This window comes from Lycorma delicatula, chromosome 2 (genome assembly GCF_047948215.1).
Source record: "Lycorma delicatula isolate Av1 chromosome 2, ASM4794821v1, whole genome shotgun sequence".
Lineage (NCBI taxonomy): Eukaryota > Metazoa > Arthropoda > Insecta > Hemiptera > Fulgoridae > Lycorma > Lycorma delicatula.
This window is the reverse complement of record NC_134456.1, coordinates 165,688,199-165,832,377: the sequence shown is the minus strand read 5'-3', so window position 1 is coordinate 165,832,377 and position 144,179 is coordinate 165,688,199. Positions and strand designations below refer to the sequence as shown.

Genomic DNA, 144,179 nt, shown 5'->3' with positions numbered 1-144,179 from the left:
ACTTACATAGTTACGCTATTTTTCTACATAGAACCACTTCAATTTAGACATTTGTCATAGCATGGTACCAACTTTCCAATACCCTCGTCATGGAATGGAGCCACCTGTGTTTTCAGCCATGTTTCTATGCTGATCTGCAGCTCGATGTCTGTGCCAAAATGTTGTCCTCCTAGCCAGCGTTTAATGTGAGCAAAGAGGTGAAAATCAGATGGAGCCAAGTCCGGGCTGTATGGTGGGTGATCAAAAACTTCCCAGCGAAAACGCTGCAGGAACTTCTTTGCTATAGCTGCAGTGTGCGGCCGAGCATTGTCATGGAGAAAGACAATGCCTGATGACAACATTCCTCTCCGCTTATTCTGAATTGCCCTTCGTAGACGTTGAAGAGTCATGCAGTATGAGGCTGCAGTGATGGTCGTGCCATGTTCCATGAATTCCAACAAGAGAACTCCATTCCAGTCCCAGAACACAGTAGCCGTACACTTTCTGTTGGAGAAGGTTCACCTGAACTTCTTTGGTTTACTGGGAGAATGAGAATGCATCCACTGTTTGGATTGTTCTTTTGTTTCTTCAGTTTCGAAATGGACCCATGTCTTGTCCCCTGTGACAATTTTGTTCAAAAAATCTTCTCCTTCATTGTGGTAGCACTGGAGAAATGTTAGGGAGGCGTCCATTCTCATTGTTTTGTGATGGTCGGACAGCATCTTGGGAACCCATCTCGCACACAATTTGCGGTACTGAAGTCTCTCACTCACAATGGTGTAGAGATCTGACCTTGAAATTTCAGGAAACGAATCACTCAATAGAGAAATTGTGAACCGACGATTTTCTCCAATTGCCTCATCCACTCGCTCAACGAGATCATCGGTTGACACTCGCTTCCTTCCCTGACCGCCTGCATCATGAACATCTTACGTCCTGCTTTGAAGTTCCTGCACCATTGTCGCACTTTGCTATCATTCATTGAAGTTTCACCGTACACATTACTTATTCGTCGATGAATTTCAGCTGCATTACACCCCTCAGCTTGAAGAAATCGAATTACCGCACGCACTTCACACTTGGCGGGAGATGCTATTGTTGTAGACATGTTTACGTGCTTGCTCCGTGTTCAGAACTAAACGAAGTGACGCGGCGTGATTGAAGGCCATACTAGAGACGCTGCGCAACATATATGCGCAAAGGTTCATCCGATTTTGGAGCGGGTTTTTCTTTCGCGACCGATCAGACCTTGAAAAAAAATAACCCTCGTATGTCCTAGCCAGTTTGGTTTTATATCAGCTGCTCTAGTAACCATTATTCTTGTTTGTCCTCACTCCTATATTTTCATTTTGTAATATCTATTTCATCTTCTCCAATCTCCAATATCCCCACACTTCAAATGCCTCCAATTTTTCCTTTTATCTTTCCTTTCCTTTTACACAAAAGATATGCAAAAAAACATATTTCACAAAATGCCTCAATTCTAGTCTATTTTACTAGATAACTATGTAAAATGGCTCTCTGTTAAATGGTTCCATTTCAATTGCTATTTTGTTCCATGCAATCTGCTCTACTTTACTTCTTCAATTCTTCCTTCCCTTGTATACATATTCATTGGCTTCCTGTTTCCTAGCCTCATTGCTTTGTTTTCCTGTGATTCATTTTCATTCTATATTCTATCTTAATATCTAATGTAGTTGAATGAACATCTTATGCTTTATCTTCTAAACAAAAACATATAATCTGTGAACATTGTACAATTTATTTTCTTTTATCCTACACTGACCTCTTTATCTTCCACTAGAACATTTTTGATCATATCTTCAAGATATTAAACAAAACTAAGCACCCTTCCCTTCCCTTATTTCTCTCCTTCGACCAAACCATCACTTAATAACCTATTGCACATGCTGTGCCCTTTGTATGTGATCATCCCATACAAAATAAACTTTTCAAAACCGTGTTATATAGACAACTTTCCATTTTCACAGAAATAATAAAACATGAACTAACACGATAAAATGTTTAGTTGGATTCTTATATGATTACACAGGCATTCAGAGTTGTTATCCCACTAAGCTCCAGTAAAGAAGCTTCGGTCCACTCAACTCCCTGAAGATGTCAGCATGACATGACAAATTGAACCAAATTAGCTGACCCATTTCTTATATAGCTCTTCCTTATGGAAGAAGTAATAGAGGATAAGAAAAAATTTAAAGAGAGAGGCCCCCTATCAGGCTACAGAGGTACTAATTATCCCTCTGATCAAGGCAATATAATATAATAAATAAACGAGAGATATCTCTAAAGTAAAGACCGCTGGGAAATTTACCTCATTAAGGTTGGCAAACCTGTGTCATTCATGACCACGCTAGTAATTTACACGTTGCATTGTTGTCTAAGTTGTCGCGTTGTACTATCTTTGATTACGTGTGAGTTATTGCATTATAAAATGAATAGGAAAATCGATGTTGCCGCCGACTGTGATTACATGAAGACATACGTTTTATAAACCATTAAAACGTTAAGCCGGCTGAAATTCATAGGCAGTTGGTTACTATGTATGGTGATAATGTAATGATTGAAAGAAACATCCAAAAATGTTGTGAAAGGTTTAGAAATAACAGAATTACGTAATGTGCATGATGAAGAACGTTCGGGGAGACCATCGATAATAATCACAGAGGACTTGTTGAAACGCGTCGATGATAAAATCAGAAAATATCGTCGCTCAACGAATTCCGACCTGGCAATTCTTTTTCCTGGTGTTTCAAGAGCTGTTATCGGTGGCATTGTTCATGACCATTTAGGCTTCAGAAATGTTTGTGCACGTCGGGTGTCGCATGTCTTAACGGAACGTCACAAAAAAATCCGAATTGGATTCGCTTTGGAATTTTTGATGCGCTACACAGAAAAAGGTGATGAGTTCCTTAATACAATCGTTACCATCGATGAAACATGAATTTCGTATTACACGCCAGAGAGAAAACGGCAGTTAAATGAATGGCGTCATCCTCAATCGTCAACCAGACCAACAAAGGTCAAGCCAGAGTCATTTGGACGCAAACTGATTGCTTTTCTATTTTGAAACAATGGATTATGTACACTGCTTCAACTCAGAAGGGAATATTCATGTGCTCACATATTGCATAATATTAGCATTTTTTTAAATTTTATTACACATAAGGACTAAATACAAAATTTAACAAAGCAACAAAACTACAAATTTTTTTAACAATGTTTAATGTACATAGTAACATCATATTTAAAAATTCACTTCTATTTGAATATCTGATAGGAGTAGATGAAACTTTGCTAAAGAACTAAAAACTTGTACAATTTCAGCCTAATAAAACCTACAATTTACATAAAAAGAAAAGAGTTCTTGTAATTAAATAAAGAAAACAAAAGCCATATAAAAGGAAAAGACCTATGTAGACAATTTAAATATCAAAGTCTAGATTACAAAAAAGAAACAAAACTAATTGTAAAAGGTAACAATTAACAACACTTAAGAAAAAAAAGAAAACACTTCTTAACCGTTCAAAACAAGGTTTTAATACCAAGGAAAGCAATAAATCAGACTCAAATAAACATTTAAAAACCAAAAGTAACTTCAAAAATAACTAAGAAGCAAAAAATAACACATTTCAGCCAAAAAAAAGGATTTCATAAATAAAGTAAGGCAATAATTTAAAAAACTTAAAGAAGAAACTAAAAACCAAAGGACAAAAGTACAAAAAGTAAACTTAATCTTAACAGTTTTACTGTTATGGTAAAGGTATTTTATAAAGAAAAAGGTATTTTAAACAAAAATAAAACTAACATAAATTAAAGTAAATAAACTAACATAAGTAAGTGATAGAGGAGTATTCTATTTTAATTAAACAAATTTTCAAAAATGTTATTGTATCACTATTTTTGATTTTGATGATATTGGGTATGTTATACCCACCTTATAGTGGCCAAAAAATATTTAAAAAAATATTTTTCTTGAATAATGTCTTTCTAACTTGGAAACAGATAAAAACAGCCATTTTCGTCACTTTTTTCGTGAGCTGTAGCATTCTTATTTTGCATCATACACAAGGTCAAAAAGGGCTTTTTGCAAAGAGTGAAGATGGAAATTTCATCTTAGTATACTCAATCATTTTGTTACATAACCAAATCTTGTAATGTTTACTGAAGTTAAGTTTACAAATTGTTTTTTAAAATTTTTGGCCCAAAATAAATAATGAAGGGCTTAGGTTAACAGGCCTGTTTTTTCACCTTTTAACTCTTAGGTACTACTAGTACTTAAAAAATTTGAACTAACCGAATGTCCATTAAAAAAAATTGTCGCTAGATTGTAAGATTTTGAAAATATCTCATTTTGGGGCCCAAAAACCACATATGGGGACAGGTGGCAAAAATCTAAAATGTTCACAGCAGTAAGTACTTTTTATGTACTTTAAAACCATATAAAATTTATTTTGTTATTCATATGGGTTAACGACCAGTGAAGCCAACAAAACCGCAAAAACGCTGTTCCTTCTAACTGTAAACAACATACCAAAAATACTGATGTTATGTATTTTTTCAGATTATAAAAATAGATGTAAAATAAGAATGCTCATGGAAAAAGGGCTGTTTTACCTGTTGGCAAATTAGAAAATAGTCTATTACTCAAGAAAAAAAATTTTCTTAAATAAAAAAAATATATTTTGGCCACTACAGGGTGGTTAGTTATCATATGCCCAATATCATCAAAATCAAAAATAGTGATGCACTGATCATTTATTGAATTAAAATGAAATACCCTGTAGAACCATAATGCTAGTGGAGGGGTGAGATTAAGCATGGTGGAGTGGAGGACCCCATCACAAAAATGATTATGTTTATTATTTTTACACATTTATTTACAAGTTTTAAATAAAGAAATTTTTTCTAATTAATTAAATAAATAAAACAAAAGCCATAAATAAGGGAAAGGCCTATGTAGATAATTTAAATATCAAAGTCTATGAAGTAAGAAACAAAACTAATTGAAAAAGGTTTAAAGTCAGTTAATTAACAACATTTAAGAAAAAGAAAACTCCGCTTCTTAACCATTCAAGACAAGGTTTCAAAATCAAGAGAAACAAGAAAACGGACTTATACGTAATAAATAAATTTTTAAAGAACCAAAAGTACTTAATAAAAAAGTGAACTAAGAAACAATCTTATGCTAAAATATTTCATAAATAAAAGAATGGCTGCAAATTTAAAAATGTTTAAAGAAGAAACTAAAAACCAAAGGAGAAAGAGTAGAAAAAGAAAACTTCAAAGAGCTGACACTATTATAATGTAAGACAAAAGGCATTTACAAACTAAATGAAACCTAATATAATGAAAGTAAATAAAAAGTAAAACAGAAATGGTAGAACCCTAATGATAGTGAATTGCTGGGATTAAGTTACATGGGGTGGAGGGCCTCCATCCTGAAAATTCAAGACATTAAATCCTTTTTAAAGAAAATACGTAACTAGTGAAATTTAAGACATTTATATGTACTGGTATGTAACAATATATTGAAAATATTTTAATTTTTAATAAAAATGTTAATATTATGATAAATATTTTTTAAACAGTATGTACATTTCCCAGTAAAAAATTGTTATGTCTCTATTTAAATAAACACATGCATTTTCAAATTATAGAACAATATTTATTAATTTAAACATAATAAACAATTACAAAAGTGAACATTGAAAGCTGTTATCTTCACGACTCCAATTTTAGATCAATAATCTAACATCATCGATATATTGAACGTTGGGATACAACAGTAATTTTAATATTTAATCGATTTCTGTTTAAAAAAACCAAGATATTTAAAAACAAATTTTTAATGTTTGTAGAAATCAGGTTTATTTTGTCATTACAAACTTTAAAATTAAATTATTATAATAAAAACACTTTAATAGACAAGTAGATTTTAATAAAATTTTACATGGTTAATTTTTTTTAATCAACTTTGTAAAAGTAGTTTTTGGGATGATAAATTATTCTTCTTAGTTTTTTTAGAAATATTAATCTTGGTAATCCTAAACATTTTTTAAAACCAATTTCACTAAATCTTAATTACTTTTCTTCTATTTTTATTTAATATTATTCTTAATGCATAAATAATGTTTGAGTTACAAGTGTTTGGAGAGTCCTTGTACTCCATTTTTAAGTACCTCTCTTTTTCTTGTTTAGCCTCCAGGAATTACTGTTCAGGTATTACTTAAGAGAATGAATGAGTTTGATATGTATGAATGTAAATGAAGTGTAGTCTTATACAGTCTCAGTTCAACCATTCCTGAGATGTGTAGTTAATTGGAACCCAACCATCAAAGAACATCAGTATCCGCGATCTAGTATTCAAATCTGTGTAAACCATTTTTAGGTACCATCTTTAAGTAATAATACTCCACAGTTATATACAAAACATTTACACAGAAACAAAACACAAAACTAATCAAAAAGGGCTGTTAGTTAGCAACACTTTTTTTGTTTGTTTAACCTCCGGGATCACGATACTACTTCAGAGAATGAGATGGATGATTTGTAGCATGTGTGAAAATGTCATGCTTAACCGGGATTTAAACCTGGAACCTCTGGATGAAAGGCAGAGACACTACCACTTGCACCACGGCGGTCGGCAATTAGCAACACTTAAGAAAACACTTTTTAACCATTCAAAAGAATTTTTTAAAACCTAGAGAAACAAGAAATCAGACTTATAAATTGTAAATAAACATTTAATCAACCAAAAGACAATAAATACAGACTATAAATTAAAAGATAAATTTATTGTCTTATTTCTTTAAAAATGTTGAAACGTTACTTACAGAGGAAGCTTTATTCATTTAAATAATATATTAATTCCCCCCAAAAAAAAATACTGTGTAATCTGAGATTTCTTAGGATTTACATGTAATAGTACTACAGGATCAAAAGTAGGCATGAATTGGCTTTAATCTTGACCTGTGTGAGAAAAACATCTCTGAAGACGAAATTCAGTGTAGGGAAAAAATCCAGTTGGAAGATATCCAAGCCAAAATCAGAAAACTTAGAATTAAATACCAGTAGTCGGAAGAAAGAAGAAATGGTATAGTGAAATGATAAAGGAATATTTGAATAAAGGAAAACAGTACGAGGCAAATAAAAGTAGTAATGCATTTCATAGAGGCTAAATTGAAAAAAAAGTTTGAATTAAATGTATTTTTTTATTAAATTCAGTAAAAAAGGGTTTTAAGTTTTAAAGTTCCTATAGTTTTATCATTAAATAAATTAAAAACAATTTTTAATTTAAAATGATTTAAATTAAAAAATTTTTTTTAATTTAAATTAAAACAATTTTTAATAATCTTAATAGAGGTTTTTTATGATTCTTTGCATGTATATATATATATATATATATATATATACATATATATATATATATATATATATATATATATACATATATATATATATATATATATATATATATATATACATATATATATATATATGTATATATATATATATATATATATACATATATATATATATATGTGTGAAAGCTACAGGGACAATGAATTTACAGTGCAATGAGCTTATCACTAGGAAGCTTCCTGAAATTTCACCTTTTATCCCTGGCTATACCACATGTTGCTCCAAGGATTTATTTATTTTTATTTTTAACACTATGTAACTGACTAGCATGGTTTTTTAACTATGTAGATTTTATGAGCACACATACACACACACACCTACACCCACATCCACACTCACAATATGTAAAAGGTACAGTCAGTGTGATTATATTTTATCAGGTATCTGGAATCAACCCATCGGGTTAGTCTAGTGGTGAACACATCTTCACAAATCAGCTGATTTCGAAGTTGAGAGTTCCAATGTTTAAATCCTAGTAAAGGCAGTTACTTTTATACAGATCTGAATATTAGATCATAGATACCGAAGTTCTTTGGTGGTTTATAGTCTTTGGTCTTTGATAGTTTCATATTTTTAACTTTCATGGTTTTACTTTGATGGTTGGGATTCAATTAACTATACATCTCAGGAATGGTAGGCCTGAATCTGTACAAGACTACAACACCTCATTTATATATGGTAGATATCATCCTCATCACATTGGACCAATGGGTTGCCTATTGTTCACAAGTTGAACAGATTTAAACGTACGTTCTTTGGTGGTTTATAGTCTTTGGTCTTTGATAGTTTCATATTTTTAACTTTCATGGTTTTACTTTGATGGTTGGGATTCAATTAACTATACATCTCAGGAATGGTAGGCCTGAATCTGTACAAGACTACAACACCTCATTTATATATGGTAGATATCATCCTCATACATTGGACCAATGGGTTGCCTATTGTTCACAAGTTGAACAGATTTAAACGTACACATTATAAATAGAATAAAAAAAAAATCTGCCTGTATAACTATCCATCTGCCTGCTTCTTATGATTAAATTTTAGCTGTTTCATAATAAAAGTTTTGAATTGAATTACAGTTAAAGGTGGATAGTTTTAGATTAAACTTTTCATCCACAATAATGAGCTGTTTTAATACTAAATTTCTTCTAGTGGGTAAACTCATTACATAGACTAGTGTATGAGAGGTTACCCAGAGAGTAGGTTTTGAAAGGCTATTAAAAAATATCAAGTAATATTCAAGTAAAATTATTATTAAATACTTTTAACAAACTATTATCTTAGTACTTTAGTTTTTTTTGAAGTACAAATCTTACTTTATTTTTCTAAACAGTTCCCCTCGCTATTGAGGAACTTATAATCACAGAGACCAAAGTTTATTCCTTCGTTAAAGAATGATACCTCTTGCAACACAAGCAATGTGTTAATGATTTGTTTGATCTCACAGTCATTGTGAAACTGTAGGTCAGCAAGGAAGGTTTTAAAACACACAGGAACAAGTGCGTCTACCTGCTTCCAGCTGAAGGTTGTTTAGAGATATCACATTATGACAGAACTCTGTGAACCAGTGTTCTATTGAAGCAACATAACGCCCTGGATAAGTGAGTCATGTCACTTATTCTGGAGTGCACAATGCAATTTTTTCAGCAACCCATTGGATATCAATGTTGTGCAATTTTGAGGCAAGAAGTTGACAAATAAAACTCCTCTTTTGTTCCAAAACACTGTGCACATGATTAACCAAATGGAAAACATCAGCTTGCATTTTGTTTCTATGTATGATCCCGCATTGAAATCCTTACATTACTGGGAGTAGCTTAGGCTACATAAATATGTATGTGTGTGCATATATTTATATATATATATATATAAAATATTTAAGTATATAATACTATATATGTTTAAACAAATTGTAAAAATTTGAAAAATAAATTATACTATATACAAAAAATTTTCACCCGCACACTGTTCAATTATCCTATATTAAAGAGAAATATTTTTTTGCCAGTGTATTTTTAATTTTTAATATTTATCTTTTCTTTAAAGAGTGCCCATGAGAAAATTTTTCTTATTTTCATTTGGTTTCTGAATTATGTAATCATTAATGGGTTATAATAGGTCTTTATAATCACTATTAGATAAGGATGGTATACGTAGTATATACATAAAAGGAGATAAATGAAAATGTTTAATTTCACTTCAAGAAAAATTGGTGGGTAATTAATTAAATGACAACAGAATTATACATCAACCTTTACATAAACAAATAATAACTATACAGAGTTTAGCACAAAGTCTACCGGGACTTTCACAACTTATTCTATTCTTCAAAATAATGAAGAAAGTTTGTATAGACATATGTTCTAAAACGGTTCGTTTGTGGGTTATGGCTAATGAAAGATTTCACTTTGATTTCAGCTACCCTGGTGAAATGTTGTCATATTGAAATTTTTAGGGCGTTAATTAACTCAGAATTAGTGATTTTTTATGTTTTTTGACGTGAAAGATTGAATAAAATAGGTCCCAAAATAATATTTTCAGTAGTTTTTGAAAAATCTGAGATGAAAACCAATAAAATGGGATAAAAAACCCTGTTTTTTCTGTTTGATGTGCAATAACTTTGAGAAATAGATAAATAAATACATAAAACTTTTAAACAAAACTTGTAGAGAATTTAATTTTGAACAAAATGGTGTAATAATTTAGTAATATAAAAAAACATAATATAGTATTATATTAAAATAATAAAAAATATACATAATATTTGCCAAATTAGATTAGATTAAGATTAATCTGATCTTTTGTCCAGGATCAGGTAAGTACGAGTATAATAGGATTCAGCTGCAAACAGGTTTATTACTGGGTGTTTTAAAATCTTGCCAAAATTCTATTATTCACAATTCCATGTAAGTGTGTGCAACACAGTAACTGTGAATGTGACATTTTCTAACCAGTTAAATAATCACAGAAGAAACAGTTTATCTAACCAAAAAGAAAATTAGTTTTTTATAGAACATGGAACAACTTTTGTGCAAGAAAAGGATCGATCATACTAAATCAAGAATCAATAAATTATTATAATACAAAATGCATTACATATAATATGTTAAAAATATAATATAAAAAAAAAATGTAATATTTCATTAATTTTTATATATATTTTTCAATATTTTTTTTATATATTTACTTTATTATATAAAGTTAATTATTATTTGTTATATAAAGGCCGATGTATAATTCTGCTGTCATTTAACTAATTATCCACCAATTTTTCTTAAAATTAAACATTTTTTTTTCAGTATTAATATTATTTTGTTTATGAATTTCTAAAAAATATTCAGTTAAAAAATCTTTGATTAATAATATTAATATATTTTTTTTTTTGTAGATTCTTTAACAGTTAATGGTATTTTGTGTTATAGAAAAGATGGAAAATACACTAGAATGAATAAACAGACATCATCTCTGCGCAAGAGGCAGGTAGTTAAATCACCAGATAATGAGCAGATAGATCAAGCTGATGAGAATAAAGCCAAGTGTGGAAGATTGAACATTGATAACCAAAAGGCATCGTAGTAATTCACAAGACCAGTGTCAATTGGGCACATTGTTATGTGCCTGATTGGATGTTTGTTTTGGTAGTACACTTGACATTGTCAAGCATACCTCACTGAAAAATAAAAGGGTACTAGAGTATTTTAGAAGTAAAATTATGGCACAAGATCAACTTGTAGATGTGACTAAATAACTTAAAAACAATACAACCAGTTATTTCTAATATTAACAAGACTGGAGGTTTGCCCAAAGAACTGAAAATCTTTGTTGGAGCAAAGGTCATGTTATGATCTAACATTGACATAACTAAAGGTTTTGTAAATGGAGCGATTGGGAATATAACTGAAATTATCTGACTGCATTTTCATAGAGGACAACTATATAAGGAGAATATATCATCAGTCAAGATGGTATACCTTCAGGAGAGGTGGCATTCACATAATAAATCCAAAAGCAATTCAGTTTCCTCCCATGTACAGCTATGGAGGTGTTGAACAATGGATGCTACCTTTGATTCTGTCATGGGCATCAACATCCCAACCCCATAGGGGAAGCAACCGCCTTGTGACGCTTCCAGTTACCACTCCCCATTCCCTGTTTATAGCCCTAATGGGCTTCAATGGGAGCATGGGCATCAACAGTGTACAAAATGCAAGGAAGTACTGTTATTCTACGCATAGTGTTATTATATACAAATCATAAGCAAGTCATTCATTTTTAATCAGAATATATTCAAATAAATCTACTACATTTTAACGTTGATTAAAGCAAACTAGAAGAAAGAATTGTAACAATTTTAATTGCTTCATCTTCTAAAGCATTTATACAAACAAAATTTTAAGAGCATATTTTTTATGTATAATATCACTAAATTAGTTAATCAAAATTTGATTCACATTCATTTGAATCTTTTTTTGTGATAAACATGAAAGAAGACTGTAGTAAAGAATAATAAATAAAAATTAATTTTCTTTCTGATGAATTAATAACATTAAAATTAATCTGATTTAATAATTTGTTTTGAGTCTCAAGAAGTAATCTTGTAAAATAATGAAGAAACTAATGACTTGTGTGCAAGAGTAAAAGCTAATTAAAGTGTAATTTTACTATATATATATATATATATATATATAGAGAGAGAGAGAGAGAGAGAGAGAGTGAGAGAGGGAAATTACACTTTAATTTATGGTACGTTAAAAATATTTTTTTTAAACTACTCATATATATATGAAATATTTTAAACTACTCATATAGTAAGTTTATATATATATATATATATATGAGTAGTTTAAAAAACATATTTTTAACGTACCATAAACTGTTTCAAAAAGTTTACAATATCACTGGAGAGGAGAGTTAATCCAAGAGTTTCTTTGTCTTCTTCAGAAACATGCATTGCTAAATATTTTATGGATTCATCTGATAAAAGCGTATCTCATATATATATATATTATTTTTCCTTTCCATTTCCCCATTTTCCGAAGCGAAAAATGGGTTCAGTATTTTTTTAGTCTAAGAGACACACATACAAACATTGCCTTATATATATGTAAATGAATGTTTGTTTGTCCCATATGCGTTCCTACGCCATTCGTTTGACTGCGATGAAACTTTAACAAGTTTTTGTGAGCATGCCCGCGATGATTTCTGAGTTAGTTAAACCCCTCTAGGTGGTGCTGGGGTTAAGATATTTTGAAAAATTGTATTTATGGTCCAATTTGGCACATATTCAGAATATTAATTAAGGAAAAAAAAATATTTTTGTAAAAAGTGAACCCTCTATGGTCGAGATATTTCGAAAAATTGTATTTATAATCCGATTTGGCTCATATGCAGAATATGTGTTGCTTACATGGAAAAAAGTACTTCTGCAAATATTGACTCGCTAGGTAGTGCTGGGGATTGAGATTTTTGGAAAAATTGCATTTATGGTCCAATTTGGCTCATATTCAGAATATACATTATTACGTGAATTTTTTTTTTTTTTGCAAAACTATACCCTCTAGGTGGCGTCGGTGTCGAGATATTTACAAAACACACACATATGCATGCAAACTTTTTTTCTTATATATATATATACAGGTGATTAAAAAAAACGGGAAATTTTGAAAGTTGTGTTGGTAGCCGTGGGCGATAGGTACCACTTGATAAATGGCGCCAGCCTCTCTAACCTAACCTGCCATTTAGTTGTCATGCATCCTTGGAGTGGTGCGCAACGTGCATTTGCTATCAAAGCGTTTTACAAAAGAGAATTTCGCCGTCATTTTAATCTGGGACGGCACGACCGTGTTCCATCAGCACATGCAATTAAAACATGGATATCTAATTTTGAGGAAACTGGTTCGGCAATGAAAAAGAAACCTCCAGGCCGTGAGCGAACTGTCCGTACACCACAGAATGTTCAAGCTTTACAAAATGCTGTCACACGAAGCCCACATCGGCCAATTCGTCGTCTCTCAGCATCTTTACAATCGCATAGTTCAAGTGTTCAAAGAATGTTAGTGAAGGACTTGCAATTCCATCCATACAAGTTGCAGATCGTCCAGGAACTGAAATCGAACGATGCAGTTGTGCGAGCACAATTCTGTAATGTAATGCTTCAGAAGATAAATGATAACGAAGAGTTTGTTCACGAACTGTGGATGTCATTTCCACCTCAGTGGATTTGTTAACAAGCTAAACTTCAGATGCTGAACACAAGAAAATCCTACGCAGCTACACCAGCGTCCGTTGCACAGCCGAAAAAAGTGACCGTGTCGTGTGCTATGTCATCTTACAGTGTTATAGGCCCTTATTTTTTTAGGATGACAACGGTCTTGCGATTACAGTGACGTCGGCTCGTTACGTAGCCATTCTTGAAACCTTTGTTGTGGAACAACAAAAGAGATTTCCACCAATTCTTAACACAACCTGGTTTCAACAAGACGGAGCAACGTCACATACTGCACGAATATCGATGGCAGCTGTACGCCGATTTTTTGGACAACGTGTCATTTCACAAAATGGTGACATTAGATGGCCTCCCAGATCTCCTGATTTCTCAGCTTGCGATTACTTTTTGTGGGTTTACCTTAAAAGCAAAGTGTTCCACAGTAGACCTGCTACAACGGAAGAATTGAAGGCAAAGATCCGAGAAGCAATTGCGGAAATTCCAGTTGAGATGTTACGTCAAACTATGAACAATTTAACGAAGAGACTTCGTGAGTGTTTACGTAGAAGAGGAGGTCACCTGCAAGATGTCATCTTTAAAAAATAAACTAATATGTATGTATCCTAAAATGGCAACATTTGTACAATTATATCAAATAAAATTAATTTTCTAAAAAAAATTTTTCATTAACGTTATTTAATTTTTTAAATTTCCCGTTTCTTTGTATCACCCCTGTATAAAAGGCAATGTTTGTATGTGTGTCTGCTGTAGACTAAAAAATTACTGAACCGATCTATGCGTGGGAAAATGGAAAGAGAAAATGGGGTGAGAAAGAAAATGGTAAAGAGGAAAAAGAGAACATTGGAAAGGTAAAAGGGGAAATGGAAAGGTGGAAAATGGGGAAAGAAATAGGGTAAAAGTGAAAGGTTAAATTTTGTGAAGTCCCATAATATTCAGTTGTTTAATGTTTTATCAAACTTTCAATTGTGTTAATTTAATCTTACATATATATATATATATATATATATACACTCAAATCCAACAATAGTGAAGCATTGCTGGGTCAGCTAGTATGAAATAAAATTGATAAATAGTAGGAAAATAGACCTATTTTTAAGAAATAGTGAATAACATAATAAATCTCACCCTATCTTTTTATGCAATTATTTTTCCTAAATGCCAAGAATTACATAGTCAAAAGACCCATACATTTGGTGATCTACAGAAACTGTTTAATGATTGGCTGCCATTATTTAATCATTACATTAAATTCTTGTATTTTTTATGAACAAGTTTAAAGGATATTGCAGTAAGTATCTTACAAAGAAACTGGATTGATTTCCCAATAACTTTAATAATTTAAAAATAATTATTAATAAATTAAGAAAAACAAATTCTCATTGTTAATTCCAACAATATAATGTTTGTTCATAGGAATCTGAAACAAGATGACAAAGTGAATCTTTTCATAATTGGTTGGGTCTACAACACCTAGAACATCTACAGAAATAGCTTTCAAGAAAGAAGAAATAAAGATAAAATAACAGTAATAAATATCATGCATTTAATGAACTGTTCCTTGCGCTACTAAATCTAAAAAGACAATAATTGTTTAGTAATCTATAGCCACTAAACACTTTCAGTGCACGATCTTGCCCTAAACAAATTTCATTAGAGAATGGACAATGTATTGTAGTTAATAGAAAAAAAATATATATTTAAAGAAACTGTATCAGATGTAATAAGTGATTACATATTTCTATAATAAACAGCATTAAATAAAAACTTTTAATTGATTTCAATTTATTGAATGGGTTTGATTATATTATAATACCATGATTCCAAAAAAAAAGTGGAAAATAATGATGCTAAATTTTCCTGATTTTTTTAGACAACATTGACAAGGTAGGTAAACGAGACTTATTCATGAGTTAGTGGGCACTCCCTTTTTCTTATTTAAGTGTGCTATATAAAAAATAAGATTTCTGGCACAGCAGATGGGCAAAGGAATAAACACAACAAAACAATGTATTTACAAAACATTTACCACTGGTAAATATTTACCAAATGAATCAATAATAATTAATCAGTTCAGAAGAGTGAATTTATGATTAAATATATGAATTTAACTCAGTGTGCATGATCAATAAATTAAGTACAATAGTTAATAATCAAGGTCCTACATCTCTGATGTGATAAAGCATGAATGAAGATTCATTTTCACAAGCATTAGTTTAATCTATTCCTCAACTGTAAACAAAAAGTTATGTTCAATAACCACCTAACTTGACTATATGTCCCTATTAAAATTGAAGTAGTTTCAATCTATTAGTAAATAGTCACTAAAATTAATAGCCTCATCACTTATTTAGGATTTATTATTTAAAAATAATCTCTTATGCTACTTTAAAATACGGCATAATTTGCCATAAAGAATTCATGAAGAAAATGAGTTAACATCAGTGGTTTAGAGGAAATTAGGCATAAGCCTACATGTGTCATTATGAATTACTTCAGTGACATATCTTCAACACATCATTTACTTATCTGTGAATCTTAAACTTCAGCATATTTATTCTTTATGACCTTTCTTCTAGAAATTGTTTAAGTATTCAATCTCTAGGTTTAAACTCCAGGCATGCCATTTTTCACAAGAAACAAAGTTGATTTCGTATCATAAAAAAATATACATAGGGTAGCTGTAATATGAAGTAGGCCTGTAGTTACCAGATAAAACAAATAAATTAATTTCTTTCCCTTCTAACTTCTTTGCAAACATTACCAAATATATAATTGACTAAATCAACAATATAACTGACTTAAATCATACGTTTGTAACACGTTGATACAAAAAAGCACTTCTTTTAATAAATATTTTGGGATTATTTTATGATTGTATCACAAATGAAAAGCACTTAACCCCAGATAGAGATTTTGATTCAAGCACCAGATAGGTTTATAAGCACAGCTACATCCAACTATGTACACACATATCAAGTTTGCAGTTATTCTAACAAGTCTCTTAACTTTTAACAGATCCAGAAAGCCCCATCATGGAGAAAGAAATCAAGGATCCCTTTTATATTAAATAAGGGATGATTTACACGCAAAGAGAACAAGAAATGAGGCAAATCTCATCAAAAAAGTACTTCAAGGTTCTTCTTCCAAGCATTGGGTAACCCTCTTTTCAGGCAATTAGGATATATTTTTACCTTGACTTCCCATTAAGGTAAATAACAACTTTATTTGATTACCTGAAATACATGCTCCAACAGATTGCTTTAGTGACTGAAATACATGGGTAGTAAAATACCAGCTATTAAAATACACCTTAGAATAAGCTCAGGGTTCCTACTGAAAAACTGGTTTGGATTTTGTAGCAACTTTCATTAAAAAATATCAACATTGGTAAAAAATAAAATAAAATCTGTGTTAATTTACAAACAATAATAAATGCAGGCAGGATTTTAATCCAAAGGAATACAAATTCTGTAAATGAATTTATGGAAATGAATACAAAGGTTTTTTTGTTTACTGTGACAGGAATCATCTATAACCGAGATTATAGATGATCCTAGGATAGAAACATCCTAGCCTCAAAAAAAAAAAAAAACTGTGCTATCATAATATTTTCAGAATCTAACCTCTGAGTAAATCTTTACTGACAGTATAATAACATTCTATCTACACAAAGATGAAAATAAAAGTTCCTTATTTTGTAGATAACATAAAAAAATAATAGTTCAATTTAACCATGAATTAGTCAATCTGATCTGGCTTTCACACACAGTGTAAAAAAATAACTTCACTGAATAAAAACCAAGATCCTTAGATCTCAACTTAAACCAAGATCTTAATTAAATTTCAAGAAATGACTAAGTTTTTAATTTAACAAATCTCTTATTTTTCTTTTTCTTTGTTATTTTCTTTTGACCCTTCTTACAGCACCATGACAGTTTACATGTGGTTTCACTATAACATTTTTATTTTATTTTATATTAAATTGTCGACTTGTTTTACATTAATTTAATGAGGAAAATACGGTGTACAAAATAATATATTAAATAATGGCAAACCTTAGCCAGAAATTGAATCTCAGACCATATGATCTAGAAGGCAACATGATAATCACTACACTAGCTGGCTGGTTAATCTTAATAGAAATCAATAAAAAGTTATAGATTTGTTACAAAAATAGTCAAACAAAATTAATCCATTACAAATAGTAATTTATTTATGTATAGATATTTCCTAATGAAATTTAAAGAATTGTTTTAAATATATAATATACATTGAATATAAAAAGGCATTTTTTTTGCAAATATTTTATTGTATGAAAGTGTTTTGATTTGTAAATCATATTCTGTATATAAACTTTTTTTGCGTGCATATATATATATATATATATATTAATTTAGTATACAGCATATGAAATTAAATACAGAATTCAAAAAATGATCTTTTTCTTTAAATACAATACATACAAATAATTTTATACAATTTATTTCATTAATAGTTGAAATTAAACAATAACATTTTTATTATAATTAACAGCTTAGTATTAAATTTGTGTTCATATAATAGTTATAATTACAGTTTAGAAGTACTAATTGTTATAAAAGTTCTTAATTACTAAATTACTAAAAAACTTTGCAATTTAAAAAAAAAAAGAAGCTTAATGTTACAGAATGTCTAATTAAATGTATAAATACTAGTATTATTGTTATAATTAATAGCACAAATTACGATAATATGTAAAATTAATGCTTAGTTAAGAATAAATGTTCGTTTATGAATAGAAATAATTATTATATTTGGAAAAAATAATATTAAACTAAACAAAACTAAAATTTTCACAATAAAAATAATTATGAATGAATTGATTTTAAAAACCTTTTTAGATATAATATATTTCCATCTTTTACGATTTTGTTGGCATTTGATCTACTTTAATTAGATGGGTGGTTATAGTGAACATTTACTATGAAATTTATAAGCACCTACACTATGAATTTGTAAATAGTTGAAAACCATAACTATAATAAACAAACCTTCTCAAATGAAAATAATAATTTTTTTTTATTAACAAAAATATATAACACTTTTAAAGAAAAAAAATTAGAATTCACTAATAAAATGAACAGTAACATTTTTTATATAAAATATGCTTTTTGAGTAAATTAAAGAAAACGTATATTAGCTAAGCCACACATCCAACTTGCTAGCACATGTCTTGCTTTGTCTCTGTAAGGAAGCATATATCTTTTTAATAAATCTTTCTGTTGAAACATAAGTTTAAACTAAGGCTGCAGGAATCTAAAATTCATCAAGTTTTGTAATAATGCTGTTAAAAGCTAATGAACAGTTCATTAAACACATTTTTAAATTTATAACTTACTTTATGTGGCTATCTATCAGGTGCAGGATGAATTAGCAATCATAATAAATTAAATAGAAAATACTACTTCAGCAACTTCATGATTATAGTGAACCTCTAGTTCTAGTGAATTAAATAGGATAAAAATACTGAAATATATTTTACATAAAAATTAATTAAAATTATTTATGGGTATGATATTACAAATATTTTTTTGCAAGATGATATTCAAACAAAATAACAGTCACAAAACTAATGAAGAGGGGTTAAAATGCAGAAGGAATTTAAAGAAAGGGATGTAGTAAAGCAGGGTTAAAATGTTATGTATCAAGTAAGAAATAAAGCAAAGACCAAATTAATCTATGATTTTCAATAAAAAGGAAAAGCTGCCACAACAGATGCCTTAATGAACAGATTTCTACTTTATATGTGCATACATACACACAGTTGAAAAGTAAAAGTTCTTATGTAAATATAAAAAGAATATTTCTTTACATTTTACGTAGTTAAAATCTTGATTGTTAAAGCTTGAAATAAGATTTAAGAACTTCATGTACATTTCCAATACACAAAAAATGTGTAAATTCTTCATTTTACTCGAGAATGATCAGATTAATTAAGCCTTAAGTTGATGTTATGACTTAAGGAATAATGACTGGTCAAATTTCCCAGTAGTTCCACATTCTTTCAACATTTTTTGGTTGTCATTTGGGATAAAATGAACCTTAAAACCAACCAAACATAATCTTCACTTAAATTTTCTGTCTCTATTCTCCAGTTCATCTATACATGATGTACCATCCTGAAGCAACTGGTTATAACAAGTTGGAAGAATAATTTATTATCTACTGACCCTTTTCGCATCTACTTAACATAAATCCATATGAAAATCCTATGTCGTAGAAACGTTATCTTATAACTTAAGGTGGTAATTTTTTTGTAATTGACTATAATCAAAATGATACACATCATTGCTTTCTTACTCTTGTTGTGTTAATTTTAAACTGTGTTTGTTCTGAAGCAATCAGTGGTTGTTGTAGATGATACAAAAAAAAATAAATGAAAAATTCGTTTAGAATTATTTTTATTTCTAAATAAATATAAAAATATTCATTTAGAAACTTTTTATTTTTATAACTGTAAAATTAAAAATAGTTTAAATTTTATAATTTAAATTGTTGTCATTCATCCAATGTATCTGTTAATTTTTAATTAGTTAAAAAGAAAATCAATGTAGATAGCTTATTTAATCTGATACTTCTAAAAAAAAGTATGTGTGTGTATATATATATATATGGAAAAGTAGAAAATGGCTAAGACGGGAGCAAAACATACAAATTACTTTACATTTGAATCCATTGACATTTTATAATTTATACTTTTTATACTCAATTACAGAACTACATTAGAAAAAATATATAAATTTCTAAAAAAGATATGTTACAGAAAGGTCATAAGGCCAGGAAAAGAAAGAAGAAAATAGGTCAAGTATGGTTACCCACCGGGTTGGTCTAGTGGTGAACGCGTCTTCCCAAATCAGCTGATTTGGAAGGCGAGAGTTCCAGCGTTCAAGTCCTAGTAAAGCCAGTTATTTTTACACGGATTTGAATACTACATCGTGGATACCGCTGTTCTTTGGTGGTTGGGTTTCAATTAACCACACATCTCAGGAATGGTCGGACTGAGAATGTACAAGACTACATTTCATTTAACTCATACATATCATCCTCATTCATTCTCTGAAGTATTATCTAAACGGTAGTTACCGGAGGCTAAACAGGAAAAGAAATAAAAGGTCAAGTATGGTTGAAATTGACTTCTAAATGGTGTGCAAAACTATCTTTGTTACTCAAAAATAATGTAGTTTCTAAAAAAAATTGAACAAAAGCCTAAAAAATTGAGATATGAGAGACAAAAATAAATAAAATTAATAAATCCACCTTACCAGCAATTAAAATATAAAATCTCAAAACGAGATTTTATATTTTAATTGTTGGCAAGGTGGATTTATTAATTTTTATTTTAAACAAAAAAATTACTAATAATCAACATATAAAAATTAATTAATAAATAAAATGATAAAACAAAATCAAATGATTTTGTCTTGTTTGGTGATTTTGTTGTCTTGTAATTTTTTTTATTTTTTTTATAAAAGAACAAAATAATTTTACTCTTCTTGAAATACAATAATCTTTCAGGTGATGATGTAAGATTAGGTAATACACTTACAACAAGTCAATATAGGGATAATCAGAATGAATAAACTAATGAAGACATTCTTAATGATCACAAAATTGAAAATGAAATGAGTGCATACTGTACTCTTTTTGTACCCGTCTAAAGAAGATAGATGTTACTTAGAAGGTAAATACAGAAGAAGAAACAATGATTGGCTGAACAATATTCACATTGATAAATTAAACAATTCAGAGAGAAACAGTTTATAGACGAATAATAAATAAAATTAAAATTATCGTTTAAGAGAAGTAAGATGTGAATAAATATACTTTGTAGTTCAACTATCATTACAGATGTGTGTATTACATAACAAGTCCTTTAAATTAAGAAAAAAGTTGTATCCTTAGCATTTCATATTGAATATGCACTAATTCAATACGAAATAAATATTCAATATTAGTTCAATATTTTAATATTGCACTACACAAGCAAAATGTGCAATAAGTGTTTACAAGTCACTTTAAAATTATATTTTAAATAACAAGGTGTGAAAACAAATGGTTTGATGAAAAATCTTACATTTTTGTTAATATAATTAATTTCCTACCAAAAATATTTTACACATTAAATAAAAATAAAATTAATATTATACTGTCAATTTTATAAAAAAAATGTAATAAAATTAACCTTAAGATGATGAAAGAGTTATGTAATCAATGTGCCATTTGAAAGAAATATATACAGTATGTATAAAAATATTAAAAAAATTTAAATTATTAAATTTATTTGAATAAACAACGTTACATAAGAAAGATGATTAAAATTCATATTAATATTACATCAGAATAAATAGTTTGTTTATTTGTTTTTCTAAACTTATCAGTTTTTATATTTTTGAGAATTTATTTTGTAATTTATTAAAAAAAATTATCTTCTTGTTTTAAATGGAAGGATTCTAGAAAAAAAAATTTCAACATGGCAAAAGAAAAGTAAGATTATTAAATATAGAAAACAAAAACAAAATATAAAATCTTCGTCAAATTATTTAAAATGATTGAATTTAATGTGCATCATTGAAACTTGTACTAAGTTATGGTAAGTAAATTTTAACAGTATATAAAAAATACTAAACCTAACTGAAGTTAAACAAAGAATCCTCTGAATAAAATATGGAGATGCTTACACTTTGATTTACAAATTAGTATGCCACAACATCCAACAAAAAAAAAAAATATAGAAATTATCAATATGTAATTAAAAAATTAAAAAAAGAGAAAATTTTAATGGTGAAAGGATATTAATGTTAATATTATACCATACCAAACAAAAATAAAAATGGGAAAGAAGGATTTCAAGATAAGGAACATGAACTGTCAGAACCATCTATTATTAGGTGAATGGCAAAGTGAGACAAACAATCTCAAATCTATTATTAAATGAACGGCAAAGTGAGACAAACAATCTCAATCAGATGAAAGCTCCAGGCTCTATGTGACAATTCTAACCTCAATCCCTCAAGAAAACAGGACTTTTTTACCCAAATTGAAGACCACATTAATGATCAATGATTTTGTGCAGACTGAGAAACTGAATTTTTTTGGTCAATTTAATATTTTTAGTAAACTATTTTTACTAAAAAATTAATAAGTCCAAAAATAAATTGTGAAACAACTTAAAAGCCCAGTCGAATCCAAATGTAAGTCAACCCCCTATTATATGGGAGAAAATGTAGGAAAAACCCTTGACCTATAATTGGCCAAATATGGTATTTGAAATAAACAACATTGAATGAGAAAAAAACAGTATTTTACTAATTATCAGCTAAGAGGAAATTTTATATCATAGCTAAAAAACATCACAATTTAGAAAAATCAGGAAATATTTTAAATGAAGCTCATTATGTTTTAATTATGTTATAACTACTCAACATTTTAAAAATAAAATAAACATATCAGTTAAATCCTAGACCCTGAGCAGTTACGGGATTAAAAAGATAGATTAGCAGTAGTAAACAGGTAACACACAGTTAATATTTACTATTCATATCAAAAATTAATTAACTGATAACTAACATCACAGAAATAAATTCATTCACTAGATTCTTTTCAGTACAATTAGCAATCGCTATAATGATAGTAAAATAGTAAGGGACCACTGATGTTAACAAATGTTCTAATCAAATACATAAAATCTCTTCCATTTACTGAGAACTTGGATTCAACCAATACACAATACTTCATGGTAGTTAAACAAAAACAGCCTATGCCATCAAACAAAAAAAATTAGAAAAATAAATTTTATAAAATTGGATATTTTCACATTTATAAATACATCTGATTTATGAGCAAATTTATTTACAACTACTTGTAAACAAATTAAATAAGTATAAAAAAATTTTGACAAAAAAAATTGCTAATATCAAAAATACACTACATTAAATCAATAAAGTTAAAAAAATTGGATACAACCAAAATTAAGTAGAAAGTCAATATTAAAAAATTTATTACACTTTTTTCTGTGAATATGTACACTAAATTTAATATAAAAGCATAAAATAATTTAAGCTCATTTAATTCAATATAAAATCAAAGAAATTAAAATATATATATAATTTTTTTTTTTACTTATTTTGCGGTAGATTATCATGTACATCAGTGATTAAGACAATTTACATGAAAGAGCTATGTTTATATATATATATGTACACACACACACACACACACACACACATCATAAATAAACAATAAAATTTACCAATAAATAACTAATTTACATTAATAATATGAATAATAAACTAATGTATTTATTTAACAATACATTTGAATCCAATAATTTAATAATTTATTAAATAATTATATATATATTTATAAAAAAAAGCAGGCATCAATAGCTGTGGTCATTAGCCTGGTGGAAATTGGTAGCGTATGAAAAGATGCCATGCCTGATTGGGATTCAAACCTAGGACCTTCGCACGAAATGCTGAGATGCTACCTACTCAACCCTGGAGGTCGACTATAAATATATTATTATTCAATGCATAAATATCACAAAAGAATTACAAGAGAAATACATAATAAAACTTTATAACATAAACTGTGCTAACAACCCATTTTCAGAATTTTATTTATATTTAAGTAGATATAGGAGAAAATTTTAAACTAAAGTGGAATAAAAAAGTAACAAGAGTTTAGTAGTGTAACAATATCTCATTTATCAGTCTATTTCATAAAAATTATAAATAAAAGACACATTTTACTCTTCTTAGATATTTAAAAACAGCATATACAAATGAGTGACTATATTTAAACATCAGTCATTAAAACAATTTAGACAGCAACATTAACTAATTAATATGATTTTATTTAAGAATAAAATTTAATTAACTTACTTCAAGCCAACATTTTTGGTAGCAGAACATAGACCACTGCTTTACCAACTTTCAAAGCTGAATTTCTTAATACAGTTCATACAGTCTTGAGATAATTTTTTCTATTTTGTAGGGAGATTAAATGTTTGCACAAATTGAAATTGAAATAAAATTAAATTAATTTTCATGCAATTTACAAAAACTTTCTTTAATTTTAATGTACTCCAAATTACGAACTGTTTGAGAAATACTAATAAGAATCACTATGAAGATTTTCAAGCTTTATGACAAAAATCTATTTAAAAAAATGCTAAAAATCAGTTTTAAAGAACAGATGTAAGTGTTGATAATCCACTTACATTCATATGCATACAGTTCGGCAGGATCTGGAAATAATAGCCAAGCAACATCCAGGAAACTTTAAAAACTACTTCAATTTTTTTGACATATTTCAAGAAAGTACTATTGATTGGTGAAACTTATTTATATATTACTAAAATACCACCATTTAAACATATCTAAAATACAGAAAATCTATAAAAATTAAATACAGCATAAAGCAATTCTGTTACAGAATACATTCACTGACATATTAAAACACATTTATACTAGTTTCATAAATTTTAACACTAAAATTAAACTCCATAACAGATTACTTTTTATTTTTAAAAAATATTTCATTCGAACTATCAATATCCCAAATTGCTAATAATAGAAAAACATTGTGTTTTTATTAACTACATATGTTTTTTAGTTGTAGACAACTTAATAAAGTTTAAAAAAGTGGTTTGTAAGAAAACATGATTTTTATAGACATAATATAGAAATGTTAGTGTGATAAGAGGATTGATTCTGGGCAAGACAGTGAATTACCCCAATCTCTACTCACAGGGGTAGATCATCTTTTTTCACCACTCAACCCATTTTCTTACTCTTATCGCTTCTCTTCCATTATCAGTTCTGTGGAACCACGTTTGATCTCACAAGATCCTCCTTGCTGTGGATGCCAAAAAGTGAAGAGCCAGTACACTTTTGATATCTGATAAGGAAGCTACCTATGGACCGACCAACTTTGTGACTATTTCCTGCCCATTGGCAGACTAGTTAATGACTAAAGTGTCTATAATGCAAAGCCAGATATTCTTAGATCTTAAATAAATATACAGGAAAAATGTACAATCATAATAATTTTCAGTGAACATAATGAGAAAAGGAGTGTCTCAGAAATTCCTTCTTTAACAAGTCAATAATGCAACTAGTTTCAAACGAACATCCTCCATCTTTCTAGAGCCTCAGTATCTTTTATTTTCTTACAACTTCTCTTCCAAACCTTTGTAAGTATTCCACTATTCTTCCTTTCCCTACCAGTTTCCATCTACATAAAGTAAGCCCCAAAAAGACAAGTTCATTTTCCTTATCATCTTTGTCAAATTCTACTTCTCTCCTATTCTTCTAAATAATCCTCACTTCACCTTTTGTCTCTCCATTTCAGTTTTTCATTATTCTTCCCAATCACATTTCAATATTACCATCTTCTTTATTTCTGATTGTGCATAATTCAAATCTACACGATAACAAAATTTGAAAAAAATATTTCACTTTATAACAGAGTAACTTACTTATAACAGTGATGCCTATAATTACCAATTAAATGTAATGTATTTGTCAAGAAATAGTTTAGTTGATGCACTTACAGTTACACTTTGGTGTTAAGTAAATTTATTTTTTATGAATGTACAGGTACATGGATTCTTTCATTTTATGTCCATTTTTCACAGAAGAAATTGGTTTTTATTTATGTAATTTGATTTAAACAGCTTTAAATCTCATTTCAAATTTTCAATATTTACATTATAAGATATACTTTAATACTACACACATTTATTTATTTATGTCAACCCAGTAATAGTGTAGTGTTGATGTGTAATCATAAGTATATATATATATATATATATATATATATATATATATATATATAAATGAATTGCATCTTAGTAGCAGAATATGATTTTGTTAGAATTAATTTTTACATTTTTAAATACAGCTTCCCTTATTCTCTTTGATGAATATTTAACAGGAAAATTTGTTTCTTCAAAGCATATATTTTAATTATAATTAATTAACACAATAATAATTATAAATATTCATATTTTATTTTTTTTTTAAATTCATTATTTTTAATTTTATATAAATGCACATACCACTCATATGAGTTTTATTGCATAAGTTTTTATACTTAATTCAGTAAATTTAGCAATTTTTAGTTTTCTGATGGTAACTTTTTTCTGGTTTATAACATACACATTCTGAATAATCTGGTTTATCTAATGTTTTCTTGTTCAGTTCTTAAGAATGCACTTATTGTGATTATCAAAGTATGACTGTACAAATTAGTGAGGGGCAATGTTCATTAAAAATAGTATCTGTGCATATATCCTTCTCACATAAAAATTCCAATTTTTAAACAATTTTACAGTACCTTTTGAACAGGATTTTTTTGAATTCTTAAAAAATTCTGTTCAATCACTTTTTTCTAGCTCCTAGAATGTTTTTTGATACATTCTCCTTATTTAAACAATTAATTTTGTAAAAACACAGTCTTATTTAAAATTTTAAGCTTTATAAAGTTTATTTGGAGTAATGCTTTGAATCAATTACACAAAACATTCAGGAATCATTGAATTAGTATAAGCTGCAAGAACATTAATATTTGGCACCAAACCATTTTAGCCAAACAAACACCGTTCTGCATTCTCGTCAATGTTTGGTTTTCAAGAAGACTGCACACTAGTTTCTTACTGTCCAAAAAGGAATCGGGCAGTTCTTCTAACCTCAACATTACATCACGATAATTATATCGATGAGGAAACAGGTGAGTTGTCTAAGCCTGAAATCGTAACTTTTTATAACCACACTAAAATTGGGGTTGATTTACTTGACCAACTAATAGCGAGGTACAATGTGAAAAGAAATACTCGTCGATGGCCTATGGTTGTGTTTTTTAATCTCTTAAATATTTCAGCGATCAATGCACTTTGTATTTACAAATCGAATTCAAAAAATAAAGTGAGCAGAAGTATATTTTTACAAAATTTGGCATGGGAAATGGTTAAACCACAAATTCAATATAGGTCTACAATATTGCAACTACCTATTGAATTAAGGCCCCGGGCATGTATCCTTCTTGGTACTTCAATGCAAGAGCCAGCATCAACAAAAGGAAGAGAAGGTGCTAGAGGACATTGCCATGACTGTGGGCGACAAAGAGATAAAACCACAAGGAAATGGTGTGATAAATGTGAAAAGTGGATGTGCAAAGATCATTTAAAAAGTGTTTGCCAACATTTTTTTAAAAATATTTATATTTTGTATTAAATTTATGATATTCATAACAGTTAAAAGTGTGTTTGCTTTTATAATAGAATCTACTTACGGTAAATTTGTGACTTTTACTTGTACTTAAAAATGCTTTTGTTTGCTTTTACAATATATTTTTCAAGTTATTTCATGATTGTTTTTATTTATAAACCCTTTCTAACATTAAAGTAAGGCATAAAGATTAATAATTAAGTAAGTAATTAAATTATAGGATACCAAAAACAAAATCATTCTGGGGTGACACTGGTCAACCATGCGACCATTCATGTAACTGTTAACCGCGCGACTACTCCAGGGTTAAAAAAAAAATGGAAATGACATTGAAATGTACTAAAAAGTAAGAAATAATTTTGTCCAAATACTTAAATAATTCCTTAGACCTTTTTTGAATCGACACCAGCTTCTACTGAATTAATTTCTAGATATTATATAAATTTGTTCTGTAATACTGTAAATGTATAGTTTATAAAAACCAATACATTTGTATAGTTTTTACAAAACCAAGAGGTAATGGAGGCTATCGGCAAATTGAAGAATAAAAAAAGTCCAGGGCCTGATGGCATAACAGCTGCCATCATTAAAGGTCTTGCAAAAATAATAGCCTGGGAAATGGTGGACATTGCCAGCTTTGGCCTACAAAACAGGTGTTTTCCTGACTGCTGGAAGGCAGCCAGGATGGTCTTTCTCCCCAAGGTAGGACCAGCCAATGAAACAGGTTATAGACCAATTACCCTAATTAACAATATGGGGAAGGTCGTAGAAAGACTTATTGAAACCAGGCTTAGGAAAGAAATTGAGGAGGAGAGGCAATGCTTACACCCAGAACAGTACAGGTTTAGGAGAGGATGCTCTACTATAAGTGCTATTGAAAGAGTTAAAAACTGGGCTTTAACAACTAGAAGTGGATCCTGGAGAGTCAGGAAAATTCCCCTCATGATTATGCTCGATATCAAAAACGCTTTCGGCACAGTCGTGGATAGCTATAATAGAGGCCCTACAAAATATGCATATAAGTGACTATCTGATTAATCATTACCTCCATCTTAGGTTTATCGAAGTTAAAACGCTTGAAGGTAAAGCTATATATCAGGTGTTTGGAGGCGTTCCTCAGGGATCCGTGCTTGGACCTACCCTGTGGAACGTCTTCTATGACGGGATTTTTAAATTAAATTACCCGGAAGGGGTATCAGTGGTCGGCTATGCGGACGACATAGCGGTTCTAGTGGAAGATAGAAATGTAGATATTGTAGAGGACAAAGCCAATCGAGCGCTATGTCTAATTGACGAGTGGCTGGAAAGAAATCAGTTGCAGATTTCCCTTAGGAAATCTTGTTGTATGGTTCTTGCTGGTAGAAGACCCATCAGAAACATAAATATAAACATCAGAGGAGAAAGAGTCATCGAAGTCAACGAAGCAAAATACCTTGGTGTTCTGCTAGACAAAAGATTAAAATTTAGTAAACATGTCGATATGATTTGCAACAGGGTTACCCCCCACCATTAAGGCCTTGAGAGGGCTTTTTCAAAATCATGGCACAACTAAGATGAAAATCAGGAGGCTGATAACGGCGGCCACCACATCGGTGTTATTGTATGCGGCCCTGGTATGGGGAAATGCAATAAATACACAGAGAAATAAAACTTAACTAAAAAGTGTTCATAGACTCGCTCTGCTTAGGGTGGCTGCAGGCTACAGAACAGTGTCGTATGATGCGTTGTGTATAATAACAGAAGTTCCCCTTATAGATTTGCAAATTAGAGAGAGGACAATAAGAGCCACGGGACTTCCCAGAGGCGAGACCATAGAGCTAATACAGCAAGAGTGGCAGAGTGCGTGGGCGCACTCAAGAGTTGGGTATTGAACGAGAAGGGTAATCCCCAACATAAATACATGGGTTGGTAAGAGACTGGGTGACGTGAACTTCTATAGCACGCAACTATTGACAGGCCATGGTTGTTTTGGTCAATATTTATTCAGAATTGGGAAGAGGGGCCACCCCACTATGCGTTTATTGTCAGGAGATCGACAATGTAGAACACACCATCTTCGCATGTCCCAGATGGCTGATAATAGAAGGGAAATTCTCCGTATTAAAGAAGACGAAGACAGAAGACGGGGTTCGTAGTTAAAGTGAGGAAGGGAGGACAGTCCCTCAGTGGAGGGCCTGCATGCTGAGGTGTGCAGGTTCCTGAGAAGGGAGGGAACTCCTGGGGAACTGTGGGGTAAAGTTAAGACCGAGTCCCGGCCCTGCGGGTGTCTTGGTGCTTAGTGGGGTCGGTGCCGCTGGTTTGAGGCATGGCAAAAGATAAAGACCGAGACCCGATTCCCTGCCAAGGGTCTGAGGGACGGCGTTCCCGGACCTTGGTCATGAGGTGGAGGATTAGAGGCATGGCAAATGAAAAATAAAATATCCGAGACCGGGGAGGCTAACCTACCGTGCCAGACGTGCTGCCGGTGGGTGAGGGACGCCTCCTTTGAGTATATGGACACTCTCCCCGACTGCGTATACTTAAATGGATATACGGTCGGGGGAGAAGGGGAAAAAAAAATACCGATATTACATCAGTGGAATTCATATTTATGTGCTTTGATTGCTTTTCTGTTTTGCAATTATTTGCAACCTCCTTTTTTTAAGTCTGTTAAAAATACCAAAACAAGATTAATATTTATTTACAAGTAAACATTTTTAATTTAATATAAACATTACATTCTAGCAAATATTGCAATAAAATTTTTTGGCGTGTTGGTTAGCACTTCTTACCAACAAAAAATGTATATTTATCAGAACTGCTTGCAGTCAGTTAAAATTGTATTTACCAATTACAAGTACTGTGGCAGTGAAATATCTTTTTTCAAAAAGAACATCAATTTAAAATGCAAGATGTAGAATGTAAGATGTTACAGGGAGTGTCTCTTGGTCTTATTTGTTAATGGTATCCCTTAAAATCTCAAACCATTCACCATTACAATCTTTTTAAACAATATCATTACATGTATTTCGGAAAATCATTACTAAAGAGCATTAGAAAATTCTACATTAGCAGTTAAAAAAAAAAATTCAATAAATGGTTTGTATCTATCTAACATTAAACATGGATAAAGCCATTACATTATGCTTTTGAGTAGCTGTAAAATTACTGATCATGTGCAAAGTATTTTCCCCCATCAATAAATTTTTATTATTTTTATGACTTAAGTCACAAAAGTTTTTTATTTTTAAGTGTACAATTTTATCTACTTTAATTATAATTTGTCCAAAGTTTCCCTTGATCTGTCCTGGAAAATGCTAGGACAATCCTTTTTATTATTTAGTACCAAATCTACTTATTCCTAACATAATTATAAGTTAGTTTGAACTGATCTGAATAAAGTATATATTGATGTATTCTATCTAGGGCATTGCAATTCAATTTACTTGTATTTTAAGAATGATTTATGTGAACTGCACATGGCATTTTAACAGGCCATCAAACAACCCCTATGACAGAATTTTTAATATTTAAATGACAAAGCAACTGGCAGTGGTCGCTTACTGTGCTGCGATCAAAATAGTTAGCACAACAATATTTCTATGAGATATGTTGTTGTTTAGCATTCTTTTTACTGTTTTCTCATTTTCTTAATATTTTATATATATTTAACTTTCTAATCTGTATTTAGGTTGAATGGGTTTTAAATTTTTTGTTTTCATTTTCTATTTTTTATTTAACACAAAATCTACAATGAGACTGGACATCTCAAAATTATAAAAACAATTTGTAGATGAAAAAGTGAAAATGGAGGAATAAATAGAATGTTTTATGATTGGGTAAAGAATAATTATAAAATCAAAGAGGAATAATTTGTATAAGATTAATATATATATATATATATATATATATATATATATATATATATATATATATATAAAAACAAACCTTTATCCCAAGAAGATGATAAACTATCCTAACTCTTTAAAATGACACGCTCTCTGTGTGTTGATCAACACCTTAAACATTCCTCCACTTCCTGATTTTTAATTTCTTCTTCCCTGGATATGTACCAACTGCAAGGCTGAGGCAGCAATTACCTAGTGGAATGGCTGCTTTCTTAATGTGCCTCAATAGTTGGTGATTAACTTATTGAGGAACTATGTTTCTCTACTTGTTTATGTTTCCTATTTGAGGGAGATTGCAAAGGGCCTAATTAGTACCCTAAAAATATATGCTAAATTAATATGCTAATAATACCCTAAATTAATATGCTAATCAAGTGAACAGAAATCACACATTGCTTCAACTATTATACAATCAAACATAGCTAAATTACTGGATTATTCCACAAATCTGTCAATTAATCAGAAAAATATTTATTTACATTTATTTTTTTTAAAAATAATAATAACACAAAAGGTGGTAGTTTTATTTTTTAATATTTTACACACACATGCGCACACGAACACGCACACACACCAAATATACTTTTTGAAAAATGGCAAATTTTTTGTTCATTTCATATTATTACCAATAAATAAAGCTGTTTTTCTGTTCCTCTGAATGTTTAATAAATCAACTTAAAAATCATATACACATTAATATCTTCAAAAATTAATTTGAATTAAAAGAAAATTTATCAGATTCATTAAACACTTGAATAAATTTTTAATTTATCAATCAATGTAGTTGAACTAACGCAAATGTAGACATGAATTTTGAGAAAATGCAATTAGTATATCTATTTATTTAGTTAAAACTTACATCATACTTTTGATGAAACTAAAATTACAATAATAAAATAAGAAAAATCACAATATTAAAAGTAGATTCTTAAACAAAATTAGTAATTATTTACTGACATACATAATGAATTTATTTTAATAATATCAGATAACCACAATTTAAAGAATCTCCATATATATATATATCTATATATATATATATATATATATCTGGAGATATATAACAATATTGTTAACAGAAAAAAATAATGCATTAATCTACAAATGGAGAAAAAAATTTTAACTTCTCTCCTTTGGTCCCAAAATCAATTTAATACACTTATTGGCTTGTTCACATCACTAACATTAACAATCATTGCAACAATAATAATCAAACACAAGTAAATAAATTTTATCATAAAAATACAATCATTATTAAATATTAAAATATATTTACATAAATATAAATAAACAAAATCATAATTTACTGCTTAACAATAAAAATTAATAATTACTTTTTTAAATAATATGTTTAAATCTACAAAGCAATTAATAATAATGAAAATAAAAACTAATCACAATCCTAAACAAAAAAAAAAATAAATAAGTATAGCAAAAATTGGTAACTTTACAATTTAATAATCATTTATATATAATCTTTACTATGATTTTTTTTCCAATTTCAAACTACCAATTAAGAAAAAATAAATATTAAACATTAAGCCTACAACTATATGCCACAGCTGAACTAAACATTTATATTACCTAAGTTTAATTTATAACTATTTTATGCATTATTTAAAATATTTATTTATATTTTAAGGCAAAACGGTAATAAATGTAAATATTTATAAAATAATTATTCAGCCTTAATATATTTTATTAATGCAATATCATACATTTAATTTTTAATGAGATGAATAATTATCATGCAATATGGTGAAAAAAAATGCAGCGGTTAATAAATCCCGTTTTTATGTTATACCAGCATAAATATAATTTAAATTATTAAACGCAGTAGTAATTGTTAAAGGAACATTTCATTGCAGAAAATTACATAATTAAAACATTTACAAAAATAAAAACCCTATAAAACTTATTTATTTAGATACAAAATTAATTAAACATTCTGCACATAATTAAAAAATACTGTATAAAAATTATTAGATTTAAGTTATATTACTGAAAGTAATTAAAATTTAGACATATAGCAGACTTCATATATCCAATAGAAATAATACATTTTTACATACAAAATATTACATTACAATAGTTCTCTTGAAGGTCATATGATCTATGTTTAAAAATTTATTAGGATCAAAAACATAATTTGTATGGGATGGTTGCGAGGGTAAATATTTTATGAGGGTCATACACTCAGTAATAAGATAAAAAAACTGCACTAAAAAGGACATCTGTATAATATTTTCAAAATAATAATTTTTAATTCCTGTCATCAATTTTAAACAGTTAATAGACAACTATTTAATATATATAACTTTCATCACATTAACAATACTTTATCATCCAGACAAAAACAGCTTTGAAGAACAGCATTTACCCAAAGATTCTGGTTTCAAGGGTTGTAAAACCATCTAAAATTTACTCCTGGATGCTTATTAATATGGTAAAAATTAAATCATGAAAATTTCATTAAGTGAGTTTTAACAGTTCAAAAGTGGTTTAATAGTCCTAGTAAAGCCAGATATTTTTACATGGATTTGAATACTAGATCGTGGATACCGGTGTTCTTTGGTGGTTGGGTTTCAATTAACCACACATCTCAGGAACGGTCGAACTGAGAATGTACAAGACTACACTTCATTTACACTCATACATATCATCCTCATTCATCCTCTGAAGAATTATCTAAACGGTAGTTACCGGAGGCTAAACAGGAAAAAGAAAGAAAGAAAAGTGGTTTAATAACAAATATAAAATGGTAAAGGTAGAGTTACAGCAAGTGGTATGGATAACCAATATGTGAATGGTCATCTGAGTTTCAACTTTCGACTTTGGAATTTCAACCTGTTAAGCTTATTCAAGAACTAAGGTGAATTCCATAGGATGTTGCAGTTTGGTTCTTTAAGCTTTGCTTCAGTTTATAAATTATTCATCAAAAAGAATGTAAAGTATATTGTAAGTTTACCAATAACAACAACAGAACCAGAATCTACAAATTAGGGAAACTCAAGCAACACTATTTGGTTAAAAGTGAAAGAGATGAATAATTTGTAAGGAGGTACGAATCTAAAGACAAAGCAGAAAGTACATGGAACTATCCCGGGGTTCTCCATCAGAAAAAATTCAAAACTTGACCATGAACTGGTAAATAGATCCTAACAATATTTTAGGTTGCTAAATGTTCAGTTGTTTTGGAAGAACAGTATATTACCAATGTCAGTATAACATAAAAAAGATTCTTGAAAACATAGTGAAGCCTAACAGAATACAACAATATACTTAAAGCAGTCAACTGCATATACAAATTTAATATTTAAAACCACTGAAAAATGATGCTAGGAGGTTCTGTTACATCCCCTTAATAGAGCAGATTTTTTGTTTGGACTCTTCCAGAAGTCATTATGTGGAATCAAGTTTCACAGAAATGAAGAATAAATAAAGTACAACAATGGTTCAGACTTTAAAGTCAAAGAGTTATTTGTTGTTGAGATACAAAAATTTATAATATTAGAAGAAATGTATAACTGGAGCTAACATGTTTGATTAGAGTGGTAGGAGATTATTGTAGTTATTTAATTGCAATATGAAAAAACAGTCATTTGTCTCTTTATTACTGAAAGATCTTTGTACAATAACAAGATATTTTCTTAAAGCAATTACTATTTCATCATCTAAAAGCAAATATATAATTTTTACAAGACCAGTATGAATTCAATGTAAAATGTTATTTGATGATAATCCAAATCCAAATACAGAAGCAAGATTCATTATCATCATAACACAATTTCATATAAATCAACAATTTATCTTATATATTTTCAGGAAATGGGAACTGTTGTTGGTAATAAGACATTCTAGTACACCTGTGTTGCTGTATGTATGCTTGTTCCAAACACCAATATTGAAAGGGCAGCATATATATAAAATGCACATATAAATATCTTTAATAATTATTACTAACTGATAAATCATAAACATTATGGCATTAAAAACATTAAATATAAGTGATAATGAACTACACAGTTCCTTAGCAAAACCATGCAAACTGCATTTTTATAACAATGATTCTGTAATGCCTGAAATGTCTTATAACAGAGTAGCATACTGAAAATTGAGGAATATAAAAAAAAGATACGAAACTACCCATACTACTTCCTGTATATAAATTGGGTGCAGTTTGGCTGTCTGCTGTTGGAATTCATAACAATCAGAGCAGTTGATGCCACTTAAAATATATACAAAATAAATTTCATTCTAGATAATTTATGCAACTTGCAAGAGTAAATAAAATTTATAAATTACAAAAAAAACATTTTTTTTGTGAATTTAAAACATTAAAGATTTATTTTTGCAAATTTACTACTTAAAATGAACTTCAAAATTACTGAAGCACTTATTTTAAAAGAAAGAATTATGCTCTTACATTACTGATTAAAAAAAACTGTTTTAAGTATTGCAAAAAAGTAAATTAGGCCTTAATTAAGAAAATATCAATTATCTTATGTTATAATTGACTAATTACATTCAGTAAACAGAGTTTTCAAATGATAATTCAATACAACTTTCACTAAACGTCAAAAGCATTTACAGTGGTCAGATTGACTAAGTCTAACAAATATTACTTCACTTGCAAGTATCATCCATATTTGTTATCAGTAAACCAGCTGTAATATTTGTCACAATTCATTACATTCTTGCCTACTCCTCCTGCCTAAATATAAATTAGAGGTAAAATGTACTCTTAAATAATGACAGGAGACCAATTTCTGTTGGTCTTTTAGAATTACAATTTTTTATTTAATTTTTATAGAAGTTATTAACTTATGATCATTTATTCTTGTTTGAATTTTATTAATAAAAAACACTTCTGTGATGAAAAAGATTTAGTAATCAATTTTCCTTTTTAACCTTATTCTATATTGTTAAAAGAAATCGAACAAGCTACAGTGATTAGTCCAGATGGAGAGTTTAATGGTACAGAAATAAAAATAAACTTATAAAAAAAAATGCTTTCAGGTAAAGCTGCTCACAGAAAGGCTGTGTTTTTTAAATAAATCTAATTTCTTTTATACTGCTTAGTAAATCTTTTTCATGCATTCTGTTTCTATATTTTTATTTATTAATTACTTTATAATTACTGATTTCCTTTACTTCCTTTATAATTACTGATGCTGTTTAACAAACAAAAAATGCATTCAATGGTAGATTTTTACTTAGATAAATGGTTTGTTCCTTTTGTTATTTTATTGAAATAATATTTTTTAGCTTTTCTTTTTAATTTTAACATTAAATTCTCAAGTTATTATACTTTATATTCTAATTACTCTAAAATGTAATCAGTATCAATTTAATTATAGTGGTGTAATAACTACCTATTTATTTAAATAATTACAAGTAGTATATCCCAGTTACAGTTACTGTTAGTACGTATTAATCTTGTAAGGTGAAAAATGAGAAGCCTGGCCACGTTAAAAAATTAATAAATGTATATTCTGGACGGAAACAGATTCAATTTGAAAATATTATTAAGTACATTTTAAAATATGTAATTAAAAATAACATATATTAGTCTCACGTACTACACAAAGTGAACACTTTGTGAAAAAACATTCATGAATATCTTGCTAACATTAAGGAATACTGTATTCTGAATCCATTACTTTGAATTAAATTAATTTATATCACATAAACAACAGTCAACATCAGAAGCCTCAATATCTGAAATGACATTTTATTTTCTGATTTAAAAAAATATATAGTATTCTACTATGAATATACTAGAAAACTGTAGATATGATTTAGAACTATTTATTCAATACAGCCAATAATAACCATCCTTGTTTTACCAGTAACCAAAAAAAAGAAAAAAAAATGATTACAGTTTATGTTGACATAGACTATATCTAAAGCTGTATTTAAATGATTCAATTTTGTTATTGAATTGAATCAATATCAAAAAAGAACTGAAAAATGTCAGTTATAATTAGTAAATTATGAACAAAATTAATGAATAAAACAGTAGGTACCATTTTGTAATATAATAATACAATGGTTCAACATTGTTGTACAAATGATTAAGCTGAAAATTACCTGTTGAAGACTGCAAACAAATGATAACTAGTTGAATCTTTTATTCATGTAGTCTATTCTAAAGATAAAAATTGTTAAAAATCCCTGTAATTTTACAATGACATTAATGTATTCCCTTAATCATTTTTGTGAATTACAATAATTTATATTCACTAAAAAAAAAAAAAAAAAAAAACAACATAATGTAATTTTAAATAAACCAAATTTTATGAATATTAAATACCAAAGACATCTCTTAGCAAAAATGTGAGTGAGCATCAAAAAACCACAATTTACAATTGAACTTCTTCACTAGATCTGGAAGATCCATGTAAATAATTGACCAATCATCAGTGTTTCAATAAAACTGAAGGACATAAATCCAGTCTAAATGAAATTTTATTATTCACGGAAACCAATAAAATTTATTTTAATGTATAATGTTTTCTTAGATTACTATTAATTTTTATAAAAAATTTTTGACTAACTTGTTCAAAAAATTTAGTCATAAAGTCAATAATAAATACATTCTACCAACTAACTGTTTACCTTATTATCATGACTACTTCACAGATTGTTTTAAAGTACATATAATATAATATTTATTATTTACCTTCATATTTTATTATTAATAATAATTATAACTTTTATCAACTATTTTAAATAATTTAATTTTTAATACCAAAGAAACTTCCAAAACATTATCAGCTTAAAATTTAGAATAACTTACTTATGAAAAAAAAACAAAAAAAACAGCAATTAGATTTATTGATTATAAAATATTTAATGTGTCAGATAGAATGTCCTTATTAAAAAAATAATCTAATTGTCTTTTTCATACTTATAATGAAATAATTTTTGTATTTCATATACAAATATTTAATTGCAAGTACTACCATATATCTCCAGAGGTAAGCTTTCAGTGGTTAGCATCGATTCTAAATTTTTTTGATAGGAAGGGGCTTTTTATTTGAGAAAAAACTACTTCAGAAATATTCTCAAGAAAAATTTTTTCTCAGAACTCCACTTAAAAAAAATTAAATTTATTCAAGACAATGGTTTATACACAATTTTTTATGGCTGAAAGAAATTTTTACCAATCCTGGAACTGTTTTACTTTAAGTGTTTTTTTTTTCTTATGACTATTTTTTTTTATAACTATGTTTATACCATTTGCTTTGTTCTGTACCTATGCTATAGGTTTTAATACACATAAAAAATATAATATTAATTAAAACTGATTTTAATACTTATAAAAATTATTGAATTATTCCATGCCATTACTTAGACTTAGTAAGTGTTTAGGCATTCTTCATTACCTATGCATTATATTAACAATAATAAGGGAGAAATTACTGTTACAAAACAGATTATTGCAACCAATAAATACATTATCTTAAACTCAGCATTCTCATTATCGATCAAGCAGCTGGTCATAATTATGGCTACTCCTATCATGTATACAAAATTAATTAAAGATAGAACTAGAAAAATAACAATTTGCAGTATTTAAAAAAAATTATTTGTTAATAAGAGTAATTTAATAAATAAACGACTGATTAAATAATCAAAATATTTAAATTCAAAATAATCTTGCCGTTTAAATGCAAAAGTATTTAAATTTAGTAAATCAAAGATTTGGTCACAAAAAACCACAATATTTAACATAAACTTTTACTGTGTTTAATTTAAAATAAAATCCAAGCTTACCAACTGAAATATTATTAATAACTATACTTGGTTAAATTCTGCTCAATGATGTTTTTGAGTTAAAAATAGAAATAAATATTGTTTAGAATACAGGAAATGATCAATGATGACATCATTCAATATGGTACAACAAGATAATTCATGATGTTCTAAAGCATTGAATGAATTAATCAGTTTTCATTTTTAACATCTGTTTACATTCATTTAAAAAACACTACTACTTCAATGGCAAAAGTAAATGGAAATTTGGATTTGATGTAGATTTTTATTTTTTATCAGTCTTGAATAGTGGTTTCAGTTAAGCTAAGTTTAATTCACTAGAGTTATGTTATATCCTGTTACTAAAGTATACATACAGTAAACAGTTTTCAATTTATAAGTAAATTTTCAGTACAGAAAATAATGTTCTACGTTTTTTAATTAATTTTTTTAACATGTACACAATTCTAACAAATTTTTCTTACAATAAAATTAAATATGCAATATATTTAACATATAATTATATAATTAAAAATTTGATATAAATAAGCCTGAAAAATGATTACATCCTTAAAAGTAATAAAAATATTAAATAATTAAATTCAGATTAATTCATTTTAAACAAATGTTTGAGGCACTAAAAATCTGGTCTCTTATTGCCAATTATTACTTCCGGCATTTTTAACAAAAATACACTTGTAAATCAAATTTATAATCTGATTTTTTATTACAAAAAACATTCTTCATGCCGCTTGTACCAAGGCAATCTAGATATTGTTGGGTGAACATGCAAAAGACTCACAAGTTAAAAAAAAATATTTTGTTTTTATAACAATAGATTTCTGACAGCATAATTCATATAAATACTTGTATAACTTAGTACCAGTTATTCATGGATAAGCACCATCATTAAATATTTATGAATGAAGATCATAAATATGTATATATTTTTAAGTGGTAGCAAATTACATCTTAACAAAACATAATTTTAAAAAACTTATTCATTAAATGGCTGTTCAAAACTATATAAAATTTTATCTAAACTGATAACATTCCAAATATAATTACATTAATAACTTGGAAAAGACACTAGTAGCTGAGTTGTTAAAAAAAAGGAGATGCACACTGAAATTAAGCTAAAAAACTATATATTATACTTATATTGTTTGTAAATATGTACATTAAACTTATAAGTCTAATGAAGTAATATATATATATATATATATATGTATATATTAAAATAATATATATATATATATATATTATTTTAATATATCTAAAATAAAAATATAAATATCTCAACTAACCAAGGTATAAAGGTAACTGATGATATTCTTATATATTCAAATTTCCTAGAGCTTTGCATGATAGTTAAAATAACAATATTCTTAACAACAGCAGTTAATGAAAATAAAATTACTTAATTTCTTTTCTTTATATATCTAACAACACATATATTGATAATTTACAGAATAAATAGTCTTCAGGGGAAAAATGTCAGTCTAGTGTCACAAATTAAATATCACCCTAATAAATTACATTCAAAATATAGAGTAATGGTCAAGGTGGTCACCTGTAATCCTTAGAAGCTGATGGTCTACAACACTTGCAAATTTCATGGGGAAGGGTAGTATCTTGAAATTACTGTATGCATATTTCTTTAATGACTACAGTTAATAACCAAAAAAATTTCAATGTTGAAAACCAGTTTCTCAAAATAGTGTAATTGCTTGAGGCAAATAATGAAATTTTATTATACAATGAGCAAGTAACTGACAGAAAAAAGGAATCTCACATGCATTTATAATATGGCATATAAACTCCAAACTTACATTAAAAGATATTTTTGTTCATTAACACTTTTCTTGGAAAATTACCTCTGCATAAATTGATGAACTACAATCTGTTATTAACTGATAATTTAAGAAGATACATAAATTATTGGCGTAAGTTAAAGAACTATTATCAGTTTAAGTGATAAGCAATAAGAAGATTCTTAGAACATAACTGGTTTTATTAAAAATTAGAGAAGTAATTTTTCTATAAAAAGCTGTTTCGGTCATATTAAGCTATAAATATTTTCAATGTTTTCATTAATATGTAATACTTTTTTCATGAATTATAAGAAAAATATATTTCATCTAAAACACCACTTTGAATACTAATTTTTAATATTTTATATTACTTGAAACCACTGTTAACTTTATTTATGAATACACTAAATTAGGTTTAATGATATTCAGTTTTTACAAATTATAATTTTCAATAAGTTATCATTAAACAAAATATATATCCAAATAAGGTAAGACAAACATTTACTTTCAATGTTGACGTATACATTTTACATAGTGCAAAAAATCAAATATCACTCTACATGAACACACTATCAGAAACTTCTCTATCCACTCAGTAATCTGTAATAAGTCAGTTCACAGTAACAATTATGACTGATCTGAGAATGTAAGAAAAGGATTCATTATCTAAATAATTACAACTTCTTACAGGATGTTCACTAATAATCTAATGAAAATAAATATAATTAAAAGTTCAAAAACCAGAAATTAATTAAATATCTTAATACATAATGCTTCTAATAAATAAACAAAAAAAAAAAAATGGGAAGCTGAAAATGTTTCTCTTAGCCACTCTTAAAGTAAAGTAAATAAAATTTTTACTAAAAAAAATAAGAATTTTAGCACCACATTAGAAAATATTATATAAATAAATTAATGAAATTTGATTAAAAACATATCAAACCATGAGGAGCATTTGTGTCCTTCCAAATTGTAATTGATAAGCTACATGGAATGATTAAATTAATTTCTCTAATAAAATACGCTATTTATTAATGAAATATTAACCAGCTGGTAACAGAATTTAGCTTAATATAATATTGTACAGGAATATTGTAATAATTCAAACACAAGACTACCTTAAATTCTGTACTTTAACTACAAAGCTAAGTAGTTATTGTATTTACAATGCAGATTACTGTTTATTTCTCATGGCCCCTTGGGAATGTATTATTATTATTTTTTTTTTTAAGTAAAGACAGCCAATGTGCAAGTTGAGTAGAATGATATCAAAAAAATAATAATATGTAGAATATTCAATGCACCAAAATTACATTTAGAACATAAGAGACAGCATTATAGATTAATATAAAATTGAAAAAATTCTACTATTAAAAAAGTAATTAAAAACTCTTTTAATTACAATTACAGCTGAAAGAGCATTGGTTTTTTTTTAACTTAATATAGATATTTAAAAAATAAAGTAAAATCTGACCTGATCTTTTATTAAATTATCATTTAATTGAATGATCACATTTACTAGTACTGAGAATGTACATAATTAAAAAAAAAAGATAAAAAAAGCAGGTATAATGACAATTTTCTTTTATCTTTGACTTCTTTAAAATGTTTACTTTGCTCAGGTCATTTTTGCAGCAAAACAAACAAAGGTAACCATTTAAAACAGGTTTTAATTAACTATAAAAAAATTATACAGTTAAAATACAATTTTTAACTAATAAAAAAATATATATATATAAATATATAAAATGTATCATGAAGTATGTTAGTCATTTCTCAGTTAAGTATAAAAAGCTACACTATATAAAAAATAAAATTTTCTGTATTTACATTTCTATTAAATATCTGTTTAAATAAAATAAACAAAAACAAATATAAACATAATACTAATAGGCCTAAATATAAATATTTTATTTAATATTTATGAAAATAAATAAATATTTAAGTACTTAAAAAACTATATATATAATTTTAAACTTATAACTGTATTCAAATGTAAGCAAATAGGCAAATACAAAGTTTTGTTCATTTACATAACATTTCTAACTGAAAACTTATTTTTTTTAACATTTTTATATAAAGCTAAAAATGATTTATTACATAAAAATAATAAATAGAATATACTTGTACATATGTTAATAAAGCTCCTGTGAATTTAAGACCATGAAGTGAAATATCCTGAGATAGCTTATCATTAGGAATTTTATTACTATTATTAATATTATTTAAGCACTTCAATAAGACCGCAGTAGCAAACAGCACCAATATCATCTTGATGTAATTGTAGCATGTAGCAGTATATCTGTAATTATTCATTAATAACGCATAAGATTTAAAATCTAAATAATACATGAAAAAGGTAAATAAACAAAATTACAGTTGAAATAGCTTAAAATGGACTGATGTAACATCAAAATTTATTTGAAAAATCATGACCCAGTTAAAAAAAAAGGGCGATTTATGAGGCTTCCAGGGTAAGTTGCCACAACAGATAATACTACGTATTTCTGAGTCTCTCACAAATACACTAGAAAAAAAGTCAGTATTTTAGAAACTAAATACAATAATTTAGTAATTAGCTTCAAGCAATTGGAATATTGTATATTAGATAATTAATATTTAATTCAATAAATATGCAACAGATTGTTTTTTTAATTAGTTTTCTATTAACTGCACACTTGATTAATCAATAATGAACATTTCACAAGGCATGAAGCTAAGTAAACATTTATATATTGTAATTTATTTCATTTTGAAATGAATTATAAGTTAGTGCTACTTCTGCCGATATTTAATTTCTATAAACATGTTTTATAAATATTATTTAAATATATAAACATCATTTTTTTTTTTAAATGTTGTTTATATGAATATATGAAAAGTATATAAATATATAAAAGTATGTACATATGAAATGCCGTATATGAAATGAAAAATATTAAAAAAAAGAAGATTTTATCTTACAATTCATTTCAGTAATTATTTAACTTTTCTTTATAATAAGTTGAATGTTTACAGTTCTATCCAATTCAAAATAGATTCCTGATACTTTTTTGAAAGAACTAAAAAGGATTATAAAAAAAATTCTCAGAGTAAAAAAATAAAAACATTTGTAAAGTGAACATAACACAAAACTCAACACACAACAAGAATATCTCTAATTAATGAACTATGTTTGTGGAAATTATAAAATACATAACACCATGATAATATTAATCATAGTTCATAATTTTCTAGAGTTTAACTTTTAGAACACAGTTCAAATTTTACATCAGTATTTTTAGCTGGTTTAAGTATTGGTGATTACAGTTAAAATTCAGAGAAACATAGAAATCCTAGAAACTCTAATAGAACAATATTTAATAGCTCTGTACACCCCAACCTACCACTAGTGTCATATATTAAAGTTTAAATTTACAGTGCGCAACAATAAAAATACAGTTAAATACCATGTGTCTGTAACATAGGTCAACTCTCAACTTTCTAGTTAAAATCAAACAATAACCATATTTAATTCTGACAGTTATCGGCAACTTCTTTTAACCATGTTAATTGACTTAATTTTTTACTATAAAAATCTTTATGTGCTTAGCTGTGATTTTTTTTAAAGCTAATATAACAGTAGTTATAATCTTTGTATTTTTTTGTTACAAAGTTTAATATTATTATACTTTTATTACATTATACATTTTATTATATTTATTACTTTTATACATTTATTCATGTTTGATGTTAGAAAATCTATGCATTTTTTTTCTAGAGTTCAAATATAATACATTACTTCAGATATGCCAAATGAAATTAATGATATTTAAATCAAGGTTTTGGGGTATATAAGAATGTTTTGAAGAACGCAATAAATGCAATCGACAAGATATAACTAGGTTATTTATTATTTTACTTCAAGGTTTACTTATTTTTCAAAGGTTTTAATTTAATTATTAATTTACTTTACTTAGTCCATTAACAAACAAACATTCTTGATTTCATTGCAGAACCAATTCTGATAAAATCAGTTAATTAATAAAAATTACAAGTGGTTAAGAAACTATTTTAAAACATTGTGTAGAATATAATTCTATCATTAATAAATTAATTGGATTTGATCTTTATTCTTTCTAGAAGCATACAGAGATTTTTCATATTACAGTTATGAAAAAAAATTTGAACATTTTAATAATAGAGCATACTCCCATTTTTATATTTCTGAATGCTAATTGATTATTATTATTATTTTTAATACAATTATTATACACTATATTAATGATACTTTTATTATTATAACATTGGGAAAATATTGTTACTGGATAATGAATAAACCCTCAATATATTTCTCAATGTTTTGGAGTCTAGTAAGTATATATATATATATATATATATACACACACGAGGGCTATTCATAAAGTAAGGAACGTTTTGGAATTTTAAAAAACCAAGTACAAGAAAAACTGTTTATTATATACATGTGAAAGAGGGACTAAAATACTACTTTTCAACATAATCACCATACAAATTCAGGCACTTATCATAGCGGTCGACAAGCTTTGAAATTCCTGTCATAGAATTCTGCCGCCTGTGATCTCAACCACTCAGTGACGCGTACTTGGAGATCCATCTTGAACAAAATTTGTGGTAGCCTAGCTTCTGTGAAACAATTTCAAACAATAGAGTCCGTGAAACTTGTGGGAAACATAGAGAAAGCTATTGTGAAACGACGGTTTTCACGAATCTTTTCGTCAACTTTGGAGACCAGATCGTCAGTCACAATGCTCGGACATCCACTCTTCTCTTTATCGTGAACGTTTGCTCGGCCATTTTTAAACTGAATGCACCACTTCCTGACAGAACTTTCACTCATTATGTTGTTCCCGTACATTTCACACAGTTCCCGATGAATTTCTATTGGTTTAAAGTTTTTTGCCAACAAAAAACGAATCACAGACCGCTTTTCACAACTGGCAGGATTTTTGATTGCAGCACACATTTCAAATTTGTATATAAAAAAAACGGGCAGTGCGGAGATGTTCCTGTTGTCACGGCTCGACGCTGACTGAGGTACCGAGCACGAGCACACCGATATATACGCGATTGGCGTGCGTCTGGCGGCGTCAGATGGAAACGTTCCTTACTTTCTGAATAGCCCTCGTGTACACTGACATCTATTTAATTCTTCCACTCATGAATAGCTAATTTACAAGTGATGAATATTAGTGTGGAACCTTTAATATTAAGGGATTTTTTTATTAATATTATTATTAATTTGGGTCCTTATTAGATGCATGTTATTTGAGCTCCAAGAAAATTTAATTTTGTTGTTTCTTTATTTTTATGTTGTTATGTTTGGTTATTAGTGTTTTGTGTTTTAATAATAATTTATGATATACTGTGTTAACTTAAAAGTTTTTCTGAAGGTTTTATGCATAGGTAACCTTAATGGTTGCCTAAGCTTCTGAGTTATTTTTTGATTTTTGTTACAAGTTTACTTTGGATTATTTTTCTCAAGAGTGTTAAACCAAGTTTACTTGGTATTTTGGGGGTTACTTATTGTGAGATTGATGGTAATTGATTAATATTTTATAATTATTTTTTGTTGTCTAGGTACATTGCTAAGGCTTGTTTATTATTTGTTTACATTTCTTTGAGAAGTTTTTAATTTTTATCTAGACATCCATTCTGTGGTTAGGTTTTATTTTAGGTTAGATTAGGCTTAATAATTTTTGACAAGGTGGCTCCAATGGCTTTGAAATGTCCAAATGAAAGGCGTGAAGGGAATCTATGGACAGCAGAATCATCTCCCTTGCAATATATGTGAGGAAGTCTGCCATGCTTCTTGTGTCGGAGTAAAAAATGAAGAACTTAGTCTCCTCTTCGAAGGTGATGGTAACTCAAGACACACATGTGAGACTTGCTCAAAGAAGCCAAAGGATGATCGTACCCCCACATCAGGAAGAATGATAGTGCAGATTTCATTGCTGAGAAAGAATAAAACCGACATGACAAAGGGGAAGTCCAACGATGACTTAAGAGTGTAAAATAGTGACAAAATACAACTGAGAGAAAATATTATTTTTGCTAGTGGGCATTAAAGAAAATTTTAATGATAAGATTGGACAATTGGTGAGTACCACTGCCTCAATGAAGACTGTTGTTGGGAATCTTCTAGAGAACAATAAGAATCTAAAGGACCTATTCTAAGAGGACAAGGAGGATTCTAAAGGTGGCCAAGTTGACTGGCATGACTGCCATGGAAAACAATTTGAAAGTGATGCTTCAGGCAATGCTGGATGAGCAGGAAAACGTAAGCCCAAGAGCTAGTTCCCATGCTTTGACTTAGGTGAAGAGATTAAACAAAACCAGTCTGAAAGTGAAATTACAGAAATCCCAGTCACCTCTGAGGTTGAAAATATGATGGAAGATATCAATGATGACAATAAATTGGTTACTCAAACCAGAGCCTGGAATAAAGTAATCGGCTGAAAAGCCAGAAATGAAGCAACCATGGAGTCACAGGATAAGCCGACTAAAGCAAAAAATAATAAGAAAAATGTTGGTATTGGAAAGGGAGCTGAAAACACACATTTGGTGAGAACACATAAAAGAGCCAGCCCGCTTCGTCACAAGGTTTGAGGAAAGATCAAAAGCAAGGAGGCTGTGAAAATCTGATTAAGGCAGCGGCTAAAATTGATATGACCTGTACTAAATTACGTACAAGATGTACTGGTTACAGCTTGTTCCATGTGCTATTCCGGTGGAAGAATATGAGAAAGTAGAATCCCCTAATGGCTAAGAGAAGTTCTTGTGCTGCCATACTATGGAAAGTTGGCTCTAGAAAGTATTTATAAGGAAGAAAGTACAAGTGGAAATAAAACCCTGTATAATGGGCCCTAAAGATGAAAGTGTTTTATCGAAATATGTGGGGGTTTTTGTACTAAGCAAGAAGAATTTTTTACTTTATTTGCTGGATCTGCATTTGACATAGTAGCTGTGACAAAAACAGTGTTTAACAATAACTCAATAACATATGAATATTTTCCTAGCGGCTGGAGTGTATATCATACTGACAGGGACTACAAGAACACCAATAAAGCACGTGGTGGTGGCTCTTTGTTGGAAGGGAAGATTTGGAACTTGCAGCAGAATGTATTTGGGTTGAGGTGAAACTGAAGGATGGTAGTAATTTAGTATTGGATAATGATTACTTCAGTCCAGATACTCATCCACATATAATTAATAACAATTTTCAATCAATGAGAGAGGCAATATCGAACTTCAATTACCAAGTAGTAATGATGGGTAATTTTAATATAACTTATATAAGCTGGATGTTAGCTGTAGTGCATCCCAATACTCCGTTCTATGTTCGAAAGAAGGCATCAATGATATTTGATTTTAAGGATAACCTGAACCTGTGCCAGTATAACAATACAGAACCAAGAAAAGAATAATCGATACTTGATTTAGTTCTGTCCAACTTTGTAGTGAATGCTAATTTGGAAGATGATATGCTTGTAGAAGTTGATGCTCCTATCTTTCTTTTTCCTGTTTAGCCTCCGGTAACTACCATTTAGATAATACTTCAGAGGATGATATGTATGAGTGTGAATGAAGTGTAGTCTTGTACATTCTCAGTTCGACCATACCTGAGATATGTGGTAAATTGAAACCCAACCACCAAAGAGCACCGGTATCCACGATCTAGTATTCAAGTCCGTGTAAAAATAGCTGGCTTTACTAGGACTTGAATGCTGGAACTCTCGACTTCCAAATCAGCTGATTTGGGAAGACGCGTTCACTACTAGACCAACCCGGTGGGTTAGGAGTTGATGCTCCACACGATGCACTTGTGACCACTGTAGAATTTGAAGAAGCTGTGACCGATTATGTTAAGAGAAGGACTGGATTATAGAAAAGGCGATTTTTATAGGCTTTACTAGGCTGTAAAGTGTGCTAAATGGACTGGACTGCCACAGAATCTGTGGACAAGGCTGCAGTAGTCGGGTTCTCTGAGATGCTTGGTAGTATTTTAGAGATGTTCATTTCCAAAAAAGAACTGCAAACGAGTAAATATCCTCATTGATTTTCTGCAGACTTGACACACTTCAAAGAACAAGAAGGTTGCACGTAAGAAATATAAGAGAAGAAATTCTGTTGAGGATTATGTGGCTTTTACAGAGCTGAGGAAGAAGGCAAAGATTTTATTGAACAGAGATCGGCTGACAGAACTGAAGATGAAGTTAAGATAAAGCCTGCTAACTTATTTCAGTATGCCAACTCCTATTTAAAAGAATCTAAATGCGTTCGGCCCATTAAAACTGAACATGGGATAACTGATGTGAAAGAAATAGTTTCTTTCATTCAGTTTACCAAGCAGAGACTTTAAATGCCAATGTGTAGAATTTTATGCTGCAGGGGGATATTGAGATTCCAGAAGTTAACATGGAAGATATAGTGAAAGCCATTAGTGAATTAAGGCCTCATGTTGCTGCCGGTTATGATAATATTGCACCTTATACATTTAAAGGTTTATGTGAGTTGATTGCTCCAGTTCTCACTCACATATAAATAAGAGTTTGAGAGATGGCATTTTTCTGGAATGTTGGAAGCTTGCTGTGGTTTCTCCTGTTCCTAAGAAAGGTAATTTACACAATGTAAGCAATTACAGACCAGTATTGGTGCTATGTATCGCATCTAAAATGTTTGAGAAGATTGTCCACAAAGATCTATACAGTATACTCAGGAGTGTTGATAGCAGACAACAAGGATTTATGAAGAAAACGTTAACTACTTCTAACTTGAATCAACTGCCTATCTTTTGTTGTCCCTGCAGTGAAGAATAGAAAACAAGTAGATACAGTTTACTTTGATTTTTGTAAAGCCTTCGATTCAGTTCCCCACAGCATCCTTATAAGGAAACTTTGTGTAATTGGTATTGCTGGAAGGATTTTAAAGTTGGTAAGGTCTTACTTGAATTGGATAAAGTTCAAACTTACGGTGGCTGGGGAATTATCAAATGAGTATGATGCTACCTCTAGAGTCCTGCAGGGCTACAATTTGGGACAGTTTTTTTTTTTTTTAATAATATTTATTAACGATATAACCAACAATATTAAGACTAATACACTGATGCTTGTTGATAACACTGATATATACAGCGATGCGAATAATGCTGCAGAGTCAAAGTTATAGCAACATGATATTGACTGGGTAATTGAATGGTCAATTGTCAATAGGGTGCCATTGAACCTCGATAAAACAAACGTAGTAACATTTTCAAGAAAGACTGTACATTATGGCTATAATATAGCTAGTGATAACATCAGGAAAGAGACAAGCACATGTTACCTAGGAGTGTGTTTTGATTCGAAACTCTTGTTTAGTTGTCATGTTGATTGTATTGTTTTAAAGGCCAAAAGGAATCTGTGGTTGCATCTATGGGTTGGAAGATTTCATACAACAAATACAGTACCAAGGCTGTATAAAACTATTGTTACTGTTACTCTAGTATTGTTCCACGATATGGAATTACAATCTAGATATACTAGTGATAAGGTAGAAGAGGTCCAGAAAAGGTTGTTATCAGCCACGTACTAAAAGTTTCTACAAAAAGTTTGTACAATGGAGGTCTGTCATACGAGGATGATTTCAGGGTTTGAACATCTTAACCCTGGAAAAGAGAAGAGCAGTGTATGATATGATGTTTGTATATAAGGCTCAATGGGCAAGTTGATATTGACATATCGAAAATAGGAATTTGTGTCCCAAATGTAAATTGAGGAGAAGAGACTGGTTTGTTCCCAAAGACACTAGTTGATTAAGTCCACTAGATAGATGTGTTCGAGTTTTGAGTGACTTATGCAGAGAAAATGACATTGATGTGTTTGGTTCAAGACCTAATAAGTTTAGAAAGATGATACTTGAAGAAATGCATCGAAATTGAAGAATGAAGTTGCATGGATAGTTGAACAAGTAGCTGTTCTGTTGTACCAAATAGATAAATAAAATAAAATAAAATAAAATTTTTTTAACACCAGAAGGTGGTTTAAAAATACTGAGAATACTGAGTAAGTACTATATCTTGGAAGAGAATTGGAATGAAAAATTTTAAGCTTACGTGAAAGTTTTTAAAAAATGAATACCACTCCTAAAAAAAGATGTTTTAATTACTTGTTGATGTTTAATTTGTGAACTTCAATTTTTTTTATTCTTGTTTTATGTACATGAGACATTACTAGAATGGAAATAAAATTTCAACCTTTAATATAGAGGTATGCATGAAATGCTCCAATCCTAAGATATGAGTTCTGCAATATTCAACTACCTCTATAAATTCTTAATATGTTGACTACCTCAGCCTGCTGACAATGAAACTTTTATTTGAACTATTACCATAGTACAAATAGGTTTAAAAAACTGTCACCGGTGATGAGGGGGGGGGGGTAATTAAATTTTTCACTTTGTTTAAAAAGTAGTGTTAAATTTAAAGAAAAATATGTATTATTTAAATTAAACTAAGTTATATAAACTAAGGTAACATAAAAAACCCTGTGTCAGAGAGTGCATTATCTTTAATATAGGTTGGATAATTATATGAATTTTCATAATTTTTTATATGGCTAGTACATCAATCAACAATATTAATTTTTTTTTAAAGAAAAAATAAGATAATAAATCTTTCTTCTAAGGGTAAAAGGAACTTTCAGTTTTAAAAATGGAAAAGGAGTAAGCAACAATGTTCACATTTTTTTTCAGTAGGTGAACAGGATCACATCCAAAACAACTGACTGCCCTAAAAAAATAGAATGCTCATAAAGAATATAATTAATTCTAATTTATTCAGGTAGTAATAACCACACAAACAAAAAGCAAATGGCTAAAATGCTGGTCATTTTAGAAGTAAATTGGATTTAGTCAGTACTGATTATTGCTGAAAAAATCACATTATCTAAAGCAACTTTTTAATTATAACAACAAAAACATATACATAAGTACTCTGACAGGCGACAGACTGTTAAAAGACATTAACCTTATGAAAACCCAGAATAGTTCATATTCATGCTGGAAATTTTTACTGAATCCAAAAAGTATTTTTTTCTTTATTTTAATAAACACTAATAAAAATAAATAAGTAGATGACAGGTTATTAAAAAATAGTCAATATTTAAAGTGCATGAATTATTTTAAAAAACTGGTTAATTTTAATTTTTTCTAATTCATCTAACTTTAATACTTCTTGGAATTTAAAAAAATAGAAATAATCTTATTCATTAAGTATTATAGAATCAAATATATTAATTTAACTAATTATTTAAACTAGGACAAGCTATTCCAACTGTATATACTGAATAAAATAAACACAAGAAAGAAATAATACTATTATAATACAATAGAACCTCAATAAATAACACACAAAACTGGATAACTAATTAAATGTAAATTAGAAAAAAATTATTTTTTCTAATTTCAGTAAAAGAATAAACAAATGGATAGATACCGCCATACAAAGTCTGTCTGGAAAGTAATGTCATATTTTTATTGTGAAGTGACTATATACTCTAGTGCTCTATCATCCACTGGGATCAATGGTGGTATAAGTCAACTACAGAATGAGTGCTTGCTCAGTTGTTTCCAAGCTCTCCAGAGGTGAAGGATAGGTGATTTCATAAACCTCTGTTTCATCTCTTACATAGGTCTCGATGTAGCACTCACTGGAACAAAGATATGCGATCAAGTTTTGTGTGAAACTCGACAAATTTGCAGCAGAAACCTTTTTAATGGTTCAATAGGCCTTCAGGGATGAGTGTTTATCACAAAGGCAAATGTCATACATAAGACATTTTTGGAAGGCCATGAAGAGGTCGACAATGAAGCCGGTGCTGGACGCCCTTCAACCTCCTCAAACAATGAAAATCTGACTCGTGTGAAAGAACTTTTACCAACAGACTGTCAAATGAGTGTTCATTTAATGGCCGACATGTGACTGATGACCAAAAATCTCACTCGGTGGAAATTTGTGAAGACATTTTGTTAAAGTGTAAAGATAATCCTCACTTTTTGGGCAATGTTATCCTGAGTGATGAAACATGGATGTTCCAGTACAACCCTGAAACGAAGAGGCAAAGTGCTGAGTGGCACACCCTCGCCTCAAGAAGACTCGAATGAGCAAATCAAAGATCCAGACCATGCTCACTGTGTTTTTTGACATCAGGGGGATCGTCTACTGTGAGTTTGTACCTCCTGACAACCATTAACTCTAAATTTTACGTAGAAGTCCTCAAGAGACTGACTGCAAGGATCCAGCACATCAGACCAAACATCAGCGGCAATTGGAAATTTCATCATGACAATGTGCCAGCCCACACTGCCTTTGCCATGACCAGCTACCTGGCCAAATCTAATGTGGCAACGCTGCCCCACAGCCACCCTACATGGCCCCTGCAGACTTCTTTTTGTTTCCCCATTTGAAATTCTTCCTGAAAGGACATTGTTACAGAACAATTGACGAAGTGAAATAGCTTTAAATGCACTTCCTGAACAGGCCTTCCAGGATGTCTTTGCAGATTGGAAATCCTGCTGGCAAAGATGTATTGATGCAGGAGGACAATATTTTGACGAATTTTAATTTACAGGTATTATTATTCTTATTATTATGTAAATAAATGTTTTTTTCATACTTGTAAACTTGATGACATTACTTTCCGGAGAGACCTGTATGTAATAAATACATTAAAACATTATTCATTTAAATGAAATTCATCATTTTTATGAACCCTTATATAATACTTGTATAAAAATAATAAAATCTTCTGATTCATTATAATTTACCAGAACTAAAACAACCGTAGTAATACAACTCATATTATTTTTTGTACGTCAGAAAAAATCAACCCTTTTGTAAATTGTAGAGGTTCCACAATATTTTTAAAAAAAGTATTATATACACCTTACCATCAAGTCTAATAAATAAAAAGGCAAATTTCAGTGAAACTATTACAGAGCTTATAAAGGTGATATAGAATATTTCATAAACTAATTATACATAAAAATTTAGTAAATATCACTAAAAAAAATGTAATAATTATAAATATGCTATAAAATTATTGCATATCTTAATAACTACTTAAATACTGACGAATGGTAATAAGTAAATATCTCTACATACAGACATATTAAACAAATGAAATTATAACATAATACTTAAATTAAATCACCTTAGTGTCATACAAATAATGTGCTTATCAATTTTAATTTTACGACTTTATATTAATACTTGTATACAAACAAATCAGGAATGCCAGTTAACCTACAGTTATAATTCTTTTATCTACTATTAGAACATAAAAAAATACCCCTATCAACACTTACTATAGGATTAAATGTTTGTTATATTTTCTTGAGTTTCACAACTGTCAAACCTGTTTAATTTTGTGTTGCTGATTTCCATTAACAAATCAGACTTTTTATTACATTAGATTTTAGGTGAAATTGAACTCAGATTCTAAAGGCACTATTCTTTATGATTATAACTCAGGAAAACATAACTAAAAATGTTAAAATTTGAAAAATTATTCATCATAATGTTTTTAATGGATATGCTGAATCTTGAATCACTAACTTTCATAGTTTCTATTTATTTATTTATCTTTTTTAAATCAAAATATGATATCTCTATAACTACAATTAAAAAAGATACACTGCATCGCTTATTGGGCTGTCCTTTCAAGCATAAAAATAATTTTCAGATACAACAGTTAGCTGTCCAAAAAGAATCTGGCTCATTGTGGTCCCTTCCCAGTCACAAGTACAATGTAATAAGAAATTTAAAAAATTCTAATAAACAATCTTCTTGTCATAACTTCAGTTTAATAGTAATTTAAAACATTAAATTCATAACAAAGCCAACACAGTATATCTCATATTTATACAAATTGTAGTTGCAAAGATAACAAAAAAAAAAATACAGTTTTATTTGTAATGTACTGTTGTATTTATACAAATCAACTATCATTATTATGTTTATAGTGACAGAATTGGTAGATCCATAAAACAGAATAACAAATAATATTCAAAATTTTAAATAAACTGGCAATGGATTTCTTGGGTTTCATATAATCTATTGATTTCAACCAAAGAAAGACCTTTGTAGTCAGTTCTAATAACAGGTTTTTTATGATTAATCAAAAAATCTCTCAAGTTGTTTCAAAAATTTTTAAAAGTAATCAATAAACACAGACTAATTTTTAACATATTTTTTGTGGTAATTTGACACTTCATTTCTGAGATAATCTTTAAATTTAACCTGATGTACAATTCAATTCAATACTAGTTACATGGCAGTTACCAGGTCAAAACTTAATCTGCCAACTGTGTCAAAAAATGTTTGTTATCATCACCATTAACAAACATACTCATCAACTTCTTAATACCATACATTTACCCGACAGAAAAAATGTATTTGTGGGAGAAAAAGTATTCGTTTTTATAGTGTCTTACCAATAAATATTTGAATGGAACAAGAAATCTTGAATACTTGGTGAGCAAGTAGTGGGCACATTGTTATGATATGTCATTACAGTGAATTTTCCAGGTTGTCAATAAAAAAATTATAATCAAATCTTTTAATCAATTATTTTTTGAAGACATCTACCATTGTTTTGTGCTACAAGCTGAAAAAATCCAATCCAACTAATAATACTGATAATGAAAAAGATACACTGCATAACCAAATACTTCATTAATACTTTAATTTTAAAATAATATTTTAAACCAGTACCAGAAACAAGGATTTATTTAATTTATAATAACATTTACACATATATAAATATTATATTAACATATAAAATTTACGATAGTTGCTTTAAATTTGTCTTTATTTCTAGTCTGAGATTGAATTATGAATATTATTTTTAAATACTCTTCAGCTTCTTGAATAATAATCTACAATTATTTTGTTTTTCCTACTTTATCAATACTATCACTTTCTTCTGAAAAATAAGTTCATTTTTAATTTGACTAACAAACGAAAGTACATTAATTAAAGCTGTTATAATTTGTAAAAAAACTTATACTGCTTATAGTGAACTAGTAAAGTAAATAGACCCTAAACTCTGTTCTTTTCTAAGTTAGTTCATAAGTTATGCAAATTAAATATATGCATTAAATTTTTCATGTTTCTATATTATTATTGCGTTAAATACGCTAATTTTTTGCATAATTATGGTTCTGTTTTAAAATTACTAATTTCATTGAGCCTAGATTAATGTAAATTAAATACTCTTCAAAAAATCTGGAATTTAAATGGGCTGACAATGTAACAACAAATGGAAGAATGAGATCACTAATAAATTAAGAACGGAATTAGATTTTCCTAAACTAAAAGCATTTGTTTTGTCATAATTCAACCCAACAGAAGGCAATAAAGCTAACGTACAACATGTAATGTGGTAATTGTACTTACAACGCAGATACATATAGTACTTGAAATAGAAAAGAATAAAATTCAAGCGAGTGAAATTCAGTTTTTGGTTACTACTGGGTAAAACAAGAAGATTTAGAATGTAGAACCTTAAAGAAAACAATATAAAAGAAAAGATTAAAAACAGTCAGATAGGATGATCTGGAGACATGTTAAGACTCCCTAAGAGAATAAGTGATGCAAATAAAAGGAAGGAAAACAAAAAAAAATAGGCACACCACAAATAAAGTAGAGTCTGAATCAAAGTATGTGTGTGCATGTGCACTCATACTTAAGTGAAAAAGAGGTGGTGGAAGAGGGCCAATGCTGGGGTAACAGGAAAAAATGATAAGGCTTGATAACACAGACTTTGACATGGAGCAGGGAATACATAAATATGAATGTAATGTATTTGTAAGTTACTTATGATAAATTTAAGTTTCATATTTAAATTATAGATAAATTCTACATTATGAGAAAGCCAATAAGTTAACTAAAAAGTAGTAGTAATTAATATTTTAATAAAGCAATTACTATGAGTTAGTTTATTAAAACATTAACTTATATTTTGTAATAAATATAGAAGATTGCATCAACACTACTGCAATTATCTTTGAATGAATAAATATTTTTTGTAATTATTAAAAGAAAAACTCAAAAATTAAAAATCTCATTTATTTATTTTTATAATCCATGTTTGGGATGTATGACTTCAGAGCTTCTTACTTTCATGAAAAATGTAGTTGAAACATCGATTTTTATCTTTATTATCATAAAATTTTATTTCATTTGGTCTATTATTTTGGTAATAACATACCTTTAAATAATATGCAGAAAAAAATACATTTGTATTCTTGTATCTGAGTGTTGTATTGAAAAATGTATTTTTTTTTAAATATATAGTAGTAATATAATTTAACAAGAATAATGTAGCGACCTGTATTGTCATAATAACATTTATTAATAAAATGAAAAATATAGATTTTTATTAGAGATTCTGAGATTTTATGTATGAAAAAATGAACATAACTGTCACGATGAAGAAAAAATAACAAAATTATCTGAACATATGACAGTATACATATTTAAGCACCCCTAATGTTTTTATAATTGGCAAGACTATAACTACTACAGGAGTACACTACGCTAAACTGTGCAGTTGAATGAGTATTTTTAAATTAAACTTTTTTCTTTATTATCTATTCTTTCTAATTATCCACAAGTTTACTTTCTAATTGTTAAATTAATTTATGGTTAATTTTTTTTTTTAATTACAGTTATAGCTTATTATTGTAAAATAAATCATTATAATAAGATATTTGGCAGAAAAATATAAATCATTTTTAAAGGCATACCAACACTACTAAAGTAATAAATAAAATAATAAGAAATCAGATAAGGATTAAACTCTGTACTTTTAACATTTAAACTTCCTAAGATTTGGAATTGTTCTATCAAAATTATGCAGCTCGAAAATTGCTTACACCTAAAATCAATGTACTTTAGAAAAATATAAATGATGTTCTGTTTTATTTAAATATTTTTTTAAAAGAGTATTATAAAAAAAAAAAAAAAAACAGCCTTTAATTTTATTTAAGTATAATTGTGTTCAAACAACATTTTACAGTACTATTTCAAACTTCCAATGTTTCATTTAATTAGCCATACCATAGTTTTAAGGTTTTTCTTAACATATGGAGCCTCTAAGAGGTATTTAAATTTGTATACTGTATACTGCTCTGGTCATCTTTTGTATTTTCAGATCATTACATAAGGGTAAATACATTAAATGTAAATACATAAGTGCTAGTATGTAAGCATAACTACAATTCTTGAATTAAGGAAAATGAATATGATAATGTGCAAGTGAAGAGTGGAATGTTTACTAGTTTTGTAAGTTCCAAATTTTTATCTCTTGTTTTTTTTATTTACTCTGATTCTATCTTATAAATATATTACCTTTTAAATGTAATTATAATCCACTTTTAATTATTAAGTCAATTTATAACAATTTAATGTCTTTATTCATTAAAATTCAACTAATATCATTACTGACCTTCATTATATCCACGGATTTTTTAATTACTTTGTTTTATTGTTATTTTATTTAATTGTAATTTTTATGTACAGCGATTCATCTTTATTTTGTTTAGATCTTATTTATAAAAATACTGACATTGATCTCATGGTAATAGTAAACCTGAAAACATCTGCAAGAAGAGGGATTTCCAAAGATTTTGGCCCTAAACTCATGTAAGTCACTTTTAATAGGGCAAAATAAAACAAATATCACTTTTTTTAGATCTTTACTGCAAAAAGTGATGAGAAATCAACAATTTCCCATCACAAGAATTTGACACACAGGTAGTTCCTATGACCCTAAAACTGATATCATCAACTGCAAAGATTATAATGAAAATATTTCAAAAACTAAACACAATGACAAATGAAATTTAATGGCCATTACGGAAAAAATTCTTCAAATGGAATGAGATAATTTTCAAAATTTGACTAACAAGATGAGATGGAAAGTATTTTAATTATCAATATTTTATGTTTATTAGGTAATAGGTTTATGATTCATTTCCAAATATTTATGCATTCGTAATATAATTATTAATTACATTTTTTTTTTTGCATATGAAATATAAAATAAAGTAAAATAAAATATAAAATAAAGTATTTAAATTACTTTGTGCCATAATTTCAAATTTTACTTAAGAAATATTTATAAGAATAAATACAATAAACAAATAAGTAGATAATAAAATGATTATGAAAAAACATACAAAATAAAGGTTGGTAGGATGTGGAGTACACTAGGTAGGTACTAGCCTGATTCTAACAATGCAAGTACCAGTGGGTTAACTAATGATGAATTTATTAGAGTATGTAAAAATCATATCTAAGTATTGTTTAACAGACATTTGGTTTTTCTACTAAGAAATTAAATGATACAAATAGAAACAGTAAACAATGACATTAAAGTGAAGAGAGATTAAAGTAAGTGAAGTAAAACAGTTAACTATATATCTGTATACATTTTTGTGACTACATACTGTGTTTTAAAGTACTTTTTTAATGAATAATTAATTTCTAAAATTTCTTACCAATCTTTTAATACAAAAAGAAAACAAAATTAAGTAATTTTCATTAAACTATTAATAAAAAATAAAAAGTGGATCTTTTATTTTTCATTTAATAAGAGAAGGAAAAAATTTAATAATTTAGAGATTTTCTTAGTTGAACAAAAATTTAATGAAGCTTTTGAAAGAATGAAAATACAAGAAGAAATACTTGAGAATTGATTCCATTATTTCTGCAAAACGTTTTTTGCAATATCTTGTAAAATAAACAGTATCTTAAATTTGAAATTAAAATTATTTCAGGGATCTGCGTGATATTGTCCCAAAGATCATTTAAATTAAAACAATCTTAGGTTGTTTTCTCTTAAATCGATAATTGTAAATTATAACCTTTAACAGGCTTATGAACCTAACAACAGAAGCTATTAAAAAAAATTATAAAATAAAAATTTAATACACTTAAATAATTTAATCTAATACCAGTCATTTATGATGTAAAGTAAATGCTGTTACTTTATTTTATTTATTTGCATTATAGAATAAAAAACTTTATTTCATCTAGTTGTGCATTATGGTATTATAAAAGTAGAAGATTTGGAAGATCACTCAAGAAATTTGTTACTCTTTCTGTGCTTCTTTGACTGCCGGATTTATCTTAAAAAGTACTTGGTTTTGAAATTGCATTCTAAATATATATATATATTTTTTAAATACTTAATACTTTTATTTCTCCTTTTTAATATTGTCAAAATGTATAGCATGCTGTGGGCTTTCATCTTAAACCTAACTAAAACTTATAGATGATACTTTGCATTTACTTTATGTATTTAAGATCTATGACATGATTTATTTAAAATATCTTAGTAAAATTCATTAAATATGTTTACAGTATATAATCTGGTGGTGAATTTTGTATAACTGTAAACAAATCATGCGCATTTATAGAATGATCTCTTATCAGACATCAAAATTATTCAAATAATAAACCATGTCTGTAGTTTAAAAAAAAAAAAAATCCTGTTTTCATAGCAGATTTTATGCATGATTAAAAGAGTTAACTGTTCTTTATTCATCACCAAATATTAAAAATATAAGAAAGCATTCAAAAGAAAAAAGAACATTATTTTTTACTTTTTACTTATTTATTTATTTTATGTAAAGCAATGTAAACAAATAATAACAGAGAAATACACCTTGGGATGAAGGACTAGTCTGCTATATATAGCAACTTTCATTTTAAAAATTTTTACAACTTGGAGATGCTACATATATTAATGAATTGGATGAAAATCAATGTGAAACACTACCAAATTATTTTTGGAAATCAAACTTGAAACAAACTAATCTACGAGTTAGCATGCTAATTATTAAACCAACTGGCCAGACATTGTTGGATCTGATAATAAAAATTCCAACAGAAAAATAATGAATGCACAAAATGATAAAACAAAGGCAGACCACTATTTAAGACAGAATGTAAAAACCCTTAGAAATGTTTTACTATAAATACTACATATTAAAATAATAGAATAATACTGTTATTAGAAGTAAATATTATTCAAGTAAATAATATAATACATAAGATAACAATAACTTAATATTGTAAACAAAAAAATTATTAATACTTCTACTCAGGTAAATAAAACTTAATTAGATTTTTTTTACATAATCACAATCACAATTAATTACTTTTATGCTTTTACATTCATGGAAAATTCACCACAGAAAATTTTAGTTTTCAGTTTTGTATGACACTTCAGATTTTAAGCAAAACTACATTTACACAATAAATATTAATAAATAACATTTTAAAATATATATAATTACAATAATATTCTAGCATAACATGAACACAATAATATTTAACATATTTTATTATACATTTAATATTTTTAAACAACCATATTATAAATAAATGATGATAAAGATGAAGAAGATAATTATAAATACTAATTCATATATTTATATAATTAATTATGGTAGTCGAATAAAAAGTCATACAATGACCGGTTAAACAGGTGGGAATGCACCTTACAATTCCTCAATAACAAGGTCTCTTTTTACATAAAAATATAAATATATAAATATTGTAATTAAAACAGATCTATTTACAGCAATTTCTGTCAACGGTTACAAAACTTATGCTTTAAAGCATAAAGATTTCATTATTAAAATGTTATTAAACTATAAACAATAATATAAAAAAAATTATAATAATAAACAATGTAAAACTGTGTTGGTAAAACTGCTATGGCTAAATCACTAACAAAAAAGCATGCCTTTACATGATTAGGGTATAACTAAATACAGGCTATGTTGTAGAGAGTAGGATATTTAGTATACATGCTGAATTGTCATGGAGTCATGTGCGTTTTTGTGCCCACTTCAGATCATCATCTCGTGGTCGACAACCGGTTAAATATGTAATGACTGACTCTAATACCGGCCAAAAACGAATAAGTTCTAAAGGCCAATTAAGCCAACCGGTCGTTATACAGTAATATGTTTCATGAGGTGCCACATGATGATATCTATGATGACGACGTGGCAGAATTACATGACATTCTTGTAGCCAAACGACCCACTTAGGCAAACCAAAATAAGTATGGGACCACTTATGTATCTGAAATAATAAAAAAATTATATAAATAATGAATGTTTAAGTAACACATTATGTGCTAATAATGTTTGGAAGTAAAATAAATTTCAGCACATTTCAAAGTGTACTGAACTGCTCCAAACATATGGCACACATTTTTACCTAAACATTATGTCAATTTTACATAGTCCATTATCAGCTAACCAATGTGATAATTTAAGAGCATCAGAAATATAAATACTATGGATGTAAGAACCAGCACAAAGAAAGAAACGAATAGAATAGTTACTGATAAATATTTTTCAGCAACATGGATGAATAACTGAATGGTTTATATTTTAGTAGGTTACTTTAACATGCCACAGATAATTTTGAGGAAGGCCAAGGTTTTCCTTAGCTTCCTGTTTTTTCACATGGGTAATAAGATTCACTGAAAAAGCCATTTTTTATTGTGTACACTTGAATTACTAGATGCAAAATTATTAACAATGAACTACATCAATCTTCAATATCTTTTGTTTTAAAGATGGACACTGACTTTGTGGCATTCCTGTAGATGAGCTCATTAATCTCATTTCTCAACCCTTCATGGGGTTGAGAAATCATCCATTACAATATCCTCCCCCTTTATTTTTAGGGGTCTGGTTGGATGCAAACTGGATCCACACTATAATTGAGAGGAAAGATCTGTTTGAGTTACTGTCTTTAGAATTTATATAGTCTGATGGGGTGGTTCTGGCTTCAAACTGCACATACTATTTTTTACCATGAGGTTATACAAAAGTCAACCCTGAAGACTGATTATTACCATGATTAAAAGGTTACACCTAGCTGGTTTAATAGTTTTAGGATCAGGATTTTTATTATAGATCAGGAGTCCAAAACTGTTTAAAATAGCATCAGCTCTTTAAAAATATTTTCTAGTAAAATCAATAAAACAAATTTTGCATTAAAATAATTTTAATGGTTTTTAGTTTTAAATCAATAATAAATAGTATTTTCATCATGATTTAATATAAAAAAACAAATAAAAATCCTTCTCCAAATTTACTGTCCATTAAATGCTGTAAGTTAAGGTTATAGATGAACTAACAGACACATCATGCCCAAAAATAACACAGCTTTCTCAAAAATTACCTTCCCATGCTAGTCTTAATGGAGAATATATGGACTTTAGTGAATTACTTACACCACCTTCTTCACTAGATTAAATGTACTACTACACATTATGATGCAAAGCCTACAGAAATGTAATATTCAATCCAAGTGGGTGTCACTTGGATTGGGTGGGTGTTTCACTGTGCCCACAGCAGGGACTCTTTGTTTAGTAACATTACTCTTAGAGAAGACAACTAGAGCTAGTATCTCTTGCAGCACAGGTATTTCACATGACAAACAATAAGTAAGACTGGAAAAAGTTGAGTATAACAGCTTTTTAATGCTAACTAGAATGTAGAATAAACTGCATAAGTATCTTTCTTGACTTGAAACACTAAATTATATACATTATCTCTGCCTAGCACGGGAGGCTTAGCGCTTTTTAAATGATATATTTCACCAATATTTAAACAGATAATAAATATCATTTACAAAAATGGTTGTGTTTCAAAAGAATGTATAACAGTAAAAATTTTATAATCATGTATTTATTCAAGAATGTCATAAAATGTATGGAGTAATTATTTAAAAAATAAGATGGTTAAATATACTTTTGATTTAAAAACTATTGTTTAGTTTTTTGAACACAATATAACTTGGAGACCAAAATTTTAATTTCAAAAATTGATAATGAGATCTTTAGAATCAACAATATCATATTTTCAATACCCAAATAATAATATATCATATTATCAATTACTATAAAAAAGGTTCATCCTATTCAAAGTTTTTTTTTTTTGCTATTATAATTTTAAAGACAACTAAAATAGTTCAGTTAAATAAACATCATGTTTATTTTCCAAGTCAATAAGTTATGTAATATTGAATTTTAACAAAATTACTTCAAGTTTTTTGGTAACCAAGGGTAATGTAAAACATTACAGGACCATCAATTAACTGGTCCTCCAATCTAATGTGGATCAGTTATCAGTTATTTTAGTATGTATTTTAGAGTGCAACTCGAATGGTTTACATCATTTGTTTATGCAATTACAGCAAACAAATACAAAAACTGTTTCTTTAGTTTGCTAGGTTAGGACATGCTACTAATCAGAAACTAACAAGCGGGAGTTAGGAGACACTACAAAATAATCATGGTAATAAATAATAACCATGGTAATGAAATATAATTAATTTAATCAACTTTGATCTGATTATAAGAGGAGTATGTAGTCCATCTTTCAACTAGACCACTAGATACAAGTTTGTTTGTACAATTTAAGGTAGAAGCCAAAGTCTCTGGACATTCCTACAAAACTCCACTAAGAAAGCAAATTAACCATTAGGTGAACAATAATGGGGGGCTGCAGCATGCATAATGTTGTAACCTTTACTTTTTCCTGTTTATCCTTCAGTAATTACCTTTCAAATACTACTTCACAGGATGAATGAGGATGATATGTATGAGTGTAAATGAAGTGTAGTCTTGTACAGCCTCAGTTCGACCATTCCTGAGGTGTATGGTTAATTGAGATCCAACCACCAAATAACACTGGTATCCACGATCTAGTATTCAAATCCGTGCAAAAATAACTGACTTTACTAGGACTTAAATGCTGGAACTCAAGACTTCCAAATCAGCTGATTTGGGAAGACGCATTCACCATTAGACCAACTCAGTGGATTATCATGTTTGCAACCTATTAAAACCTAAAATTGTCCTTTTATTCATTGTCATTATATATATTTAACAAATAAAATACCACATATAATAAGTCTTTAAATGATTAAAAGTAACACTAAAATACAGGGTGTCCGGGCTAAAGGTATCCAAAAGTAATAGCTTATATTAAGAGAACCAATTAATATAATCCATTTTTTTTAATAAACACAGCTACTTACTAAGTTTTAATGTAAGTTAGTCAAGTTCAATATATAGACCTTTTATAACTCGGTAGATATCTAGATGATAATCTAACTCTTGCCAGGCGTTTAGGAGCACCTGCAGCATTATTAGACCACAATTTCAACGATTCTCAGTTTTCAATTGTTTAAATCACAAATCTTCCTTTGGTACACATAACTTTTAATAAATCCCCAAGCAAAAAAGTCCAAAGGGTGGTATCTGGAGAACTAGGTGGCCATGCAGTTAAACAACATGCTAATATCTCGATGGAAGTGTGGTGGAGTACAATCTTCTTGGAAACTGAAGCCTGCAGGAATCTGAGGAACAGCAAAGTTCTCAAGCATGTTGAGGTATGTGTGTCCTGTCACAGTCAGATCCGTGAAAAAAATGGACCAATGATGCCATTTTTGTGCAGTCCTAACCAGGCATTAACTTTCGGTATGTCCCTTTCATTTTCAATTACGGTATGGGAGTTTTCAGTACCCCAAATCCGACAATTGTGTCTGATTCTCTTCCACATGCATTAATAGTTTCCTTATCATTAAATAACAACATATCAAGATAATTAGGATTGTTTTCAACACAGTGTATTACCTCAGCACCAAACTGATATCATACATGGCGATTTGGTTAATGTGATGAAGGAGTTATAATTTATATACTCACAAACAGAATCACTTATGGACAATATTGTGAACAGTGAAACAAGGAATTTGCAGTTCATAACTAGCTTACCTAATTGACTTTCCAGGACTGGCAGTGAATGCATTGTGTACACGATCCACAGCCTCATCACTTACTGAAACTTTTGGATGATTTCTAGTTTGTGGAAACAAACTTCGAGTCTCTCTTAGTCATATACCACTGATGAATAGACTTGAATATAGGAGGATCGATATTTCATTCAGTTCATTCATGCCATTGAACAGGCGTACTGACTGAAACTCAACTAACCAATGCATACACTGAACCTTCTATTGTGGGGTCCACATTCTGACTGACTATTATTAACTACACGCATTGCGTGTGAGTTGGCTTGCCTGTGCATGTGGGTTCCACTGACCTTAAGAGTATACAGACAAATCTTAGAGATATTTCCTGTTGACTGAGCCTACATTTAAGACAGCGTTTCTCAACTTTTCAGTATTTCTGACACAATTTTCAATCATAATTTTCATTACGCCCCCTTCACATACAACAATAATGTATTTTGATGCTAATGCTACAGTATGACCTTAATTAAAAACCTTATAAATTACCAAGAATAAGTAAATTTATTGATATTTGGCAACAACGATCCACTGCATTGACAAAACCAGAATTGACGCCTCTCTATTGCTCTGTCTTACATCCGCCACATCGAACATTCTCACTGCTTCACAAAAAGTTCTGATTTGTCTCAAACATTCTGGAACGTCTGCGCAAACATGTATAAACACTGCACCTCGTTCAATTCCAGCCAGTCTCAGCTAAGTCGATCCTTCTATCGCTATCAAATTTATTGTGAATGTGTATGTTGTAATTTGCGTGTTAATTGCAATTCATGGTATTAAACATTAACAGCAGTAGATTTATACAGAATCATGGATTTTTAAGTGGGCATAAACGAGCATTAGACGATAGCAAATGAGCGTGGTTCTAAAAATAAAATCAAGAAAATATTCTCAAAAATACTTAGATTTTGGGTTTACCAGCACTGAAGTAAGTGAAGAAGAAAGGTCCCTGGGTGTCATTTGCTCAAAAATATTGGCAGCACACAGCAAGAAACCTAATAAACTTAATAACATTTGAAAAACTTCATTTAGATAAACTTCAACATTAAAAACCCCAAGAATTCTTCGAATTAAAATTAAAATCATATGAAAAGCAAAGCCTCTTACAAAGTTTCATATAAAATAGTCAGATGTAAAAAGCCTCACACCATTGGTGAAGAGCTTATTTTGCCACCTGCAATTTGGGATTGTGGAAACTATGTTTGGAGATAATTTTACCAAACAATTGCAGCCCATACCTAAATGATACCGTTGCCTGTTGAATTAGTGATATAACTAAAGGATGTACAGCATCAACTTTTTGGGAAGTTGGGTGACAAATTGTTTTCAATTCAGTTTGATGAGGCAGCAGATAGAAACAAAGATAAATTTCAAAGAACAAAATCAAACATTGGCTATGTTTGATTTTGTGATGGTATGTCAGCAGTAAAAGAACTATTTTTCTGCAAACCAATAGAAATTAAAGCAACAGCACTCACATTATTTGCTATCTTAAATGATTTTATAAATGAGGCAAACATAGAGTGGAAAAGTTGCGTCGGAATATGTACTGATTGAATGGTGAAGTGAATATAAAAATCAGTAAGTACTTATAAGAGTACTTATTAAGTAAAGTAAGGTCTGAAACGAAAAAGTAAATACTGATTTTGATGAGAATAAACATTTACTATTACTGACAAGCTAACACTTAGTGGATTAAGTGAGTACTGGTAATAATCAGTAATTACTTGTTGCAACATAAGTAAAAACTGATTGAATGACATCATCGTATGCACGTATTCGTTATCAAACAAGTTGAATCATGCCTGTTACAATTTTTTATATTTTAAACAATTGTTACGGTTACGGTTTTAAACATACGGTTATGAATCTTGGTAGCGTTTCGTGTGTAACATCTAGCCATGGAAGCGTGCAGTGATGACATTTTTGAGCGTGATGATGATGAAACTCAGTTTGAGGAGCCTATTTCTGGTATAAAAAATGAACACAGTAGAAAATGTTTAGTTAGTCTTCTTAAAAACAATAGAGTGATTTTAAGCAGATCAATGACGCCGAAAATAGTATCAGCTAAAGAAATGCATGGAATTTAATATTGTTAGAATATGAGACAAAACTGGACAAAAAGCAACTACAGAGAGACTTAAGAAAATCATTAATAATATAAAAACACAGCTGAAAAAAAAGACAGATAAAATTGCTACAGGCAACAGAAACATCAGTTTGTGTGACTGGGAAAATGAATTATTGAAATGATGATGTTCAAAGATAACCCACTAACCCTAAAGTTCCAGGAAAAGTATGTGTTGGTACATCAAAAGACGTAAACTTTAATGTTTTGGCTGGATCAAGTAGCAACGATTCTTCCACTTGTGGATAGGACTCTTCAAAAAATATCAGAAAGAGTAAAACTCAAGACTACGAGACTAAAGAAAGTTTGAAGTTAACTACGCCAGAGCTGCAGAGGATGGTGCTACTAAAACAACTTAGGCTGATCGAACTGCAGATGAAAAAAGAGGAACGTATAATGACATTTTTGAATGAGTCAGAGAAAAAGCAAGAGCCATCAGTAGAACAGGAACTCTGTCAATCTTATTCTATAGTTTATCGGCCGAATGAAATTTGTAATTTTTCAATAAATAAATAGACTAATAAAACTTTTGAATACTTTCCCTACTCTTTCCTTTTAAAATTATAAATAAAAAAATAGATAAAAAATAAGAGAAAAAATAAACAAAAACATATTAAAAAAGAATGCGTGTGACCTTTGGGGTCGAGCATTTGTTAGAGCACAGTCAAAAAATTATCTGCTTGCAAACCGCACTCACAGGTAGTGTGCACGTTCAAAGTTGTAAGTTAAGGTAAGGTCACACATAGTCCCCAACGATTGACCTAACCCACTCGGGTTAGTTCAAGCAAGTGCCAAAATTCAGTTGTAACCACAACTTGATTTTGCATGTTTTCATTTGTTCCCCACAAAAATTATGAATTGGTATCTACTGTTCTTTTTTGTTTTTTTTTAATTGTAATCATTTATTTTATTATTGTTATTATTTCCTTTTTTAGGGGGTTATTTTTTTTTTATAGGGCACCTATAACAATAGGAATTTTAAAGCGCGATAACCACTTTTCTTCCACTTCATTAACTTTTTCCATAGTTTCAGGAAAATGAATCCACTCTGCAGCCCATTCATTAACTTTATTTAGGATTTAATTAAACATTTTTCCAAGAGTTGTTCTGTTAACCCCAAAGTCTTCAGCAATACCTGACTGATAGCCAGGATCACTGAGATATTGCAAGAATATTTCCATCTTCAAATCCGATCTCAAAGCACCACATCTTGTTTCATTTCTTTCATCTAAAAATGTCTGCGCTAAAACCTCTAGATTGTTTTTCAAAGCAAAGTAACTGTTTGTATTTATTTGGACTAATTTCTCATCAATTTTTGTACACTTTACACTCACGCATTTTCATAAAAGCTGCCATATCTGTATAAAAAAGAGTTTTAAGTCAGCACAGAACCAATCTGAAATATGAGCAAGTAAATACTGAAAAATATCGATAAGTATTCTGTTTTACTCTTACAATTTCAAGTAAGTACTGAATACCGCAAGTATCCACTGGTAATAAGTGAATACTGGAAAGTACTGGCGGAAGTCAAGTACAGTCAACACTATCAGTAAATACTTATTTTTTATTCTCATTTTCTTCAGTGATTACTTAAAAAACAACAAGTAAAAGGTTTTACTTATTTTTATTCACTATAGCCATTGTGTTCGTTCAATGTCTGGAAAATTCTAAAGTAAACAACACTTGTGAAACAAAAATCTCCACAGTGTATCTGGACAAAATGCATGATCCACATTGAAGCTCTGGCTTCCAAAAAAATGAGTCCTGGTCTGAATATTGTGCTAACAACACTTATAACCTTAGTAAATTATATAAAAATGAGGGCTCTAAAATCAAGAATCTTTTGTGCACTTTGTAAAGACATGGGGGCAGTACATTCAGTGTTACTATTTTATTGCAAAGCAAGATGGTTATCATGTGGGAAATTTTTGCACTGTGTTTATGAATTAGAGATGAAATTGCCATTTGTCTAGAAGAGGAAAATTGATCAGAAGCTGAGAAGTTTCAAGATTGTTTATTTGTGTTGGAATTGAGCTACTTGGTCGACATATTCAAGAAATTAAAAATCTTCAAATCTTGAAGATAAAATTTATCTTCAACTCCAAGGAGCAAATACACATTTATTGGATACGAGTGACAAAGTTAATGCTTTTGGTAGAAAATTGAAATTGCGAAACAGAAATTTAAGGCAAAAACCCTAGAGATATTTACAAATGTGGATGAATGTGTTAAAATTTACAAGGCTGAAGAACTACATGTGAAAGTTGTTTTTGTAACCATTGAAAATCATTTAGCCATGCTAGCAAAAAATTTTTAAAAAATTTTCTTGCTGACGACAACTTGATAGCAACTTACGAGTGGGTTAAGGATCCATTAAAAATACTGCTGTCCTTCGAGAGAAGAAATCTTCATAGACTTCATGGCAAGTAGCGAAATCAAAAGACAATTTAGTAATAAATCACTCTTTGAATTTTGGGCAGGAGTGGATGATGAGTTTTCTGCACTGAAAACATGAGCATTTCGTATACTATTACAATTTTCAACACCCTACCTTTGCAAAACCGGATTTTCACCCTCCTAGGGAGGCGCGTCCTACAGTTTGAGAAATACTGATTTATGAGATTACAATGACTGGTTTTCTAAATATAGGCCATTACTTTTAACCTATATAGGATACCTTTAGCCTGAACAGCCTGTATAAGTAATAAAACTGTGAAAGAACATGTTCTGTGCATATCAACCAAATTCTTTCTTTTTCCTGTTTAGCCTTCAGGAATTACCATTCAGGTATTACTTCAGAGGATGAATGTGATATGTATGAGTGTAAATGAAGTGTAGTCTTGTACAGTCTCAGTTTGACCATTCCTGAGATATGTGGTTAACTGAAACTCACCCACCAAAGAACACAGGTAACCACAATCTAGTATTCAAATCCGTTTAAAAATAACTGCCTTTACTAGGACTTTAACACTGGTAAATACAGTTACTTTTAAATATCAACCAAATTTAATTATTTCATTTGTTAAAATATTGATTAAACTTAATTATAAACAAATTATGTCATTCAAATTTTAAAATATTAAAAGATTTTTCTGAATAGAAGAAACTGTTTTTTATTAATTTCTGTAATAATCAGCTGTTTTAGACACCTATACTCTGTTAATATACATTGTTCAGTTCAGTTCAGCTCAACCAAAATGTAATAGCATCCAATAATGTTGTGGAATAATCTTCAACAATCTTGTGGAATGTATTATTAAACTTGATTTTGATAGTGGGCATTTTTTACTTCTTTAAATCCCTCTAGTCTCAACTATGCCTGATATTGTGTTACCATTAGGTTGTAAGAAATGCAGTTATCTCAGGTGTCAAGTTAAATGAAAAGTAGGTATAATGCAATACCCAGCAAAATTGGCTTTAGATATAAATTTCAGATAGAAAAAAATTAAATTAAAAACAATTAAATGTTTAATTCAGACTGTCTAAAAACAATGAATTCAGACTGTCAAAAACAGAAATACAATTGTATATATAATCAGTATCTTTATCAAACTAAAGGTACTACAATATGCACTAAGAACTAATTTTATTTTCTTAAAAACATAATACCTACAGCACTGCCTTTTTTTACCATTAATATTAATTATCATTATAGTTTGAAATTTTTACCTGATTTGTCATGGCAATGAATATTGCAAATAGGAAGATATAACAACCCCAGCTAAACTGATCTTGAACTTGTTTTTCTGTGGATGTCAGGAACATGTAAGTCATTCGTCCAAGGAATGGAATAGTTACCATAAAATTATCACCATTTGTTTCAATAAAATCATGTCTTGTAATTGATGTAGGATCTATATGATGTTCTCGGAATGGTCGTAAGAAATTCTGTAAATGTAAAAAAATTAATAACATTATCAGTAAATAAATATGTCAGTTTCATTTAAAATTTTAATACATGAAATTTATTTTATGTTAATAGAATAAATGAGATAATTTTACTTTACCTTACTTTATAGTTTTTAATGAATTAAAAGCACATCAACAACTAAAGGCACTTAAAATACACATCTATAATAGAATATTGTAGACACTGTTGGATCATATGTGATGAAATTCTAAACGTTAACATTTCAGTTTTTTATATCAAAATTAACTCAAATAACTTAAAAAAGCATGTAGGCTTTTCTTAAGTAATTTAAACTTAATCCTACAAAAATATATCTTGTCTGGTCACATACTAAGAGGAGTGAAACACTTTGCCTTTTGCATGTTATTTTTCAAGGTAGAGGATCAATCTACAACTGGAATAAGACAAACAATCATATCTGTTCAACATTAAGGTATGAAAAATAGTTTAAACTGCTAGAAGACTATTCATTTTTTTGACAAATATGAGTTCACTAAACTGAAAGACAAGCCATGGAGACATAATATCTTACATGAATAATATTAAATTATTTAATAAATAATATTTGCTTTTATTTAATTTTTAGTATAATCGCAACAATTCTTAACCCCCAATGCTGACATAAATGTAAACTAAATTCAATAAAAATGCAACCAATGTTTTTTATTAATCTTCAGAGATGTTGAGAAGAGAGGAAACAATTCCAAGAATCTGATGGTTCATACCAAAAATATATTTAACTAATCACTGAATAAGTAATTTTACTTAGCAGCTGAATAAACAATCTAGAAAAATCATTCACAGAGAAAAACGTCATCAGTATGATACGCACTAAATACATCTTTTGTAAATAAATACATCTTTAAAATACATCGTTTGTTACATATAAACTTAAAGGCTAGGATTTAAAGTCTTAATAAAACAAAGAAAATGGTTTATGCACTACATTGTACAATAAAAAATACTATCAATATTTATATTTTATGACAAAATACAATAAACAAAAATAATGAGCAGGATTTTCATTATTTATGCAGAAAAAACATAATAACTGTTTAATAAATCACCAAATAAAATATAGTCAGACTATAAAATAAATAAATGAATAATTATTTTTTTTTTGTAAGACCATATTACAATTTCATGATTGATAAACTGTAATTTGTCAAGAAATTCATAACCACTTTACATATTATGTATAAACATAAATGTTAATATATATTTCCCTTTATATAATATGCTAAGTAAAGATGGCAGATGTGCACCATTTATAAAACATCATTAACACTAATCTCTCTTAATTGTGGTATTGCTGAATAGGGAATTACCCCCTCCCCATGGTGTACATCAAACAAATTTAAAATGAAAAGTGGTGAAAGTGCAAACAAGTTAGTAAAATTCAGATTTATTTCACTGCTCCACTGATGCAATCAATTGCCACTGATGCCACCTACATGTATATTTCAATCATTGTACAGTTGTAAAGCTAGTTTGCCTCCATGTGGTGCACCCTGGGTAATGCTAAATGAGCTAGCAGATACTGGCCGCCAGACAAACCAAGAAGATAGGTTCTCCTGACCATGCAGACACAAGCCTACAGTATTACGATCTGCAGGCCATGTTACTAGATATATCCAACAGTCCTTTTCAGGACTTGCCAACAAGAAATCTTGGACCTTCGGTCCAAATTTGCCACATAAATATGGAAAGCATAAGTTATTCTAAGAGCCAGTATTTATCAAAACTACTGTAGAACGACAATACTGATCTGGTTGCAATCCAGAAAACACATTGTAATACTGAGGAACAATTACAGAAAAGAGGCAAAACACCTGAATATGAATTACTTGGTGCCAAATACCATGATGCATACAGCGTTGCTACTTATGTTAGATGTGATATAGAAAACGCCACTCATCTCCACCTCCATGGGCAATGAAATTCATAATGTTGTAGTTAAAATCGGAAGTATAACAGTGTCCAATATCTATAAACCACCAGCTGTCTCATGGCCAATGTCAGTAATCCAAATACAACCTCATCCTGCGGTTTACTTGGGCGATTTTAATAGCCAGAACGAACAATGGAAATATAAGGATTGTGATGCGAATGGTGAGGCTCTGGTGAGATGGGCTGAGGATGAGAATCTTAGTCTTGTCTTTGATGCTAAAGACCGATTTATTTTTAAATCAGCGGCTTGAAGGCGGGAGTATAACCCGGATCTATGTTTCACCTCAACTGACAGCAAAAGTCAGCCGCTGCTAGCCGCCCGAAAAGTTCTCTGTGATTTTCCCCACAACCAGCACCGCACAGTTATTATAGAGGCAGGTAGCCAAATTTCACTCATGACCTCTGTACCCCGCTGTAGGTGGAACTTCAGAAAGGCTGATTGGGAAAATGTTTCTAGGAATCTGGATAAATGCCTAGGCTGGATACCAGCCAACGTGTTAAACGCCAAAAATAGGGGCAAAAAACACTTTTTTTTATGTTTTACGTACAATAACGTTGTTAAATTGGCAATAATTCATACATTTTTTAAACATAAATTGTAGAGAATTTAATTATAAGAAGATTGATGTAAATAATGTCAACAGAAAACAAATAAAATTTTAAACATGTTGACTCTTATTAACAACAAAACCGACAAAAACTTAGAAGAAAATGTTACAAAAAAAGGAAACAATTGTGTCTAGTACGTACAATAATTTTAGACCTATGGAAAACAAGTTGGCAACACTGATTTTTTTCATCACAATTTGTTTAAATACTACTCATTGTTGTCAGTTAATTGTGGTAATGTGTTAAATAACCTTTTGCTGATCAATCGTGTTTGCAGTATTACATTGAATTCTTATAGTAAAAATTTCAGAAAACTGTTAAGAAGTGTAATTTTGTATTCATTTTACAGTGCATAAAAATCAAGTCTGTTAAAAAAGTGAAATTCGGTTTAGTTTTGTTTTGAAAAATGCTGCGTATCTTCATTAATACCGAATATGCTGACATGATTTTCATCTATGGATTTTGCAATGGAAGTGCTGCAGCAGTGGTTACGGAATATCGACATAGGTAACCTGGTCGTGTTGTACCAAATCGTAAAGTATTTATTAGAATTTTTAATAATCTTTGTGAGAATGATACACTTCCCAGCGCTCATATTTCATCTGAACGAAAGCAAATCATGCTGATGAAGGTGAAAATATTCTGCAGATGGTTCAACATAGTCCGGCAACGAGCACACAATTAATTGCAACATGGCTCAATATTTCACAAAGTAGAGTATGGAGGACAATAAATAATAATGGATTGCATCCTTTTCATATTCAGAAAGTGCAACATCTCCAGCCTGGTGACTACGCCAGCCGGCTGTAGTTTTGTCAATGGGTTAATATTTAATTCTATTTATACTATTTTCGAATGAAACTACTTTCACTCGTAACAGAATAAACAACACACAGAATGCGCATCGGTGGGGTGAAGAAAACCCACATGCTACAGTGGAAAAATATTTCCAGCAACGATTTTCAGTGAATGTTTGGTGTGGTATCATAGATGACCAATTAATTGGTCCTTTCATACTACAACATAGTGTCACAGGGAGAAATTATCTGGAATTTTTACATAATGAATTTATTATATTGCTGGAAAATGAATTGAAATGTATTACAAACTTGATGGAGCTCCTACACATTTCACTAATGAAGTAAGGCAATGTCTTGATGAAAAGTTTGCTGGTAAATGGATAGGACGTGGAGGACAGGTTAATTGGCCACCGAGATCCCCAGACCTCATTCTGTTGGATTATTGTTTGTGGGGATGGTTGAAAAATGAGGTTTACAAGCAAAAAGTAGACACACGCGATGAACTGATAGCTCGCATTCTCAACGCTGCAGCTATAATCAAGAAACGCAAAGATACCGTTAGACTGGCAACACAAAATCTAGTACAACGCGTTGAAAAGTGCATTGAACACAACAGTGGCATTTTTGAAAGTTATTAAACCACATGAAATACTACTTGTAAGCAGAATTTTATAATTATCATAAAAAAACAGTAAGTATTCTTTCTTCCTCCAGTTATTTTCTACTGTACATAACGAAAAAGTTTTTACAATCTGTTAAAAATTAATCTTTGTTGTTAATAAAAGTCGACATATTTAAAATTTTATTTGTTTCTGTTGACATTATTTACATCAATCTTCTTATAATTAAATTCTCTACAATTTATGATTAAAAAATGTATGATTTATTGGTAATTTAACAACATTATTGTACTAAAACATAAAAAAATGTGTTTTATGACCCTATTTTTGGCGTTTTACATTGGATATCTTAGAAACTAAGAGAGATACAGTTCTGGGACCTATTTTTTTCGATTTCCCAGCTGAATTTGCCCCTTAATTGACCTTCACAGAATTTCAGAAAGCCTTAATTTACCTGGAGGAACTGAAACTCGGGTGAAATCTTTCACCCAATATAACTCGCTAACGAAGCGTTTTCAGACCTATGTTTATATGAACTTTTTTCTTATTTTTAGCCTCTAGAATGAGTTGTCAAAGTATTGCCCTATCCTCCTGAATCACCCTGCATAAATTACTAGAAAGGCTTATCTACAACAGAATCTGTCAGAGGATATTTGATGTTATACCAATTGAACAAGGAGGCTTTAGGCCAAAACGAAGTTGCAAAGACCAAGTTCTCTCGCTCACAATGTAAATTGAAGTGGGGTTCCAAAGAAATCTTAAACATTCTACTGCATTCGTTGATTTATCAGCAGCCGCTTACAACACTGTCTGGAGAGAAGGCATGATTTGTAAGGTCCTCTGTGTAATCCCATGCAAACTGCCTGCTTAATAACATGTTGAACGACAGAATGTTCCCAGTTATCATGGGATTCAATATAAGCTCACCTAGGAAACTCAAGAATGGCCTGCCACAAGGGTTGGTATTTGCGCCTCTCCATTTCAGCCTCTATGTTGCAGACATGCCAGAGACAAGTTCTAAAATGCATGGCTATACTGATGACTGGGTGCTAACAACAAAATGTAGATCATTTGAAGAGTTAGAGGAGGTCCTGATGGTTGACCTGGAGAAACTGGGAAGATACTTCTGGAGATGGCGCCTCCAACCAAATTTTTTTTTTTTTTTTTTTTTTTTTTTTTTAAGGGCGAAAAACGGTTGAACGTTATCATCGCCCGGAAAATAAATAAATAGATAAATAAATACATAAATAAATAAATAAATAAAAATAACTTTAGGTTTTTAGATAAAATTAAAACTTAAAACTACTATCACAGAAACAAAATCCGGAATGGGTGTAAAAGGCCCATTCTCGGATAACAAAAACACTAATATGTAACTTAAAAGTCTGTTAAAAACTATCACATTAAAAATAAATAAAACTTAAAGCTATGTTAAAACCTATCACATTAAAAATAAATAAAACTTAAAACTATGTTAAAAACTATCATTAAAAATAATTAAAACTTAAAACTAAAAAAGGAGATAAAACTTAAAACTAATATCACAAAAATCTTATAACTAATATCACAGACGAATTTAAAAAACATACAAAAAAAAACAAAAAAATCCGATAGGGAGTGTAAAAGGCTCCCTACTCGGATAACAAAACAATACATAAGACAATACATACAATTACTAAAGAATACATACTTATTAAATTTTTTGCATTAACCCTATACTACGTAAAAATATAAACATGCGGTTTAAAACCTCCTTATCGTCACGCAAGATACCACGGATGTTACTAGGAATTTTAAATTTACGACGCAATGCCGCATAACATATGCAGTCCACGAGTATGTGGCGCACAGTCACGCGGCAGTTGCATCTTGCGCATAGAGGTGGTTGTCCTCTTGTAAACAGGTACTCGTGTGTGACTCTCGTGTGTCCTATCCGCAATCGACAGAGTACTACTTCCTCACGCCGGGGTTTTCTGTATGAGGAGTTCCATGGTAACACAGAATCTTTAATCTGACGGAGTTTATTATCAACAGTAGCTGTCCAATCACCTTGCCACCTTGTTCTTAATAATTGTTTTACATAGTTAATGAAATCAGAAGTAGCAACTCGGGTGGTGAAAGGAGGCTGGTTACATGCTTCTTTGGCAGCGGAATCTGCATGTTCATTACCTGGAATCCCTACGTGGCTAGGGACCCAGCAAAAACTTAATTCTGTGTTGCGATTATTCAACTCAGCGATTGCGTTGTAAATTTCAATGACGATAGGATGTTTGGAATAAAAGTTCTTTAAGGCTTGGAGAGCACTACACGAGTCACTGCAAATAAGAATTTTTCTATATTTAGGGTTAATGATGTTTAGAGCCTTATTTATAGCATATAGTTCAGCGGTAAACACACTCGTAATACTGGGGAGACCAAACATATAAGTTCTCTCATTGACAACAAAAGCACACCCAACCGTATCGTTTTGTTTCGATCCATCAGTGTATACAACCGCGTCTGGTTTCGCCTTGGAGAGAACACACTGAAACATCTGCTGAAAGACGATAGATGGTGTTGATTGTTTATTACATGTAGTCAGGTCAAAATTAAAATTTATGAGGTTTATTCCCCATGGAGGATATGAGCAAGGGTACATAGGAAAGAATGACGGTGTGTCAACATTTATATGCTGCAGCAGACGCCAGGTACGGACACCTACAGGTGCAGTACGACGTGGATGATCCTCATACTTTCCTAGATTAGGATTTTTAAAGACTGACTCAAGAACCGGGTGATTTGGCTGTCCTCTGAGACGAGCAAAATAAGATAATAAGAGCTGGTCTCGTCTATCCCAAAGTGATGGTTCACCACAGTCTACAAGTAAGCTTGCGACAGGACTTGATCTAAACGCGCCTGTAGCAAGCCGAAGGAAAGCATGATGTACACTATCCAGCATTTTAAGCACGGTTTGACGAGCTGATGAGTAGGCCACACAACCGTAATCTAAACGGGAGCGAACAAAGGAATAGTAAAAATGTATCATACATGATCTATCGGCTCCCCACTTGGTGTTAGTAAGGACTCGCATCATATCTAAAATTTTGGAACATTTTGTTTTCAATTCTTTTAAATGTTTGACCCAAGTAAGACGACTATCAAAAATTAAACCTAAAAACTTAACGTAATTAGAGATAGTAATAGTCTCACCGTTCAGAAAAATTTGCGGAATAGAAGGGTTTCGTAGCCGAGAAAAAACTACACATTTTGTTTTTTCGGATGAAAATGTGAAACCAGTAATCCTGGACCAAGCTTCAAGGTGATATATAGTGTTCTGCAGTAGTCTCTCTGCTGTGGGTGCCGAACGGCTTGCAATGTAGATAGCAAAGTCGTCAGCGAATAGAGAGCATGAGACAGGAGCCTGAACACATTTGGTAATATCATTTATGGCTACAGAAAATAAGGTGGCACTTAATACACTACCTTGGGGCACTCCATTCTCTAAGATGACACTATCTGAGAGCGAATCATCTACACGAACACGAGCCGTTCGGTGATTTATGAATCCCCGGATAAAAGCAAGCATATTGCCCTTGATTCCCCATTTTTGGAGAGTGTTAAGAATACCACGTCGCCAGGCTGTATCATACGCCTTTTTTATATCAAAGAAGATAGCGACGAGGTGTTGCCGATTGAGGAAAGCGTTTTGTATGGCTGTTTCTAGTGACACTAAATGGTCAATGGAAGATCGTCCTTGTCGAAAACCACACTGTTCTGGAGATAGAAAGCCATGTTTCTCCAAGTACCATGTAAGTCTGCGGTTTACCATTCTCTCCATTATTTTACACAAAACGCTTGTTAATGAAATAGGGCGATAGCTTGAGGGGTTCTTCTGGTCTTTACCAGGTTTTAGTACTGGTATAATAAATGCTTCTGACCAGCCGGGTGGGAAGACTTGTTCGGAGAATAAACCGTTGAAAATATTCAAAAGTTGTTGTAGTGCCGAATTAGGAAGGTGTGAAAGCATGGAAAGGCGAATGTTGTCCGGTCCAGGGGAAGTGTCCCGTGAATTTTTAAGTGCATGTAACAATTCTTTAAATACGAATGGAGTGTTTAATTCACCAACCGAATCACCAATGTTTAACGACAACACCTCCATTTGTATCTTGTACCGTTGAAAATCGTTATTATATGATGAGGTGAGAGACACCGAGCGGAAAGATTTTGCTAGACTATTTGCCACTTCCGAGGATGATGAAAGGAGTTCTCCTTCATCAATAAGACCAAGAATAGATTGTTTCGGTGATCCGAAGATTGCACGAATTTTCTTCCATACAGTAGACGTGGAAGTAGTGCGTGAGATAGTGCTCACGTATTTCGTCCATGAATTCCTCTTAGCGTCCAAGAATACTCGACGGCACACCGCTCTAGCCCTGCGGTATAAATTTAGATGTTCTGTTGTGGGCCTACGATTAAATTTACGTAGTGCCTGCCGTCGATTCCTAATAGCAATTTTGCATTCATCGTTCCACCATGGAACGAAAGGACGTCTAGGATTACCCGATGTTTGTGGGATATATCTGTTGGCATTCTTAAGTATCATGGACGTAAAAGAAGAATATTGGTCGAGGATGTTCGCTCCATCGTCATACTGAGATTGGAATGCTTTACAGTATCCGTTCCAATCTGCCTTTTCAACAATCCATCTCCGTGGCATTCTTTTAATCTCGCAGTCTACACCGAAACTGATAATAATTGGTCTATGATCACTGCCGTGATAGTCATCACAAATCGACCAATTAAAATGAGGGAGTACATTCGGTGAGCATATGGAAAGATCAAGGTTAGATACAGCACCAGTTGATAAGGACATAAAAGTGTGTGATCCATTATTCAGTAGGCAAAGGTCAAAATCTTGTCTCAATCTGTTTATCATATTTCCTCGAGTGGAGCAGAAGGTTGAGCCCCAGGAAATATGATGGGCATTGAAGTCTCCTACTATTAACGATGGAGATGGTATTTGTGTAAGGAGATTTGAGACGTCTAAAGCACTGAACACAGTGTTCGGTGAGAGATACAGATTGCAGATATGCAATTTGAAGGGAATAGTGACCTTTACTGCAATAGCAGGAATGACAGTGGTTAACTGAATTCTTGTAGCTGACACCCCATTCTTCATGAAAATCGCTACTCCACCACTCTCCCTACTGTCTACTATGCAGTCGTATCTCTCGCAGAAGTATCCTCTAAATGTAATTCGGTCATGTTGTAGGAGGTGAGTTTCCTGGAAACACATGATTAGTGGATCATGTGTGTGCGCCAGTACTCTAATATCTTCAATGCGGGACCGAATACCTCTAACATTCCACTGAATAATGTTCATAAGTGTAAAAAGCAAATAAAAAAATAAATTTCGGAAACTAAATAAAAATTAGTTGTACGTGATTCGGTTTTTCTTTTTTGAATTTTTTATTTTAAAGAACTCCGATGCCCTAGGGTCGGGTGGTTCTTCAACCATATCCTCCAGTATATGAGGAGATGGTGGAGGAGATTTATTTGAATGGGATGCTGTAGTTGACATCCCAGAAGAGATAGTTACGTGGGTTCCCTTTATGGGGAGCTTATTAGGTGGCTTACTGCCAGCTGTGATAGTCGCTATTCGTGGCGGTACGACTTTGGGAATAGGAACTTTCGTATGTATCATACTGTTTGATTCACTAGCTGCGATGGAGGACTTTTTATTCATTTTTGTCAGCTCTGAGATAGTGGCTGTAAGTGAAGCTACTTGATCAGATAGCATCTGAACAAGTTTTTTAAGCTCATTGCAGGATCCGCACTGCTGATTATTAGCATTTGTAGGAATTTGTTTAGTTGTAGCGGTGGCAAAAGATACGTCTGGTTCGACCAGGTTCCGTGAGTTGTTTATCTTTTTATATTCTCTACGTGCAGCCGGAAAAGATAGTTTTTGCTCCGTACAGATTTTGAGAATTGCCTTTTCTTCTTTAAAAGTTGGGCAATCTCGGGAGCGGGCCACTCTCGGGATGTGGACCACTGCAGTTTGCACATTTTTCACTTTCTTCGCAGTTAGTGTCGTTGTGACCTTCTTTACCACATCGAGCACAGATCTCAGTTTTCGTGCAAGATGTTGTAGTATGACCAAAACCTTGGCATCTGAAACATCGCCGTGGGTTGGGTATGAATGGTCGTACCCGAACCGAGAGGTAACCCACTTTGATATTTTCTGGTGGAACAGGGAGACTGAATGTTAATATAAGAGACGGTGTCGGTTCTTCTGTTCCGTTCTGCCGTTTCATTATACGTTTCACCTCAACAACATCTTGGTGGCACAGCTCGTCAACTATTTCAGAGATATCTATATCCAGAAGGTCTCTACAAAAAATTACACCCCGGCTCGTATTTAGCGTTTTGTGGCATTCTGCGCTTATATTTATGCCACCCATACTACGGAGACGTAAGATAGATCGACTCTGCTCATCGTTGAATGTTTCAACCAGAATCGATCCGTCGCGTAATTTCCTGATATTCTTCGGGGAGCCACTTGCACCTGTTATGGTTTTGTTTATTAAAAACGGTGAGACCTTTTGAAGGGAGCCACCTTCCTGACTATTTTTGAGAACAACGAATCTGATATTTTTATATTTTGATTTTAAGAAATTCTGTTCAGTAGGACTTTTATCCTCGTCAGACGAAGCTGATCGAGGTCTCTTCGCAAGACTTAAAATGGTGGTTTTTTCAGATGGACCACCAACCATCATAGTGTTTATTATTGGAACTGAAATTTTGGTCCCACGAGTACCGGCGAAAAATGGACCACTCCAGCAGAGCGCACGCGTACTGGAGCTAGAGCTAAATACAACTGGGTTCGCCCTGGTGCCCAGAGGACATCGTTCGAGACTCACTACGTAGAGCCATTCACCCATCGGCACGATTTGTTCCCACCTTGGGTTACGGTTGCGTTTCGTAAGATGTCGCAACACCACCGAGTGTAAATGTAAGAAATATCAGTGTAGGTTGTTGTTGTGTAATTGTGTATGTGTGTATGTTGTAATTTATGTAGTGTTCTTGGTGTAGTATATGTGTAAAATGTAAAGTGTTCCGCAGCTCATTGTATAGTGGGAAGAAAAGCTGCGGAGGCTAGGCCCGTGGGGACGCCAACCCCCAAAGTCTTAAAGAATAAGACTCCCCGTCGGGGGCCTCCAACCAAATGCTAGTAGAGGTGTCATGCTTCCATCTGAGTAACAAGTTTGCTATAGGGAGCTTAAATTTCTATTCGAGAATAGATGGCTTTCATAATAAGACACCAAAATACCTAGGCGTGACACTTGATAGAACGCTTTCATTTAAGGAGCACCTAATGAAAACTGCAGAGAAGTTGAAAGAGAGAAACATTATTCATAAGCTCTGTGGAACAACATGGGGAGCATCGAATTCCACTTTGCGCACATCAGCTTTGAACCTCATTTTCTCGGCTGCTGAATATTATGTGCTAGTGTGGCTTAACAGAACTTATATTCATAGAATTGATGCTCAACTTAATAATACTATAAGAATGATTGCCGAGGTTATCAGGTCTACTCCTGTGGAATGGCTTCCGATTATTGAGCCACATACCACCCCCACTGCACCGTATGAACGCTCTTGTAAAACAGTACAAGAAGATTATGGACAATCAAAACCTACCAATACATGAGGACACTGAGGATGCCAATCGTGGTCGCCTTTGATCTAGAAAGCCACCTATCAAAACAGCAATTGCTGCCACAGAGGAAGGATTTAACCTGACGCCTGGCATTGAGAATGAACCATAAAGCAGAATAACCAAATCCCATGTATTACTCAAAAACCACCAGATTTTGACTTGCCACGTAAGACATGGTCAACACTAAACAGAATACGAACTCAGCATGGTAGGTGCGCCTATTTCCTGTATAAATGGAGTAAAACACAAACGCCCCTTTGTGAATGTGGTGAAAATCAAAATGTTAAACACATCACCACATAAGTTTGCCCTAGGACAGCTTACGAAGGGAATCCTGAAGATTTCCTGATGACGACTCCAAAATCAGTAGCTTATATTAATTTGGTAAATGTTTGTTTGTGTAATTTTTGACTGTAATTAGTGTTGTGTTTTGGTGCCATACACTAAATAAATAAATAAATTGTAAAGTTGTGTTTTTTTATGTTGTGAAATTTTTGCACGAGTTCGCTTGTAGAATTTAATTTTTAATGTAGAGATTTTTGGCAATGTTTTAATTTTTTTGTATTTTATCAAACTGAAAATTGCTATCATGTTTGCTTATGTAGTATAAAAGTAGTTTATAGAAAAAAAATACATGAATTTAAATTAATAAAATGAATTAGTTGATGAAATTAATAATTTTATGTGTATTAAAATTCTTAATTAGCAAAAATTATTATTTAATAACTAATTAACTTTGAATTACATGAAATTAGATTTTATGAGCCACAGCCACGACTAATCTGATCCTAAGGAAATAGTAAGCTGATAGCTGCTGTCATTATAGTAGTTTTCAAGTTATTACAAAGGCTCTGCAACAGTTTTGTTTCCTGTTTACTCCTTCCCAGGCTCAGCATCTTACTCACCTACATGGAAAAGTATGATCAGATGAAATTCTACACCAAGGCTCCTTGACAGGTAGTTCTATGATTAATTATAAGGAAATATTTATAGTGAGCTAGTTTAATTGATTATTTTGACTGATTAGAATAAAACATTTTTCTCAAATTCAATTCTGGGTAAAGGCCTAATACTGAACACTAATGTTTACTAATTTAGAGCAAAAAGTTTGTAAATTACCTCTATTCTTTCTCTAATTATATGTTTATTGCATAAAAAAGATTTAGTTTTCATTTTTCACAAAGGCATGGGTCCTGCCTGTTCCCTCAGAAAACATGACAATGTACTTATTGTTATTAAAAAAAAGCAATAGGTAAAAAAAAAAATTGAAAAAACAAATACTACTCAAAAGAAATATGTCAAACAACAAAATTAATTTTCAGAAGTAGAACCACTTCAGGTCACAGGCTAACCTGAAGCAATTTATCATGGCGAATATAAGAAATTTATTGGCGAATAGTAAATATATATGTTCATAAATATAACATATATAAACATAAATATACATGTACAGTATAGGAAGATACTATAAATCCTCAGAATTAGTTTATTTTCCAAAAATTGCTAATATATAAAAGTTTTTGAGTACATTTCCTTCAGCAGCTACACATTTCTGTCCAGTCATAAAGTTATTAGAAATATTTCTGGAACCCATTTTGATATATCATCAGCTACTTTACTGCACTGGTCACATGGTCATCACATCATTAGTGATTTTTAGACCAATCTAGCTGGTAGCAATTTGGGAGAATATGGTGGCTGCTCTACAGTTGTTTTATTTTTATTGTATCATGTCTGGTACTCTTTAACAAACATTGATCAATATGACAATGCATTGTTATGCAGTAGAATCAAATTTTGTTTCTAATCTTTCAGAACATGACCAACAGGGTTGGTCTAGTGATGAACAGGTGTTTGCAAATCAGCCGTTTAAAAGTAAAGGCAGTTTACTTTTAAACGGATTTGGATACTAGATCATAAATACCGGTGTTCATTGGTAGTTGAGTTTCAATTAACCACACATATCAGAACCTGATATCAGGTCATATGGTCGACCTGAGACAACAGTCTCAGGTTGACCATTCTTCTAAAAACCTTCTTGTAAAAAAAATCACAGATATCATTGATAAATCAAAGAAAAATTAACAGTGCCTCATAATGGCTAAATATTTTTTTTTTAAAACTGATTCTAGAGGAATTTTTTCTGAAGTTACAAATATTCTACTTCCGACAAGTAATTCAAAAATTTGATGAAGCAAAAAACAGAAATGGATGCAAGATGACAAAAATGAACAGAAAACACAATTATTGAAATGATGAATGTCAGACAGAATAAAAAAAAAAATAATGATAATGACAAAAATGCAAATGAACAAACAAATTAAATCTGCTCAAGCAGGTTTCAATTTTTACAAAATTTAGCTAATGTCCACTGATACCAAGAAAGGGTGACTTCCTAGAGATGTGTAGCATTTTAAACAACCAACAATTGCTGCTAGTAAGAGATTTAACCAAATAAAAAAGAAAAGTATTAGACTACTTCAAAAGGCAGTGATTTAAGATAATAAATCAAAGAAATCCCAAGCATTTACAAATTTAAATCATCATGGACTCCCTGCATCTTAAAATTAGATTATAACTATTATTTAAGCATGTGCTTTAAGTTGACTGTCTGCTTTATTCAAATATACCCTTTGTTTCAAAATCGTAACTTAAATATGCAATTTATTGAAACTGTAGAACCAATCTATTGTTATATTTTTGAGAATACTGTATTAACAGACTGACAATGCTTCAAAAGATTTTATCCATTCAGTACACAGATTGCTGAAAATTAATTACTTAATCTCTAGTTTCAGCAACCAGTACAACTGAGCACACCACTCATTCTCTGACTAGACTTCTTCAAAACATTTGTAGACGTTAATAATCATCACACTAGTTAATGTAATTTATCATCTTTATATAAATGTGAGAGTAATTATTAATTTAACTGAGCAATAGATAAAAGTTCATTACTTAAGTTACTTAGTAAAAATTCTTCAATAGTGAAATTTATTTAACTGAATGTTATTTGTAAAGAAATAGAAAATTCTATTGCAATAATTATGGCACAATTTATGATAGCATACAAATTTTTATGGTCAACATGTAGAACCTTGAAGTTTTATAAATTCAGTAAGTAAATAAACTTCAACAAAATTTGTTTATAGAAATTAAAATCAAAGCAAATAAAAATTCTTGCATAAAAAAAAAAGAATTTTTGTTATGTCAAACAAATTGAATTGTTTAAAAAAAAAACCAATGAAAACTAAAACAAACATAAAAATTGTAATATATTATTTCACAGCTACACTAAATAGCTTTCAAGATTCATTTAATATATATGTAAATATTATCATTCTAAGCTCAACTTGACTTAAATATGCAATTTATTGAAAATTTAAAACCAATCTATTACTTTATTTTTGAGAATACTGTAATAACAGACTGACAGTGTTTTAAATATTTTATCTGAATCTATGACACAGAATATTTTAATGAATCAGTGGAATTTAGAGAAAAATTGAGAAAGTGGAGGTAAAGATTTTTGAGGAGGACATCGCAAGAGGTCAGAGTAAAAAAGATAAGGTAGAAGATATAGAAGAATGGGAGAATGTTAAAAAGAAATTTCTTAAATCACTAGAAGTGAACTTAGGTGGAATAAAGAGAATTGGTAAAAAATCTTGGACATCATATTGGAGCTGATCGATGAACGTAGAAAGTATAAGAATGCTAATGATGAAGAAGGTAAAAGGAACTATTGAAAATTAAGATATACTGTAAAGAGGAAGTGCAAATTAGTGAAAGAAGAGTGATCATAGAAAAATGTTCATAAGTGAAAAGAGAAATCATCATTGGTAAAATAGACAGAGCAAATAGGAAGATAAGGAAAATTTTGTGGTGCATAAATTAAAATCTAACAATGTGTTAAACAAAGATGGTACACCAATTTATAATATGAAAGAAAAGGCCAACAGGTGGATGGAATACATTGAAGTCATAAGTTATATGGAGGAAATAAATTAAAAACTGGTATTATAGAGGAAGAAAAGGAGGTCAAACAGGATGAAAAGGGAGATATAATACTGAGAACTGAATTTAAGAGAGCATTAAAAGATATGAATATCAGAAAGGCTCTGGGATAAGACAGGATACCTGCAGAATTACTGCGCAGTGCAGATGAAGAAGTGATATAGATAGATTATACTAACTGGTGTGTAGTATTTATGAAATAAGGAAGTTCCATCAGACTTCAAAAACATGGTGTTATTTTCATGATACCAAAGAAGGCAGAAGCAAATAAATGTTAAGAATACAGAACAATTAGCTTAACTACTAATGAATGCATCAAAAATCTTAACTAGAATAAGGGAAACAATTTTATGCCTCAGATTAATAGTAGAAGGAAGACTAAAGAAAAACAAACCAACATACTTGGCATTTATAGACCTAGAAAAGGCATTCATTCGATAACATAGACTGGAATAAAATATTCAGCATTTTAAAAAAATTACGGTTCAAATACAGAGATAGAAAAACAATTGAATGATTACTAAAATTTACAGGAACCAAACAGCAACAGTAATAATTGAAGAACATAAGAAAGAAGTTATAATAAGAAAGGGAGTCTGACAAAGATCTTCCCTAACCCTGTTACTTTTTAATCTTTACATAGAACTAGCAGTTAATGATGTTAAATAACAATTTAGATCCGAAGTGACAGTGCCAGGTGAAAAGATAAAGATGCTACGATTTGCTCATGATATAGTAATTCTATCTGAGAGTAAAAAAGATTTAGAAGAAACAATGAATGGCATGGATGAAGTTCTACACAAGAACTACTACATAAAAATAAACAAGAACACAACGAAAGTAATGAAATATAGAAGAAATAATGTAGATGGACCACTGAAAATAAAAATAGGTGGACCACTGAGATAAGATTTTGGAGGTAGAAGAATTTTGTTACTTGGGAAGTAGAATTACTAAAAATGGAAGAAGTAAGAGTGAAATAAAATAACAAATAGGACAGACAAAACAAGCTTCAGTCAAAAATATAATTTGCTTACATCAAAAATTAATTTAAGTCAGGAAAAAATTTTTGAAAATATATGTTTGGATAGTCGCTTTATATGAAAGTGAAACTTGGATGATCGGAGTACCTGAGAAGAAATGATTAGAAGTTTTTGAAATGTGGTGCTATAGGAGAATGTTAAAAATCAGATGGGTAGATAAGTGACAAATGAAGAAGTGTTGCAGCAAATTGGTGGAGAGAAGCATTTGGAAAAATATAGTTAAAAGAAGAGACAGACTTATAGGCCACATATTAAGGCATCCTGGATTAATACTGGAGGGGTAGGTAGATGGGAAAGATTGTGCAGGCAGGCAATGTTTGGAATATGTAAAATAAATTGTTAGGGATGTAGGATGTAGGGAGTATGTACTGGCACTAGATAGGGAATCTTGGAGGGCTGAATCAAAATAATGACTGAAGACAAAAAAAAATAGCTCAACATTCCACAGAATACTCAAATGAAATTTTTTTCATATCATTTATAAACGCTAACATATATTTTTCACACATACAAAAAAGAAGAAAATCATACAACAGTAATTTCTTTTGTTTCTAAAAAATAGTTAACATATGCTTCTCAACATAATTCATTACATTAAGATTAATTTAACATAAAATAATAAATTTTATCCGCTAAATTCAATGAATTATTTATGTTTATGAGCAACATTAAATGTTTAATTCACACTAAACAAATGTTTCATTAATGAAGATAATATATTACATTAATTGGTGGCGATAATTATTAACACCTTTTGAAGAAGTTTAGCCAGAGAATGAGTGGTGTGTACAGTTATACTGGTTGCTGAAAGTAGAGACTAATTAATTAATTTTCAACAAGCTGTGTATTGAATGAATAAAATATTTTAAAGCAATGTCAATCTGTTATTATAGTATTCTCAAAAATATAACAGAGATTGGTTCTGCATTTTCAATAAATTGCATATTTGTCAAGATTTTGAAACAAAGGGTATATTTAAAAAAAGTAGACAGTCAACTTAAAGCATGTGCTTAAATAATGGTTATAATCTAATTTTAAGTTGAGTCCATGATGATTTAAAAATGGTTATAATCTAATTTTAAGTTGAGTCCATGATGATTTAAATTTTTAATATTATATTGATGTTGTAATGATATTTCATTCATACTAATCTAATTTGGTCTGCAACCTGTATTTTTTTTTATCTATTATTTGATTTATTCAAATAATAAATAAGCATTTTTGATCAAAATAAAAAATGGATAAACTGGCTCGTTTATGTTTCTTAGAAATAATTAAGAAACTTGCTTCACGCCAAAACTCCAGTATTACAAAAATAACCCCAGCAGATATGGAAAACCTCCACTTTATAGCTGATCTCTATTAAGTCAATATATCTAATGGAAGCGTAGAAAATTATAATTATTATTAAAAAGGAAGAAGAAAAATCAGAAATCTTAATAAAGCAAAATACTATTTTGTTTTCTCAACATCAATTTTAAATCATACCTCTAATGAAATTCCAGTAATCTAAAATTTATCTTTAACTGACTCCTAATATTAATTTTACAATTTACTAATTTATTAAACGATCTTCAAAATAAACTATTCATTATTTGTAATGCATGATTATTTCTACTAAATAACACAGTTTTAATTTAATTTTTGCAATAATACATTTATTCTTAAACATAATATTGTCATCTAACCCTGTAATAAATGTAAATTTAAATTCCTCTTTTCAAGCACTTTTTATTTAATAACCTACAATAACTTTTTTCTCTTCAAAAAATGCATTTGCCCACTGGTCTGGTCTAATGGTTAACTTTTGCACATCAGTTGTTCAATAGCTGATTTTCAAAGTAGAAGGTTCTGAGGTTCAAATCCTAGTAGATATTAGTTGCTTTTACATGGATTTGAATAACAGACAGTGAATACCTATGTACTTTGGTGACTGATATCCAATTATTCATAAGTTATTTAATTATAAAAATAAATATTTTAATCACTTATATTTTAATTATTTGTATTATTTTAATTTATAAAGTACATAAAATTACAACAAACTGAAAAATATTGATTTTAATGTAATTTTTTTTAAACCTATATTAAAGTGGTTTTATTCTCTCTTATGGGCTACTTTTTCTATTCGGGCATCAAGCGAGTTATTGTTAGCAGTTAGGAGGACACATGTTTTATTAAAAATCAAGATTAAGTAAGATCTGAATTGCATCAGCTCATCTAGTACTTCATTCTTATGGTATATGTTTTCAGAGGTATGTATTTTATTATTTCAAATGAGGATCCTTTCTTGCGAACTGTACATTTACATAGCTACAGATGTCAGTGAATTTATGATCTGCTTCAGTCAGGTGGCGGATAAATGAATACTTTATGTTGTTATGGAGTGCTTTCATGTGATCATTCTATTTCTAAAAACGATTACTTTAAAATGAAAATGGGGGAAGATAAAGAACCTGGATATAGACACATTATACCTGTAAATCAGAACTAAACTGTAAAAGAAATTAAACCATAAAACACATCACTAAATAAATACACTGAATTATTTCAGTTTTATAATGTTCTATACTGAACAAACAACATGAAGTTTAAACAAATACATATATGAGATTAATATGTAAAAGCATAACTACATAGGCAATATTTTTCATCCACCTTGTAGAAGTATATAAAAAATCCAGAACCATCAATGATAAACTAGAGATTATACATCAACAAAAATGGCCACTTATTATTATTTGAATTTTATGAAAAATTCAAATAGACAATATATACTAATAAGCACAATTCAAATTTAACAGACTATTTAGCTACAATCTAAAACTATTAGTATTCCTAACACAAACATACTCCAATACCACACATGCCTCTGAAGAACAACATTCAGTTGATAACAGAATGGAAAAATAAAAATTTCACATTCATTAAAAATTAAGTGTCGCATAATTATTACTGACCACCATATATGAAATTATAGTGAATATTTAAAAATTACATAACACAATAATACAAATAATAATAACAATAATTAGATATTAACCTTATGCTGTTAATTATAGTACTTCTTACATTTTAAAGGCATGTTAAAAAAAAAACCAAACTCTTTTAATACTATGCTAACCAGTAAAATGTATTTCAAAAAATTGTGCTGGCTGGTAGTAACTTTTGAAAACACATTGTTTGACACTACCTCTGTTATATTTCAAGCTACAACAAGTGTATTAAATTTCTCCTCAGATTTTTACAAAATGGAAATAGAAGCCCTTGAAGTACAGTATGTTTGTATTAAATTTTTCTTCTAATTTGGTAAAGCTTTCACCGAATATTTCAAATGCTTCAGCAATGATTTGAAGAAGACTGTTTGAGCAGTTCATAATGCTACAAAGGGTCAATTGTTTTAAGAGTCAGAATGTTGACAATAAAGATTCCAGACCGCGACGACCTTCTACATCTACAAACAATGACAACATTAATTTAGTACAAGCCACAGTTCTTGATTTTAACTATCTGAGTTTGTTGAGAAAGTAGATATCACCAAGGATCATGCCAATTTTAATGGAAAAACCTAAAATCGTATCGTATTGTACCTCTACAAAATTAAAGCCATGTTTGCTGAACGAAGACACAGTTTTGCAATGGGAGGGGTAAAGCCACCTTAATTAAAAATACTCTGTATGAATCAGTCAAACCTAAAGGTGATTGTGGTTTTTTTTAACTGGAAAGTCTTGGTCCAATATGAATTCATTACATGAGGTCAGACATTAAAGAAGAAGTACTAAATTTAAAATTTTACAATACTTGAGCATGCTATATACAAAAAGAGGTCTGAGCTGTGGAAAAACCAATGTTGGTCGTTGCATTGTGATGACATGCCAGCACATGTGTCACTTCTTCTCTGTCATTATCTGGCAAAACATGAGATAACCACTGGACCTCATCCAACCTACTCTCCAGACTTGTGCCAAGCAAACTTTTTTTGTTTCCCAAATTGAAAGTAATCTTAAAAGAACATCATCTTCAAGTTATAAAGAAGATTGAGAAAAATATGATTAAATAGATGCACACCACCCTAAATGCACATTCCAAAAATAGACAAAACGGTATTACCAATAACCAAAAATTAAACAAACTACTTTGAAGGTGACTAGTCTATATAAAACTTATAAATCCAAAACTGCTTTTAGCTAGTGAAACGTTACTTCTTTTTTCCAGTAAAGTTACACTTTTCCAATATTGTAATCAAGAATTAAAAAAAAAACCACACTGAAAATTATTTTCTTAATTAGCCAAAGTTTAGTCTTTACACCATTTTTTTATGCCATCATCAATATAAATTAAAAAGTGCATGAGAACTCAAATCAAGACTCAAGTGATCTCACTGTGAGTACATCCTCTAATTTTAATTGTCACACTATCAAATGCTACACAATGGAAATTAAAATTTTATATACTTGTTAATAATTGTGCTGGTACAGTTAGTTTCTTGCTGAAAATCTGATCTCTCTAGTAATTATTTTAAGTTCTTGATAGAGTATATTTCTCAGATTTTCATGAGTTTTGTCTTTGTTTTTCTTTTTGCAGCATAAATATGAACGTCATACAGTACTGACTGTTTTGATCGTTAATTAATAAAATGTCAACAGCATGATGGGAAATTACACTAAACTGTTTAATTTTGGTTAACCAGGAGAGACTCTCAACTTATTATACATGGCTTCTACCATTTGAATTTTATTTCACACTCATATTTTCAGGATGCTATTTTCCAACATTTCAAGAATCACCAGGTTGTAAAGAATGAAGTTTAATCTTACCCAGAATCAGAGCTTCTTGTTACTATTTTCCCAAATTTATGAACATCTTTTCTTATGTATACTTACATTATCTAATTTCAGTTAAATATATTCAAAAATTTTTATCATTAATTTCATTTTATTTTAAAATTATTTATAATGTTAATTTACTGCCGCCTTTCTCCACTTTTATACATTATAAATTAACTTAGTTAGATTAACCCATTTGTTTACTTTTATGAGCTGAGCTTACCTATATTTTACAGGCCTAAAGTTACTTTGATGAGCTCACCTCGTGAAACCTTTACGTAGCCCGATTTTGACGTATCCTTCTCACTGTGCATTCTTTATGTTCTAGTACTGCTTTATAGTAGTTTATTTTGATCCCGTAAGATTTCAGCACATGTCAAAGCAGATTACAAGGAAACATATGGTAATAATATTGACCAAAAATTTCCTATAGTTCTGTGTTTTTAGAATAATTTTTTGTCTTATATTTTAAGTTTTTATGCTTTATACTTTAAGTGTTTGTTATTATTCGTTCACAAATATTAGTGATTAATTATTTTTAACATTATTTTTTTTTAAGCTTTTTGACTGTTCAATACAAATATTTTTTATAAATTATCATCAGTTTGCGTTTGTTCTAAGAGGGTCTGATGGTCTGGATTGGGCAGTGATTATGAATAAGAAAAAAACAAATAAAACAGAACATCAGCATTATTTGAAGTTTGTTTTATTTATAATTATACTAGAAACACAAGAAGAGAAGACTTAACTGAGAATAATTATTACATTCACAAAAAAAAAACAGGAATTCAGACATATAATTTTAACTCACAGTACGAGAACACATAGCACGACGAGCCTTACCGAGCACATTTCACTTAAAAAAAAAATAATAATCTAATTCTAGCTTTTCCGACAATACAGAAACAGCCATGAGCAGAAAGTAAAACATTAAATAAAGTCTTTAGAAAACTAAAGAGTTGTAAAGAGTTTGACGCGACGATATATTGACAACAAAATAACCATGTACACAGCACCGAAGCTAACACACCCAACGCACAGAGAGAGCAGACTGGCGATATACCCCATGATTATATAAAAAAAAAAAATAATTTTTTCATGGAAAAATAAAAGTGTGCATATAATGTTTTTTTTTTAATTTTAATAATTATTTTTGTCAATGATTTTTTTTTCATTTTATTTGTTATTAATATATCCAAATGTAGGCACTGCTTATTTTTACTGAAAAATTGGATAAAAATATTAAGTTTAGTAATTATGTGTATGTAAAATATTTTTAAGTAATAGGTATAGTAAGGTGTAGAATATAAAATAATTTAAGAAGAAGAAATTTTTTTGTTATTTTTCCCTACTTTATAAAGCACTAAAAAATCATTTTCTAAAATAATAAAAATAGACATTCCAGATTAATTACATTCCAATTACATAGGTAACCGAATAGCCTAAAACACTAATAGTCTTATAATCTAATCATAGACTCCATAAAATAAAAGAATTACCAAATTTCTCAAATAAACTTGGAACTTTTTTTTTATTGTTTATTTAAGAATTTATAAAACGAAATGTAAACAAATATACGGAGACACACTAAACCTCCTGAAGATGCTACAAGTCAATAAAACTATGGCTTAGTGCCATAGTTACCAACTGGTGGTGCTATCTCCAAAGAAGCAAACAAACTGCAAGTAGTCACAAACAAACTGAAGTCCATTTAAGATAGTATTTTTGTGTTTTCTCTACAATTATATGGTGAATTAATCATAAATAAATAAAACTATTTTTGACAAGTAATAGTCACAGATAAAAACTTATTACTAAAGACAAAATAAACATGAGACTAGCTGCTAACACAGAAAAGGATAAAAGTAAAAAAAAATGAGTTGACCAATTAAAAAATAAGAAATATTAAAATAACAAAAATGCACTTACAATCACAAATAAGTAAAATTATCTTGCACTAATGTGCTTGGAGATGTGAAATTTAATACAAAAATCCACTTAAAGTAAATGGTCAACAAAACAAATGCACATTTCTAATAAAGAGAATGAAAACATAACAACGAATTCATTCTACCTAAATGTATTACTTTCACTTTTGTTTTTTGTAATTTTTTTCATTAAAGATTAACAAATTCACACAAATAAATGTTTTGATACTTAATGAGAACTGAAAAGAGACTTATATAATCATCAGGAATTGAAAACCTTCCATTGTGAATTCTGATGTTTTTTGTCTTAGCCATATTGCTAAATCCACCTCTCATCACCAATGATGAGAAAGCCCAAAATTTCACCAAAATTTTCAAAATCGCTTGGCAAATTTCAGCTTAGTTTTGCTTGGCTCATTCATTAACTGTTTCAGCTTCATTTCTCCACAAATTTTCCTCATGTCAAAATCTTCAGTTATGATTTTCTGACTGTTTCTTTACACACTTCCTCAACTAAGTAAGTTACTAACAGTTATTCAACTAGTTTCACAAAAAAAAAACCTGAAGTAAATTCATAACACAAAGAAACAGGTTTAACAATTATAATGGAATAAAGATAAATGCTCCAAACCCTGCTTACAAAAAATAAAAATTACTAACTAAATGAAAAGTGTTACTGATATACCATCATAATCATCTCAAAATATCATCCTACTGAGTTAATTATGTACATATAACGTATAGTGTCATGATAAGTGGAGTACATTAATCTGGTATTTTATCTATCTCAGTCTTTCTTGTGACTAACAATTACTTTTTCTGAAAGTTGTGATGTTAACTAAACAGCCAGTCCATGTGGTAAAAGAGCAAAGATGACAGAAATTTGTAAGACTGAATATAACCTGCATTTCAATAGACTTTTTATGCTGTAACTGTATATGAAAAGTGAATTAGACAATATAAAACCACTTCAATCCTCACTTTCTTCAGTAGTATTGGAATGACATATTTGTTATTATTACAATGGTTGTCATTTTTGGGAGTGACTAGTGATTTACATCAAGTTAATTATAAACATTATAGCTATGGCATCTAATAATATATATACTTCGCTTTTATATTCAAATTCATTTTTAATTCCGCTGCATCAACTGATGATTATTTAAAATTGAAATCATATATATATTTTTTTTATGAAGGTTCTTCTGATTTTTTCTTAATTTTTTTATTTACAATTTTTTCATTGTATTCAATTAAGCTGATTTATTGTCATCAGGAATATTTTTTCTTTCCTTGAATTGTAATAGTTTACAAAGATTCACTTGCAACCTATTTTCTCACTGCACACACTATAGACAATTATTACTTCTAAAAACTTGCACTAATTTTCATATCTTCACTTTTATTTTTGTAACATCTTCACTTTTACCAAAGTGTGTATAAAATAGTAACAATCACAAAGGTATTTTTACATGTTAAAACAATAAAGATACTTTAACATGTTATTTTGAAATATCAAAATGTCAAGATTATCAAATAGTATAAAACATTTCTGTATGGTTCAACCACAAACATACAGTGAGAAAGAAATTTAACTGACTTCAAACTACCTATTTCACTAGAAGTTAAAAACTGATTTAGTAAATATACTAATCCAAGTCTGAGTTTACAACTAAGTGATCAAGTATCTAATTTCAATAAAGTTTACCCACAGTTTTCCTTTAAATTTTATTAACTTAACTGAAGAAAATAAAAAAATATTTTAAATGAAACTTGACACAACAGGAATGAAATTTAATTTAATATTTTTTTTTTTTTTTGCTAAAAATAGTAAGAATAAAAGTAATCAATTCATTATGACACCAGAGTAAGACTGAAGTTAACTTAAATAAATCACACTATGACATATTCCAGTCATCTGTTAATTTTTTTTCTGGCAAGCTTTCAATTAAGATTGAATTTTTGTTATGTTAACACACATTTTGAAAGTAAATATATCACCTTTATAACATTCAAAACTGACAGAAGTGTTTCATTCTCTGAGTAGTTTTCAAATTTATGGACAAACAAATTAATTATGTTTTAAAAGCATTCTTCTACACTACAGTAAACTGATCATTTGGAATATATTTCAGGAACAAGTGAAATGTTTTTTGATCATAAAAATTACATTACAGTCTCACTAATCTGATCCTTTAAGTTAGAGAAACTACAATTATTAAAAATATCAAAAATAAAGTTATTAAACACAACCCAAGTTATAAAAGGAGGGTTTAATTAATGAAGAACTAAATGATATTTTGAATATGTTGACAATAGTAAAGTATAACAAATTTTATAACTGTAAATTCTAGCATACCAAAGTTTTTTTTTTAATATTCCAATATATTTGTTTTTGAGGAATATAATTTTTTTGCTGTTGCAAGACGACTCCATCTATTAAGAAATAAATGTGATTTAACATCACTTTGGGCTGATATTTATGTGGTGTAATGAATTTTCCAAAAATCATTCATCCAAATACATTACTTTTCGTTGTTGGTCACCTTTATGTTCCTTTCCACTATCTTCATTGCTCGTTAACTGCTGGAACAGCATTCTTATTATGTCATTGTCAGTAATTTTTCTTCTTTGTGGTCAGAACCTAGCCATTCCCTAATGTCTTTTTTCAGTTGAGTTTTAAGAAAACCATAAATACAATGCCTCACATCTTTTTTTATATTCACTTTCCTTCAATGTGATCTAGATTTAAGAGCGCTTTCTAAAGCCTGTTTCATTGAACTTCATGATTCTAATTTTGTTTGATTGCATTTCCAGATCCCTACAGTTACAGCATTACAGGACTTATTCAAAGATCTTAGGCATTAGTTTTAGGTGTTTCATCTTTATCTATACATTTGAATTTATCTGATTTTAATTACTTCATAATGATCAGACATGTTTTTTTTTAACTCACTTTACATAATACTGCAATGAAGACAAACAAAAAAAAATTTGGATTTAAATTCACTAAAGCAGTTTGTGCAAAACATTTTTAAAAAAAACAAACATAAAACTGGAAATATGTTAAAACTGTATTCGTAGAACATCATACAAAACAGCACTCGTAGTAAAGAACAATCGAGTATCTTTTTTTTTTGTCTTCAGTCATTTGACTGGTTTGATGCAGCTTCAGTCATTTGACTGGTTTGATGCAGCTCTCCAAGATTCCCTATCTGGTGCTAGTCATTTCATTTCGATATACCCCCTACATCGTACATCCATAACAATTTGTTAACATATTCAAAATGTTGGCTGCCTGCCTATAAGTCTCTCTTCTTTAACTATATTTTTCCAAATGCTTCTTTCTTCAATTTGCCACAACACCCCTTTTCATTTATCACTTTATCCACCCATCTGATTTTTAACATTCTCCTCTAGCACCACATTTCAAACGCTTCTAATCTTTTCTTCTCAGGTATTCTGATTGTCCAAGTTTCATTTCCATATAAAGCCCAAACATATTCTTTCAAAAATCTTTTCCTGATGTTTGAATTAATTTTTGATGTAAACAAATTATATTTCTGACTGAAAGCTTGTTTCGCCTGTGCTATTCGGCATTTTTTATCACTCCTGCTTCTTTAGTAATTCTACTTCACAAATAAAAAAATTCTTCTAAATCCATAATCTTTTCTCTTCCTATTTTCACATTCAATGATCCATCTTCATTATTTCTACTACATTCATTACTTTCGTTTTGTTCTTGTTTATTTTCATGCGGTAGTTCTTGCGTAGGACTTCATCCATGCCATTCATTGTTCCTTCTAAATCCTTTTTACTCTCGGCTAGAATTACTATATCATCAGCAAATCGTAGCATCTTTATCTTTTCACCTTGTACTGTTACTCCGGATCTAATTATTTAACATCATTAACTGCTAGTTCTATATAAAGATTATAAGTAAAGGGGACAGGGCACATCCTTGTCAGACCCCCTTTCTTATTACGGCTTCTTTCCTATGTTTTTCAATTATTACTGTTGCTGTTTGGTTCCTGTATATGCTCTCAAATTCAGATCTCAGTAATGTTTCTCCCCTTTCATCCTCTTCAACTTACTCTTCTTCCTCTATAACACCATTTTCTAATTAATTTCCTCCATATAACTCTTCAATACATTCCACCCACCTACCGACTTTGCCTTTCATATTATAAATCGGTGTACCATCTTTGTTTAACACATTACTAGATTTTAATTTATGTATCCCAAAATTTTCATTAACTTTCCGGTATGCTGCATCTATTTTACCAATGTTCATTTCTTTTTCCACTTCTGAACACCTTTCTTTAATCCACTCTACTTTTGCTAGTTTGCACTTCCTGTTTATAGTATTTCTTAATTGTCTATAGTTCCTTTTACTTTCTTCATCACTAGCATTCTTATATTATCTATGTTCATCCATCAGCTACAATATAGCGTCTGAAATCCAAGGTTTTCTACCATTTCTCTTTGTTCCGTCTAAGTTCGCTTCTGCTGATTTAAGAATTTCCTTTTTAACACTCTCCCACTCTTCTTCTACATTTTCTACTTTACCGTTTTTACTCAGACCTCTTGCGATGACCTCCTCAAAAATCTTTTTTATCTCCTCTTCATCAAGCTTCTCTAAATTCCACCAATTCATCTGACACCTTTTCTTCAGGTTTTTAAGCCCCAATCTACATTTCATTATCACTAAATTATGGTCGCTATCAATATCTGCTCCAGGGTAAGTTTTGCAGTCGACGAGTTGATTCCTAAATCTTTGCTTAACCATGATATAATCTATCCGATGCCTTACAGTATCGCCTGGCTTTTTCCAAGTGTATATTCTTCTATTATGATTTTTAAACTGGGTGTTGGCAATTACTAAATTATAATTCGTCCAAAACTCTCTAAGTCGGTCCCCTCTTTCATTCCTTTTGCCCAGCCTGTATTCACCCACTATATTTCCTTCATTGCCTTTCCCAATGCTTGCATTCCAATCCCAACTATTATTAAATTTTCATTTCCTTTTATGTGTTTAATTGCTTTGTACATTTCTTCGTATACACTCTACCTCATCATCATTATGGGTGCTTGTAGGCACCCATAATGGGCATATAGACGTAAACTATAGGCATATAAACGTAAACAATCGTTGTCAGTTTAGGTTTTGATTTTATCCTTATTACAATGATTCTATTGCAATGCATTTTGAAATACTCTACTCTCTTCCCTATCTTCTTGTTCATTACGAAACCTACTCCTGCCTGTCCATTATTTGAAGCTGAGTTAATTATTATAATCATCTGACCAAAAGTCGTTTTCCTCTTCATACTGAACCTTGCTAATTCCTACTACATCTACATTTACCCTATCCATTTCCCTCTTTAAATTTTCTAACCTACCAACCTTGTTTTAGACTTCTAATATTCCACACTCCGACTCGTAGAATGTTATTTTTTTCATTTTCTGGTGACCCCTTCCTTAGTAGTCCCCACCCAGAGATCTGAACGGGGAATTAGTTTACCTCCAGAATATTTTACCAAGGAAGGTGCCTGCATCATTGCTATATGAAAATGTAGACCCCCATTTTCTTGGAAAAAAAGCAGCAGTAGTTTTCCATTGATTCAGCTGCACAGTACTCAGAGGACTGAGTGATGTTGATATGGCCGTTTAAGTTATCCGTCCTGACCTATGCCCTTAACAACTACTGAAAGAGCTACTGCCCTCTTTCAGGAATCATTCCTTAGTCTGGCTCTCAGATACTTCTCCGATATGGTTGCACCTTTGGTCCAGCTACTCTGTATCACTGAGCACCCAAGCTCCCTCACCAATGGTATGATTCATGGAGGGAGCGAGTATCATTACTTGAGTGTAACTGAATGCCATAGTAGCAAAATTTCTTGGATATTCCATTAGGTCAATATTTACAAAAGTTTTTGGTGATACATTTCATTTTTTGTTAATGTATAGATAGTGTGTGAGATAAATTCTATTTAACAGGATCTACTGTCCAAGCCTTGCAACAAAATTCAATTCTAGTTAGGCCTACACAGTGAAAAGGCTGGGAATCAAAATCCAGTTCAACAATAGGCCCATCAAATATATGTTATGATAAAAGATAATTTGTGAATAATTTTTTAATTAAAAAAAAAAATCAGCTTAGATTATTGTGAAAATTACAGGTTAATTTTAATTAGCCGAGTTTATTATAGGTATAATTGATTGACGTCACAAAAAATTCATTGTAACACACAATAAAGAAAAGATTTGTTTATTACATAATATATCATCAGCAAAATCAAATGTTTGTATCTCATCTAATGAAACAGTTACACAAAGCCTAGCATATATGAGCCGTAACAAACCAAATAATATGAAGCCAATTCAATTTCTTTCTTTCTTCAAAACACACATACACTATTAGGGTTAGTAAATTATTTACTATAAATTACTATTTACTGTTTACTATTTAATTACTAATTAAGTTATTTGACAACAAATAATGATTATTAACACAATTTGTTAATTATAAGATTTCTGTGAAAGATATGAAGCTATTAGAGAGACATCAAAAGTAATCAAAATCCAAACATATTTCATCAAAACAACAAAACATAATAAAATGAGTAAAAATTAAAAAATAAACAACTTCAAACTATAATTATAATTTTAAACCATTAAAAAGCAATCAGAATCAAATTTTCTGCTAACTAAATTATTAAATAAAAATAAAAAAGAAGCTTAAATTTTACATACTTTTCCAATGATGGGAATTTCTATAGAGCCCCATGTATCAGCAACCCAATGAACAAATCCTGATGCGAAATCAGCAGAAATTATGCCACATATTGCAGCAATGATCACAGTTGATAAATTTTCTAGACGTACATAGTAAAGCATAAAACATGTGTTCACAACCATTAACGTTACACACATACTAACACTCACACATTCTTGTATTCTTTTTCCTGAAACAAAAAATAAAAACACATAATCAACAAATGCTAAACATTTTTTCAACGATAAACATGTTATTAACATAAAATTAAGATTAAGATGTTCTATATTGATGAGGTAAATCTGTACATTAAAATAATTTTATTTATACAATAATCCCTAAAGTATAAATCATATTTTTACAATTATCAAATTGCATTTCCATTTTTTTTAGTTATAACTCATTAATAAATTAAAAAAAAAAAAATAATCAAATTAGTTTTCTAACAGTAAGAAAAATGATATACTTGTACGGTCAATGGCAGCCATATTTTATAACTTCCATTAAATGGCGAGTATTGGACACAGTTATAGTTATATCACAATAATTTTAAACAGTAGAAGACATTAATTAAATTTCAATCATTTTCTTACAAGCAGTTGTCCACAATAGCACCTACCGATTATTATGTTCATCTGATCATTACAGTACTTTAACCTATCAAAAGCACTTATTTAGTAGTAATTTAAAAGAATATTTATAATAAATTCCATCTTATCTTAATTCTAGTAATGGTTTTATAATTACTAAACATATTCCCTTGTTTAGCATATCAACAAACAAACCAACCAGGTTTTATGTTAAAATTAAAAGTTACAGTTTTGATAAAACAAATCACTTTAAAAATATTGAAACTTTTACTTCAATTGACTTTTTACAGCTAATTTGGCAGTTCTTTAACTTTTATGGGGTTAACAGGTACTATAATTAAGCACGGTTCTACAGAAAAAATGTTCATTTTGATATTGAGTCATTCAATATTTAATATTTTTTATCGTGTTTCATCATGTCATTAAAGTTCTTTTCATTAAAAGTGGTCCAATACTTAATGTGAATTTAGTTTTCAAAATAACTAAATGATGAAAAATTTTATTCTCTTAGATGTAAAGAATTATATAGATAGAATTAGTCAGACATAATGAATAAGGTTGGTAGCCATGTATTAAACATTCAGGTTTAGTTAGCAAATTTATTAACAGATTACAACAATCTGTATTGAAGGTAAAACCTACAAAGAAACAAATACTGGAATTAATCCTCCATAAAGATAACTAAAAATGAAAGATTTAATAAATATATTAAAATTAGAAGTAGGGCATAGAAAAAAAACATTAGAGAATGGCATCAAACCAATCAAATAAATGATAAAGGAATAAATATCTGTATTTACTGAACGACATCTCTAACATAACCTATAGAATCATTATAATGATAATTTATAATAAAATCATTATAAATCATTATTAATGGAGTAAAATTATAGTACTGTAATACTGGTTGACTTCCCTTCATCCCTACATACCCTTTCTCATACAACCCTTGACCCAGGGACAGAAAGAACACCTGACCAAGAATCATAAGAATACGATAGAGTTTTGATAGACTTATTTACCCTCTAAACTGAATAAATTTTAAAAGAAAATATACCAACCAAACAGCATAAAATTGTTAAAAAAAATTAATAATACTTCCAATCAAAACAAATGTAAAAAAGCTAATTACACTGAAAAGATAAACAACTCAAGCATTCTCTCAAATGTTTGTCAAAAGGTACAGTGAAAATAATCAAACCACAGTGAAATGGATCACAAGCAGGCCAAAATTTATTCACAATTTTGTTGAACATCCTTGCACTGGCTGATATACCGTAATTCTATGCACCTGTAGGCAGCTAATAAGCTTTTAATAAACTAATTTTATCAAACATGGCCCGTTAATATGATTAAACAATCAATAATTAAAAGACCACTTACCAACAATTTTTTTTTAAATGCGTTCAAGTGCTTTCAGAATAAAATTCCATCATCAGGAACTTAAAAATGTATATTATATTCTCAGTAAAACTAAAACTTTGTTGTCATATGTAAGTAATGTGTTATGTAAAGTTTATAAAATATAACAGTGGTCGTTATGTGTTTAAAATTGTGTTGACTTAATGTCCTGTCATTATGAATGTCTCCATCATTATAACGGATGCGCCTAAACAAAATAAGTCGCTCAAAAAGTATAATGAACATTCTAAAAATTAAAAAATCCATTTGTTTGACTCTCTAAATGTGATAAGACTGTGATAAAAAATAAATAAATCTAACCAGCAATGTTCTAATTTTGTACTGGATGAATGTTATGAACTGGCCCCAAGTACCATTGTCAAGCAACACAGACTTGCAAGAAGGATAATAATGCACCAAATGATAACTACAATGTTCTATTATAAAATCAAAAGAAATAAAATATAAAATAATAATATTTAAATAAAATAAGAAGAAAATTTTAATTGTTAAAGAATATCAAAATTGGTTAGAAACAAAACTAAATGTAGACATTACCAGTGGTATGGACTTGTGTAATATATTAAATGATTGACAATCGGTAATTCTGAATACAATCTTTGATATTTTGCTTTAAAAAAGATCTTTACAGCATTCCACAACAAAAAGTAAAAATTAGTGCAAAAGAATAAACAAGAATGACTAGCAAGAACATTGAACATTAATGTGATTAAAAAAAAACAATTAACACAATATTCATCATTTATAACTGAGAATGGGTGAGAGAGAAAGGAATTAAAAATAGAAAAAGATTGACAATATCTTGATGGTAAATTTAGGGATTCCTTTTATATGCAATAAAACAAATCCTGTTTAACTAAGCAATACTCTTAATACACTTAAAATAAAACAGAGCGTAGACAGAATGATAAGAAGCCTAACAACTTCAATATTTACTAATACATTTTTCCTAAATTGCATTGCAATTTAAAACAATTACCAAACAGTCTTAAGCCAGCATTGACTTGCATAAAGATCAATATTAATTACGCTTAAGATTAAAAAAAACTAAAGTGACTTAAAGATAATTTTCATGTTTCTTCGTAAGTTATAAATTACTTTCATGGAAGATTGAACTTCAAATATTCAGTAACAAAGCACATCATAATAAGAATACAACGTTTTCTTTCTTTTTAATTTGTAATACACTAATAAGCCAAAAAAAAGAAAATTCAAAAATCCAAAAAGGTTTACACCTAATAAAATTTTATTTTAGCTAGATTAACAGAAAATATAATTTGCTGAAATTAAAAACAAAATACTAACAGACAAAAAATCAGATTACCTAAAAAAAACCAAATAAATCAGATCTATATTAAAATTATAAAACATTTTTTTTTTTAACTGGTATCATGTCACGCAGGTTACAAAAATCAATAGTATTCTACCTTACAATAGTTTCGTACTTTTATGTAAAATTTGTAATAATAATATAATTAGATCATCTTTAAAACTTCTTTTATCAAGTACTGATATTTTTCCAGTAGAAAATCTGGGCTACATATTTCCAAATGGGTTTCCTGCTACACACTAAAAAAATTTGTTTAATATCTTTCACATCTAATCATTTATTAAATTTATTGAAATATCACATTACTGATAATAAGTTACACACTTTTTTTAATTTAATAATTATTTTTTACACTGACATTGCTATGCAATCCCACCTATCCCACTATAATTTATACGCTTACCATCTATCATTTTATTTTGTTTAAATTATCATCTTATGAATGTTACTTACATGACAAAGATGAATCATTAGATAAATTTTCAAGAAATTTCAATAGCATAGACATAAAAACCAGCTTACCCTCCTGTCATAGTAGGAAAAATATACAAATATACAAAATTGTACATTTTAAAATATACAAATGTACTGTCAGGTACAAAAAATATACAAATTTCATTGGTGATAATATATAGAAACGGTTCTGATATTCAAGAATAGAATTCTATGACCAATCAAAAATTTGGCCTCATTCATCAGCAGTACTGTAATACATGGATTCTTAAATGCATTAAAGGTAAAAGAAGAAGTCAGGCGATTTGGTCTTAATTATTAACAGTAATCAAATTCACACAAAAAACACTTCAGCAGTGAATCTTCCAACACAGGCCAAGAGCTCTGGTGTTTAAAGTGGCATCATATTATATACCTCATTGATAAAAAGATATATTATGTATAATTATAATAAAAATGCATTCAAATATGTAAATTTTGTAATTAGATACTTTAATATGGTTTTAAATTGTGATATGTTTAATTCTAATAGAATAGAGGTAAGCGCAGTTGGTAGTAAAGTTTGACAAAATGTTTAAGTACCGAGTAATTTCTTTACAATGTAAATAGTATATTTAGTTCTTTACCATGCTTTAGTTTTTTTGTTTTTAGTATAGAATTGGTTTTTTATTCATTAATAGGCTAAGATTACTATTATTGCTACCTTTTTATATACTATTATTAGGTTAAGACTTATACAGAAGCCCCTAAATAACCTGAACCCTAGGTAATCCAAAATCAAAAAGAGAAAATTTAAATAAAATTAATTTTACATTAGGTATTTTCCAAAATGTACAAGAAGCCAAAGTTTGTCATGTGTTTAACAAGTCAATCTCTATACTGATTTTTTGACTAGGTTTTTGATTGTTGATGACTCATGCTTATTTATAGCATAGTAGAGCAACAAATTACTCCCTCCCTAGAATCTGTTACGTATTCCATACTATAACAGATAAAAATGTTTATCTTGTTCCAGTATAATTTCAATAGTCGATATGTTGTATTTCTTTGTATCTTTTGTCAGTTTGAAGTGCAACTATTTTTCGTATGAATTGAGTGTTTTGTTTTAATAAAATTTAACATTTTTATTGTGCAATACATACTGAAATTGCATGACTTACTTCACCGTAACTAAAATAAATCAAACATAAGTACATAGTTACGTTTTGTACCGTACCTTTAAATTAAATTTTAAACCGGCTTCAAAAAGAAATCATGTAACTTTATAACTTTCAGTTAAGTATAGTATTCTTGAACATCTTGAAAAAGATGAATTGTCAACTAATCTGGCAGTTGAATTTAATGTTGGTAAATCAATTATCAGCAATATAAAAATAAAATAAAGAAAAAATTCTGTTGTACTTGTCAACTGAATCGGGGCATAACAAATGGTGAACACTAAAATTTGGTGACTTGACTAAAGTATATGAGGTTGTGTACTGATGGGTTTTACAGGAAAGATCACACCATTCTCCAATCTCTGGAGAAATTATAAAATTTACATCAAAATGTTTTCAAATTGAACTTTGCCCAGACAAGGAATTTGAGGCTAGCAATGGCTGGATGGAAAAATTTTTAAAAAGATACGGGATATGCTGTCAATCAACTGCAGAAGAAAAACTTTCTTCTGTTCCTATTGTTGTTGAGACATTCAAAATAAACTTTTAAAAAACTGACGAACTTCAATTGACAGAAGAACAAATTTATAACACAAACGAAAGTGGTTTGCTGTGGAGAGTCCTGTTTCATAAAACATTCGCTCATCGAGCTGAAGCTTCTGCTCCAGGTCAAAAAATATCAAAAGAGCGTATTTATGGTTTGCGCTAAGATTTCTGGTAATCATAAATTACAGATTTTAGTCATAGATAATTTATAAGTAATAGTAACAAATAAATAGATAATATAGTTGTTATTAGACAAGGGTTAGATGAAAATGAAATAGGAGTGAAAAGCATAAAGCATGAAGAAGCTGTAACACTTGTATTCAGTAGACAACAGAGAACAACAATCCATGGCATAAACTACTTTTATTGGCTCAAAAACGAAAAGACACAATAGAAAAATCACTAAATTCAATGAAACAGACAAAAATTACAGATTTTTTTTTAAAGAAACAATTATAAAATCCATTTTTGGAATGTAAATATCAATACAGTAATAAAAACGTTGTTTGTATACTGAAAGAGAGTCCAGCACTTCCACAACATGCCTCGATACTCTGTTGAACCCACAATAATTTAATTTTTTGTAATCTTAACAGCCATGGATTTTTATTAGTTTGGATTATCCAGGAGCTTCTGTACATATATTTTAGGAAACTAAATGCAGACAGAATGCTGGTTATTGTTTTCCTTAATGTCATAATTATTTGTAAAATTGTTACTTATAGTCAAATGATTGATAGTAAATAAATAAATTAATTAAAAAATTAAAACGTAAAATGTACGTTTTAAAAAAAATAAAACGTAAAATATATAGAAAAACAAATGTTATAATCCAAACTGAATTAATTCCAGACGTCTATCAGAAATATAATTTAAATTAAATAAACTAGAAACAAATAAAAAATAAATAAGAATTAATATTAGTAAATAATAACTCCTTATTTTTTCAATTAACTTATAATTTACTACTTATACTTAATAAAGAAAAAGTTGAAACTTCCATTTTTTTTTTGTGCAGGCAGTACTGATGGACATAACTTAACTAAATATTTGTTAACTTTGATAAAATATACAAAATAAATTCCATGGGAAAAAATAAATTCAAAGAGTAAAAAATTAAACATATTTTCCACACTAATCACAGGCACATAGACATTCTGGTATTATGGTAGTTAGTTGAAATAATAAATAAATCAAAGAAAAATGTAATATAAATGATTTTTTGTAATTTCTTTCCAAATAAAAAAAAGTATAAAAATTAACAAAAAAATAAATAAAAATAAAAATAAACACTGATTTTTAATTTATTTTGCATGTCAAAATGAAATGCTTAACAGTATGAAAATTTATGACTCCTAACTGGACAGAGCTCCCAGCAATAATAGAAAAGGTATAAAAACTTAAAACTACAGTTTAAAACATAATTTACTAAAGGGAAACATTAATAACACATTTAATAGTAAATACATTAAAGAAAAGGTTATTAGAATATTTACCAATGAATTCTACCAGAAAAATACATTTTTATAAAACTAATATTTCATGTTTTCAAAAAACAATTCACTTATATGGTGTAAATTAAATTTAATGATTAAAAAATTAAGAATTCAATCAATACCGAAAATAATAATTCAAATTACAAACTAAAGCTAATTTGTAAAATATTAATTAAAATAAAAATAATAAGTTACTGGTACACAGAAAAAGCAGTTCTGCAAACATACCAATTCATGCAGTTTAATGCATAACCTATGAGAAACAATTATTTTAAAAATAATAATTTTTGAAGTCTTGACCTTTTCTCTACCTTTCTATTAAGGTTTTACAACATAAAACAACTTAAACTGTGGAGCTTATAATTCCAAAGCTGAGAGCTTACAGCTGTAGCTATATTACTATGGAGGTTATAACTTATTGCTATGATGAGCAAAATTTTGTTATGTATCCAACATGTATTCCCGAATGTCGTAAAAAACAGTACAAGGCTAGTAAGGCCATATGATAAAGCATCCAGAATTAATTTTTTTTTTTTTTTTTTAGGGCGAAAAACGGTTGGACGTTATCATCGCCCGGAAAATAAATAAATAAAAGTAATTAAAATTGTTACATAAAATTAAAACTTAAAACTACTATCACAGGAAACAAAATCCGGAATGGGTGTAAAAGGCCCATTCTCAGATAACAAAAACACTAACATGTAACTTAAAACTACGTTAAAAACTATCATATTAAAAAGAAATAAAACTTAAAACTAAAAAGAAATAAAACTTAAAACTATTATGTTTAAAGTCTTACAACTAATATCACAGACGAATTTAAAAAACAAACAAAAAAAAAAAAATTCCGATAGGGAGTGAAAAAGACTCGCTACATGCAGAAGCGCATCAAACCAAACTGAGAACGGAGAAAATAAAATATAGCCATACTGAGAAACATTTTATCATTTATTTTTTGTAACAGAGTGACATACAATGCAATTAACCCTTCAAGCCTATCCTTTTGACTTAAGTTTCTATACAATTAATGCTTGTGTTATAAGTGTTTATAGTAACATTTTTACTTTTAAGCATGGATGAAATCCTTTTGTTGTATGTGTAACAGTAAGATGAAACATGAAAACATAAAACTATTAAAAATTGTAAATGAATCCCTTTCAACTGTAAATTGTTCTCCCAAAGAACATTTTAGAGATAATTAGTAATAATTTCTTCAGCCGAGTTTCTGAAATAGCACTCTATTTAAGAAGATTAGGAAGTTTTTATTATAAAATCACTAATAATATTTAATGATGATTAGCAACCCTTTCAGATGATTGTTGAAAACAAAATTATAATTGACATAGCCTTAACGAAAAATTTAAAGCTTAAATATATTGGAGGCTTTGAATAATACCCAGCTAAAAGTAATGAAAAATTACAGCTGTTTATTTGTGAAAAAATATTCCTCATTCCTTTCATTTTTATTAAATGTTCATAATTGTTTCCACTGGAGTAATATATTCCATCGCTCACATCTCTAGACAAGGACTAGTCAGGAGGAGGTCATCAGACAATATATGAATAACATTCTTCGAGTCACAGCATGTAAGATTAGAATTAAATGAAAGTGGTAGGTTAGATAACTTAAGAAAAAGTACAGAGACAAAGCTAAATAGCTAGACATTAAAGAAATTAGTGGGATGAAATTGAAATATGAACAAAGTAATAAAGTTGCAGGACAATTAAACTTCTAAAAAAAAAAATGGAAACGGGAAGTAGTAATGAATAAAAGAAATAGGCAAACAAGATGTGAGTATAATCAGAAAAATTAATTTAGTTACTACAGATTTACCTGACCTTATTACAAAACTGGATCCAATTTCTAAAGCAGAATATGAAGAGACAGAAATATGATTTAACAAAATAGACACTTAAAGATGAAAATTAAGTAATGGGAAACCATAGTACAAGGTGATAAGTGATAAGGGAATATTAGTTGTAGAATAATAGCTAGGTGAAAGAAATGAAAAGAAGTTAGATTTTTACAAACGTTACACAAAGCAAAAACTTGCGATTATAAACACTATTTAAAAATCAGAAAAGAAGAAGGCACTCATGGGTGAGACCAGAAAATAGTACAATATCAGATATAGATATAATGGTTGGGTAGAATTTCAAAATAAAATTTTGGACTGCAAAATGTGTAAGTTTAAATTAAAGAAACAAAATGTGAGCAAAGAGTTAGATACAGAGAGGCTACAAGATAATAAAAAGGTTAAGATTTCATTAAATAATAAATTCAGACCTAAAAGTTATTACAATAGAAAATTACAACTAGCAATTTATGGGTAAAGTTTAAAAAAAAGGAAATAATTAAGGCAAGAAAGAAGCATTAAGTAGAAATGTAGCAATAAGTATATAAAAACCAAGGATAACAAAAAGCACACTAAAACCGATTGATGAAGACAAGCAGTATAAAAATGAACAAAAATTATTAATTTCCTTTTTTAAGCAACTGCAACTCTTGCAAATCAATTCAACTGTTTTGTTATAAAAGATGTCCCAAATTGACCCAAAATTTTGATTTTTCAATAAAACACATTTTTCATCTGATAATATTTTTGCTTTATTAGAAAGTAGTGACATGGAGGTTATGTGCGATACAAAACATCTGACAAATGAGCGTCCCAGCCTTTGCTGCACATGTCCACTCTTTTGACAAAAGTTCCCAAAGCATGTTGACAATTGCTGGGAAATGTTGGCAATGATGTGTCGAATTTGAGGTCCTTAATTGTTTATGGTTTATTGAAGTACAATTTATCCTTAAGATAACCCCAAAGAAAAAAGTCCAACAGTGTCAAGTCACTTGATCTTGGTGGCCAATTCACATCACCTTGGCGTGAGACATATCCATTAAACTTTTCTTGCAATAACTGCATGGTTTCATTGGCAGTGTAGCATATTGCACTGTGTTGTTGAAACCATATGTCTTCCACCTCCAGATCATTAACTTTAAGACATAAAAAGTTTGAAATCATCTCACAATATAGAACTCCATTGACAATAATGGCAACTCAATTTTCATTTCCAAAGAAGTAAGGTCCATCAATCCCCCTAGACCAAAATCTGCACCCAAACCGTGACCCTTGAGGATGCATAGGAAGTTCTTCAATCCTTTTTGACGCCCAAATTCAACAATTTTGTTTACTGACAAAGCCGGTAAGAAGAAAATGTGCCTCATTAGTAAAAATGAATTTTTTAAAAAACTCATTAACTCATACTGATATATTACAATTTCTACACGTGGTTCAAGTGTGTACTTTTCCATAATTTAACCTCAGTGTTTACTGATAACAGCATATAAAAATCTCTACTCTGATTTTACCGCAAATAAAATGGCTGCAAATTTAAAATATCAGTTTGTTTTGGGGCACCTTTTAACTACAAAATTACTTTTCAGAGAAGGAAATTTTATTTTTGATTTGAAAAAGTTGATATAAGTTGTAAGTTGAAGGTTAAATGAGAGGGAAAAAAGAAAATTACTTAATAAAATTACTAATACAAAAGAAATTTTTGTATAATTATTCTCATTCAAATACATATTAAATTCATAACATAAAGTACTTTTAATAATTAACTTTTTATCTTTAAGTTCTTATAAATGTAAAAAGAGGTAGGTAAAAATAGTTTTTATTATCTAAAATCTAAATAAAAAATTGATGAAGTACTGAATTAATTGAGGAGCATAAGCAATTTATAATTATTCAATTGTGCACGTAATAATGTTATGTTTAATTTTGAATTATAGTTTCACCAAATATTTATAAGACTAAATACAAAGTATTGATTGAATGGAAAAAGGATGTGTGTTGTAAGAATAAATGCTATAAGGATAATTTTGATTTATAAAAATCTAAACTGATAAAAAATAAAATTATGTAACAAGGAAATAAACAATACAGAAACAAAAGGTTAATATGTCAAGGGATTTACATAAACAACATAGTGTCCACATCATAGCAGCGCTAAATCTCAAAATGAAAAAAAGCTACATTAATTTTTCTGCTACATTAATTTTTTTAATGCCTAAATTAACACTAAAACTTCCTTTCTTAAATGGATTTTATTCAAATAATATACAGCATATACAGAACAACCCTATTCATTTGAATTTTAGTTAACTAAACTGCATCTAATCTGAAACAATAAAAAATTAATGTAGCAGATTCATGGTTATTCAAACTTGGCCTAACTAAACCATGGTTGTGCAAAGTACCCATAACAGTTGTTAAACATGTTTAAATAATAAAATGTTTAGAATAATAAAATTATTCTAAATTACAAGAGTAAAGTGCAACAAATTATAGAAAACACAATATTAACCAAATATATTTCTAAAGAAAAAAAACAATAGTATTGTAACAATAATGTGGCACTTTAAAATATGAGGGTCAAACCACAGGATATTCTATTATAGTGCACTGTAGGTTTCAGAGTGCAAGAAGAATATTTACATTCGTTTCTTTCAATACTGGAATAAGTCCTTTCTTAACCAACAGTATATTCTCTCCTGTTCCACAGTAAATCATTTTACTTATTTTAATCCACAATAGTTTTGCTTTTGTTTACCCAGTGTTGAAAAGTTTTTACTGATTGTTTTTTTTTAGAAAAAAAAAAACTTTATTTATTGATAATGCACCACAAACATTTCCCTAAAAGTTAACAAATTGTGATATTTGTGTGAAATTCTTCCACTGGATGTCAGCAGACTAATGAAACCAATGGCTTAAAAAGTTTTTTCCAAATGTATAAATAATTACCGATTGTTACTTCTTTTTTTTTTTAGATAAATGTCCCAAATACATATTCAAGAAACTTTTTAAATTGGTAAATATGAAAAAGGTTACTAGCCGATATGCTCGATCTCAGTAGAAAACAACTGCTATGACTTTCAAAAAATCAAAGAAAAAACAATTTGTTTGATGAAATATTACACAAATATGTTAGTTTCTAACAATGAATAATAGGAGTACACTGATCAAGAAATAGTGAATGTAGTTATACTACAAACAGAAAAACCAGAAGTTGACACAGATGTGGAAAAAAGGTTTCAGGTGATGACAGGGTGACATCTAAGGAGGCATTTAATCATTTAGAGATTAGAATTTTCAACTAAATTCTATAAAAACATATAACTTATAGTTTAGCTGAGATTTAATTGATCATGTAATATATCTTGTTCGTACTTATTCTCATTTCGAATTTCATTATATTCTTTGAATGATGCTGTGAGATAGCCAAAAGAAAATAGAGAGAAACAAAATTTCAAAAGAAAATTTCTGACCTTATGGAAAAAAAAAAAAAATTAAATGATTAATTATGATATTTAGAGTAGACCTACTACAATTATTTTTTAAACACATCATGTCTTTTTAAAAACATTTTATTAACTGGCAGACAAACTTTACTTAATAACTTTACTTGCTGATAATAACAGTAAACTGAGCAACCCAAAACGTCAGTTTTTTTACAAATCCCATCACTAGAAATAGCTGTAGAGCTACTATGACATAACCCACATTAAACAGGCACCAGTGTTTAAATAGTAATGCAAGATTGTAAGCACATGCACTCTCTCTTCTGAGAGAACAAACAAGTTTATAAATAAAATAAAATTTCCTCTTGCAATTTTTATATAAAAAAAAGTCTACACAATTTTAATTCCTTTTTACCAACTGTTGGTAACTAACATCTCCATACCTGCAAAAAGCAATTATTTTTTTACAAGTAACTCTTCATTCTTTTTACTGTACAAGAATTATATACGATATGTGTGATTAACATGAGACTAAGCTAATAAGCTGTAGAGGGTAAACATAATTCATTGAAAATAGATAAAAAAATAATAATTTATTTTTATTAAAATTTAAAGCTACAAATCTACTGGTCAACATTAAAAATCTGTTTTATAGTGTTAATTTACGATTATTCTGTTCAATTTACAGTTTACATTCAAAAATTCATCATTAGAAACAAGTGCTGAATTATTAATAAAATTTATGGAAAATATTCACAGAAGAAATCATAATTTCAAAAAAAAAGGTTTGTAATAAACTTATTTGTTTAAAATGGTATAAAACTTAATAAAACAGATCTTTTTCACTTCTTTTTTCAATATGTGTAGTCCAATAAATAAGATATGTAACATAGTCAAACATTTACAGTAACACCCTAATCATTTTTTAACTATCCTACAAAAAGGGTAGAAATAAAACACAAGGGTGAGTCTAAAATTATCTACACTTTATTCTACTATTTTATTTACATTAGATATATATATAAGGTAAGGTAAGGTTCAACATGTATATTACTTTTCTACATAGTCATCTCCCTTATCAATGCACATGGTCCAGCAGTCCACAAAGCCTGCACATTCCTTCCAAGATAAAGGTTCTCTGTGGGTCACAGAGCCACTTTTGCACCGCTTCCTGCTCATTTAAGTCTGTGGAAAATCAAAAAAACTTGTAAAGCATCCTTGAGTGGCCCAAACTGATGAAAGTCAGAGGGAGAAAAAGATCTAGGCTATAGGGAGGGTGTTCCAGTACTCAAAATTCAACTTGATGCTTTGAACAGTGTAAAAAGCAATCTGCAGGCAGGTATCATGCAATAACAGCACCTTCTTTGATAACAGCCTTCATAGAAGTTGGGGGTCATCATAGATGATTTGATGGGCAGAACCATGACTGATGTTCAAAGAAGATCTACCTCATCGATGGTAACTCACCTAACTGCTAGAACCATTTCTTGAGCTTGCTGAAGCTTCTTGGTGAAGGTTCAGGTACTCTGCTCCCTCTTCATACATCACACTTGTCCGACAACTTTTAAACTTTTTACAATGAAACTTTTACTTTACAATGAATTTCAGTTCCTTTCACTTCCTCCAATCAGAGAAATCTGATCACTGCTCATCGTTTCTCCTTGAAGCCAACCGCTAGCAGAGCAGACATGTTTACAATGTAATAATTGGAAGACAAATGATGTAGTTGGGATCAAATTTCACAGATATGACTGCAGTTGTACCAACTCTTAATTATTCATACGCTGAAGGTAATATGACAACCTTGAAGCTGCATGTTTCGGCAAAAGTGAAGATAATTTTTGACTCGCCCTAATTAGCTTTATAGTATCATTATACATCGATTTGTCGGGTAAGTTTCTTATCCAACCAACCATGGACATAAGATTAAGAAAATGTATTAAATTTATTTATCTGATAATAAAATCTATTGGCACTTTCACAACATATATTGGAATTTTTTACAGCAAATGGCTACAGCAATCAATGAAACTTCAAGTGAAAACCTTGAATAATTTAATTAAACTTAATTAGGAGAATACACACCAAAAGTATCAATAACTTTCCCATAAGGTTGGAAAATTTGATATCTAAAAATAATGTTCCAAGCATTATATTTTTGTAAAAACAAAGACTAGAAAAAAGTTTAGGTTCATTCAACTTATTGCTAAAACAACAAAAAAAATATAAAAAAAGCTACATTGTTTTCTTTCGGCATACACTGTCTATTGTAATTTGATAAATTATGTCAACTTGTTTACAAAAACTATCTATTTTCAATTTTACTTATTTATTATACTAGCGACACCAGACACCAAGCCCAATAACAATGTGGGAGTTGTTTTATCTTGGGCTTACTACTTCTTAGATATAGTGTTAGTTACTAAGTGTAATAAACAAACATGCAATTAAATAATGTTAAAAGGGTTATTAAAAATAAGAATTATACAGCACATGAATTATTAATGCATTAATTCATGCCATTTAAAAAGATTAAAAGTTATTTACAATAAAAGGTACAATGAAGGTAAATGAACAAATTCCACAATAACAAAAACAACTGATATTTAAGTTTTAAATGATGCAATGACATATTAGATAAAAAATAACAAAAGAACTTAGATCTCCAATTTACTCATATGTAATCAACAATCGATTATAGCATACTTATCACAAGACCTTTTAATTTATTTTATCAAGCAAACACATACACAAATAGATTAGATTAATTATTTTTAATTTAAAAATTACATAATCCTGATTATACTATACAGAATACAGTTATCAATAAATCACAAAATCTCAGAATACTTTAAAAATTAAAAGATAATAATAAGAATATAGTACTACAAATTGCTACAAATAAAAAGAATTCCCAAAACGCAGTAAAAAATAAACACTTTTGGTTCATGCACAAGCTAAGTTTGTAAAAGTTGCCCACAAAAAAATTATGTAATGATAACACTGATAAACATAATTTTTGGTTCCTAACATGCGAAACATGATTTTAATCTGTTTTTTTATGCTGAAAATGAATATGTCACACCATTTTTTTAAAAATTTAAAATTTAATTAAAGGATTTTTGGATTTTTTTAATGCTATAGTTAGCATTTTAGGTTCCTATATTGTATTTTGTTAGCTCATTTTTTATTGTTTAACTTTATTAACATAATTTGTAAGCTATAAATAAGCAATACTAGACAAAGAATTAAATCATATCACAGTCACGTATTATGGCATCATATTTATCTAATACTGAAGAGTGAGGCTTCATGGACAAGATTAATCATGTCTGTGCAGGCCAAAACATGTAGCTGAAAACACAGCTCTTTTGTTTGTATTAAGCAAATACTTTTGTTTGGATTTAGGAATGAATTAATTTTGTTTAGTCTTATTGCTGTCTAAAGTTTGTTAACATTGCAGTGTCATAATGCCTCGAAATTGTGTAATTGATGTAGTTGCCTTTTGCATGTATGTGGTGAGTTTACCATAAAATCAAATAGAAAAAGCATTACACCTTTAATTAAAAAAGCATATCATTTGTACTTTAAGTGTAAAATTGGTGATCAGGATAAGACATGCGCTCCTCATATAGTATGCACTTATTATTCTGTATAATTAAGAGGATGGCTGAAAGGTACACGGAAGGTTTTGCCATTTGGTGTACCTATGATTTGGTGTGAACCAAAGGATCATGTAATCGATTGTTACTTGTGTTTAACAAGTGTGTCTGGAATTTCTAAAAAATCTAAACATACTGTAAAATATCCTTCATTGCAATTGCAATAAGGGCTGTACCTCACAGTTATATTATTCCACTTCCTGAGCCACCTATGAATGTATGTTTAGAAAGTAGTAATGAAGAAGAAAACAATCATTTTGATTTTGAATTATCATCCAATAACCTACATCTTATATCACAAGGTGAATTAAATGACTTGGTTAGCAATTTAAATTTATCAAAAAATTAAGCTGAAGTGTTAGGATTAAGACTGCAAGGTTGGAATTTAGTTAAAAAAATACAAAAATTTAGAGCTTTCAAAGCAGACAAAAAGAACTTTCTCAGCACACTATTGTTGAAAATAATTTGGTTTATTGCACAAATATTGATGGGCTTATGTTGCACTTAGGACTAAATCATAAACCTGAGGACTGGCGCCTTTTCATAGATTTGTCCAAGTATAGTTCAAAAGTGGTTCTACTACTACACGTACACACAAAATCTCTATTACAGTAATTAAAAAGAAGTCTAGTATCATATTTTACGAAGATGTTCTATCACTGTTACAATCTAGTGTTGACATGAATATTTTTATAAACATACATACAGCAAGATGTCCTACTCAGATTTAGTGTTCATAAAAAATAAAATTAGCATTATTATAATAATACTAAGATGAGTCAGTCACTACAAGTAAAGTTGTTATGAGTAATGTAAGATTATAAGCTCTCTTGGAATACATGAAGATTACATTTCCTGTAATTTAATGCAAGTACTTTTTCTTAAGACTTAATAACTGGGGTTAGTATTAGTGAGTTATTGTGAACTATTCATCATCTTATATAAACTAAAACACTCAGTTTTTGAATGATTCTCTAAAGTTTTGAAGATGTTTTCAAGCTAAAAAAAAAATACTTGGTAAGAATAATGAAACATTTAACCTGTAGGCAATCTATCTCAAGTCCATAATTACTGACAATTTATTCATTACTCACTTATACATCAGTGATAAATTTTAAAAGAACATAAATTTTAAAAAGAATGGAATGAATCTAGAGAAACAATTTTAAAATGAAAGGGAAATAAATTTTAAAAGTCGAATGTTAAAGGAAGTAAATATAATAAAAATTATAATACAATAAATGGTATGAGTACCACTTGGGAAATGTATAGAACAATAACACCGACAAACACAATTTCTGTTTCTTAACATGTGATACATGAAACAAAACTGCTCTTTAATGCTGAAAAAGAAAATAAATCTGAAGTCAGAATTTTTTCATCACACAATGTTTTTGAAAAATTCCAAAATTTAAATTTAAAAAATTGTTATAATATGATGGGAACATTTTTCTATTTTATATGATTCCTTTATATTTACTAGCTCAGTATATATTTTAACTCTAATAATCAGTTGTTAATCATGAAACAATAACTTAAGTTATAACATTAACATCACATACCATGACATCATACCTCTCTCTATGAAGCGTACATGAACAACAATATTCATCATGTTTATACAATTAAAAACAACACAAAATTTATTGGCTTTGTTAGCTTATTTATCTTAATGGTATAATCTCTTCAGTCAATGCGATAATTGCATTAAAAGAGTGAACACTGATATTTCATAAAGCCAAAGTAAAGTAAATGATTTGGACAGTTTTTGTTATATATTTGGTTAGGTCAGTATAAAATCACATAAGAAAAACATTATACCTTTAATAAAAAAAAAAAAACATGAATTGTACTTTGATAAAATCAGTGATTAGGATAAGGGGTTCCTCATACATATGTAATAATTGTGTGATCAACTAACTACAAGAGGATTCCTAAAAGATACAGGAAAGGCCTTGCCGTTTGGTGTCCCTATGGTTTGATGTGAACCAAAACATCATTTAATCAATTGTTATTCTGTTTAATGTCTGGAATTTCAAAAAAGTTCTAAACACACTAAATTCTATACTTCATTGCAATCAGCACTCAGACCTATATTTCAGAGAGAATCCATTCCAGTTCCCAAGATTCCTGAAAACTTGTTTTGTGAAAACAGTGATGAAGAAATGAAAATTACGAAAGAAAATAATCATGATTCAAACTTCAAAAAGCTGAACTTTTATGGCTCAAGGCTGAAAGATTGAAATTTACTTGAAAAAAAAAATACAAAAATCTTGGGCTATCTAAGTCAACAGACAGATTTTTCTCAATACTTTGCTGAAGAAAATTACTTAGTTTATTGTACAAATATATAAATATTGATGAGCTTATGTTATAATTAGGGCAAGTTCATGAACCGAGGGAATGGCACCTTTTCTCTGAGTAGAGCTTAAAAGCAGTTATGCTTCACAATAGTAATAAGCATCCTTCTGTAGCGACCTGTAATGGAATTAATTTGAAAGAAATGTATTACATTATAAAAACTGTTACTGAAAAAGTAAATTATAAAAAGCATAATTGGAACGTGGCGGAGATTTAAAACTAATAACTGTTTTGTTAGGCACACAGTTAGGGTATACAAAATACTGTTGTTTTATTTGTGAATGGAAATAGCCAAGCTAGAGATCAGCATTATGAAGTAAAACAACAATAGAAGAAACATAAGGCTAAACCTCTGGTAAAAAAAAAAAAAAAACATTATTTATGAGCCTATAGTTAAATTAAAAAAAAATATTTTTATCACCCCTTCATATTAAACTGAGATTAATAAAAAAATTTGTAAATGCTTTGAAGGGCAGTCAAGGATTTTTGTACATAAAGCAGAAATTCCCAAAAAAATAAAGAAGAGATATTTATTGGCTCACAAATAAGTGAATTTGTCACTGATGAAATGTTTAACTCACTCATGTTCTACAATGCATGGACAGCATTTAAAAACACAACTTGCAAAAATTTTCTGGCTGTCCACAAATCATAAAATTACCAGAATATTGAAGATAAACTTATAAATTCATACAGATCTATGGAATGCAAAATGCCCACTTAAGCAAACATATGGGTTTCTAACCACAAAACCTTGGGGCAGTAAGTAACAAGCATTTCCATAAAGATATTTCAGTTTAGGAAAACCATTACACAGGCAATCGGGGGTGTTAATATGCTAGCTGATTACTTTTTGCCTCTAATTCAAGATATAGATTCTATCTACAAAAGGTAAGCATCTGCTAATAAGTTTAATGTAAATTCTTGAGATCCCATAACATTAGTTTTATTTTTTATAGATCTTTAATGTGCAATTTATATAAAATGAAGGTAACAGAAATATTTTATTTACAGATCTGTAATCTACACAGAAAAAAACAATGCTGAGAAAGGTATCATACTTAGAGAAACATTAAAAATGTTTTATTGTATATCAATGTAATTATTAATTGTAAGTTACCATACAACATACTACCAAAGTATATATAAAAGTTACCTAATGATACTGTAAAAACTATGACAAAACAAATACTTTTTTTAAAAAACTTAGGACTGTTTATGTCTAATTTCTAACTCAGTGCAGAGCCACTAAAAGATGTTATTTAAAAAACAAAAGCCAACATGCAATTTTCCACAAATGCTGAACAAAGTAATATATGTATTTATATATTTTAATATCAATAAAAACTTATTAAGTACTTAACAACAAAATGCTGAGCGAACAATACCAAACACAATCTAAAAAGAAAAAATCTCCCAAAAACATAAAATATTAATACACTAAAAACCCATCACTACAAGTGACATATTTATCCACAACACATCTTAATCACCTTATCTTACTTACATCTTTTTTTCAATTGTCTTTATGAGCGGCTTTCTTACATGTTACATGGCCTGAAACACACATCTTTATCAACAACTGCACTGAAGAACTCAAAACAATAAATATCAAAAAACCTTAATAGTTTTATCCAACCCACCCAACATATACAGTCTACAGTTTATACAAAATACAGAAAAAATCAAAAACATATCTGTTGGCAAAAAAACACAAATCTAATACACATCAACTACAACCACATAAAATTACCAATATTTTCTTAACAGAAAATATTGGTAAAATATTGCTTTCCGAAGTACAAACAAACAAGATCACATAGAAAACCAACAAAACAATTCAAGAATAGATCACATTAAATCACAGTGATTTCAGCAAATACTTTACAGACTGACACATATTCACTCACAGATACAAAAAACAACACAAAATAACAGAATCAACTTTTAATACTTCAAGAAATCAGGAACCATAATCACATATATTAACCACAACGTGCAAATTTTACACACAGACCAAGGTCTTTTAACTCATTTGAACAAATCAAAATTTACAAATATACTAATTTTAACAAAAAAATAGTACAAAAAATAAAAAGCACAAAACAGATGCAAGAAATATAAAAATACAAATCGATGCTGTTATTTGAAATGTAAAAGAGGATTCTCCTAAGCCCTTTAAGGTGTTATTAACAGTGCAGAAAAACTATACTTGAGAAGGAATTGACAATTAGGCCTGAAAATATATTTTGGAAGGCTAATTTACACAAAATCTGAAATAGCTGTTAACAATTTTAACAAGTATTGCCACAGTTTGTGAGGGTTATCAGTGAACCATACTACTTCAAAAACTACAAAAAAAACTCAAATATAAATATTGATAAAAAATTATTTACAATGTAAAAGAAATAAACTAAATAAAAGGATACAATTTTAAAAAGACAATTAGTTACAAATAATAAAATTAATTTCAGAACCATAACAAACTGCTATTTTATAGATAAGGAAAATTGCAAATAACTGCTAACCACTAAATATAAGCTCTATCATAGCAAGACCACAAACTAATGATAACTAAATGCAATAAAAAACATAGAAAAATAATACAAATTACATTTAATTCCAATAGCTTCTGTCAGTCTAAAAAACAACACTACATACAAAATCTACGAGAAAGGATTTTGCTTTTATCTGCATTCTTCAGGTCTAAACAAAAGATAGTCAAATACAGCTTTGCATAAAAATATAAACGTTTATCCATAATTATAATTAAGATAAGTCAAAATAAGATTATAATACATTTTTTTAACAGGTATGTAGAATAAGAAAATCTATGCAGATATTTAAAATGTTAACAAGAAACAGTTTCCAGATTTACAAATTTTTCATAAACAGTAGAAAAAACTCATTATACACTGAATTTAAAAAGTGAACCCTAAAAAACAAAAATTTATTAATAAAGTAAAAATTTTAAATAACATATATAACAGAATTTCAACTGTAAATTATTGTTGAAGATTAACAGATTACACTTAAAACTTAGCAAGTGTTAACTGTGAAACCAAAACCCACTGTACTACCGGTGCTGTTTCATTCCCAATACCTCCATAAGTACTAGAACTAAGTTTATATAATGGACAAACAACACAAAACATTTAATCCTGGCCAAAGAAATTCAAGAAGTTGAAGAGAGTACATACAACACCACTGAAATTTCCTCTACGTTCTACCTTATGAGAAATTCTAATAAAATGAAATATGCAGCATACTTCTTTATGTAAAAAGATTTAATTTGACATACATAAAATTAAAATGAGAGGTAAATCTGAATGAGCACCACATTTGTGTGGTTCCTTCTCAGTTTTCAAATTTTTGTATGATGCCACATGATAGCAACTTACTAGAAAAATATATAATTCTACCAACCACTAGAATCAAGCTATGATTCAATTTTTGTTATAAAAAATACAATACTGCCGCCTACATTCAGGCAACTTAGTAAAATTTACAGGATGAGTTCTAAGGGTGAGAGTAAAGACTAACATAAAGTCCTCTGTACAAGAAAATTTTGAAAATTCTTTTCACTATAATTATAAACTTTTTATCTTTTAACAAAATTTTAATGGTTAAAAATATATTTAATTTTTTTTGGAAATGGCTTGCTTTGATTTGTAAAAGAAACCAACGTATTATTAAATGCATAACACTTTTTAATATAATAAAACAAAAATAAGGAGAAATAGTTTTATTATATTAAGAAAAATTAAAATTTTTATATTACTCAACACAAAAAAAAAGCCAAAACTAAAGTATGAGGTTATTCCTTAACCTCATATAAGTATAAACAATGGAAAAGTAATAAATTAATATTATATGGAAAAGTACTTACTTTATTATACAACTGACATTAACAAATTGTAACTCATCCGTTAGCATAATTTTCAGGTGAGAGCAAACGACAATCATTCATTTGCTAATTAAAAATTCTGTTAAGTAATTAGCTGACTCAGAAACATGCATGCATATTTTAACCAAATAAAAAGATACCTGAAACTAGAATTATGTGCTACATATATTTTTCGCACAATAAAGTACAATCATCTAAAGCACAGCACAATCACCTATAATCACAAAAGTAGGTTCACTGTAATCAGGGGTCACCTGTAGTTTGCCACTGTAAGTACAGCACATTACATCTAACTAATCCATATGTTATCTACAAATACAACAAACCTAGCTAAACATCTAGATTTCAAAACCATAAATTTGTGATATACATTAATAATGTAACAAATAATTGCAGTTGCTCAAGAATAAGTTAAAGCAACTTTAAATTATTATCTCAAAATTAATTATCCTTAGTTTTTAACAAAAATTAAACTAACAAATTATTTATGCATGTATAATCCATATCACTACAAGCCTATTAAATGTGAAGAAGTTTATATATATAAATATATTAATGCTAACACTACATTTTTTCATTAAAATTAACTAGTGTAAAATGTAGAAATAAAATAAATGTATTTTTAATAAGATACATTTTATAATGTTAAATATACTTTACTATTAATAGTTAATTTCCTGCTTTTTCTCATGCAAAAAAAACTAATTCTAAGTTGTAAATATTAAAAAAATGTATACAAGATTTTTGTAAATAAAATAAATAACCATAAATAATTTCTTTTCTAGTTTTAACATCTCTAATTGAATAATAATTACATAACAACAGAAATACGTCTACCAATATAATTTACATAACGAAAGAGAGGAAACTACAATAAGCAACTTGGCACATTTGGGTTAAAAAATTTGAATGTAATTAAAATGTTGGTTATTCGAAATGTTTATTTAGGTTATGTTTAGTTTCGTAATAGCGCATAACCTAGTTAACAGATAATCACTAAAAATAATTACATATGAACAAATAGAATAAAAATAAATCAGAGAGGCGAATCGAAGAAGATAAACGCTACTGTAACTAAAGAGGGCGTGTTCGTTCAGACAGATTCTTGGCATTCAACAGGCTAAGACTAAACTTAAGATATGGCTATACACCGGGAACATTGAGGTTACCTCTACTATACAAATTTGCTAGCTCTTGTGCTCCTTTGTGATGAGGTCCCCAACGTGGCTTAACAGTTTCTTCTGGTAGCACCGATGAGTTCGCATTGGGATCATCTTCTAACATAGAATTATGCAATATTTCTTCATCTGTTTTAATAGGCGTTAAAAAGTTTGACGCCATGGCACATACAAAATGTGCGGTACAGTTGATCCCAGCTCTATGTCACAACCTACTGCACTAGTCACCACAGCATTACAACAATGTTACAAGTCTGATTACAATTTGACTAAATTAGTACTTGCGGCAAACTGAAATTATTACAAACAGATGGTAAACAAAAACACATATTCAAACAATTTTTTTTTTAAATCCACTGTATTCCAGAACTTTTAATAAATCAATGTCTTAAACGTAAGCTAGTTCAAACCAGTAAAAGTTTCCGAACAAAATCGCTTCTCAATTTTTACAAACAAAAAAAAAAAAAAATACGCTCACTAAACCGTACAGAAGCGACATTAAATATCGGAAACAAACTTTTAACTAGTGTTTAAGATCATCTAACGACATTAAACCGAGAATTTTTTTATAGATTACGTGATAATGAAGGTCCGCACTGAACACTAACGACCGCGTTGACAGATAGACTGCTACTAAACAACTGGCGGAGTCTTGCCTCAGTGACCCCACTCTTCGATAATACCTACGTCCAGAGTCACGAACTCCGCGTATGCGACGAAAGGCGAACTTATTCGTGTTGCTGGTCGATAAAATGTTCAGTTAGTACACACCCATGACAGGGAAAAGTTGTCATAATTGTGTATACTAATCAATGTTTGCATGCGAAAATCCCAATATTATAATACTTTTACAAGTAAAAAATAGTCATTCTAATTCCTTAGTTATAACTAAGGACGACTAAAGAAACTATAACACAGTAATAAGATAGGCATTTAATAAACAAAAACTTCAATTAGTATATTTGCATTTAGCAAATAAATGTGTAGATACAGATGACATCATAAATAAACTTTTTTTTTTCTTCACTGAAAAATTTTAACACATATTTTGTAGTCATTAAACTTAATATAAGAGATTCATTTAATCGGTATAGTTTATTTTTTTGTAATGATTATTTTATAATTATAATATAACTATTATTTTAATGTTCTGCATTAAATAAACAACTAATAAATTATTTATGTTAGGGAAAAAATTAATAAAAATTAGAAAAGTTTTGAAAAGTGTAAACAAAATTATTAAAATCTTCCGAAAAAAGGAGGAGGTTCTCAACAATACGTTTATAGAGGTCTGTATGTATTTCTGATTTCGAAGTCGAGAGTTATAAGGTTGTAATCCGAGTAAAGGCAGTTTACTTTTATATGGATTTGAATACTAGATCGCGAATACCGGTGTTTTTTGGTGGTTGGGTTTCATTTAATCAACACATCTTAGGAATGATCGACCTAAGACTATACAAGACTACACTTCATTTACATTCATAATATCATCTTCATTCATCCTCTGAAGTAATACGTAATGGTGGTTCGGAGGCTAGAGAGAAAAAGAAAAGTCTGCATATATTTATTGCACTGATTTCGAAGACTTTTTTCAGAAATTATTTCTGGTTTCTCATTTAAAATCAAAGAAAATTTTTAAACGAAAAATTACATGGTCACAACATAGATTTTATGAAGAAAATATATTTTATTCGATTTTTGTTGTTGTTGTTGACACATAATCCTTTGGTATCGCATATTCTAAATCTTTTTATTTCTAATGACATCTAGCCTGAAGTTAAAGTATTTTCATTCAAACTTCAAAAAAAAAAATACTTGGAAAACTTTAAATAACAAAAACGCAATATTACAACCTCCGGGTTCTAGGTATCATCAGCTCAAAGTCGGTAATATTATTTTTCACATTTTTTTTATTATTTTTATTAGGGCGCAGGTCTCTTATCTGTTAAGTTCTTGATAAGACCTTATTTCATGTAGATGATAGATTTTAGGCCAACCCTAATTTAAATAAAAAAAAAAAAAAAAAAACGGTTATACTTCTTCAAAATACTCGCTAAAAAGTAAAAAATAAATATTCAATTCTTTACCGAATTTCAATTTTTGAAGTCGGCGCCAGAAAAAGAGGAAATAATTTTTAATTATAGTTTCTGTTATAAATATGTTTTTAGTAAATTTATTTTTATAAACAAAGCAATTTTTAATAAGTATTTATTACATTCATTTTCTTAAAAGCCACATAAAAATGTTATCGGTTGCAAAAGTATAAACGGTATTCATGTTTTACAAATAAGCATTCATTTACAAAGAGAAGTAAAACTTTCATTGCAATTCAAGTTCAAATATATCTGCTTTTAAAATCATTGCAGGATAAATATAAGACTGAAGTAACCGACATACCGATTTATCTTTAATCCCACTTCATTTGTAATTTATAAAAAATTCGAATATTTGCTGAAGTATGCAATAGATTTTCCAGAAAGTAGACGGATAGATTCTAATTTTTCTTTAGCGGCTTTATAAAGGTAAGATTATAGCTAATAAAATCAGGCTGTATTCCATAAAATTAAATAGCGGGTATAAAATACCTTTTTAAATAGGCTGAAACCTAAAATATTAAAACCTAAAACCTTAATATAAAACAACCTTAATATTTAGACAAAAGGTATAGCCTACACTGATATATATTTATCAGAATCTCCTTATTATGTTTGTTTAATGTATGTATCGATGATCGTTTAAAATTTAAGAAACCGCCTGCCGATCTGGTTGACTATTCCGATAAATTTAAAAAGATTTAATGTTAAATCATAGCATCGAAGGAGGAACAATAGTTTAACAAAATGGCATAGTAAAGTTTTATATGAATTTTGTTATTGAAAACTTTTTAATGGGTGAAAAAAGTTTCACCTGGCAATACTGTAGATTGTAAGACGAGATAACTTTTTATCGAATGAAATTTGAATTACAATTTAAATTAATAATTTGGGTAACTTAATGCAATGTTTCTTAATACTGTAATTTCGGAAGTAGGTAGTAAAACTGAATTTATCTATTTTAAAGTTTGTTTTAAATTTGTGTATTAATTACAGTAACCAAAAATTTATTTTTGGCTCAATTACAAATGTTATTTTTTTTTACAAACGTTAAACGATTGTTAAAATTAACGTTAAACGATTAATTTTTAAGCAATTTTGTTATAAGGTGAGGAAAATCCAACAGAATAGCAAAGCAACAAACATCCCATCAGGCATAGACTGTTAGGGAAATAAAATTATGAGTAAAAAGGCAAACTGACTTCCCATTGCCTTTTAATGGTCATTTATTGATTATAAATATAGTGGTGTATCTATTATCCGAATTAATTGAGGGATACGAAAAATTAATTTGGTTAATAGATGCGTCTGACTTGGCGGCTTATAAGCGATATGTAATATTAAACATAAAAGGAAATAGTTCCAAGTATATTACAACTGTTTTAATGGTTTTATTTAGGTTGTAGAAAATAAAACGTATTATGCAAATTAAATAAATTTAATGACTTGTGAATTAACAAAAAAACAAGCATTAAAGTAGGAATGTATCTTGTATTATCAAAGTTTAATTAGTTTTTCTAATTGTGGGCTGCAATTCACTTTATAACTGCCAGTTCACGAATTCGTAAAAAATCCATATAAAACGTTATATCATTAAAAGTAAATAGTTAACCGAGTCACATCTATAAAACTGTTGTTTTTTTTTTTTTAATTTTTCAAAAGAGATAAATGCCTCATTATGTGAATTGCTATATCCTTTATAGTCGTTATAAAATTAACGTATCTATGTTTGAAATAAATAAGTTTTTACTCTGGATAAAATTTTCCATGGATTTTTTCAGTCTATTTTAAAGGTCTTTTTTTTATTTTACTCAATTTTTCTAATTTTACTACTAAATAAATTACAAATACGCAAATGAACACAGAAAAAACTTCCAAATTATTTATTCATTTTTGATGACTAAAACCAATATATTTTTAAAAGTGATATTTTTTAGTTCCGGATCATAATGCGTTCAGCCGCTCTTGTGACCATCTTCTGTAATCAGTGTTTGTTTAAGAACTAATTAATTCCATTTAATGCAAAAAATAAAAATAAAATAAATTTTCTTATAATTTTCATTGTGGAACGTCATGGATAAAAAACATCCTTAAAAAAATAACGGTCTCGTTTTTCGCAAATGTTTATTTTTATTTCAGGAGAATTTGGAAGAGAGAGTAGTAATATTCACTGCTACAACCCAGTCATTCGGTTTTGTTTCTTGTAAGAAACCTGATAGTAAAATATTTATCAATTTTAAATGACATATATTTTTATTCTTCATCCAACTACGCAAATATGTCACTCATAAAAACTGATAAAAGTCGCAACGTTTTTCTAGCCAAATTTTAGACCAAATTCCTAATGGTGTACCTGGAAAATAATTTAATTAATTAATTTAAAGTAAATAAGGAATATGTGGTGATATTAAAATAAAAACGACAAAATTGCTACTAACCAATAATGAAACTGCATTTTAGGTCACGAGTATTAAACAAACGTTATGGAGCTAAATTGTCTGAAATAAGTTCAGATTTCATTACTTTTTGTGAGTGAACTTTTCAACAATGGATGATCTATTTTTTTAATATTAATCTCTCGACTGGTTTAATGTACTTCATTCTTTTGTATAATGTACCAATATTTTAATTTTAACAAACATAAGTTTCTTTATGTATTTATTCTATCAACCTCTGTCTTCTCGTACCTTTACACTTTTTTCGTTCGTTAAGATACTAATACTAAATGGATTTATATATTATTTATCCATCTAGTTCTATGATTAACTTGCTGCTTCTTACATCCAATACAGCCAATTAAAAAACCGATTTTAAAATATTAAAATTGAATTTTAAACTTTATCAATTCCTCTAATCTTCAATTTTTCTTTATAATACTACACATAATTATAACCGTCATAATATATATATATATATATATATATATATATATATATTTACATATATTAATTCCTGCATAAAGGTTTTCCTTACTTCAACTAATCTGACTTTCATGACAAGAAAGTCAGTCTTTTTCTTACCTTTACATCGCTATTTTTGTATTTTTTTTGTTTTTTTTTTTGTTTTTTAATTTGACTAAGTAACATAAGTTTACTAATATGTTATGTTCCTTTTCCTTAGCATTGAATTCGTCATTATTTTCCTTACTGTTACATTTCATTATCTTATTGTCTTATATATTTTAAAATTAAATATCTTAACTATCAATGAATAATTTAGTAATTATAAATATTTAGTAATAGTAATTATTAAATATTTAGCAATATTTTTGTTTTCAACTAAAGAACAATAAAATCTAATTTTAATGTATTTTCTCTTTGGATTACTTTCTTAAACTTTTCTTCAAATATAATTTATTCCCTCTTCAATATACATAAAACAAAACATCCTATTTCACGCCTTTCCAGACTTGAGCTTGCTTGTCTTTTATTTTTTTTGTACTCTGAGTATAATAACCTTTTTTTTTTGTATAGCTAAAAATTTACCGGTAAACTATTCTCTCTTTAAAAATTAATCGTTTTTTTTTTTTTATAATACTCATTAATAGGGATTAATACAAATAAAATAAATACGATTAAAAAACGAGCTGATGAGAGGAAAAACTCAAGAGGTAGTTTTTGTTCAGAATTTTTAAATATAACATTAAAAATGTTAGTATATTACCATCGAAAAAAAAGAGAAAAGTACATTTCTCAGATCGATTAAACACCTTCTTACTGGGAACGTATAAAATTTGTTAAATTTATTAAAACAGTTATTTTTAAAACAAGCTTAAACGTTGTTACTTATATCTGATCGTATAATTGACTATGAAGTCATGCAACTAGATATGAAGGGCTCTCTTTTGAAGACGAATAATAATAATTAATGAATCATGTATACTTTATCGATATTGACAGCTGAAAAAGCAAAGAAATTTTCCATTATACTTTATATGACAACCTCCTACTCCTTACTTGTCCGATTTCTTTTCGTTCTTTACTGAAAGACTGCTCATTTCTTCGTGATCAAAGTCACACTTTAATATCAAAAATCGATTTAAAAGACAATATAACTAGTTTTTCATTCAAAATATCTTTTTTAAACTATTTTTATTCAACTCAATGTAACTTTAATTTGTCATTCTGCCAAAAGTTTCTTTTTTATCCATTATTATACACTGCATAAAGTAAGTTTTAAAATATTGCATGAAAACACAATCACAAATGAACCTTTTTAAGATACACTGTAACACTGTAATGGTTATTTCATTGACCGATGTACAAACAAGTTTTTCTCTAAAAACACGAATTACCTGTGAATTTCTTAAGACTTCATGTATACAGACTGTTTCAAAAATATTTAACCAACAAATGCCTCCAGAAAATCTCACTTAATAGGGGAAAACATCAACAAAATTCCTTACCCGCCATCTCAACCCCATTTTCCCACAGACTGGACTATCTTCGGGATGCAACGCCCTAAAGCTGCCCAGCCAAAACACATTTTCTTTAATAATAAACAAATGTAATGAATTACATGCCCCAAAATCGCCTCCGGCGCCCTTTCCTCTCGAGAAGACGATCCCTTAATCAAAGGATTTCAGCCCGTTCTGGGCAGAAAGAGAGAGCGTCACGGAAGATTAAGCTCATTAGAGCATCGTTCCGACGGGGCCTACCGTTAAAAACCTCCACTGGATCGGAACGCAGTCCAAATTTCACCAAATGAATCAACGCCACTTTCTATTTATAAACCGTCAAGGAACAATTTTCGAAATAAATCATGCAAAAATAAAGAAAAAATTAACTAGAAAAATATATCCGAAACCAATTCGATTTACCTTTATTTGTCTATCTATTTGTATTTTCGAAGAAACTCACTTCTCAAAATGTTTTAATGAAATTTGATCCGTAAATTTAAATTATCATTCTCTTTGAATTTGTTAATAAAAAAAAAAACTATTCCACTTATATTTTCAAAATTCAAAATGGCGTCCGTAAACATTTTATATCAATATTCTGTATGTGTTATTTTTGTCAAAATATTTTTTTATTAAATAAAATCTTAAACATTTTTATTTTACAAAATGACCCCTTATTTAGAGAGATTCGTCCGTTATAAAAAAAAAGTTTAAGATGATCCCTAAAGATGACCTTTTAAAAATTTCTTTCTTTACATTACCTCACTAAAAAATAACTATCTCATGCACGCAACACAAGTATTAAAAACTTATTTTGTTTACATAAGTATTTACTGAATTCTATCGTGTACAGTATGTGCATTTTCTTCTACAGACAGATCATATCCCTTCTGTAAAAACTTGTCAATGGTTTGCGGAAAAATCTGTAGATCTTTATTTCTTGAGAATATATTTCTGTTCACCGATAAGTTCGGCTGATAGAAATAGTATTTTCAATCTTTCACATAAGTCATAGCTGAGTCGAAGAATATTCACCAACCATTAGTCGAAATCGACCTTAACATCTACGCAGAGATCTGTCTGTGAACATATTGGCTAAAATTACTGATGATTATTAACTACATTTCTTTTAAATCCAGATAAATTTTTAGTTATATTGCATTTTTAGAAGAATTCTTACTTTTTTATGAGAATGTACTCATTTTTATACTAAACAAGTGCTTTATGCTTCATAGAACCCTACCGCATTTCACTCATAATATTTGTAAATATCTAAATATAGTGTACCCCGATTGATGGATTAGTTGAGAAGGGCCAGTTTCTTAGTTAGTATGATATCTCGACCTCAATCTCATAAATGTTTTATTTTTGGAAACATATTAACAGCCTAGGTTATTTTATTATATTTGAGAATCATAGACAGCAGTAATCGATAGATTATAATTCGAGAATAAATTGAGTTTAGGACTGAACATTTATGGCTACACAGTAAACTTATGAGCTATTACCCTAAATACATATATTCCAGTTGACAGGATATAAAATATAATAAAATTGGTGCTATATTGGTCCAACAGCTAATATCTTTAGACAGGAACAAATACTTTTCAGTGGAAAGTTCTTTAAAATTGTGAATGCGTTCGCGATAGATCCAATTATTTACTTGTTTGTTAAGCTTCACCAAACCAGCATATTTACTGCAGAACTTTATGATATTCTCATCACCTTGCATCGTATGATAAATCGGTATTCTATATTTTTATTTGCTGTGATTCTGCGATTCATAGCAATTCTGAAAAGTGAAATATAATAAAAAAGTTTAGAAATTATCCACCATATTCACATCATAGATCCAGTAATTTCGAACATAACAAAGCCTATCTTTAATCTCAGAAATAACACAATAAATAAATAGCTTCTGGTTAATTTCTAGCCGTGCAGAAATTCAGACAATAACGAGTCAACGACGCAAATAAGTAAACTATACTCAACTGACCATCGTGAGTTGTCAAAATAATTCCTGTTTTACGTTATGCCTAGTAAAATATTAGTTGAAGAAAGCATAGGAGAAATATTTTGTTGACGTTTTTATTTACAAACGTAAATTATTATTTAAAGTAAAACTGTAATGCGACTCTTTTTTTGTGTATTCGGAACAAAATAATCTTTCTACTTGTTCGTTCATGAAAATAAAAAACCGTTTTCCGGAACTTCGCTAGGATACTGCTGAAAACCATTCATAGTATATACGTAGAGTTTTTCACTTTCCAGTGCTTCCTAGATATTTATGTCAAAGAATGATGATTATGTTGGTATTATTTAAACCGACCCTCGGATTATAACTAGATACAAATATTATTTATTATCCAGCACGTAATAAATAATTAAATTTTATTTTAATTTTTGCAACTGGACAAATTACAAAGAATAAAGATTCTATTCAATACGTTAATTCTACAAAATGATATCTTCTTAATGTTAAGAAAGTTAAATTAGACTAGACACTTAAAGTCTAGTCAGAGATTTCAAACCCTTAAATTCCTTCAGCCAAAGAAATCTTCAGAAGATTAAGGGAGTGTGCCTTTTCATTACACATATCATGCATCGATGCTTGTTATGTACAGTGAACTGTTATTACCATTCATCTTATTCATATTTATTTAAGTATATATTTATGTATGGCTCAAAATGTAAGAGTAGTTTACACTTAGTATCCAATCTATTCCACAAAATAAAATAAAGTGTGTTTGTTTTATTTTACCTTAAAAGGAGGAAAAAATACATACACTAAGGAATTATAAAAAAAAAAATTATCTTCAGTACCTTATATTTATATAATAAATAGCTATAAATTCGACTTAACCGTAAAAAATTAAAATGGAAAGAAATGCATTGATAGTGACCGTAATAGCTGATAAAGTAAAAATACATGAAAATATGGTAGTTTTATTTATAATTATTAATACTCTTATACAACTCAAGAAAAAAAAATACTAATTATTCTTGCTCCCTTAACCGGATTTTGAATAACTCTACTTCTTCTAGATCGTGTGTTTATTTAATCAGATTAGTCAATTAAAATAGATTAAAAACGGGGAGAAAATACTATTACTTTCAGACCGTAAATGCGACGTCTTTAAGTATTACAAAGTGCATTGCCAAAGTGTACGGTAAAGCGAAATACCCGTCATTATGCAGCGTACTTTATCTATAACACAAAAATGCAAAAAAAACTGCATTTTCAAAAAAAGTCAATAAAAAACATTTTGACCAAGAAGATATACAGCCCCCTTTCACAATCGGAAAATTCGCATCACAATTTGATATTCGTTGTAAATTTTATTCTTTAAACCGGAATGTTCATGTTAAATGCAGCCAAAATATGTAAGTTACAAAACAAATAATTTTGAAAATATTTTCTTGTAGAGCCTCATTTGTAAAGTTAAAATTTGTCTTCCATAGAATTTTTTTTAAAAATATTATTTTCTTTGAAAAGTTTTTGTACAAGTATCATCTGTACTTACCACAAAAAAATATTTCCATTGAAATGCTGAAGAATCTGATAAAAAAGAATTACGCAGAGATTACAGAAAATATTTTTATTAGTTATAGTTACGTTTAATGCACTTATAGTTTTTTTGTTGTTTTTTTTTAACAATAAAATCACATTGGGAGCGAGTAAATACCAAAAAACTATTTTGCAGTAATGGGTATCTCGGAAAATATTTTTAGATATTGCTAGTCTTTAATCAGCTGTAGAATAATTTTATCCGACAAGTGTCCTTAAAATTTGTTTTATCGTTTATATGTGATAACTTACAAACATAGAGATAAAAATATAAAATAAAACTTTTAAAAGATGTACGGATAAGGTCATTACAAAAAATTACTTTATTATCCCATCTACAAAAAAAAAAAAAACTGAAATAACATTTTCTATTAAATTATTGAGTTTCATAAACGTAAAACCGAAAATAAAATTCCAACCTTCAATAAACATGTGGATCAATGTGTTAATACCACGAGTATAACACAATTTATATGCTTTTAAATTTATACGCAGCTTACAATACAGTGCTATACATATAGGCATTTACGTACAATACTAAAATATCGTAAATGTTACGTTTAGTAATTCTTAGAATACTCGGTTTCGTCAGTGACTCAAAGCATCATTGAATACATTTATATATTTATAATTTGGCGGGGAGACGCCCTCAAAGAGGACAGCTGCAGTCACCTCGACCTCTCGCAACCTAACCTTTTTTTTTTTTTTTACCACTATGGGGGCAACCCTTAACCGCCTAGAAGACGTTGCATCGGCTGGCCCCAAGTGACGTGGCATTGACTATGTCTCACCCTGTCACAGGTCCTTCGCAGGAACCCCCATCGGGGTCCCTCCTGGATTACCAGAGTAGCCAGACCATCCTTCTGGATTGCCGAGATACCCCTCCACAGGAAGGAATTTCACAACCTAACCTTTTTTTTTTCTGTTTAGCCTCCGGAATAACCTAAGGTATTACTTCAGAGGATGAATGAAGATGATATGTATGAATGTAAATGAAGTGTAGTCTTATACAGTCTTAGGTCGACCATTCCTGAGATGTGTGGTTAATTGAAACCCAAGCATTAAAGAACACCGGAATCCACTATCTATTTTTCAAATCAGTATAGAAGTAACTGCCTTTACTAGGATTTGAACCTTAGAACTCTCCACTTCGAAATCAGCTGATTTGCGATGAAGAGTTAACCATCACAACTTAACCTGCTGCTCTGAACCATAACGGTAGTAATCTTCCTTGGAATATATATATTCTTTCAATTCCTAGTATTCTTTTGATTTCTAGGTATATCACATAACTAATAACCAGATAGATGCGTATATATGAAAGTTCGTGATAAAACACAGCGTAGTACATCTGAGATTCAATATGATAAGACAAAGAAGCAATAAAAGATCCAATAAGATGTCGACAAAATTTTCAGTCGAAACGTCTCCTGGAAAAAAATAAAAACAAAAAATCAATAACTTCCTGAGAATTATAACTACTTCATTATGTAATTTTAATGGCGTAATTATATGATAATGACAACCTTTATAGTTAAATTCTTCTATCAATAAATCTGATGAAGAAATCCTGCAAGAATAAATCTTCCCTATCTGCTCCCAAATAACACCCTTCACTTAAAAAAAAAATTGATTTGCATAAAATCAAAGTTTGAAGGTTTCCCTTATACAAAATATTGTCTTTTGTCTCATGAGTTTTCCTATTGTTCCACTTAAAATCAAATCTTTTACCGTAGACAAACCAAAATAGGCGTAGCATATTATTTTTATGACTCCATGTAATTTACATGACGCATCATCTACATCCTTAACTCCCTTAACTGGGAAGTTAGTCACTTATTAGTGACTGAATTCCATGGTCTGTCAATACAGAGTCAATGAATGGTACATGGTAATCCACTTTGCAAACAATATTTGAGAAACCGGTAAAATAAGGCGATGCGTAATCCTACTGAAGAGCAGCAACGAATATTTTCTTGCATAATATCAAAATTCCCTGTTATTTAATCATAGAAACAACGATATCGAACTTATCCGCTAGTTTTTCTTTGTGAATACGCTTAAATAAAAGTGTGCTCAGAAATATTTAGGTAAAAATTCTAATGCATCGTTCGACTGGGTTAAAACATGTATTTAATTCTTCACCGACACGCTTTGTGTAGTTTATAAATCTTCTCTGTAATCTTGACAAAAATTCACGAAAAAATAAAGTGTAAAATGCATCACACTCACAGTTTATATTTCAACTATTTACCCGGTTATTGATTTGTATAGATAAAATGAAATCTAAAAATCAAAAATTTCAATACACCGAACGGTTAGAGAGTATTTGTATTGTATATAAGTACAGACATGCAAGCAGATGGATATTCTGTTCTGTATAATTACATAAAAAGTTAAATAATATCTTCAAATGTTTGAGGTGAAATTTTGACCTGTGAAAAGAATAAAACAAAACATTTATAGATTCTTTCAAAGAGTATAAATCATTTTCAAGAAAAAATTAATTACTCAAAAAGTCCCATCATCACATCGAAATTAATATGTAGAAGCAGTTAAAGAAAAAGCATTTTAAAAAATGCTTTTTCTTTAACTGCTTCTGCTTTAACTGCTTTTGAAAATTAATTTAAATTAAGAACGCAAAAGTAGGCTTCATTTATAGTTATTCCCTTATAATTTTCGAGACGATGGAAGTATTTCTTTTTTTTTGTAGCGTGTGAAAATCCCATGTTTGACCGGGATTCGAACCCTGGACTTCTAGATAAAAGACTAAGATGTTACCACTCGCAGCATCGAGGTTGGCGATGAAAATATCTAGAAACAGTAAACAAGAATGATAAAAAATAATTAAAGCCTATAGATAAAAATAAATTGTCATCGCTAAAATAACATGATGTGTAACTAAATGTAAATGAAGAAAAATATTTATGTGTGGTTAAGAATAGATTTAAAGAAAACCGGGTCATGAGAAAATAAAAAATAATGACTTAATTTGAAGAGTATATAAGAGCCGACAGCAGGTCAGAGCACTTTTCAGGATGAAGAGGAAGTAGATAATAATGATCTGCAATCACCGTGTAAAGTTAGCTGTTACAAAACTAAAATTTGTTCATAAATATAACATAAGTTTACGAAAAAAATAAGATAATGTGAACAAAATGTTAAGTTAATTTTTTATACATTTTTTGAGCATAAGAAAAAAACAATTTATTTTAAAATCAAATAAAAGTAATTAACTTAAAATTTAATTATAGTTTTTGTTTTACATTATTTCTGTTAATAAAAAAATATAACTCTTATTATGCAAGGCTGACCTTATCCCAATTACTACGAATAAAATGCACACCACTGTACAATACTTTCAAGTAAATATTTGTTGAACAAGAGAAGGCCTACATTACTAAACTGAAGTAAAGTGCATTCATTGCATAACACTTTGAACATAATACTGCACGCACACGCGCACCTACTTTCCCTCCTACAAACGCTTGCGCGCATATACACATATTTAATCCAGTTGTGTTCAACAAAAATAAAAGCTGCAAGTTAAGGATTATTAATGCATTAAGCTTTTCTTCTACATTATCATGTCAACCCACATTAATACGTTTAAAAAAGTCGAGTACATCGTATAAAGCCAGTTATCATATCTAAAGCTATAAATGAAAATAGTAATAGTTTTTATCTTATCAGTATTATCTAGAATTTACCGGATTAAACCGATACAAATTTGTATATAAATCAACTTACCGGATGCTTCATTTTACACACACTCATACCCTTCACTTATATATGAAAATTATCACCATTAAAAAGATCACTATCACGAAATAAAGCAGTTTATAATATTTTTTTATTGTATTGTGTGCATCAACACTTTATAAATGAAATTGTTCTAATATTATCTGCATTTTATTAAATAAATAACCAAGTAAAAGCTAAAGAAACGAAAAAAAAATAGTTTGCAATTAGATATTACAGGTAATACGTATTTCATTCGTTAAACAAACCTTTATAATAGTTACTGAATTAATTATTAAAAATAAGTTTTGTTTTCTCCAACAATTTTCCAGCTACTACCAGGTCTGAATGTGTATATAGACAAATGGAATTACTGCTACCGTCTTGTCAGGCCTGATGAAGCTGCGACGTAGCGTAATGTAAGTGTAAATGTACTAGTAGACATGTGATCTGGAGCAGACTCAGGACGACCACTCCTGATACGTGACGGTAATTGAAACTCAACCATCAAAGAACACCAGTATCCGCAGTCTAGAATTCAAATCCATACAAAATCACCTGCCTTTCCTAGGACTCGACTCTTAAAACTCTTGACTTCGAAAATCAGTTGATTTTGCGATGTCGAGTTTAACTACTAAAATAACCGGGCGAGTTATTTAAATTACTAAAAATTAAGTAATTGTGGTCAATAATAAAATAATTAAGCAAGTGTGTTTTTTGACTACTTAGGTTGTCACATCCTATGACTGTAGCAACGACGTTGAAGTGAAGACGAACAGGTTAAGATCGACGTGTGGTTCTATTAGGAAGAACTTTGGAAAGTTTCCAAAGTCAGTTAAAAATGTATAATGTCATAGCAGTTCCAACACTTCTATACGGCAGTGTAGAATGGGTCACTCTATATAAGTGAAAGTACGGATATAAGTAGGATACAGGCTGTGAAAATGCCCTTTTTGAAGAGTTTGAGGGATGTAACAAGGATGGATAGGCCGAGGAAAGAGATCATTGTCAAGATTTGGGAAATTATAGCGTTAACAAAGAAATAGGCTCGTATAGAAGTAAGTGGGAACTGCATCTGGAGCAAATTCGTGGTAGAAGAATTCCTAATCAATTTTTTACAAGCACCTGTTGATAGGCGCGATAGAGAAAGACCTAGAAAATGGTGGAAAGAATCAAGAACAAGTCACTGAACTAACTGCGATGAAATTACGATGATGATGAATTAAGTAATTACGAAAAATAAGTATAAGTAAAAAAATCTCAATACATTATTATTAAAAGATAAAAGGAAAAATCTTTTTTATGAAACAATAAAAAATTTAAAAAAAAAATTAAATTAAAAATGTATGATTCCGTTGAGGATTTTTTCAACCACAATTCATTTCTCTTTAGGCAACACTTGACTTGAAAAGGCTTCATAACTTGAAACGGCTTCATGTTACGAAATAGAATAGGTTAGATGATGGAAATAGTTGCAATTAAAAAAAAAAAATTACGGAAATTCAATTTTTTTTAATGTTAATCGTTAGCTTTTTAAATAGCAAGTTGGTGTGATATATCACTTTATACAGAGTGCCCCATATAAAACGCAACCCATCAATCACCCATCCATGAAATTTCAAAAGTCTAGCTTACTCCCCTACTCGTTACTGAAATGGACTTGTCCAACATCTGAACATCGCGGCGACGCAGTAGAACACTACCGATAGTAACAACAATGCAATCATAACGTTCAGTGTGTTGCTAGAGACAAGATGGTGTTTTCGCTAGATGAACGTGTTTTCATTGTCGAGGCGTACTTCAATACGAAATCAGTGGTTGCAGTGCAAGATTTGCTTCGCCATAAGTACCCAGATAAACCAGCTCCTAACAAAACATCAGTATTAAGGTTAGTTACAAAATTTAGAGAGACCGGTTCTGTTAATAACAAGGAACACAAAAGATCTGCGTCAGTGTTGAATGCATATACAGTCACTGAAATCAAAGACCGATTACTCGCCCCGCCAAATAAATCGATCAGACGTTTGTCTGCTGAAATTAATTTGTCTAAATCAACTGTTCATCGGGCGGCCAAACAATTACAATTATGACCTTATCGCATTCAAACGGTTCATCAACTTCTTGAGCCCGGCAAAGAAAAACAGCTACAATATTGTCAATGGTTCCGTCGATTTCTGCATGACGGAATTAATGTTATAGATTCGTTATTTTTCACAGATGAAGCACGGTTTCATTTGGATGGCTACGTAAACAGCCAAAACAGTAGAATTTAGAGTGCTGAAAAACCCCAAGTTTATCACGAAAAACAATTACACCCGCAGAAGTTGGGCGTGTGGTGCGCGATATCGCGGAAGAAAATAATCGGTCCTATTTTTTTCGAGTACACCATTAATGCAGAACGATATCAGGATATTTTATTTCAGTTCATTGCACTCTTGGCAGAGGAAGACAGATACTGCTGGCTACAACATGACAGTGCGACATCGCACTACGCAGGCTCAACTTCTGATTTCGTTGAGGAATTCTTTGGTATTCGTGTTATCGGTCGAGGATTGTGGCCACCAAGATCTCCAGATTTGACTGCGGCTGATTTTTTTCTATGGGGTTACCTCAAAGAAAAAGCCTACAGCAACAAACCACGAACACTTGAACAATTGAAAGTCAATATTGAACAAGCTGTATTAAATATCCAGCCACAAACTGAAAAAATTTGGAAGAAACGCTGTAAAAAGAATTGAAGCTTGTATTCAAGAAGATGGCGGCCACTTCCAACATTTATTCTAAATGTAAGATAATGGATGGTAATAATACAAATTACATTTACATTTACACATGCCTTTTTATTATTTCAATACCTACCAATATAAGGTTGGGTTGCGTTTTATATGGGACACCCTGTATTTTCATGTAAAACTTCACAATGATACCTGTTTTTTAATAATATTTCTGTTACTGAAATATCAACAAACAAAATCGTGAAAATTCTAAAAATAACGCACGAAATGAGATGAGATAAAATATGTAAAGGAACTTTATTTCCGTGTCATCAGATTGAATTCAATAACGAACTTGGAACAGTTAATGTTGATAAACTCTTAGGGTTTGAAGGGAAAATAAACATTGGATATATCCAGTTATAAGTACTGAAAGAATATGTGTCATGATGAAACAATCAAATACGAGGGAAGAAGGGAAAAAAGAAACAGTGACCATAAAACAAAGATTAACAACATAACCTACTAAGAATTCTAATGAAAGGAGACAAAAATGGGGATGTTAAAGTGTGACATAAGGTTAGGATGAAAAAAAATATGTTGACAAAAGTAATCAAGAGTGCTATCAGACCCTTCACACTAGCTCTGTCCGCAATAAAGTAGAATTTCATGGGTACGAAGACAATAGGGCTTGGACGGTAACGAAAGAACTGAAGTGTTTTGTCCCTGGGCTAACTCGATGTATAAATGCATTTGCATGAGGAACAGGAATTACAGATCTTGTCTTAGCCTACCAATGAGATCACTCGGTGTATTGGCGTAAATATTTTAGAAAATGTTTAGAGAAGCCACCGGTTTAAAAACTAAATAGATTACAAACTCCTTTAGTAGTGATAGCTTGAGGAAAACATTCAACGTTGATTTGGCCGGAGACTGCAAAATACATCACCCTTGATTCTGAAGTCCGTGAATGGAATTACTAAATTTCTCATCAGCAAGGTCGTCAGTCTACTTCAAAATCTTTCTTTTGGCTGTGAGACCTTATTACCCAATTGGGAAAATTGTTACACACAATTGTTGTCATGATTAGAAATGAATACTACGCGAGCAAGAGAGTAATTACATCAGAAGGATAAAAAATAAATAAACGAAAGGGGTGTATCGGAAAGTTTATAAAGGAAAAATGATTGAATAAAAAGAAATTCAAACGATCGAAAGTAGTGTACATTGATAGGCGAGAACAGCATAGCGAATCCGTCGTATTCCATCAGCAACGGAAGAAGTAGATGTTTCTTATATTTATTTTCATTGTCAATTTCATAAATGAATTACTTAGGTTAAATTGATCAAAAGTAAATTACGTTGTAGATGTAAAATGAAGGTCAATGATTTTAATTACATCACAAAAAACTTTCTGAATTCACCTAACCTCAGAATACTACATAAGTAATTTGTTCATAATTAAAAGGAAATAATTAAATTATAAATACGATTAGAACTTTAATACATGTATAATTTGAAAAGAAGATATATCCTTGAATATTAATTTAATAATTTTTACAAGTGTAATTAACACGAATGCTGCTTATTTTCATAATTGTATGGTAACATATAAGCTACATATATTAAAAGTACTGTCTTATGTATTATTGACACATATGC

At 29.5% G+C, this 144,179-nt stretch overlaps 1 protein-coding gene across 1 annotated transcript; it reads right to left on the bottom strand.

The window, feature by feature from the left end:
• Positions 1–60,989: 60,989 nt before the first annotated feature.
• Kua (Plasmanylethanolamine desaturase Kua) lies at positions 60,990–126,617 on the bottom strand. Its single transcript, XM_075356639.1, has 4 exons — positions 125,994–126,617; positions 102,580–102,791; positions 72,094–72,312; positions 60,990–62,543 (listed from the first exon to the last, which is right to left on the bottom strand). Exons 1-4 carry the CDS (start codon positions 126,163–126,165, stop codon positions 62,283–62,285), a joined length of 864 nt encoding a protein of 287 aa, XP_075212754.1. The 5' UTR covers positions 126,166–126,617; the 3' UTR covers positions 60,990–62,282.
• Between the last annotated feature and the right edge of the window lie 17,562 nt (positions 126,618–144,179).

Coding starts and splice junctions, on each gene's coding strand:
- Kua (XM_075356639.1), bottom strand. CDS start 126,165: ATGGCGTCAAACTTTTTAACGCCTATTAAAACAGATGAAGAAATATTG. Junction 102,792..125,993: donor AGCAAATTTGTATAGTAGAG/GTAACCTCAATG, acceptor TTTTTGTTTCAG/GAAAAAGAATACAAGAATGT. Junction 72,313..102,579: donor AAATTCCCATCATTGGAAAA/GTATGTAAAATT, acceptor TTACATTTACAG/AATTTCTTACGACCATTCCG.